This window comes from Notamacropus eugenii, chromosome 1 (assembly GCF_028372415.1).
Source record: "Notamacropus eugenii isolate mMacEug1 chromosome 1, mMacEug1.pri_v2, whole genome shotgun sequence".
Taxonomy (NCBI): domain Eukaryota; kingdom Metazoa; phylum Chordata; class Mammalia; order Diprotodontia; family Macropodidae; genus Notamacropus; species Notamacropus eugenii.
The window spans coordinates 96,829,632-96,942,885 of NC_092872.1; the positions used below are offsets into that span (position 1 = coordinate 96,829,632).

At 37.6% G+C, this 113,254-nt stretch overlaps 1 long non-coding RNA gene across 1 annotated transcript; it reads right to left on the reverse strand.

Annotated features, from left to right (window-relative positions):
- Positions 1-30,816: 30,816 nt before the first annotated feature.
- Positions 30,817-106,238, reverse strand: LOC140523470 (uncharacterized). The gene is made up of 4 exons (XR_011973411.1): positions 106,116-106,238; positions 85,308-85,426; positions 36,681-36,832; positions 30,817-30,926 (listed from the first exon to the last, which is right to left on the reverse strand). It is a non-coding gene; the product is annotated as an uncharacterized lncRNA (long non-coding RNA).
- Positions 106,239-113,254: the final 7,016 nt, after the last annotated feature.

Below are 113,254 nucleotides of genomic sequence, written 5' to 3' on the forward strand. Positions count from 1 at the left end.
GTATGTATATGTGTGTAGAATGATTGAATATATATTGAAATTTTTAAAAAAATACTGCAAAAATTAAGTAGTTTACAAGTTGAAGGAGTTAGGGGATCTGCTTTCACAATCCAGAGCTACTTTTCCAGGGTGGAGAGCAAGAGTCCTGAAGTCTTCTATGGTAGACAGAGCAACTTGGCACAAATCAAAAATACACCAGCTTGTATTTGGGTGGCAGGAAAACTATGAGTTCAGTAAAATTTACTGAAACTCCTCTGCTTCACCTTTCTTCCTGAGGGAGGCTGGAGACTAAATAGACAAAAGTCAAAAGTGTACCCAAGTTTTGCACAAGTCTAAAACTTTGAGAAGAACAAAGCATGACTTATTTAGGTGTATGCACATATTCATATAGACTCATACATATTCATGTACATATATAGAGAGATACATATATATGTTTGTATTCATTCATTCACACACTTATCTCAACCCTATCCATTCTTCAAAGTCCAGTGAAAATTCTTTCTCTAGACAACCAAACCAACCTTGATTTTGGGATCATAAGATTTAGAGTTGGGAAGGATATTAAAGGTCATCTAGTACACACACACACACACACACACACACACACACACACACACACACACACACACACACACACACATTTTATGGAAAAGGGAACTAAGGCCTTGAATGTAAAGTGACTTGTCCAGGTAGCAGATCTCTCATCTAAACTCAAAGAAGTCTGACTCAAAATCCATTTTATTGGCAATTTCCATTTTATTATACTAATTTCTGTCTCTGAATCCTTATAGCACTTAATATCTGTAATCAACACACATATCCCCTATTTTTTAATTCAATTAACTTCAAGGAACATTTGCTAAGTGCCTACTATATACAAAGCAGGGCAGCTAGGTGATGCAGTGGATAGAGTGCAGAGCCTGGAGTCAGGAAGACCTGAGTTCACATCTAGCCTCAGTCACTAGCTACATGACCCTGGGTACATCATTTAAACCTGTTTGCCTCAGTTCCCTCAACTGTAAAATGAACAGGAAAAGGAAATGGCAAACCACTTCAGTATCTCTGTCAAGAAAACCCCAGATTAACTCAAGAAGAATCAGATATGACTGAATAAACAACTGAACACCCACCACTCCCACACAAAATACCCTCTCACTAAAATTTATGGAACTGATTGACATAATGAGTCTGAAAATGTGAAAATATTTAATAATAATGTCAATTATTATTATCTTAGCTATTTCTAGAAAGAGAATCATTGGTTAAATTTTGGTTTGTTTTTTAGCTGCTGGAACCAACTTTTCCGGGAGATATTTGTGAGATTCCTGTCTGGAAACCCCAAACCCCAAAAGACCTCTTTTTAAGCTTTAACTGAGAAATATTTACTTCAAATGTATAAAGCTAATGTGGAAACAGCTTAGCCTAGCTCCTATAGGCAAGCAGTCTAGGTGGGTTTGAAACCATAGAATAGCATGAACATTTCTGCAAAACACCAGGAATCTAGTGAATTTAGATTTCTCACTATTGAGCTAGAGAACACTACTCTGAGAATGTATCACCCGTGTATTGTTTTAGTTTTGTCCTTCATTCTCAAAGAGGACCGTGGCATCAGGAAGGTGATGCCAAGACTTGCAAATGAATTGGATTTAAGTGAGAGAGGGCTGTACAAAGTCATCAACCTCACTTTCTCCTCTGGAGTCTTCTGAGTCCAGTGATAAGCTCAGGATGACTGGAGAATGCCCTGGATGCAGTGGGAAACCTTAGCTTTTTTGATCTGAGGTCTTCCCCAGGTCTATTTGTCTTGAGTCAGGACCCATTCGGTGATTAAGGCTAGGTAAAAAGAAATGAGACAAAGAATGACCTCTTTTACCTAGCTAGAAAAAACCCCAACAAAACAACAACAATCTGCGAGGGGAAGACCCTCACAAAACAGAAACAATTGCTGCTTACCCACATTCTGAGCCATCAGAGCCCAAACAATGACCAATAAAGCTTGGGCTGGGCCCAATTGATGGCTAATCAATAAGAGTGAGAGCCAGATTTGGGTTTCCCAAATCTTTTCAATGGCTCCCTACTACCTTTGGAGGACAGGCACCACCCCACAGCAAGAGTTCATAACTTTTTTTCTACCATGGATTTCTTTGTCAGTCAACTGAAACCTATGGCCCCCTTCTCAGAATATTTTTAAATGCATAAAATAAAATACAAAGAAGTACAAGTGAAACCAATTATCATGAAGTAATCAAAATCTTTTAAAGAACATGTTGACAGAACCCAGATTCAGAACCCCTGCCTTAGGAGCATCAGGAAGAGGGACCAAATTTTAAAGTACAAAATTCCTAGATTGGTACTGAAGGCCCAGGTTTGTGGTCTGTTGTGGCAGGATTTTAGGTGGGCCTGAGAGAAGAGTTGTCGCTGCTCACTCTCCTGTTTGTCACATGACCCAGGAAACCAACCATAGTTAGTCTGTCTCTAGTCTAACCTGTCTGCAGCCTGAAGAAGTTTAGCCTGTTTTAATTTTGACCCCTGCCTACTGTCAATTTGTGCAGGTTTGGTTTAAGGCATGGTCCTTAAAAAAGAAATCTAGGCTGTAAACCCCAAGACATCTTGGCAAGGTTTCAGCAATCAAAATTTATATTCCTTTGGGCAGAGAACCCACAGGTAAAGTGGGATGCCTTATGTGGATGGAAGGAGAGAAGGGAGGGAGGAAGAGAGGGAGGGAAGGAATTAAGGAAGGAAAGAAAGAAAGAAAGAAGAAAGAAAGAAAAAAGAAAGAAAGAAAAAAGGAAAGAGTAAGCTGTGTTGCTAAGAACTTACCAGTTGGGTCCCCAGTGGGGCAGCTCCTACTACTCACAGGTTGTTGTTTATCCTTCATTCTTGAGGAGGATCATGACATAATGGTATCACACTGAAAGTGAACAATACATTCCTGAAGCCAGAGTCACATAAAGGGTTCCAGTCTCTTTGAATGTGGCAGAGAAAGCAAAGAGCTACAGTGCAGTGATATCCTGTAGTGTAGTCAAAGATCCCTAGTTATTTGCTCTGCCATCTAGTCCATGGAAAAAGTCAAATACTGGAATAGAATTGTCATGGAAAGGATGAGATAACTTTGGAGAATCTATAACAGATCTATCTCTGTCAACACACTCCCAAGAAAAATTTGAAGATTTAATTGTTATGACATGCAGAATTAACCATGGGATATTTCACTTATAAAATACCAACTTTCTAATACCCAGGAACAATAAAGGTCTAGACTCCTTCTGAAAGTCAGTTGCAAGAGGCCATCAAACTTGTAAACATTCCCTACCAGTTGGCTTCCTACCAATAAGACAATCAGTTGCCATTTTGAAAATTGTGCTGAAGTCCAGATGAGGCTTATTTTTAGCCAGTGTGATTAAGTCTCTTATTTCCATTAGCAAAAAGTTGCCCATTTTTGAAGTGTGTTTCCCATTACTTTGCTTATTTTTAAATTCCCCGAACTTCACATCTTACCCAGGAAATCTGCGTCACACGCTAAGTAATGTAACACATTGCCCAACTGGGCAAAGGTAATCCCACTCTTTAGCAGAACGTGGAAATTCCAGACATGTTTTATGGAAATGCACTCATCTGTGTGTGTACATGTATATAAATAAGAGACTTAGAGGAAAACAGAATCATTTTAAAAAAATAAACTAGGCTAAGCAAATTTATATGTTTAAACAATACACACAATGCAAACTAGACTTTGCCATCGTAATGCAAGCAACCCATTTCGGCTCTTCCATTTCCACCATTTGCCCATTTCCTGATTTTTTTCAAGACCCATGATTTCAAAAATCTTCTACGGTAGTAAGGCTTAGGAAAAGAAAACATCTCCATAGGTTAAGTAGGATAATCTTTAAAATAAAATCTCACATGCTATCCTACTGTGAAACACAGTGATGACTTTATGTATTCAATCAGGAAGTGAAAAACAAAGAGACAGCTAGATGGCACAGTGTATAGCCTACTGGGCTTGGAATCAGGAAAGCCCAAGGTATGGCACATGCTTAATTGCTATGTGATCTGGGACAAATCACCTAATCTCTTTTAATCTTAATTTCTCCATCTGTAAAATGGGCATAGAAAGAAAAGAAGGAAGGAAGGAGCAGAGTAAGGAAGGAAGAAAGAAAGGAAGAAGCAAAGAAAGAGTCTTATTCTATACCCTATTTCTATCAATTCCCTGTGAGGAGATGGGTTTTTGGTGTCATAGTAAATCATATCATCATTCCAGAGCCTGCAAAAGAGAAAGAGGGTTGTGTGTTCCCCTTAGGGGCAATGGTATCTCCCTTTCCCCTTTCCGTTATAACCAATGTGGTGTGAAGAATTAGAAGCAGCATGATCTGCAAAAGCAAATCATATGCACATTTTAAAATTTATTACTCTAAAAATGACAAGTATACCTTGCTTTCTATTATGGCTCTTCTAAAAAACATTGTATGCATTAGAATTTTTGAAAGTAAAATAATATATATACAGTAGAGCAGCTGGGTAATTTTAAAAATCTCCCGGTAAGTCATTTTGAAAAGTGACAAATCCTTTTAAAACACACAAAAAATCTTTTCAATTTTTTTTTACATCTGTTTTTCTTAAAGATAGGCCCATGTACACTTAAATACATGCTAAAAGATCAAGATACAAATGTTACACTGCATGTGTGTGTGTGTGTGTATGTATGTAGGGAGACAGAAATTATATGTGACTCAAATACTTATAAAATTAATCATCTTATTTAATTGTATTTTAAATATAATAAGGGAACTAAATAATTTAAAGAATTCTATGGTAGATAATTTTTTCAGATGAAGACACACCCCAACTTTCTTTTTTTTTAATGGAAAGCTAGATTTTCATACATCATGTTTTCTAAACTCAAGTGTGCTGGGGTGTTCCCAATCCCTTCAGAATCATGTCTTTAATAAATATGGCAGAGAATGGACACACTAGTATGGAAACCATTTTAAACAGTTCAAAGTGAAGCCAAGGAAGACTGAATACTAATAACAATACTACTACTACTACTACTGCTGCTGCTGCTGCTGTTGCTGCTGCTAGTACTACTGCTACTACTACCACTGCTACTACTGCTACTATTACTATTGCTTCTAGTGTCACTGCTACTACTGCTACTACCACCAGAATCACTATCACTACTGAAACCACCACCACCACTACCACTACTACATTTTACATTTGAGATGGCCACTTGCATTTTGGATAGAGAGCCAGCCTTGGAGTAAGGTCAGTTTGTCTGTAACACAAAATTTTGAAGGGAAATAATATAAAATAATACAGGGTAATAGGTGGGAATCAGATTTCCAAGGGTCTTCAATACCAGTCTGAGAATTTTGTACTTTAAAAGCTAGTCCCTCTTCCTAGTGCCCCTAAGGCAGGGGTTCAGAATCTGGGTTCTGTCAACATATTGTTTAAAATGTTTTGATATTTTTCTTCATTATAATTGGTTTCATTTGTAATTCTTTGCATTTTATTTTATGACTTTAAAATATTCTGAGAAGGGGCCAGAAGTTTCAGTTGACTGACAAAAGAGTCCATAGCACAAAAAAAGTTATGAGCTCCTGCTGTGGGGTGGTTCCTATCCCCAGAGGCAGTAGGGAACAATTGAAATTTTTAAAGCAATCTTTTCTGCAAAAGAAAGTGATTTTATTTCACAACACTTATAATTTCCCCCCAAATTTGTTATTTTATTTGTTTTCAGTTTTCCAGTAATCACTTCCATAAGTCCTAAATTTTCTCTCCCTCCCTCATCTCTCCCTCCCCAAGATAGCATGCAATCTTATATGGGCTCTACACATACATTCCTATTAAAACACATTTTTACATGTTGCACGGAAGAATTAAAATGAATGGGAAAAAGCATGAGAAAAACAAAACAAAACATAACAAAAGAGAAAATAGTCAGCTTCATTCCGTGTTCTGATTCCATGGTTCTTTATCTGGATGTGGATGGGATTTTGTGCCATGAATTCTCTGGAAATGTTTTAGGTCCTTGCACTGCTGTGAGGGACCAAGCCTATCAAAAACAGTCCTTACACACTGTGTATGGCAGAGAATGGACACCCTAGTACAGAAAGGCTGTTACTGTGTATAATGTTCTCCTGGTTCTGCTAACTTCACTCAGTATCAGTTCATATGAGTCTTTCCAGGTTTTTCTGAAGCCCAATTGTTCATCATTGCTTATAACACAATAGTATGCCATTACATTCATATACCACAACTTGTTTAGCCATTTCCCAACTGATGGGCATCCCCTCCATTTCCAGTACTTGGCCACCACAAAAAGAGCTGCTATAAATATTTTTGTACATGTGGGTCCTTTTCTCATTTTTATTATCTCTTTGAGATACAACCATAGAAGAGGTATTGTTGGGTCAAAGGGTATGCACATTTTTATAGCCTTTTGAGCATAGTTCTAAATTTCTCCCCAGAATGCCTGGATCAGCTCACAGCTCCACCAATAATAAATTAGTGTTCTATTCTCTCACATCTTCTCCATCATTTATCTTTTTTCCTGTTTTGTCGTGTTAGCCAATCTGATAGGTGTGATGTGATACCTCAGAGTTGCATCTCTCTAATCAATAGTGATTCAGAACATTTGTTCATATGACTATAGATAGTTTTAATTTCTTCCTCTGAAAACTGCCTGCTCATATCCTTCGATGATTTATCAGTTGGGGAATGACTTGTGTTCTTGCAAATTTGACTCAGTTCTCTATATATTTTAGAAATGAGATCTTTATCACAGACACTAGTTGTACAAATTTTTTCCCAGTTGTCTGCTTCCCTCCTAATCTTGGTTGCATTGGCTTTGTTTGTGCAAAAACTTTACAATTTAAAGTCATCAAAGTCATACATTTTGCATTTCATAATGTTTTATGTCTTATTTGGCCATAAATTTCTCCATTCCCCATAAATCTGACAAATAAACTATTTCTTGCTCCCCTAGTTTGTTTATAGTATCAGCCTTCATACCTAGATCATCTACCAACTTGGATTTTATACTGATATATGGTGTCAGACATTGGTCTATGCCCGGTTTCCTCCACACTATTTTCCAGTTTTCCCAAAAGTTTTATCAAACAGTGAATTTGTATCCCAGAAGCTTGGGTGCTTGGGTTTTTCAAACAGTAGACTGCTATAGTCATTATCTACTGTGTCTTTTGTACCTAACCTATTCCACTGATCTACCCCTCTATTTCTTAGCCAGTATTAAGTGGTTTTGATGATTGCTGCTTTATGAGACAATTTAACATGTGGTAGGCCTAGGCTACTTTCCTTAGTATTTCTTTTCATTAATTCCCTTGATATTCTGGACCTTTTGCTCTTCCAGGTGAATTTTGATATTTTTTTTGTAGCTCTGCAAAATAGTTTTTTGGTAGTTTGATTGATATGGTGCTGAATAAGTAAATTAATTTAGGTAGAATTGTCATTTTTATTATATTAACTTGGCTTACCCATGAGCAAACTGATGTATTTCCAATTATTTAGACCTGCCTTTATTTGTGTGAAAGTGTTTTGTAATTGTGTTCATATAGTCCCTGAGTTTGTTTTGTCAGGTAGACTCCCAAATATTGTATAGTATCTATAGTAGCTTTAAATGAGCTTTTCCTTCTGTCTCTAGCCATTGGGCTTTGTTAGTAATATTTAGAAACACAGGTGTTTTTTTGAGTTTATTTTGTATCCTGCAACTTTGCCAAAGTTGCTTATTATTTCAGGGAGAGGTTTTTACTTAAGTCTCTAGGATTCTCTAAGTATATCATCGTATTGTCTGTAAAGAATGATAACTTACTTTCTTATTTGCCTATTCTAATTCCTTCAATTTCATTTTCTTCTCTTATTGCTAAAGCTAACATTTCTAGTACCATATTGAATAACAGCAGTGATGATGGACATTCTTGTTTCACCTCTGATTGTATTGTAAATGCATCTAGTTTATCCTCATTACATTTAATGCTTCATGAAAGTTTTAGGTGGATAGTACTTATTATTTTAAGGAAAACTCCACTTATTCCTGCTCTCCAGTGTTTTCAATAGGAATGGGTGTTGTATTTGGTCAAAAGCTTTTTTGCATCCATTGAGATAATCACATGGTTCCTGTTAATTTTTTGGTTGATATGCTCAATTATGCTGATAGTTCCTAATATTGAAACATCCTGCTTTCCTAGTATAAATCCTACCTGATCAAAGTGTATTGTTCTCATGATAAGTTGTTGCAATCTTTTTGCTAATATTTAAAATTTTTTCATTTTTATTCATTAGGGATTTTGGTCTATAATTTTCTTTCTCTGTTTTGGCTCTTCCTAGTTTATGTACCAGCACCATATTTGTATCATAAAAAGAATTTGGTAGGACTACATTTTCTCCATTTTTCCCAAATAGTTTATATAGTGTGGGAATTAACTCTTCTTGAAATGTTTGATAGATTTTGCTTGTAAATCTGTCTGGTCCTGGAGATTTTTTTCTAGGGAGTTCATGGATGGAGTGTTCAATTTATTTTTTCTGAGATGGGGTTATTTAAGTATTTTACTTTCTCTTCTATTAATCTGGGCAATTTATATTTTTGTAAATATTCATCTATTTCACTAAGATTGTTAAATTTATGAGCATGCAGTTGGGCAAAATAATTTCTAATTATGGTTTTAATTTTCTCTTCATTGAAGTTAAGTTCACCCTTTACATTTTTGATTCTGGTAATTTGGTTTTCTTTTTTCTTTTTTTAAATCAAATTGACCAAAAGTTTATCAGTTTTATTGGTTTTTTCATAAAACCAGCTTGTAGCTTTATTTATTAGTTCGATAGTTTTCTTAATTTCAACTTTATAATCTCTGGTTGTCAGTATTTCTAATTTTGTATTTAATTGGGGATTTGCAATTTGTTCTTTTTCTAGCTTTTTCAGTTGCATGCCCAATTCATGTATCTCTTCTTTCTGTATTTTATTCATGTAAGCATTCAAAGATATAAAACTTCCACTAAGAACTACTTTTGCTGTATTCCATAAGTTTTGGTAGGTCTCCTCATTATTGTCATTCTCTTGAATGAAGTTATTGATTATTTCTATGATTTGTTGTTTGATCCAATCATTCTTTAGGGTTAGATAATTTAGTTTCCAATTAATTTTTGGTCTATCTTTCCATGGTCCTTTATCACATATAATTTTTAATGCATCATGATCTGAAAAGGAGGCATTGACTATTTCTTCCTTTCTGCACTAGATTATGAGGGTTTTTTTAATGCTCTAGTACATGGTCAGTTTTTGTGTTTGTGCCATGTACTACTGAGAAAAAGGCATATTCCTTTCTATCACCATTCAGTTTCCTCAAGAGCTCTATCATATCTATCTTTTCCAGAATTCTATTCATCTTATCAACTTCTTTCTGGTTTATTTTGAGGTTAGGTTTATCAAGTTCAGAGAGGGGAAAGTTGAGGTCCCTCACTAGTATAGTTTTGCTGCCTCTTTCTTCCTATAACTCCCTTCTCCTCTGAGAATTTGGATGCTATGCTACTTGGAGCATACATACTTAGTAATGATATTACTTCATTGCCTATGATGCCTTTTAGCAGGATTCCTTGTCTCTTTTGATTAGATCTATTTTTACTTTTGCTTTGTCTGACATTAGGATTGCTTACCCCTGCTTTTTTTTTTTTTTTTACTTCAGCTGAAGCATAATATATTCCACTCCAGCCTTTTACTTTTACCCTGTGTGTATCCCCTGGTTTCAAGTATGTTTCTTGTAAACAACATGTTCTCGGATTATAGTTTTTACTTCATTTTGCTCTTCACCTTCACTTTATGGGAGAGTCCATTCCATTCACATTCATAGTTATCACTACTGTGTCTTTCTCTCCATCCCATTTCTGCTTTTATTTCACCCTTCTCTTCCTCAAAAGAGTTTTACTTTTGACCACTGCTACCCTCAATCTTCTCTCCCTTCTATCTGCAGAGATTAGATGTTATTGGGAAGAAGACAAGGATAGTAAGGGGGAGGGAGCTGAATAAGTATTCATTAAGCTTCTACTATGTAAAAATATAATCTCTTTGATCATCACAATAATCTTGTGAGGTAGATGCTTTTTTATTCATTTTACACTTGGATCACTGCTTTGTCATGAAGAAGAAGCTCAGTGAAACTGTGAGCCATGTTTACTCAAGATAAACAGGTCATAGTGAAGAGTTCTGACAAAAAGTGGAGAAGGAAGGCAAGGCAAGGAAGGAAATGGCAAACTACTCTAGTATCTTTGCCAAGAAAATCCCATAACAATATCAAAATGATAAAAGATAAGACCAGAAGATGAGGCCCTTACATCAAAAGGTGTCCAACATGCTTCTAGGTAAGAGCAAAGGACAACTACAAGTAGCTTCAGAAATAATGAAACAGCTAGGCCAAATCTAAAGGGAAGTTCATCTGCACATATGTCTGGTGATGAAAAGTCCAATGTTGTAAAGACCAATGTGGCATAGGAACCTGGAATCCAAGCTCTTAAGGCTGAATGCAGTCAAACATGAGATGTAAAGATTAAACATCAACATACTGGGTGGCAGTGAACTTAAGTGGATGGGAATGGATAAATTTAATTCAGCTTATCACCACATATACTCCTGTAGACAAGAACCCCGTAGAAGAAATGGAGTATCCCTCTTAGCCAACAGAAGGGTAAGAAAAACAGTATAATCTCAAAAATGAAAAAAAAAATCTGTTCAAATCCAAGGCAAATCATTCAACATCACAATATATGTCTGTGTTCCAATCACTGATGCCAAAGAGGCCAAAGTTGATCAGTTCTATGAAAACCTATAACATCTTCTAGAAATAGCACATCTTAAAAAAGAGGACACATTCATCTTAGAGGATTGGAATGCTAACGTAAGAAATCAAAAGATAAGTGGAATAACAAGTCAATTTGGCCTTGGAGTACAAAATGAAGCAGGGTGGAGACTAATAGAGGTTTGTCAAGATAACCTGTTGGTCTAAGCAAATGCTTTTTTTCAATCACCTAAAAAACTACTCTACATAAGGACATCACCAGATGATCAAGATCAAAATCAGATATATACTTTGTGGCCGAAGCTCTATACAATCAGTTAAAATAAGACCTGGAGCTGACTGTGGCTCGGATCATGAGCTTCTTATTGCAAGATTCTTACTTAAATTGAAGAAAGTAAGGAAAACTGTCAGTCCATATAAGTATGGCCTAAAAAACATCCCTTATGAATGTGAAATCAAAGTGATGAATACATTTAAGGGATTAAATCTGGTAGATAGAGTGTATAAAGAATTATGGACAGAGATACACAATATTGTGCAGGAGACAGCAACAAAAAAGTATTCCAAAGAAAAAGAAGATCATGGAAGAAAAATGGTTGTCTGATGAGGCTTTACAAATAGTTGAGGAAAGAAGGAAAGTGAGATGGAAAGGAGAAAGGGAAAGATATATGCAACTGAATGTAGAATTTGACAGAATAGCAAGGAGAGTTAAGGTCTTAAACAAGCAACGCAAAGAAATAGAAGAAAACAATAGAATGCGAAAGATAAGAAATCTCCTCAAGAAAATTGGAACTATCAAGGGAATGTTTCATACAAAAATAGGTGTGATAAAAGAAAAAAATAGTAGGGATTTAACAAAGAAGAGATTAAGATGAAGTGGTAAGAATATACAGAAGAACTATATGAAAAAGATTTTAATATCACCAGTAAGCATTATGGGGTAGTTACTGATCTAGAGCCAATGGAAGAATGAAGGCAAGTGAACTTTAGGGAAGCATTGCTAATAATAAAACTAGTGGAGGTGATAGAATTCCAGCTGAGCTACTTAAAACCCAAAAAGATGATGCTGTAAAAGTGTTGCATTCAATATGCCAGCAAACTTGGAAAACTCAACAGTGGCCACTGGAGTGGAAAAATCACTTTACATCCCAATCCAAAAAAAGGCAACGCCAAGGAATGTTCAAACTACTGAACAATTGCTCTCATTTCACACACCAGTAATGTTGTACTTGAGATTCTGCAAACTAGGTTTTAGAGATATGTGAACCTAGAATTACCAATAGTGCAGACCAGTTTTTGAAGAGGCAGAGGAACTAGAGATCCAGTTGCTAATATTAATTGGATTATGGAGAAAGAGAGAAGTTCCAGAAAAAATAACAACCCCCAAACATCTATTTCTGCTTCACTGACTCACTAAAGCCTTTGACTGTAGGGATCACAATAAAATGTGACAAGTTCTCAAAGAGATGGGAGTACCAGGTCATTTTACTTGTCTCCTGAGGAACCTGTATGTGGGTTAAGAAGCAACAGTTAGAACTGAACCTGAAACAACTGATTGGTTTAAAATTGGAAAATGAGTATGACAAAAGTTGTATATCGTCACCTTACTTATTTAACTTATATGCAAAATACATCATGCAAAATGCCAGTATGGATGAATCAAAAGCCAGAATTAAGTTGGCTAGGAGAAGTATCAACAATCTCAGATATGCAGACTATATCACTATAATGGTGGAAAGTAAAGAGGAATTAAGAAACCTCTTGATGAGGGTGAAAGAGGAGACTGTAAAAGTTGGCTTGAAGCATAACATAAAAAAAACTAAGATCTTGGCAACTGGGCTCATCTCTTCCTGGCCAGTAAAGGGACAAGAAATGGGAGCAGTGTCAGATTTTATATTCTTGGGTTCAAAGACCACTGCAAATGATGACTATAGCCACGAAATTAAAATACACTCCTTAGAAGAAAAGCTATGGCAAATCTGGACAGCATACTAAAAAGCAGAGACATTGGCTTGCTGACACAGGTCCATACAGTCAAAACTATGTATGCCTATGAGAAGTGGATTACAAGGAAAGCTGAGCACTGCAGAACTGATACTTTCAAATTGTGGTGCTGAAGAAAACTTTTGAGAGTCCTTTAGACAGCAAGGAGATCAAATCAGTCAATATTAAGGAAATTAATTCAGGTTATTCACTGGAAGGTCAAATACTGAAGCTAAAGCTTAAATACTCTGACCACATAATAAGAAGACAGGACTCACTGGAAAAGACTCTGATGTTGGGAAAATTTGAAGGCAAAAGGAAAAGGGGATGGCAGAAGATGAGATGGCAGCGTTATGAAAGCAACAAAGATGAACTTGAACAGACTTTAGGGAAGAGTGGAGGACAGAAGGACCAGGTAAACTCTGATCCATGGGGTCATGAAGATTTGGACATGACTGAGTGACTGAAGAACGACAATCACAAAAACTGAGGCAGAGTTTAAGTGACTTGCCCTGCATAGAACAACTAATAAGTGTCTGAGGTTGGATTTGAATTCAGATCTTCCTGACTTCAGGTCCAACATTCTATCTACTATTCCATCTAGGTGCCTCCAGGGAGTTAGAGCCTGTAGATAATAGAAAGTTAACTCCTATAGATGTGAGCTAGACGGGAATACATATACACACATACATACACACACATATGTATGTGTATGCAAATTTTAGCCCCTTTCAAGGACTGAGAATGGAAAAGTGGAGAAATGGAATCTAGGAGTAAGATATAACTCTAAAGTCATCCACAAGGAAGCCAAATTGGATATGCAAAAAGCATTCTCATTTCAGGTATCCATAGAGCCTAAAAAGCAAAACACACACACACACACACACACACACACACACACACACACCACATTCACACACACAGAGACACACACATATCACCACTACCACCACCACCTTGGGAATGATCCATTTTAAGATGGGAAAATATCTCACAAAATTTGCTCTGAGGCTCAAATTTAATGTCAGCAAACATTTATTACATGCTATCTATGTGTAAGGCACTACAAGATGGTGATATGAAGGCAAGAACAGGAAGTCTGTAGACTCAAGAACTAATAGACTTGGCAATAGAATATGGACACAGATAGACAATTGCAAAAATATGTACAAAGTAATACACAGTGTTATTAACAGGGAAATCATTAATAACTGGAGAGGAATTGTAAGAGATAGCACCCCTGGGCACAGGACAAGAAGTGCAGCATTGTAAGACACGAGTATGAAGATGATGGACAAGGTAGAGGATTTGATTAAATAAAACTTAAGGGCAATTGTCTACTATGTACAAGCCCCTGGGCTAGGTAAAAGAGAGGACATATTTCATAATAATTTAAGGAATAACTTGATAATTTAAATAATTTAATCAAAATTATCATTGAAGGAAGCCAAAAAACATAAAATATTTCAAATTTGAAAACAAAATAAATTTGGCAGTGAAAATAACACATTTATGTTATGTTTAAGATTTATAAGGCACCTTTCTCATCACAGTCCTATGAGATATTTTGTATATTATTCTCCTAATTTTAGATATGAGGACATGGAAGATCAAAGAGGGAAAGTATTCAAGGGATATACCCAAGGTTCATATAGATACTAAGTGAGATCTTTTCTACCCAACTCACACACAGATCTTCTCATGATATCATTCTGTCTCTTTAGAAAATAATAATGTAGAATTTAAATTAATTCAATCTGAAAGTTGGTGGCATTTTAAGGAATAAAAGCTGCACATCAACAATATTTTAAATGCCAGCCAGTCAAGCCAGAGACTGCCACTTCCTATGTCTTGGTGTCTGGTGACTCAAGTTATAATATGCAGTATTAGTGATAATTAGTTTTAAAAGGGCACATTAAGGGTACTCATGTTTGTGGATGAAACCAAGACCTTGAATATCTGGGCATATTTGCCCCATTATGGATATAAAAATATGGAGACCCTCCAGAAATTCAGGATGTTGTGAAAAGCCATTGCAATAAAAACTTGACTTAGGTTAAAAAATGTTCTGTTCTGTGTAAGAAATACAAGCCCTTTAAAACCAGCCACCAACCTCAGGATATTCATGAATTCCAGCTAGTAGTGGTAAATTAAATGATGGGGAGAAAGCTGATGAGAAAAGGGAAGAAATCTAAAAAGTCTCCTTTAATTCATTCTGATTAGAAGAAAGAATGACTTATGTGTTCACCATCTCAGACACAATGTGCCTTCATTTGTTTTTTCACTGTCTTTCTTTCATGCTATGTGTAGATAAAGGAAGCAGAAACTTTAAGACTAGGATAGTTGAAAAGGTCAGCTAAAGCCATCCCTTTAATGGGCTCAGACAGCTTAGGGGGGATTCACAGACTCCTGTAAGCCTGAATGATGTTAGCCACTGAGGAATGAGAGCTAACCCAGAAAGGGGCCCTCTGACAGAGACATTGGAAGGGGAGGAGCGCTGGCTGGGACTCAGAAGGCCTGGCTCTACATGTGGCAAGTCACACTTCTTGTCTCAATTTCCTCAGCTGTAAAATGAGGAAGGATGTGTCTCTTTTAGCCCTAAAATTCTTGTTCTAAGCAAATCTATTGATTGAAGATAAACAGTATGGAAGGGCTTGCAGTTCCAAAGAAAAATTCAGGGTGATATTCTTTTTCTCTGTCTCTGTCTCTCTGTCTCTCTCAGTTTCTCTCTCTGTCTCTGTCTCTCTGTTTCCCTGTCTCTGTCTCTGTCTCTCTGTCTCTCTATCTCTTTCTCTCTCAATCTCACTCTCTCTCTCTCTCTTTCTCTCTCAATCTCACTCTCTCTCTTTCTCTCTCTCTCTCCCCCCCTCTTTCCCTCTTTCTCTCTCTCTCAATCTCACTCTCTCACTCTCTTTCCCTCTCTCTCTCTCTCTTTCTTCCCTTCTCTACATGCACATGTGTAGATGGATATAGATCTTTTTCTTTGTGAATACATATATATTAAAATTTCTCCAAAAGCATTATATGAACTTCTTTATTAGATTGTAAAGACTGAGTTGCTTTTGTTGTTTTTTAAATTAAATTTCATTAATTTATTTTGTTTTTAGATCACCCACAATTACCAATGTATCTCTATCCTTTCCTCTCCCAGAAGGTCATCTCTCAAATAACTGAGAATTTTAAAAAGAGGGGTGTAAATTCAGTAAAATTGACTAACATCAAAAAAGTAGGATGCTCTATTTCGTATTCCACAGCTATAGTCCCATGCACCTGCAAAAAAGAGGAGGAGAACTCTCTTCTCATGTCTCTTCAGATCATTCTTGGTCCTTCAAACTTTGCAGCATTCAGCTTCAATTGTTTTAGTGTTATTCTTTCCACTTACATTATAACTGATATTTTTTCTGGTTCTGCTTACTTTGCATTATTAGTTCATATGAGATTTCCCATGCTCCTCTGTATTCATCACATTCATCATTCCTTATAGAACATTACTATTTCATTACATCTGAATTACCTTAGGAAGGCTCTGAAGATCACCTGGCAAGATAAGATGATGGGTGGGGAACCTGCAACCTTCTAAATGCTTAAGTGTGGCCTTTTGACCAAATCCAAATTTGGCAGAACAAATCCTTTTTTATATTAAAAGTAACTAGTAACTAGACATTGAGGTCCTTTCTTGATTTGAACTGCCAAGCATTCAAACTCTACTGCAGGGAGTGTGAGTCTGATGGTCTGGCCGCATTGTTTGAATGCCAAACGTATGGTTGCCTAGAACCATATTTTACAGAGAACTTATCCAAGGCAGGTGCTCACATGGAGGTCAGAAGAAACTGCCAGGCCTAGAGGCCTGTGTGGGCTACCCGAGTCTTCTTACCTCACCTCCGAGGTCTTCGGTTGGCCAAAACCGGATGCTCATATGAGAGAAAGGACGTTCCAGAGTCGAACAAGGGTTGAGCTTTATTTCAGGGTCTCAGTTACAAGTGCAGGGGGGTCTTCCTTAGGAGGAAGAGGGGGAGATTTCCTAAGGAGGCTAGGATCTTAAGGGATTGGAAATAGAAGTACAAGCGGGGAGAGAGGGGGAGGGGAGAGAGGAAAGAAGAAAAGCGGAGCCTACTGTCCTCTTGGCTCCTCACGTGCTAAGAGAGCTTTCAGGCTTCCTCAATCCTACTTAACCTTCAACCGCATAGTTTGCATCTGAATACCGTGCTGTTAGGTAACTAGGTGTGCCCAGATCCGGAACAATCTCGAGGGTGGGGAGATCTCTCTCCCATCACGTTTCTCACGGGAAGAGGCGGAATTACTCGAGATAGCTCGGTTCACCTCAATTCCCTGCCGTTTCCTGGGGGGGTCTCGTGAGAGCTCTAAGATTTAGAAGCTCCCACCTTTACCCACCCGAGACTGTCCACACAGAATTGAGCTTCCAATCCCAACAAGAAACAATACAAGTTCACTCTCAACTTTGGTGTCAATTGTGAGACATGGGAGATACTGGCACAGGATCATCCAACATAGCATGCCCAAATTGAAGGCACTCTATGAGCAAAATATAATTGCAGTAGCTCAAAAGAAACATATGATGAGAAAACTTAAAAATATCTCTATCCCAAATGGTCATGTGGATTATCTGTGCCCTACTTCATGCTAGAAGCTTCCAAGTGCTCATCGGTCTGATCAGCCACAGCCAGATACATTGTACATTGACCTTGACGTAGTGACATCATTTTGATCTTCTTTGAGCATGAAAGGCAAACACCACCACATTCATGTGCAACAATTTCTTTAACCATTTTTTGTTTGACTGTATTACTTTATGTCTTTGAATACTCAGCTTAAGAAGCAGCCTGGCACAATATACAGAGAGCTGGCCTTGGGGTCAAGAAGGCTAGATTTCAAGTCCAATTGTTCACCCATACTGACTGTGTGACTCCTCGATGCCCCAGGTAACTCTCTTAGACTCAGCAGTTGCCAGTCTGCATTAATGAAGTTCCTTTGCTCAATGAAATCACACATCTGACCAAAAGAAAAATATTTTACTTAGCATAGTACCTTGCTAAATATTTAATAAATGTAGATGGAGTGATTCAAGTGGTTCAAGACTATATGAAGCCACTTGAAAAGAGTCACATTTTGAATAATTGCATAAAGTTAGAAAAGCATATTTATATGGTTTTGAGCCAAAGGACCTGGATGCATACTTTGTCTGCGCTTGTTATTGGTTGCTGTGACTTTATCTCTTTGAGATTCTCTGCCAAAGGAGGGAGTGTGACTACCTGACTGTGAGCTTTTGTCCAGTCTATGCTTCAGTGACCTGGTCTTTATCAATTATATCTGCAAATTCTGTTTTACTACTTGGCTGGCATGGCATTGGCACATTACCCATTGGAGGGTAGCACACCCTTATTTCTGATTCTGCTTTATTAAGATGCATATGAACTTTAAGAATTTGAATTGGTAAATTTAAATATAAAATTATGTTAGATTCCCAGTCTTCCTTGAAGGTCCAGATCAGATGCTACTTGCTACGTGAAGCTTTCCCTAATTTCATTCCTTTTGGGCCTCCACGCTTGATTCTTGAAATGCTCTACCCCCTTATCCAAATTATCCTCACCCCTGACTTTTAGCTCCTTTTATGTTTTGTCTTTTCCCGCTAGAATGTAAACGACTTGAGGGTAGGGAATGACTTCTTCTTGTGTGTTTCTTTAATTTCCAGTGCCTAGCATAGTACCTGGCACAATGTACCAGGCACTTGACTTGACTATCAACTCTAATGATCTCTCCCTCTCTTTCTGTCTGTTTCTCTCTGTCTTCCTCTCTGCCTCTGTCTCTCTCTCTCATATTCCTAAAATATTTTACTCTCTGTTCCTTCACTTCAAATGTTGCTTTATATTCATATTTACTCTTATCATAACCCTCAAGTAGAACAATCAGACCCTTAAGGGTAGGGATCGTTTTATCTTTTTCTCTTTATATCCTTAGTGCCTAGATGGAGCCTCGCACATAGAAGATAACCTAATGAATATTTATAGAAAGCAACTGAAAGTTGCACATCTAGCCTGCGTTCTATATGTGCTTCCAAATGTTAAATAATCCTTAAAGTATACTCTCTTCCTTCCCTGTTTTTTGGGCAAACATGACCTGAAACAATGGTAAATCTGTTTGTTCTGTATAACTCAAATGGGATTCAGGTGCATTTTACTGCTCTATAGCAAAGTCTTCCTCATTCCATGAGTTCTGTCACCATTATCAAAGACTTTCAAGGTAGTAGCATCTCATGGAGTAGCCTGCATTGCTAGGAGGAGCATATCCTGTTTACAAACACCAAAAGAATATCTTGATGTATTAGGACAGCTACTTATGGCACTACTAGTTGTTCTCAATAAATGAAATGCCATTAGAGACTACAACTAGGATAAAATGGAGGGAAATAAGCATTGTTTAGAAAAAAATAATTTTCTTATAGGTCACTTGATCAAAACTACAATTCATTCCTTTCAGTTTCCCATTCCCTTTCCCTTCCCTTCCTTTCCTTTCCCTTGCCTTCCCTTCCTTTTGCCTTCACTATCTTCATCTTCTCTTTCTTTTCACCATTCTTTCACTGCATTACTTTTTGCCTGAATTCCCAACTCAAGAGACAGCATGGCATAATGTATGGAAAGCTAGCCTGGGAGTTCCTTGACATGGCCAGTCTTTTTTTGATGATGCCTTTTGTTTTCACATTGCCTAAATTTCTCCCAGCATCTCTCTTTCTCCATCCTGAGAGAGTCATCCCATACAACAAATATTTTCTTAAGTAAAGAACAGGAAGAAGAGACAAAAATGGGCCAAACATATTAACACATCAAAAAAGCTTCACAATATATATAATGTTTTGTACCCATGGATCTCCCACCTCTGCAAAAAGATGAAGTGAGGTATCTTTTCATGTCTCTTCTTTGAGGTCAAGTTTGCTCTTTGTAATTCTCAGTTGTTTTTTAGTGGTTGTGGTTTCCATTTACATTGTCAAAAACATTGAGTAAATTGTTTCCTTGGCTCTGCTAACTTCTACACTCTGAATCAGTTCATGTGAATCTCTCCATGCTTCTCTGCATTCATCACATTCCTTATCATTTATAGTCCAGTAATATTCCATTACATTTTATCTACCACAATTTGTTTAACCATTTCCCAATTGTTGGACTTCTACTTCGTTACATGAGAATCTTAAGGAAACACTGTCCACCAGTGGCTATGAAATGATAGGGTAGGCTCTCTCTGATGGCTGTCTTTTCATACTTTCTTTTCAAAGCTACTTCCCCTAATATTTCAGACTAATACATTTAAAAGAGTATTTGATAACATACAACACACATGTCATGAGAAAAGCATGCACAGTTAGACAATTCTGATGAGTTTTAGCCAGGAAATGAAGTTCATTTCCTTTGACCTATCCAATATGAATCAACAAACATTCATTAAGTACCTACCATGTGCAAGGGACTGTATTGTCCTTCAGAAATACAAAGACCAAATGAAAAAGAGTCCCTGTTCTCAAGGAGATTACATGAGGGCTGAAGGGAAGGACAGAGAGAGATGAAATTAGAAATGCACATATGTGATAAATGAAAAAGAGGGAAAGAGTACTAGCAAGTGAGGGATGATGAAAAGCTTCCTGGAGGAGTCTCGTACCTGAGCTGGGCCTTGAAGGAAGGAAAGGATCTGAAGAGTCAGAGATGAGGAGGGAGTGCATTCTCAGTGCAGGGAATGGTATATTCAAAGTCACAGAGACAGGAGAGATTCATTGGCAAGTTGAAAAATAACAAATAGGCCAGACTGATGGTCATGGATGGTATGTGAAGAGAAGCGATGTGTAATAAGCTTGAAAAGACAGGTTGGAGCCAGACTGTGAAGGGCTTTAAATGCCAAGCTGAAGAATGACATGGTCAGAATTGTGTTTTGAGAAGTTTATTTTGACAGTTCTGCAGAAGATGATTCAGAGAATGGAGATACTGGTGTAACATGCACTGATTTTTAGACTCATCTATGGTGGTAGGTACTCGAAAGTGTTGTATGAAAGGGCCCATGCTTGTAACCCCACTTAAGAAAACAAAACTCTCTAACAGTGAGAGATTTTTCTCTCTCGTGTGACTCCCATTATGCTCTCATATTGCAAATAAGAGAACCTCGACAACATAAGGACAAAATCAGCCACAAGTGTTAATGAGAAATAGTGATAAATCTAGCAAATGTATTCTATAACAGAAAAAAGAGAAACACAATTAAGTGAAAGTAAGGTAGGAGTATGTTAGGGACCTCTGATCCTTTTCCCTCTCAGCCCTCCTACTACTAGAACAAGTATTCATGAACAAACAAAACAAACACACAAACAAACAAAACAGTCACACACCTCTCCAGCTGTCCATTTAGAAATGTCTCCCATGGTCTTAAAGAAGAGAATAGTGGATTGAGCAAACTCTGGGTGCCATGTTCATACTGCTGTTATGGGTAGACTGTCACTTTTTCTTCTTTGTCCCTTGTGAGTTTCTCCAAGCCTCCACTGTATATTGTGCCTAAAAGATTTCCACTCTCCTATATGAGGGCTGTTCTTTAGTTAGTTTCCTCTCTTCCCAAGTTGGGAAAAACTAGAATTTCCAGGGTCTCTGTAGCCAGCTGTCAGCTTGCTGGAGGTTGTTATACTAGAAGCTAGAAGTCCAATCAAGAGTCCATTGCAACGTTCCAAAAAAGAAGTGATGAGAGTTTAAATGAGGGTGAGTAAAGAGAAATGGACATCTTTGAAGGATCTTGTGGAGGTAGAATTGGAAGGATTTGGAAACTGATTAGGTATGGGGGAGTGAGGGAGAAGAAAGAATCAAAGATGACTGAATTTATAAACCTGGGTGACTGGAAGAATGGGTGTTCATTCACTACTCAGGATTCTAGCTCCTACAGAAAAAATAGTTGAGCACTTCAGTGGTGTTTTTAGGATTATTGACAAGGAAAGGCCAAGTGTTTAATAAGATTCGTGTCCTCTGATCTGAACAGTTTTTACATAATCACAGAATAACGGAACTTTGGAGTTGGAAATGATCTCAATGGCAATCTATTCCAATCCACGCACTCCTCTACCCCCATGGAATACATCCAGTTTCTACTCAAGACATATAATGAGGAAAAATCTACTACTTCACCAAGCAGCCCATTTTACTTTTAGATAGTTTGAATCATTAGTAATTTTTTTTTCTTACATCAAACCTGACTTTGCCTATTGGAAACTTCTACCTGTTACTCCTGATTCTTTCCTTTGAAATCAAAAAGAATCAAAGGGAAAAGTCAATCTTTCTTTCATGTTATGGTTTTTCAAATACTTGGCCATAGCAATTAGGTCTCCCATAAGTCTTCTTTTCTTTAGCCCCAGTATCCCCAGTTCCTTCAATGGACCCAATATGAAGTCAAGCATTTTACCATTTTATTTGCTCTCCTTTGGACATTCTCCTGTTTCTCAATGCCCTTCCCAAAATATGGTGCCCAGAACTCAACACTGCTCTGCAGTTGTGATCTAGACAGGCAAAGTATAGCCAAACTTTTACTTCCTTATTGTTGGAAACTGTACCTCCCTTAATGTGGTCCAAGATTCCATGAGTTTCCTTAGCTACCCTTATATCATTGATGCATTTTGAATTTGCAGTTCATTAGAAACTTCAGATTCTTTCCACACAAACTTTTTACACTATTCCTCATCCATATTCTGCTTGTGGAGTTTGTTTTTGAACTTAGTTATAAAGTTTTGTATTTGGGACAGCTAGGTGGTGCAGTGGATAGAGCACCAGTGCAGGAGTCAGAAAGACCTGGGTTGAAATCTCACCTCAGATGCTTGACACTCACTAGCTGTGTGACCTTGGGCAAGTCACTTGACCCCAATTGCCTCATCCTGGGCCATCTCCAGTCATCCTGATGAATATCTGGTCACTGGATTCAGATGGCTCTGGAAGAGAAATGAGGCTGGTGACCTGCCCAGACCTCCCTCACTCAAAACAAAGTCAAGTGCAAATCATGTCATCATTTCTCTCATGGCATGGTCTTCTTCAGCAACAGAGGACGAACACGCAAAGTTTTGTATTTATGCTTATTAATTTCAGATTTAATGTTCCAGTTTGTCAGAATATTTTTGAAATCTTACCCTATCTTCTAGTGTGTTAATTCTCCCCTCCCCAATACCCACTTTGTGTTGTCTCAAAATTTTGTAAGCATGCTATTTCTGTCTTTATTTAGGAATTGATGAGCACAAAGCCAAGGGGAGATACCCAAGGCACTTCACTGGAGACATCATTCCATGTTTAATTCATTAAAAAAAAACAAAAACAACTTATCTACTATGTACCAGGTACTTTGATAGAAATTGGTTATACAAAAATAAAGGGAAACAACCCCTAGATGCTTGCATTCCACTATAACTTTAGATCCTCAGTGGGCTATTTACTGAGTCAGTCAGTAAGCATTATTTAGGGCCTATAATGTGCCATGCTATTTAAGCACTAGGTCCAAGCATTCAACCAGTTCTGAATCCACACAACTGTACTGGCATTTAGCCCATATTTCTACATCTTTTCCATAACAATAGCTTGAGATACTTTACTAAAATCAAGGTAAACTCTGTCCATAGCCTTCCCCTTATCTACCAGTTTAGAAAGCCTAACAAAAAAAAAAGAAAAAAAGAAATGGAATTAGTCTGGAATAATTTGTTTTTGTTGAAGCCATGCTGGTTCTTCATGATCATTGGTTCCTTAGTTCCGAATGTCTGCTAATCAACTTCTAAATAAAAAATTCTAGAATTTCCCTAGAAATCAAAGTCACACTGACTGCCGTGTCTTCCTCCCTTTTTTGAAAATCAGGCCTGCACTTGTCCTTCTCCAGTCCTGTGGTGTCTTTCCAATTCTCTGTCCTGCAATGATCACACAGTGACAGTGGCTTAGCATTTGCACTCACCAGTTCCTCACTTAAATTTATGATTTAGGAATATTCTCTTCAAAATATTGTTATACTGGTTTTCAATTGTATAGGACTCTTTGTGACCTCATTTGAGGTTTTATACCGGAGTGACTTGTAATTTTCTTCTCCAGCTCATTTTACAGGTGAGGAAAGTGAGGCAAACAGGGTTAAATGATTTTCCCAGGGTCACATAGCTATTAAGTGTCTGAGGCTAGATTTGAACTCAGGAAGATGAGTCTTTCTGACTCCAGATCCAGTATTGTATCCACTGTATCAAAAAACAGAATGGAAATGGAAATCTTATCCCTTTTTTGAGCATATCTTTTCAGGCAAAAATGAAAATGGGCTTTTTCCTTTCTTGGCAGAAATAGTTTTAATTTCTAAGTGCAGCACTGATACCTCCCTGCCCCCTTTCTAAATGCCAATGTTTCCTCTGGCACTGTCAGAAAGGAAGATGAATTTTAAAGCACATTGATATCCTAAAGTTTAGATGTTTGTATTTGCCCATGTACAGAAAATGGTTGTATTTTTAAATTAAAACACTCTAAATTCCTGATCGTATTTCACAGATCAAAAGGTTTCTTTTCTCTTTCTTTATTTTCCTTTTCTTTCCACAGAGCAGTGTCAAAGTGGAATCTACAGCAAAGGTCAAAGGGTGATGCCTTAGGGAAATAGAAATTTAAACCAAATAAATAAGACTGAGATAATCCAGAGCAGAGATCTTTCTAGGAATTTAAATTAGTGGAAAGTTCAGTAATGGTCGTGGTCTCCTTTTAGCCTCATACCTGAAGTGCTCATTTATCCCACTTCATTAACCTAAATTGTAATGAAAAATAAACGTTAAAATCCATGCAGCAGTGCTGGGCTAAGCATCAGGATACCTACGTTCTAGTCGCAGTTCTTTCCCAACAAGCTGTGACTTTAGGCAGGTACCATCTCTTGGATCTCAGTTTCCCCTTCTATTATTAAATAAGAGTATTTGGACTAGAGATTTCACAGAATCACAACATCGGAATATTGAGAGGAATTTCAAAGGCTATCTATATCTGAGTAACAATCCCTTCTAAATCATTCCTGAGAAGCAGTCATTCAGCTTCTGCTTAAAATCCTTCTTGAAGAAGAATCTAATACCTTCAAACTTTCAGAAGCATTCATTGGCAGGGGAGTTTTTTTTCTTCTCTTCTCTTTTCTAGGGTCAAGTATCTCTAGTTCCTTGAACTCATTCTTCGATGGCATTATCTTCATTCCCATCTCCAACCTGGTCTCTTTGCTTTGGATGTTCTCTAAGAACATTTTTGAAAATGGTCAATGCCTTCATCCTAAGCTTCTTGTTGAAATAAAACCCAATCTTTTTAATGCCCATATTATCCAGTAGTGCTGTCAATCCAGGAATCATTTGATGCCTCTATTACCAAAGATGAAAAATTGCAGGTTGCACAAGCAAATAGATTGCAGGATGTGGGGGTTTCTTTTGGTGTAAACATTTGATTTCATTGGAGAAGTAAATACCTGGTAAGGACACTCCTTTGGTCAATGCAGATTGTCAGTTGTTCAGCAAGTTACAGTTGTAAAACGTTTCTTAGGACTGGTTGGTTATTGAACTTTATGCTCAGAGAAGACCCAAATGACATCACTATTAAAACGATATGAGTTATGTCTTTTGACTTGCACATAAATTGGATTTAAGTGAGGTAGAGTTGTGCCAAGTCATCAGCCTCATTCTCTTCCAGAGTCAAGACTATTGGGGATGACTTGGGATGCAGTGAATTACCTTGGCATCTTTGAGGTCTAACCAAGTTCTAAGTGCTCCACAGTGCCTACTTCCCTTGCCTTTCTGGCCCACTAGAACAAAGTGTTCACATTTGCCTTTTTCGCCAGGGAAGTCTTCATGAACTTGGGGTAGATACACCCTACCTCATCAATGGATTTGGGGCCTGCTGGTTACCCTCCACCTAGTATAATCTGTCAGCCAAAACAGTTTATTGGGGTGGGGTTGCTGCACATGCACAAGTACAAGCAAGAGTTGAGTGATAGGTGGATATCAAAGGTGGAAGCAGCCCTGAAAAGGGCTCGGCAGCCCTTAGACCAGAGGTACTAGCCAGAGTCACATAGTTAATATATGTCTGAAGTAAGACTGGAAGTCAGGTTTTAAAGATTCTGTTGCAGTGTTATCTACTATAACATACTATCTTTTGTGTTACTCTCATATGGATGCATATTAGTCTAATGGATCTGTGATTTCATTGATTCAGAAGTTCCTTCTAATGATTCAGATTTCAGTCCACTCATACTTTCTTATGCTGTGCAACTTTTGTCTGTGTGCCCTCATAAATTTCCCAATATCCTGGAGTTATTCTTTAATCCATTTTAGTCGCATTTAGTCACATGACCAGTCTATCTTATTTTTTTCCATCATACAATTCATCGATGACATCTTTTACTCCTGCTCCTCTCCATAGTTTCTCATTATTTACATAAGGCAGCCAACTCACACCTACCATCCACCTCTTACTTGCCCTCTGTGTGATTTTCATTTTTAATTCTTCAAAGACTTCTGTATTCTATATTGTCTCTATTGTTATTGCAATACTGGCAGAATGTTGGTATTAAAAAGATTGATCTTTGCTTTCATGGGGAACTTGGGGGTTATTGAAGGAACTTTGCAATCCAGCCTCCTCTCTTCCTGTTCAATCTACTAGTGCTGCTGTTCTTGTTGGTAGCGGTGATGGCGTTGGTGCTTTGTTCTTGAAGATGACCAATGACATCTTGAGGGTGATGACTTGACTTGCTTATAAATGAGATTTAAGTGAGGCAGAGCTACATGAAGTCATCAGCCTCGCTCTCTCTTCCAGAGTCATTGAAGTGCAGTGGCAAGACAGAAGTCGGAATGACTGGAGATGTCCTGGGATTCAGTAGGTGACCTTGGCCCTTCTAAATTAAGGTCTTTCCCAGGAGGCAACAACCATTCAATGATGTTAGAGGAGAGAAGGGAGTATATATAGACTTAATACGCTTTCTTTTTTCAGAAATCAAGGCATTTCATCTTGTCTAGTTTCTTTGACTCCGCAATCACATTTTCCCATTTTTTCAGTGCTCAGGGGTATGCTGGAGCCAGCTGGAAACCAACTCAGAGCTGACTGTTAAATTTTTAGTGAGAACATTTACACCTTGGAAGCCAGCAAAGGCTACAAATCAGGGCTTGATTTATCGTTTTGTTGGTTGTTTACACTTAACAAAGTGATGCTGAAAATGCTAGATGGAGATTAAGCTTCGAAGTTGTTCAGAGCATACTACTTCCCTCCTGCCTCTGACCCCCTCCTCATCCCTAGCCAGTTCTTAAACAATTACCAACTCACTTTGAAGGTAATTAAGCTGGGTCTGGCAGTTTGAACTCATTAAATTCGCTGATTTATCTTGAGTGTAATACTCTTTTTGCTACTTACATTCTGTACTTCTAAGTCAAAAGATCATGATCATGGAAAGAAAAAAAGAAGTGAAATAAATTCCATTCGTCCTTCTCTTTAGGATATCTTGTCACTGCCTCATCCACCCCAGTAGGTGGTTTTTCCCTTTCTATAATCTCCTTCAAATCTACAACTCTATAATGCTAAGATAAAATTATAAATTAAATAAAAGCAATACTAAAATAAAATTTGGAGGGCCAGCTAGATGGTGCAGTGGATGGAGGGCTGGTCCTGGAGTCAGGAAGACCTGAGTTCACATGCAGTCTGATACTTACTAACTGTGTGACCCTGGGCAATTCATTTAACCTCTGCTTTAGTTTCTTCAACCATACAATGGGATTCAAAATAGCACCTGTCTCCCAGGGTTGTTGTGAGGATTAAATGAGATATTTGTAAGATGCTTAGCACAGTGCTTGGCATATAATCTTGTTCGTCCTTCGTTGCTGAAGAAGATCATACCATCAGAGAAATGAATAGCCACTTAAGAAACAGTCATTTTCTTTTAGTTTTTCTGCCTTTGGTAGTCAGTGATCACTGTAGCTCAGAACTCTTGAGCTGAAGACATCCCTGACCTTAGCCTCTCCAATAGTGCCACTATACCTGCTGTTTTTTTCCTCTTACCTTAAATTTTGTTATAAGATTTGAGTAGGGGAAAACAGAGGGCTACTTTCAGAAATAAATGTTATAAAACCAGAATATTATAGGATCAAAGAAGAGCTGTAAGAATCTTTAAAGTTTGTATAGTCTAGTTCCTTCATTTTACAGGTGAGTAAACTGAAAATCAGAGGGATGAAGTGATCACAGAGGCAGTGTTAGAGGCAGAATTTGAACCCAGGCCTTAAAATGAGGTTTAAAGAAAGATCAGTGCAGAGAGAATCGGACCAAGAATCAGATTCTAGGTTCTTGATTGCCATATCCTTGAAGCACAAGCCCTGCAACAGGTGTTCTTAACCTGAGGTCCCCAGCCCCTCCAGAGGGTCCATAGACAGATTTCAGAATGTTTATGAACTTGGACTGGAAAAAATTACATCTTTATTTTCCCTAACCCCTAACTGAAATTTAATATTTCCTTCAATTATGAACGTAAGCCATAAAGCGTAGTAGTATTTAGCAGTACTTGTGACTGTTGACAGTAGAAATAATAGATATTTTCATATCACATTATTGTTGAAAATCCATTGGACATCCAACATGACACAGTCTTGTCAAAAACCATTCTACAGTTTGCTGTTCTTAAATTAAAAAGCATATATCAGCATGTGGAAAATTCATTTTAAAAAATATTTTCTTAACTGTATTTTAATACAATTAGTTTTCTTTCTAATTCTATGGATTATGTTTTATGAATTTAAAAACATTATTCTAAGAAGGGGTCCCTAGGTTTCACCAGATTCCACAAGGGGTCCATGGCCCCAAAAGAGGTGAAGAATCCCTGCACTAGCTGTTCCTAAGGAGATAGAAAAACTTCATAAAGTATAGGTTCAGCCATGAACTATGTGTCTGTCGTCTAAGGAGCAGTCTAAATTCAAAGAGGTTCATCACTGGATTTCTGGTCAAAAAATGCTATTTTTTTTTTTTAAGGAAGACACAGAAACTCCTAAAACCTCCCCTTAAACAATTTACAGGTTATGATTCACTTTAGTGGAAGAAGTATTCACAGAGATGAAACAAAGTTTCTTTAGAAAGATATTTTTCAGTATTGGAAGATGGCTACACTAATGATTTAAACAGAAGGGAAAGGGGCTCTCTTCAGTATCTTATTGGCTAGTTCCCAATTCAGATAGTACTAGAACAATGAGGGTTGCTGAGAAAGCTACTTGAGGCCATGAAAGACTAGAGAAAAATATCCTTTTTAGATAGTATCTTGAAGTTTCTCTGCCCAGAAATGGATCTGAAGTTTTGGGAAACAGCAATTTGGCTGACATAGATTCAGCTTTCTGAAATTTAGTAACAAGTGGCATTTGGCATCCGAATCATGATGATTGAGTTCAGCTATTTGGCATTGTAATAGTACAACCAAATGCCGCAGTAATTTAATAGCTTCTCAATGAGAGCACTTCCTCATTGGAACCATATAACTAAGGTCTTCCGGGATATGTCTTTCATCAGGATGCGTCAGGGGTGTTTCATTGCTGTTGAGAAAAAGTTGCTACAAAACAAAACAGGGCAGTGGAAGGAGAAGAGAGGATGAAGAGAGACAGATAGACAGACAGAGACAGAGGGGGAGACAGAGAGAGAGAGAGAGAGAGAGAGAGAGAGAGAGAGAGAGAGAGAGAGAGAGAGAGAGAGAAAGGAGAAAAGAGAGAGAAAGGAGAAAAGAAAGAGAAAGAAGAGAGAGAGAGAGAGAGAGAGAGAGAGAGAGAGAGAGAGAGAGAGAGAGAGAGAGAGAGAATATCAGAGGGTTAGAGCCCCAGTTGTAGGACAACTTCTCTAGAAAGAGAGAGTTGGATTTAATAATCTCTTCTGGCTCTCATAATCAATAAATCTCTATGTACTTTAGGAAGAAGAAGGGTTACCAGTCCAAAAAAAAATTCTCTGGTCAGCTCTTCTGATAAAATCATTGGAGGTATTACTTTTTCTGAACCAGATATGTGATTTCTTTTGTAGAGGGAAGTCTCAAAAGAGGAAACTCTTTAGTAGATTCAATATAGATCAGCACGTACAAGCTATAGTTTTAGAACAAGGGTGGGTCAACCCAGGCAATCCTGTCACCCATTTTTGTCTGTCTTCAGGCCAAGAATGTTTTTCATATTTGTAAATAAAGTTTTATTGTATTTAAAAATATTAAAAAACTGTTCTTAGCTCTAGGTTACTTACAGAAATGGAAAGTTGACTGGATTAGGCTGTTGGCTGTAGTTTGCCCCCTCCTGGTCTTAGAGTTGCCAAAAGCCCTGAGAACATGAATTGCCCAGGATCACACATTCAGTACGCATCAGAGGAAGGACTTGAACCTAGGTCTTCATGACTTCAAAGCTCATTCTCTTTCTGCTTTGTAATGATGCTTCCCATATTTATCAGTGTAGCTAAAATTATGATACTACCTAGCATTTATAGACTGCTTTTTTGTTGTTATCTGGTTGTTTTTCATTCATGTCTGACTCTTTGTGACCTCTTTTGACTTTTTCTTCGCAAAGATACTGGAGTGGTTTGCCATTTTGTTCTCCAGTTCATTTCACAGATGAGCAAACAAAGGCAAGCAGGACCATATAGCTAGTAAGTGTCTGAGGCTGGATTTGAAGTCAGGTCTTCCTATCTCCAGGCTCTTAGCATGCCATGACACCTTAGCCACCTATATAGTGCTTTAGGGTTTGCAAAGTGCTTTACAAATATAACCTCATGTGATCTTTATGATCCCAGGAGACTAGATGCTGCTGTTACGCCCATTTTACAGATGAGGAAACTGAAACTGAGAGAGTTTTAGTAACTTGCCCAGGATCACACAGCTAGTAGCTGGATTTGAACTGAGGCTGCTCCACGTCTAGTGTCCTATCTATTGTACCACTTAGTTACAACAAAGATATAATAATTCTTGCTACCATTTATATAACATTTCATATATATTATTGCAACTGATTGATATGAATGGTAAAGAACACTGGCTTTATTCAGAGAAGCAGGATAAGGTTGAATACAGGAGATCCAGCTCTTCTTCTCCACTAACTTTGTAATCCTGGAAACATCACTTTTCTCCAGGCCTCACTTTCTTTGTCTGTAAAACAAAAGTGTTGCACTTGGTCCCTTTTTAGTCTGACAGACTGTGAGATTGTAGATATTCTTTGAGAACACAGACCCAGGAAAAAACCAAAAGAGGACAGTGTAGATTTCTTTTCCAAGGGAAAAGTCCCGATAGAATGATTTCATGTTTTTGGCTGGACCTATGATTTCATTGCTTCAGGGAACGGAGGGAAAGAAAACTATCAATGCAGATTCACTCTGAATTTTTCCATTTATGGTTTTAGAGAATTGGTGAGAACATTGGAAGTTAAATGACTGAATCATATGTGGGTGGGTGGGTGTTAGAGGCAAACCTGAACCCAGGACTGCCCAACTCAGAGCCCTGCTCTCCATTATCCATTATACTTGAAAGGTATTTGTGGTTTGAAGATCTATCTATACTAGAAAATGTTGAACATAGAAAAGCCATATATGGGGAAACAGCATGGTCTAGAGACCAAGCAATGGATTTCTACTCAGGAAAGGATTTTACTCTCAAATGTAATTGCTTGCCAATTGTGTGACCTTGGGCAATTAAATCAACATCTCTGATCCAGTTTACTTAACTACAAAATAAGGATAATGGTACTTTTACCACCCATTTCTCAGGATTATTGCAAGAAAATAACTTTATAAACTGATAAGTATTATACTATCATCATTCTATTGTTACTAATTATTAATAATAACTGACTACCCAAGGTACAGAAAAGAATCATTCTCTATGGATTTGTATAGTGGTAATTGTATAGCAAACTAGGTTATGGTTAGGGCAAGGAAACTGCCATCTTTATTATTCTGGTAAAAGAGATTTCCCCCATTCACCCCCAAAGAAGGGCTGAGATTTCAAGAACTCTGAATTCAGGAAGGGTGTGCCTTTGGCAAACTAATAAGGGAAGGCATTTCAACTGCAGAGCATAACTTAAAAGTGATGAAGGACAAATGCAATGAGTCACTGGATTCCTAAGAGGAATGGAAGAAAGAAGGAGGAAGATTAGGTAACTAGGGACAGACAAAGGACAGCTCCTAGCAAGGCATTTGATATGGTGGAAATATCAACAAGGTATCCTCTGTAGGCTTTTCAGCTAAAAATCTGTGTAGTCCAAGAGCAGAAAAAAGCCATGTGGGCTGTGGCACTTCTTGGGATTTATTATAAGGGAGCCATCCAGAAGTAAATTTAATATCATTAAGTACTAATATTCCAGTGGTTAAAGAGTAGATTCCAGAGAAATAACATGATATAACAGGAAGCTAACATTATTAGATGGGCAGCTAGGTGGTTCAGTGGATAGACAGCTGGACCTGGGGTCAGGAGAATTCATGCTTGTGAGTTCAATTCCACCCTCAGACATTTACTAGCTGTGTGGCCTTGGGCAAGTCATTTAATTCTGTTTGTCTCAGTTTCCTTATCTGTAAAATGAGCTGGAGAAGGAAAGAGTAAACCACTCCAGTATCTTTGCCAAGAAAACCCCAAATGGGGTCACAAAAAGCTGAACATGACTGGATGACAATAACAATAGCTAGCATTTATATAGCACTTTAAGATTTACAATGTAGTTTACAAATACTACCTCATTTGATCTTCACAGCAACCTTATGAAGTAGGTTTTGTTATTATTATTATTATATCCATTTAACAGATGAAAAATTGAGGTTAGGCAGTGGTTAAGAGACTTGCCTAGAGTCACAGAACTAGTAGGTATCCAAGACCGGATTTGAACTCAGGTTTCCTTGACCTCAGATCCTTGTTTTGTGCCACCTAGTTGCCCAAATTCAGGTAACTTTGGTTCAAACCTCAGTTCTAAAGCTTATTATCTGTGTGACTTTGGGAAAGTCTTTCGACTTCTCTGGGACTCATTTTCCTCATCTGTAAAATAAAAGGTTTGAGGTTTGGACTAGATAGCTCTAAAGTTCCTTCCCATTTAGTCAATCAAGTCAGTAAGCATTTATTAAGGGCCTGTTATGTGCCCTACACTGGGGATACAGAAAAAGGCAAAAGCTCAAGGAGCTTAGAATCTAATGGGGGAGAAAGCATGCAGACATATATACATATACATCTACAGATAGCTAGATAGGTAGATTGATAGATAGACAGACAGATAGATACATACAGAGAGAATATATGTGTATATATAGAGAGAATAGATATGCACATATATATATATAGAGAGAAATATATACATACATATATGCATAAACAAACTATATACAGGATAAATAAATAAATGAAAAATAAATTATTTAAATAAATTTAAAATTTAAAAAATAATAAATAAAGAAATAAAATGATAAATTATTAACAGAAGGAAGACACTAGAATTAAGAGGCATTGAGAAATGCTCCATGTGGAAGGAGGGGTTTTAGATGGTCTAAATTTATGATCCTGACCTCTCTGGCTACAAGCCCGCCTTGTACAGGAAGCCTGTATTTAGCTTCCTTTGTATATTTTTGTTTGCATGTTTTCTTCCTCTGTTAGACTGTAAGCTCCTTGAGGGCAGGGTGTATATTTTGCCTTTTTTTTGTATCCCCAGCACTTAGCACAGTGCCTGGCACACAGAAAGTACTTAATTAATGCTTATTGAATTGAATTGAATCTTGTGATGGAGACCAGCTTTGTTTTCCTTTTTAAATTATTTGGAGAACAGAGCATGGAAGCTGATATTTTTAAACTATTACTTAACCACTCTCTACCTCAATTTTATGGATATAAATGGATATGATAACAATAATGATAGCAGTAGTGATAGATTTGGGTAATTCAGCAGAATTCATAGATGATAAACCACAGACATTTCTGGATTCATTGGATCATAAAGAATCCAATATCCATAATTTTCATTTTCCTCTCATCTTCTCCTTTCATAAAAACACAAGATAGGGAAAGAAAAGGTTATCAGAAACTTCACTGAGCTGTGAAACCTACTGCTTAAGCTAACACGTCCCTACAATTCTGCTCTCTTTTTTGACAGAGTATTTAGTTTTGATTTAACTTGGCCTAAAAAGGTCAACCTATCTTCTTTCATTCTGCTTGGGGTTGAATAACTTACACTCCGTAAATGAACATCTTAATTTGATTTGTTAGGAACCATGTCTACTTCCTTTTAGGAACCAGAGCTCAGTGATGAAGTTTGTTCTGGTAGGTATTTTTGAAGTCTAGGGACACGGCTTCATCACATTTCTATCCTTTGACAAGGAGTCTAAAGAATGACCTGACATATCCACCCTCATTCACATCCCCCACCTTCCCACATGCAGCTGTGAAGAACAACTTTCAGTTTTTCATGAAGTTTAAGATTTTCAGTCTCAAAGATAATCATGAACTCTAATTTCAGTTTTTCTCTGTCTCTTTCTCTCTGTCTCTCTGCCTGTCTGTGTCTGTTTCTCTCTCATGGTCTCCCTGTCTCTCTCTTTCCCTTCTTTTCCCTCGTTCTACCCCCTTTCCCTGTCTCTGTCTCTTTCTGTCTCTCCTTCCCCCCCTTGCCTTCCCTCTCTCCATCCCTCCCTCCCTGTCTCTGTCTCTGTTTCCCCCTCTCTCTTTCCCTTCTTCCCTCTCTCCTTATTTGTTTCTCTCTCTGTCTTTGTTTTTTTTTTCCTCCCTTCATCTCTGTGTCTCTTTCTCTATTTTTGTCTGTCTCTCACTCTCTCCTTTTGTCCCTTTCTCTCTTTCCCTTCTTCAGGTGGCTCTCTGTGTCTCCCTCCCCTTCACTTTCCCTTTCTCCATTCTCCATCTCTGTCTGTCTCTGTTTCTTCCTCTCTCCCTCTCTCTTTTCCTCCTTCCCTCTCCCCCATCTCTGTCTCTGTCTTGTTTTTCTCCCTCCCTTAATTTCTGCGTCTCTCTCTTTCTCTATTTCTGCCTGTCTCTGTGTTTGCCTGTGTCTCTGTCTCTCTTTCCCTCCCTGTTTCTGTCTTTCCCTCCCTTTCCCTCTCTCCCTCCGTCTCTGTCTCTCTCTGTGTCTCTATCTCTTTCTCTCACTCCCTCCCTACTCACATTCCCTCCCTCCATTCTTTCCTCCCTGTCTCTGTCTCTATTTCTCCCTCCCCTTTTCCCCTTCCTCTGTCTCTCTCTGTTCTCTATATTTCTGTCTATGTCTCTCTGTCTCTGTCAATAGGAGACTCTTTGAGTCCTTGGTTATTCCAAACCTGGAGTCTATGTTTTAGTCATCCATAGCTCTTCATATCTCCAAATGTTCTTAGACTTTTTCTCTAAAAGAGTCAATCTTTATTCTCCAAAGTGGAAGTAATTTGCTAATTCTTCAAAGGGTTGGAAATTTCCCATTGTACTCTGAATTATTCTCCTACATGGTGCCGCAAATTTTTCACTATGCCTGTAAGAAATTAATAAATCCATTGAAGATTTTGTGAAGAAGACATTTTATATTTTCCATGTAGAATGCAAATAAGACTTCAAGGAATGTAAATAAGGTAACCTTGAAAGGCCTGTATCTTTAGGATGACACATCTATCTTTCACTCAGAGAGAGAGAGAGAGACAGGGAGATACTAGGATCAAGAAGCTTCCTCTAATCTGGTTGGGGAGAATTTTCTTGATATGAATTTGACTATTTATGTAAGATTATGAAGTAATCCAGAGCTCTTTGTTTCTTAACAAATTCAGTGTGGCACCATTTTGTCTCTTGTATTTGTGGGTGGAGAATGGGGCATTGATCTTTCATTTCTTTGGTATGGAGAACTCCCAAAGTGAACCTCCCTCCACTAATGCGGTTTGGCAATAACAACTCATCTGTAATTTGTCCTTTCAAGAGAATTGACTAGGGCACTGAAAGTCTAAGTGACATTCACTTGGTCATATAGTGATGTCAAAAGCAAGGTTTGAACCCTCATACAAAGGTCTTTCCTGTATCCACATCCTCTCTCTAACATACCAATGACTCTTAGGTAATAACACTAGGACATTTCATGCTAGAGTCAAAATGGCCCAGGGGAAACGGATTGTGGTGAGAACAAAAAGAAACAGAAGAAACTCAACCATATGTGTTATTACTGTCCACCCACTAGCTTCTATTTTGCTATTCTGTGGTTATAGCTTTATCAGCTGTAGCATAGTGTGGGTGAGTGTAGGAAGAAAGTAGAGTTGAAAGGTTTGGGCAGAGTCAGAATTTATGTGTAATAGCAATGGGTATGAATGTTTCTATGTATCAATGCCAGGACACCTGGACTGAATATTACCGTGAAGGTTGAGACTTAACAGAAAACAAAGGCGTCAGAGTTGCCAGAAGAATGTGGCAGCTTGGCAGCCATGCAATAGATGTGCCCTATTTCCTAAAGAACTTGGATGCTGGTCTAATCTACCAGGACTAGAGGCTAGATGATATGTGTAATATAGCACCAGCCCAGAGCCCTTCTCTATGCCCAATTAATAATCGCAGTTCCAATAACAGCTCATTTTACATGGTATTTGGTAGTTTAACAAGGTCCTTTGGTTATCCCTATTTCCAGGTGAGGAAATTAAGACTCAGAAAAATAATTTGCCCAAGGTCAGATGACTAGTAAATATCAGAACCAAGACTGAAATCTATTTTTTCTGGCTACAATCTTGAACAATTCAAGAGTCAGGTGACTGGTCATGTCACCCAAGACTGGATGTCGCCCATGCTTGGAATTTTCACTTTCTTTGTCTTCATCTCCTTGCTTCCCTGGCTTCCTTCAGATAACCTACCTTCTGTAAGAAGCCTTTATAGACTCCTTTTAATACTCGTCTTCCTTCTGAGACTATCTGTAATTCATCTTACCTGAATCTTCTTTGTATAGTTTCTTGAGTGTTTTCTGGTATTCTGGTCATGGCTGAGAGTGCGCTGACTGCCAACAGTGGCTGTATCAAACTTCTTTTTAAACTCCATGTTTTGCCATCAGACACTTGCTCCTGCTCTCCATCCTCTCACAACTGAACAATGTGCACAAACCAAAAACAGACCATGAGGAATATATTCCATTAGAAACTTGGGGGGAGGTGAAAAGTTTAAATAAATGAGAACCAGAACCATGGACAACGGAGGCTATGATTCATAGACAAGTGAGCAGGGCTATTAACCAACTGTGTCACCAACTCCTTCAGCTGTCTTTCTTTGGGCGAAAGACAAACCACTACACAAATTAAGGTTTGGGTTTTTTTGGTGGTGGTGGTGGGTTTTGTTTTTCTTTTTTTGCTATTTTCCCCTAGTCCATTAAAATCTGAGTCTTTGGTGCTTTTCAAAATGCTCCTGTGCTATAGAAAAGAGGTTTCATTAGAGGATATAAGAGCAGACCACGAGCACAGAGATCCCTGTTGGGCTGGTGTGCTCCAGAGAGTGCAAGCATGGTATTCTTTAGGATAAACAAGAGGGCAGAGCGCCATAATTGGTTCCTGATGTTTGCCCCAGCCCAGACTGGAGCCCTTAAAACATGACCATGGCTTGTTTGTGTTTATGCCTATATTTGGTTTTTAAAGAAAAATGGGTTTTCCATCTGGGTTGGTGGCATTCCACTCCAGCAACCTCAATGTTGGGTGTCTCATCTACTGCTCACCTTTCAAAGCCATAAAGAGGTCTTCTTTCTCCTTTATACAGAAGTACTTCTAGCCAATATTTACTATGAAAGAGCAATGTTTATCGGGCTTGGTCTCGGATATGGAAGTTGCCCAGTGGCTGGAACTCTTCCCCTCCCCCTCCTCTCTTCCCTCTCTCACACTTTTTTCTTACCTGCCCCCTGTCTTTCTCTCCTTTCCCCCCTTCCCCACTTCCTGTCGTGGGTTTCTGGCCTGCAAGAGAAAATTACTAGGAGACAAATGAACAGTTTGATTGTAAAAAGATGGCTAGCAGAGCAAAGATTAGGCTGGTGAGGGACAGCGGGGTGAGGGTGGATTTGAATTAATTTATTTCCCAAACCTCTGCCTGACACTGAACCCAGACTATTTCAGTGAGCTGCCTGTGGAATGAATAAGTCAGTGGGTGATTTTAATAGTGTTCTTTGGCCACATCTTGATGGGAAGTACAGACTCATGGGCAATGTTCTGGGCTTGATTCTCTGTGGATGGAGTTGCATTTTTTCCTTCCTGCCTGCAGGAGAGCTATCCTTCTGCAAATTATTTAAATTCAGGGAAATGAAAAAGGCCTCTTTGTGGGCTTTTGCAAATACAAAATGGATTTGTTGTTTTTTAAAGCCCCCAACAATAATAAAGCTGGCCCTTCTCAGGTGAAAGAAGGAAAAAACAGGCTGAGGCAAAAATATAAGCAGCCCTTCTGTATGCTGGATTGCATGAATAATTTCAACAAAGATACATCCCAAAGTGCTCTGAGAAGGCTTTGGACCAAACTGGCCCTTTTTTTTTTTGTACTCTGTTTTACAGACATTGCAACTCAGGAGCCAGCCCACAAGGGATTGTAGCTGTTTCCAAATCACATACATTTTAGTAGAAGGTAAATACACACACACACACACACACACACACACACACACACACACACGCCTCCCTTTAAGGAAATTGGATAGATGAAAATGCTAGCTTACAAACAGATATATTGAAGGAGATCCAGGTGGTTACTTACACATTAAAAGAATTCTTCATTTAACAAAAACAAAAACAAAAAATCAAGAGGAATCTTTTAAATAGTTAGATCCAATGGTATAATTTCAAATGTGATATAGTTTCCAAATATGCATTTCACATATAGCTTCTCATAGTTTTTCTTACTTTCCTCAGTCTTCTCCCTACTTGACTTCTCTACATCTTTTGACATTGTCAAACAACTTTTCATCCTGGATATTTTTCTTCCTTGGATTCTGTGACATAGCTCTGACCAGGTTTTCCTCTTATCTGTCTGACATCTTCTCAGTTTCCTTTACTAGATCATCCTCAATCTCTCATTCACTGAAAACAAGAGTCCCCTAAACTCTGTGTTGGCCCCATTTTTCTTTTTTCTGGACTCAGTAATTTTTTTGCACACTAATGGGTTTCATTATTATCTCTACATAGATAGGTATAGATGGGTAGTTATGTGCTACAGTGGATAGAATGACATTCCTAGAGTCAGGAGACTCATCTACAAGAGTTCAAATCTGGCCTCAGACACTATAACTAGCTATGTTGCAAGTCACTATATCCTGTTTGCCTCAGTTCCCTCATTTGCAAAATGAGCTGAAGAAGGAAATTGCAAACTACTCCAGTATCTTTTTTCTTTAGGTTTTGATTAATTAATTAATTAATTTTAGCCTTCAACATTTCTTTCCACAAGATTTTGAGTTCCAAATTTTCTCCCTTTCTCTCCTCTCCCCCCACCCCAAGATGGTATGCATTCTGATTACCCCTTCCCCCCCAGTCTTCCCTCCCCTTTATCACCCTCCTCCTATCCTCCTCCCTCTCACTTTCTTGTAGGGCAAGATAGATTTCTACACCCCATTGCCTGTATATCCTATTTTCCAGTTACATGTAAAAACAATTTTTAACATTTGTTTTTAAAACTTCGAGTTCCAAATTCTCTCCCTTCTTCCCTTCCCACCTACCCTCATTGAGAAGGCAAGCAATTCAATATAGGTCATACATGAGTAATCATGCAAAACACTTCCATAATAGCCTTGTTGTGAAAGACTATATGTCCTTACATCCTATCTCACCCACCCTCATTTATTCCATTCTCTCCTTTGACCCCGTCCCTTTTCAAAAGTACTTGCTCCCAACTACTCCCACCCCCAACCTGCCCTCTCTTCTATCATTCCCCCTCTTATCTCCTTCCCCCTACTTTCCTGTAGGGTAAGATACCCAATTGAATGTATGTTACTCCTTTAAGTCAAATCCAATGAGAGTAAGGTTCACTCATTCCCTCTCACCTCCCTCCTCTTCCCCTCCATTATGAAACCTTTTTCTTGTGTTTTTTATGTGAGATAATTTACCCCATTCTATCTCTCCCTTTTTCCTACTCCCAACATATTTCTCTCTCACCCTTCATTTTATTTTTTAGATATCATCCCTTCATATTCAACTCACCCAATTACCCTATATTCCATCCACCTACCCTAATACTGAGAAAAGTCTCATGAGTTACAAATATCATCTTTCCATATAGGAATGTAAACAGTTCAACTTTAATAAGTCCCTCATAATTTCACTTTCCTGTTTACCTTTTCAAGTTTATCTTGATTCTTGTATTTGAAAGTCAAATTTTCTGTTCAACAAGAATGCTTGAAAGTCTTCTATTTCATTGAATGTCCATTTCCCCCCAATGAAGTATTATACTCAGATTTGCTGGGTAGGTGATTCTTGGTTTTAGTCCTAGTTCCTTTGAATTCTGGAATATCATATTCTAAGCCCTTTGATCTTTTAATGTAGAAGCTGCTAGATCTTGTGTTCTCCTGATTGTGTTTCCACAATACTCAAAATGTTTCTTTCTGGCTGCTTGCAATATTTTCTCCCTGACCTAGGAACCCTGGAATTTGACTACAATATTCCTAGGAGTTTTCCTTTTAGGATCTCTTTCCAGAGACAATTGGTGCACTCTTTCCATTTCTATTTTACCCTCTGGTTCTAGAATATCAGGGCAATTTTCCTTGATAATTTCTTGGAAGATGATGTCTAGGCTCTTTTTTTGATCATGGCTTTCAGGTAGTGCAATAATTTTAATATTATTTCTCCTGGATCTATTTGGTCAGCAGTTTTTCCAATGAGATATTTTGCATTGTCTCCTATTTTTTTCGTTCTTTTGGTTCTATTTTATAATTTCTTTATTTCTCATAAAGTCATTAGCTTCCATTTGCTCCATTCTAATTTCAGTGAGCTTTTGGACCCCCTTTTCTATTTGGTTAATTCTGTTTTTTTAAGACATTCTTCTTCTCTTTGACTTTTGGGACTTCTTTTGCCATTTTGGTTAGTCTTTTTAAGGTATTTTCTTCAGTATTTTGGGGGTCTCCTTTGGCAAGGTGCTGACTTGCATTTCATGATTTTCTTGCATCACTTTCATTTCTCTTCCCAATTTTTCCTCTACTTCTTTTACTGATTTTCAAAATCAATTTTGATCCCTTCCATGACCTGCAACAAATTCATATTTTTCTTGGAGACTTTAGATGAAGGAGATTTGACTTTGCTCTCTTCTTCTGGTTGCATGTTTTGGTCTTCTTTGTCACCAAAGTAAGATTCTATAGTCTGAGTTTTTTTTTACACTGTTTGCTCATCTTCCCAGTCAAATGTTTGACTTTCTAACTCTTTATTAAGGTAGGACTCTGCATTCAGTGTGTAGGGTGTCCTGACTTCCCAAACTTCAGGGGTTTTGTGTAGTTATTTCAGAGATACTTCTGGGGGTCTGTAAAATTTCAGTTCTTCCAATGTGGTATGATCAAAGGAGAGGTGTTTACTCCTTTTCTGGTCTGTGTTCTGGTCTGTTGAGTGACCACAAGCACCCTTTTATGCCTTGGAACTGTGAGGAAGATTCCCTCTCCACTGCAGTCACAAGCTCTGCCACATCAGTGCTCCTCTTCTCCCCAAGACTGCCACCCAGAATTGCAACTAAGATCCAAGCACTGGCAAAGCAAGACAATCTTGCCTTAGAGTCAACAAAGAGATCCCTGCAATCCCCCTCTGATTAGCCACTTGATCCCCTACACTGTCTGTGTGCTAGGAGTTCTAGCAGTAGCTGCTGCTGAAGCTGCTGCTGCTGCTACCAACACCACCTCTGCCACCCCAGGGCTGGGGCCAGACTATGCTCCTCTCTCATCTAGGTCTGACAGAGTTTTCTCACTGACCTTCTATACTGTCTTTGCTGCTATGCTGTCTTTGTGGGCAGCAAAGTTTGGAAACTGCCACAGCTGCCAGTAATTCAGTCCCCTGATGCCTGTTCAGGCCCCATCTATGCTGGCATGACCCATGCTGGACTGTGCTCTGCTCTCAGCCTGGTGTGATAGACCCTTCCTGTTGACCTTCCAGATTTATTTCACTCCATCATTTTGTGGGTTCTGCAATTCTAGAATTTGTTTAGAGTCGTACAAGTATTTGAAGGGGTTTGGGGGAGAGTTCAAGAGAGGTCAAACAAGTCCCTGTTTTTATTCCCTACTCCAGTATCCTTGTCAAGAAAACCCCAAATAGGGTCACAAAAGAGTAAGACACAATTGAAATGATTGGACAACTACACAGATGATTTCCACTTCTACATAAAAGGTTTGGACAGAGAGTACAGCTATCAGCCCCATAAACAAAGTTTTAGAATCAAGATCATGGCCAAAGTCAAAATGGAAAGAATTAGAATAGGTCCAGGGGAAAGTAAAATGGAATATGGTCTGGTATGCAAGACTTTTCCAGGAGAAATGTCACAAAGGCAAGAGGGACAAAATGACTATGGTTGTGAAACCAGCTTTCTCCTTCTGCCTCCCTTCCTGGGATATCTTTAACAGTGAGATCATGTCCTTTACACAGCAGTCTCAGAAGTGGGAAGCAGGACCAGAACAATGTGGGGCCAGGAGCTAAGGGGAACAGATTTAGTAGTGGAAGTAGCAGCCAGCCAGGTCCTCCAATGCTGGCTTAGCCAGGATTGTATCTGAGGGAGAATGGAAAAACAGCAGCATTGGGAGCTAGCCAAAGTTCTTCAGCACTGAGCCTAGTGATGGAGTCTGATGAATGGGAAAGGTTTAAGGCCTTTCCCTCACTGAAACAGCAGTTAAGAGAAGTCTAGATCTGAGGGTCACAACTGACTATATTTGAGTGTGTCTTTGCCTTCCAAAGTAACGGGAGCAGCTTCTTGGTTTGGAAAAATACCATAGGTTCTGTGCTTTACTGTATGTGATTTAATACCTTTTCCTATTATGTTTAATGAATTGTATGAATTTATGTCATGTGTTTGTCAGTTAAACTCCACAGAGATGCAGCAAGGACAGAAAGAAGTGAGTGGTTTTTCTAGTGTGATGGGTACAAAGCCATAAAGAAATCTATCTGCATAAATATATATATACACCCTCTCAGGGGTGGGGAACCTGCAGCTTCGAGGCCACATGTGGCCCTCTAGGTCCTCAGGTGTGGCCCTTTGACTGAATCTGAACTACACAGAACAAACCCCCTTAATGAAAGGATTTGTTCTGTAAAACTTGAACTCAGTCAAAAAGTCATACCCAAGGACCTAGAAGACCTTACAGCCACAAGTTCCCCACATCTATGGCTTAACTTTATAGAATAAGGGGAAAGGGGCAAAGCTAGGAGACAGAGAGAGGTAGCTAGCTCTCTGAGAGCTAGATAGAGCTTGGAAGCCATCCCCTAGGTGGAAATGAGTATTGTTGAATATATGACTGAATTTACTTTAGTCTTTTTTATGGAATAGAATCAAGTAACATGCCAGGAGCATTCCCTATTGGCTAAATCTACGTATCTAATACTACCCAATTCAATTCTAGTCCTGCAATTCCAACTCCCTGTGATACATCAGCTTGAGGGTATCTTCCCTGTATCTCAAACTCAACATTTGCAAAACAATCTCATTACATTCTCCTCTAAACCAGTCTTGTCTACTTTGGTCAAAGGCACAAGCCACTTAGGTTTGAAACTTTGACATACCCTTCACTCAGCCCTTTCCCTTTTTCAAATCAAATACCAAGTCTTTTTTTTTTTTTGAGGCAAACAAGGTTAAGTGACTTGTCCAGATATTGTATTTACATGTGGGTATACACATACATGTATATATACATACATATATATATATATATGAAACATTATATATTTCATGCAACTATTATGTTTCTGAGGCCAGATTTGAATTTAGGTCCTCTTGACTCCAGGGCTGTTGCTCTATCCACTGTACTGCTTAGCTGTCTTCAAATGCCAAGTCTTAATAAACTGACTGGTGGTACATCTCCTGCGCCTCTTACTTCATCTCCACTCACAAGACTACCACTGTGATTCAGGACCTGTTCATCTTTTTCCTGAACCATTGCAATAAATTCCTAAATAAATTCCTAATAAATTCCAATTTCCACTTTCACCTCTCTTCAATCCATGCTGCTAAAATAATCTTAAAGAGACCCATTTCTGACCACATCACTCCCTATCTCAGATCTTTAATGATTCCCTATCACCTTGAGAATAAAATGTAAACCCCTTGGCCTGTAACCTAAAGCCTTCTACAATTTGATTCCAACCAACTTTTCCAGAATTTTTTTACACTATTTTCCTTCGTGAACTCTGTGTGCCCGCCAAACAGTCTGACTTGCTATTCCTTGAACTCTGCATTCCATTTTCTGTCTCTGCACAAACTGTCCCCCTCATGCCTGTAATATACTCCCTCCTCCCTTTCTTAGCTTACTCTCAGACTCCACTCTGAGGTCACCTTCTCTAACCTTCCCTAATTTCTCTGTTTGCTAGAGTGTGCGTACCCTTAAATGCCCTTGGATATGTATTACATTATCATTATAATATCATATATCATATATATCTATTACTTATACATTATATATAATATTATATTATATCATACATATGTATATATAAAATGTATCTATGTCTGCCCCACTCCCAGTAGGACATAAGTAGAATATAAACTCTTTGAGGGCAAGGATTGTATCATCTTTGTTTTTGTATTCCCATTGTCTAGTATGGTGCCTTGAACATAGTAGATCTTAATAAATGTGTTGCCTTGTCTGTTAATTTCACAATAAAAAATAAAATTTAATTTTTTAAAGCTGTTCTGTAGAACAAAATGCATCTATCTATAATTGTGTGTGCGTCTGTGTCTGCCAAAAATATCTTCCATACAACTCACTCCTCTTCCACATCATCCTGGCTCAGGACAGCAAGGTCACTTGGAATAATTCCACATAAGCAGTATAGGGCTATGTGTTGTATATATCATGAAGGAATAAGGAAACTAGGGGAATGGCCAGGAGTCAAGAAGTCAGGCAACATCAGCTTTTAAAGTAAACAGTCAAGTAATAAACGTTAGACTGTTTTAGGATTTGTCTTGGAATGGGGGGTGGGGTGGGGAGAGGACTTTATAGATCACAGCTGTGCTTACTTTATGATTTCCTGGATCTTTACCATTTTGTATGTAGTCTATAGTCGACTTTCCAAGGCACAAGGTAGATTTTCTTCTAAAAGTTTTGCTGTTCCTCTGCAAAAGTCTCAAAATGAGGGTCTTGGTTAGTTGTCGCACCCAGGATACGCAGACAAGACAAATTAGCAAACATTTATTAAGTGGTAAAGCACTTTGCAGATATTTGTAAAACTCACAGAGTCGAGATGATTGTAAAACTGTTATCCTGTGTCTCTTTATATATAAATTTTTCCACTCAAATATTTACAGACTGGCAATTCTATTGGTAGGATTTCAGATCTCAACTTGGAAGAGAGTTTGACCCCCTCCTTGTTTTATAAATGAGCAAAGTGATGCTCAGGAGAGGCTGGAGAATATACCTAAGGACACTCAAGTAGGAAGCATCAGAGATGGGGTTAGAATCCAAGTCTGCTGACTCTAGAGCCAGTATTCCTTCCACCATATTTTGTAATCACAGGACTTTAGTCTGACTCTGTGTTCTGCTCCCTACTACTTTTGTAACCTTGGTCAAGCCAGTTCACATCTCTGGACCTCAGTTTCCTCATCTGTAAAATAAAGAGATTGGGCTAAGGTCCCATCGTGCTCTAAATCGATGATCCTATGACCACATGACTATACCTGTGGGAGACTGAACTCAAGGTATGCGGGGGAAATGGTCTGTGGTTGCTTTATCTACATTTCTGTTTAATTAAAATGTTATAAACCAAATTTGTTCTGTGGCTTATGGATACTGGTAAAACAGATCAGTAGGAACTTGTGAGCTCTGTTTTGGAGAGGCTTCAGACTCACAAAATATCTAGAATCTGGGGTACCTAAATTGTGACTCAGTGGTGGTAGGGGAGATCCATGGGCTCCATCCTTGCTAGACTCATCCTTGAAGTATTTCCAGTTGAGTGGGATTTGCCAGCATTTGTACCTTGTGGGGAGAACTTTCAAGAGCCTGAAGTCGTCAAACGGTGACGAAACATCAAGGTTGGACCCTAACATAGTGGATCCATGATGTTTTCTAGGGACCTGCCAAAGTTTGGAGAGACTTGTCTCTAGGCAGTCACATGGTGATGGACTTTTTTGGTCACAATAAATTTCAAATTATCTCTTCTCAATCTGTTTTCTAGCTCAATTTATTTTACAATGAGATATTTCACATTTTCTTCTCTTTTTTTTCATTTATTTTGTTTGTTTCTGTATGTCTCATAGAATCATTAGCTTACATCTGCCCAATTCTAATTTTTAAGAAATTATTTTCTACAGTGAGCTTTTGTATGTCTTTTTCCACTTGAAGAAATCTACTTTTTAAAGAGTTCTTTCCTTCCATGAATTTTTGTACCTTTTTTGTCCATTTGATCAATTATACTTTTTAAGGTGTTCTCTTCAGTGGATTTTGCACCTCCTTTACCAAACTGCTTACTCCTCTTTTATGATTTTCTTGCATTACTCTCACTTCTCTTCCCACTAATTCTCTAATTTGATTTTAAAAAACTTTTTGGAGCTCTCCCATGAATTCTCTTTTTGGGCCTGTGACCAATTCACAGCTTTCTTTGAAGCTTTGCATATAGCTGCTTTGGTTTCATTTTTCTTCTTGTGGGTTTGTGTCTTGATCTTTCTTGTCACAGTAGTAACTTTCTATGGTAGATTCTTTTTTGTTGTTGTTTGCTCATTTTTTCCCAGCATATTTCTAGACTTCCAATTTTATGTTAAATTTGGACTTTGCTCTTGGAATGGAGGAAGAACAATCTCAAGTTTCAGGGTTTTTTGTACTATTGTTTTCAGAGCTAATTCTGGGGGGTCTACAAGTTTTCAGTTCTTCCAAGGTGGTATAGTCTAACAAGACGTGTGGTCACTGCTCTCCTGGCCTGTGCTCTGGTCTCTGAGCAAACAAATTTTTTTCATCCTCCAACTGTGACCAGGGTGCCTGTTCCTCTGCGGCCCCAAGACATTATGTGCTAGTGTTCTTCTTTACCTTGAACTGTTCTGTCACCCAGGACTGAGAATGGCCAATGCAGCAGAGTCTTGCACACAGTGCCAGCAAAGGGTCCCTATTATTACCTTTTTAGCCCATTCTCTGACCCTCTTATAGTCTGTGAGCTGAGAGCTCTGGTGTTTGATGCATATACCCTCCCCCCACAAGACGATGCTGGTCTGCTGGACAGCACCTGGCCTATGCTGGACTGCACTCCACTGTTACCCTGGTCAAATATACCCTTCCTGCTAAACTTCTAAGTTGGTTTGAGCTGGAACATTTTTCTCACTCCCCTAACTTTTGTTGGTTCTGCCATTCTAGAATTAATTTTGAGGTATTATTTTAAAGTTGTTTGTTAGAGAATTTGGGAGAACTCAAATGAGTCCCTACTTATCTCTACCATCTTGGCTCTGCCTCTGCAATAATTCTCAGAGACCATCAAATAAGTTGTTGAGAGACTATGATAAGAGTCAGTGGTGGGAATACCTTCATCAATGAAATCATGGATTTTCAAAGTGTTGGGATACATTGTCATTCTATTAAGGCCAGTGTAATTTTCCATTATACATTGGCACAGATGTAAATTTCAGTTCCTATGTCTCATTGCCTTAGTAATGAACACAATTGGCAGAATGTTAAAATAATGAAAAAAGAAACACAGATAGACCAAATATAAACCTAAAGGAAAATTCAATACCCATCCTTTTCTTAATGAGAGTATTTTCTGATGGTTTGAATAAGAGATATAGGAAAAAGTTACCCCCAAAGTCCAAGCATTTAAGTGAATATTATGTGCCAAGGGTTGTGCTAAGTCCATTAGGAACATCTCACTTGATTCTAACAACAACCCTGGGAAGTAGGTGCTATTATTTTTCCCATTTTATAGTTGAAGATACTGAGGTAAAAGTTTAGTTACTGCCAAAATTACACAGCTAGTAAGTATCTAAGATCTGAACTTAGGTCTTTCTGGCTCCCAGCCTAGTCTTCTATCAGTTGTACTACCTAGCTACCTCTGTTGCAGTTCAAATTTAAAGGGTATTCATACATTGGGAAATAGCTGAACAAATTGTATTATAAAAATGTGAAGGAATACTATGTGCTTTGGAATGTTGAAGGGGATACTTTCAGAGAAACTTCCCAAGACATGTAGTACTGATTCAGAGTGAAATGAACAAAAACCCGAAGAACAATTTATACAACAACATCGTAAAGAAAAACCACTTTGAAAGACTTAAGAACTTTGATCAATGCAATGGCTAGCTGCAATTTCAGATGACTTTTTGATGAAGTATGCTACCCACTTCCTCACAAGGAGGTGATACATTCAAGGTCCAAAAATAAACTTGCATTTTCAGACACAGGAAAATTTGGGAATCTGTCTTGCTTAACAATGAATTTTTTTCAAGGTTAATGTCTTTTTCTTTTTTTTCCAATTGTAGGAAGTAGAGGCAAGAAGGGCATAGTTATGGGATTGCCCTCCCCCCTGTCAAAAAAAAGAAAGAGAAAAAAATCATTGAGACATTTTTAAAAGAATGAAAATTAGATTTTAAAAGAATAAGAATAAAATTTTGGAAGAAAAAGAATAGCAAAAGAGAGAATGCTAGAAGGGAACAAGACAGTTTTGAAAGTCAGACTTGAATTTATTATATACTTAAAAGTAAAAACAAACTATTCATAAGAAATTCACTATTTCCAAAGTAAAAAAGTACACAGCAGAGAACAAAAGAAAACTTACAAGAAAGCAAAGATAGACAGTTTTCAACACACTGTGCAGTATTTATCATATAGGCTTTCTTGAAATGAAAATTTATTGTTACATATTTTGAATCTTCTCTAATGTTCTGCTGTGTACATGACACGCTTCCCCCTCTTCTAACTTTGTATTTAATTTCCAATATTTAAGTTCATGATAATGTTTTTGTTTCTTTTCTCTATTGGTGTTCTGGTGTTTGAATCTAAAAACAATAAATTCATTATTTCCTATTTCAGTTCTACTTTGTACATTGACATGCTCATTCTATTTGGTGTTTGTTGACTTCCATATAAAAAAATTGTCAAAACAAGGTCAAGTGCAAGTCATGTCATCATTTCTCTGATGGCATGACCTTCTTTGGCAACCAAGGATGAACGCACAATAAAAAAATTGTGAGTTGCCAGTTTCTCCCATAATGGGCAGCTAGGAGTGGCCAACATTGCCCCTCCCTTCCCACTCCTCACCAATGGCAAGCTCTTACTCATTTGTATTATTCAGGTAATAATATTTGTACTACCAATCTCAGTGAAAGATTGAGAGGAGGCAGGTGCTTTATAAACTGTAAAGAGATATCCAATTGTAAGCTTCGTATCTTGGAATTTCATCTGGTGCCCAGAGTCCCACTGGTCAGTATGGCAGGTAGGAAGAAGTGATTAAAGGAATTCCTTTGTGCCAAGGGGCACGTGTTCCAAAGAGCTTAGATATGCTCAGCCTCAGACTCCAGAGGGATGAATATGTTCTCTTGCTCAACATTGGACTTGTGCTTTAGAGTGATGAAGAAATCCCTTATTGAATAGGTTATTGAAGAACCCCTCACAATCCATGAGAAAGTAGGATTATGTCAAAGATGACTGGCTACTCAGCCAGGAAGAGCTGCCCACTCAGCAGGGTCTGCATCTCCCTCTTTTGCCTTTTGAGTATTTGCTTTGGGACTTTGCCGACTCTTTTTTGGACTCCTAGACAGAGAGGGAGGATATTTCTTTCCTCTCCCACCTGCCTGCCTAGATGCAGTGGCAGCTGTGAGAACATGTAAGTGAGAACATGTGTTTTACTAGGTGAGTGAGATTGGGCCTCAAATCCTAGACGCTTCTACTACTTTGGATTTCTTTCCCTTTGAACTGGTGACCTACCAGAAATCCTGAGAGATGGATTCCAGCCTTGATCACTATTTCATGAGTTTGAGATTCCTTGAGTTCCTACATTGATGTCACTGTCCTATTGTGTGTGTGTGTGTGTGTGTGTGTTCAACCTTCATTGCCAAAGAAGACCATGCCATCAGAGAAATAATGACATGACTTGCACTTGACTTTGTTTTGAGGGAGGGAGGGCTGTGCAGGTCACCAGCCTCACTTCTCCTCCAGACTCATCTGGATCCAGTGACCAGATATTCATCAGGATGTCTGGAGATGGCCCAGGATGAGGCAATTGGGGATAAGTGACTTGCCCAAGGTCACATAGCTAGTGAGTGTCAAGCATATAAGGTGAGATTTCAACCCAGGTCCTCCTGACTCCTACACTGGTCCTCTATCCACTGCACCACCTAGCTGCCCTTCATTGTCCTATTAATTAAGAAGGAAATGAGGGGAGAAGCATTTGTGTGGTGCCTACTATGTGTCAGGCTCTATGCTAAGTGCTTTACAATATTTTCTCATTGGATCCTCATAACCCTTCTAAGTAGGTGCCATTATTTATTATCACCATTTTAGATGTGAGGAAACTGTGGCAAACAGAGGCTAGGTTAAGAGATGCACTACATAGCTATTTCAAATGAGTGAACATTTATTAAGTGCTTACTCTGTGTAAAGCACATTTGTATTCCCAAATACAAATGGGAATACAAATATAAAAGAAATCAGTTTTTGCTGTCAAAAAACTCATTCTGATGGAGACAACATATATGAAAGGTTTTAGCTGCAGTTCAGATGGAAAGGTCGCGAGGTCCCTAGGAAGCTGCAGCAAAGCAGATGGCAACATTACATCTTCAATATCATTTCTGTCTGTTAAATCATAGGTTTTTCTGATGTTGAACCATTTAACCGTGCCAAGGACTTTGATGGTAAGATCTTTCCTCCTTGGTCTTCAATAGCTATGTCTGCAGTACCAATGGATGGAAGCTGTTACCAGGCCACATCTCCATATGAATTGCTTCCTAGGATGAGGACTGTAGGCAATACATTAGAAACTGGAGTGGTCAGTGATGGGAGTGGGGATCCTGACACCCCAACCAAGCTCCTGGTCTTGTCTGCTAGTCAGTGTCAGTTGGTCAGTAGTTGGTGTCTGTGCCAAGAAAGGTGGGCATGTTTATAGTGATTGTCCCCCTTAATGATGATACAGAGCTTAAACTAGAAGCAGGCCAGGTGGCCTATGGGGCACTGCTGTTTCCATTTTCTTGGATTCAAGTTCCTGGGACCTGAGGGCTTGAGACCTGAGATATACAATGTATGGGTTATTAGAAAAGGGTTTCTCAGTTTCATAAGTGGCAGAACATATCCTTATAGTTTATAGATGGATTTTGGCTAATCCATTATTTGAGAGATGAGGAAATTGAAACCCAGAGTAGAAACTTTACTTGCTTCATATTGCATGGCCAATTTGGGCAAGACATTGGAAAATTGGGTTCTAGTCTTGGCTTATAATGATCCTTAGCTGTATACTGATGCCTTTGTGAGATAATTATCACAATCTTCATCATCTTTGGTCATTTTTGTGCCTAGATTGGAAGCAAGGGTAGGAACAGAGCTTTGCACACAGCAGACCCTCAATAAATATTTGCTTGATTAATAAAAATAGATGAAAAATCAAACATAGTCCAGGCAGTTTGGTTATTTCTTCAGGTGTTTGTAAAGCATTTGAAATGAAAAAGACCATCCGTCTATTACCAAGAGAGAAACTGAAATTGGCAAGGATGTGATTTGTCCTAGCTGCCCATTACTGGGTGGAACCGGCAACTTAATTTTTTTTATTTTGACCTAACAAACACCAAATAAAATGAGCATGTCAATATACAAGGTAGAAGAGAAAAATAGAATTATACAGGAAGTGTTTGCGTTTTTAGGTTTAGTTTGATTTTCCTTTTAAGTATATAATAAATTCAACATTCTATTTTAAAAACTATCTTTTTTGTTTCTTTCTAGCATTCTATTATTTATTATTTTTCTTTTCAAATTTCATTCTCATTCTTTTAAAAATGTTTCAATGACTCTTTTTTCTCTTTCTTTTCTTTTTCTTTTTTTTTGAGGGGAAGACAACAACCCTTTAACTACACCTCTCTGTCCCTGACCTTCCCCAATTGGAAAAAATAAAGAAAAATTTAACCCTTGTAAAATTTTGCATAGTTAAGTGAAACAAAATCCCAAATTTGCTTGTATCTGAAAATTCAGTCTCATTTTGCATTAATTCCGGACTGATCTGATTCTGGTAGGTTCTTAGGCTAGACCATGTGATAGGGGTTTGAGAGAAGAGCACAGAATACTTATGGCAACCTGGAGGTGGTATCCCAAGTTGGGTGGCCATTTGGCAGACAGGTAAAATACATGGAAGAGAAAATGTGTACACTTCCCTCAACTGTCTGCCTGGGCTTTGCCCAAGTTTCTCCAAGTTAATTCTGGTTCTGCGGTAGTTATGTTCGTCCTTTGTTTTTGAAGAAGACTGTGACATCAGAGAATTGATGCCATGACTTGCACTTGACTGTGTTTTGAGAGAAGGAGGGCTGCACAAGGTCTCCAGCCTCACTTTCTCCTCCTGAGCCATCTGGATCCAGCAAACATATTATCAGGATGACTGGAGATGGCCCAGGATGCAATGGGGCACCTTGGCCTTTTTTAGACTAGGTCTTTTGATGGACTCATTTTGAGGGAGGTAACACCCATTGAGTAAATATACCTCTTTAAGAAGTAGTCAGGGAATGGCCCTTTTAAAGGGCAAAAGAAAAAAACAAACTAAATAAAACTGGGAGGGAAAGAGAAACTGTTACTACTGATACTACTCTAAGGCAGTGGAAAGGTGAATTAAAGGCAGAAAAGGAAAGGAAATATATGTCTGGGCTTATGGATGTGTGGTGATACGGATTTGTTAATTAATCATTAGCATGTATAAAATACTTTAAAATAGGTAGAGTGCTTCTACTTATTTTTTTCACAGGCTTCACAACAATGCCCACAAGGTGTTTACTGTGGGGAGATTTTGATCCTCATTTTGTAGATGAAGAAACTGAGTGAAATTCAGTGACTTGTCCATGGTCAAATACCTACTAATTAGTTGGAGGAGGACTTTGAACCCAGATTTTCTTAGCTTTGTATCTAATAATCTATTGCCTCCCTGCAGAGGATCACATACTTTTGTGAATACAATGACAATGGGGAGGATTGCCTGAGAACACAATTCTGGGAAATTTAATTTCTCCAAAACATTTTTTATTAAGTATCTTCATTTTATGACTTCAGACTCCCTGCCTCTGTCCATCTTTCTGGGTAGCTTTCTGAGATAGATTTTCTTTGAAATACTTTGTAGAAGCGTATGTGTTGAAGAGTGATTTCAAATAGAGTTTTAAGTGGTAGATTAAGACCCTCTTGTGCCCTCAGGTACTAGCACAGTGACAGCCTTCTCCTCAACCTTGACTTGATTGAGCCAACTGGAAGGATTGGCCAAATAAGTCCCTCCCCTGGATTTCTAAAAAGTTATTAGAAATGTCTTATGGGAAATGAGTAAATGCTGTATTCCTAGCTTCCCTTTGCAATCTGCCTCAGTCTTATCTCTTCCAAGTGCTGTGGAGTAGAGGTGCTAAACTCACATAGAATTCATACATGAGGATCCCTGTGGTCCACATATTGACTGAGTTTTAAAGTAATGTTATCCGTGTTTAATTGGATTTTTATTTATTTTCTTAAATATTTTCTAGTTAGATTTTAATCTGGTTTGGCCTCACTGAGGAGTGTTGTAGGCCACATATGGCAGGCAGCATGTTTGGCACCTCTGTGATGGAGAATTTATGTGCCAGTCAACACTTGCCAGTCATCCCCCCTTTGGTACTTGTGAGCAAGGGGAAAGTATTAAAGAAAGGTAGTGTATTTATCAAATTTATGGAGAAGGGAAAAATTTTTTACTAAAGAAGAGAGAAAAAGCATTATGAAATGCAAGATGGATAACTTTGATTACATTAAAGTGAAAAGTTTTTGCACAACCAAACCCAATGCAACCCAAATTCAGAGGGATATAGTAAATTGTGAAAGAATTTTTACAGCTGATCTTGGGGATAAAGGCCTCATTTCTGGAATATATAGAGAATTCAGTCAAATGTACAACAATACAAGTCATTCTCCAATTGATAAATGGTCAAAGGATATGAATAGGCAATTTTCAGAGGAAGAAATTAAAGATATCTATAATCATATGAAAAAATGCTCTAAATCACTTTTGATTAGAGAGATGCAAATGAAAACAACTTTGAGGTTCCACATCACACCTATAAGATTGGCAAACATGACCGAACAGGAAAATGATAAATGTTGGAGAGGATGTGGGAGAGTTGGAACACTAATTCATTGTTGGTGGAGCTGTGAGTTGATCCAACCATTCTGGAGAGGATTTGGAACTGTGCCCAAAGGGCTACAAAAATGTGCATACCCTTTGACCCAGCAATAATACCGCTTCTAGGACTGTATCCCCAAGAGATCATAAAAAGGGGAAAGGGTCCCACATGTACAAAAACATTTATAGCAGCACTCTTTGTAGTTGCCAAAAACTGGAAATCAAGGGGATGACCATCAATTGGGGAATGACTGAATAAGTTGTGGTATATGAATGTAATGGAATACTATTGCACCATAGGAAATGATGAACAAGAAGACTTCAGAGAGGTCTGGAAAGACTTATATGATCTGATGCTAAGCAAAAGGAGCAGAACCAGGAGAACTTTGTGCACAGCAACGACCACAGTGTGCGAGAGTTCTTTCTGGTAGACTTGGAACTTCGTAATAACACAAGAACTTAAAAAAAAAAATAATTTCCAATGGTTTTCTAAGGCAAAATGCCTTCCACACTCAGAGAAAGAACTATGGAATTCATTTGCAGAAGGTAGCAGATCATGTTTGTATATGTGTGCGTGTATTATATTTTGATCTGTTATATGATTTCTTCCATTTATTTTAGTTTGTCTACACAGCATGACTATAATGAAAACGTATTCAATAGGAAATTATATGTAGATCCTATATAGAATTGTATAGCATCTTGGGAAGGGAGGGGGTGGTGGAGGGTAGGCGGGGGGGGTAAAAATCTAAGCTCTTTGGTAGTGATTGTAGAACATTAAAAAAATAATAAACAAATAAATAAATGAATGAATGAATAAAGAAGGATCACAAGAGAATGAGACAGAAGAAAATAAGGTCAGAAGATACTTTCAGTTGAATTCAATAATTCCATTTGACAGGAATTTCTGAAGCACCTGTGGGAACATAGAGCAGAAAAAGACAAATAGTCTTTGCCTGCAGGGAGCTTACATTCTCTGGGAGGATACAACATATAAATAAGAAAGTAAATTGATAGACAGATAGATGGCAGATAGATAGATAGATAGATAATAGATAGATAAATGGATGAGTGAATAAATGAACTGACAAACCAATAAATAAACAAGCGAACAAATAAGCAAGCAAATAAATAAATAAATATGGAATAACTTGAGGTAGAAGAATGCGCTAAAAGTAAGGGAACCAAGAAAGGCTTCCCAAAGGATGTGGCCCCTGAGCTAGCCTTGTAGAAGGTTAAGGATACAGGTACTGACATTGAAACCGACATTTTTGTCTCCTTTGTCACTGTGCTGCTCCTTTTGCAGTTGAAACTTCCTGTGTATGTTGTTTCCTCCTAATAGGATGTAATCTTCTTGAGAACATAGCCTCTGGTTTTCCTGCTTGTATCCTCAACGTTTAGCTTTGTATATAGTAAATGCTTAACAAACGCTTATATGTGCATTCATTCATTTTTGCCCAGGCCTTTGATATTTGCTGTGCTTTCAGACCTACATAGCACTTAGCAGCAGAATCACAGGTTCTTTGGAAGAGATGGCACAGGTCATCTGGTCCAAACCCATTCTTTTATAGATAGGAAATTGAGGTCCATTGAGGTTAAGCTAAGAAGAGACTTGCCCAAAGGTCTCTCAGGTAGTTAGGAGTGGAGTCGGAACCTAAACTCACATTCTATGACTCCAACAACCAACAGAACACAAACACATTTCAAAAGGGAAAGACCGAGACAACCAGACTTCCCAGAGCTCAACTGTTCTGTAACATGGGAGACTCATGTATCTCTCTTTTTCTCTTTCTCTGAACTGAGCTGTATAATATAAGGGTGTATTTGGGAAACAGCATCCAGAAACCTGGGCTAGCTCTGCCTTTTACAGGAGGGACACAGAAAACCTCCAAGGGTTTTTTTTCAAGAGGCTATTTCCTCTCTCCCCCCTCCCAACATCAATTGGCAACAGCTGGTTCCTTTTTGTTCTGTGGATCAGTTGCCCAGCATTTCTGACTATGGTAGCAGACCATGCTGCAGTATACCTGAGATCTTGGTCCAGAGAAAACCAAAGGGTTTGGTGAAGATGAGTCTGATTAAAGGTCAGTGATAGCTGTATCCTTGATAACACCTTCTGAACCTCTCCTCTTTCTGGCATTCCTTGTACTCTCACACTGCTAGTGCTTGAGCCAAAGATCATAGAACCCTGAAGAAAATAACCATATGACTAAAACCAAGAGGAGAGGGGCAAATGGTCTGCAGCCCAGAGACTGGGAACAGACAGGTGCATAACAAGGAAAGCAAAGAGACAATAGTGACATATGAGGAATGGGGGATTTAAAGAGGAAACCATTGGGGCTAACAGCAGCTACAGGGATTAGTATTGGCTTGGAATACAGAATGATCTGAATGGGTAGGAATGGGGGTTGGGCATAGAGAGAGGAAGAGGAAGAAGACCAAATTCTAGCTAAGAGGAAGAGGCAAACCTCACAGCTAATCTCTGTGCCCTGTGAATCAACTTTGTGGTTCCACAATATTTCTTACAGTCATCACCAAACTGTGGTCCATGATAAGACATACATGATCAACACATATTTTGTGACTCACAACTAACCCTCCTAAAAGTCCCACCAAAACTCCTAACTATTTTTGAGCTAGGAAGAATAAAATAAACAAGTAACTGTAGGAAGTCTGGGCCAAAAGTAATACTTCCTACAGCCAACAAACATCTTTTCCTCCAAGGCATAGCCTTGGGGTAAGATTCTGACGATCTGTATAACCTTGGGCAAGTCAAAAGCTCTCTGGACCACCATTTCCTCCTCGGTAACAGATGGCTTCCAAGGCCTCTCCCAGGTCTGCTGCTATGAACTTAGCATTCCGTTTCCCATGGTTATTGAGTAATCCATGGCTACAATTTGTTGTGGTTGTTCAGTCATGTCCAACTCTTCAAGATCCTATGGGGTCATGTAAAAAATCAAATTTCTTGATAAAGATATTGGAGTGGTTTGCCCCTTCCTTTTCTAGATCATTTTATAGGTGAGGAAACTGAGGCAAATGGGAGTTATGTGACTTCCTCAGGGTCACACAGCTAATGAATGTCTGAGGTCAGATTTGAGTTCAGTTCTTTCTGGCTCCAGACCCAGCTCTCTATCCACTAAGCCACCTTCCTACCTTACCTATAATAGCTCACCATCATACATGGCTTTATTGTTTGCAAATTGTTTTCCTAACAACCACACTGTAAGGTAGATAGTGCCATGAAACCCATGTTTACAAAAGAGGAAAGGAAGACTCAGAGAAGTTAGTTATGGGATGTGGCTCTGGTCACATGAATTAATGCCTTTCCTCTACTGTACATTGTATCATTTGATACAATTCAGAAAAAAATCTATTCAAACAGTTGTGTAGTCATGAATGCCCAATGTAAGAATTCTGTACATAGAGTTCTATGTATATTAACAGCTGACCATGCCAGGGACTTGGGAATTTGTCTCACCAGGTGGCAAGCAGCTGTGGTAGCTGGCAGGAAGGGATTTTCTTGGGACTTAGAGATAGCTACCAGGGAGGCTGCAGGAAGAATTCCCCTCTGACTAGGTGGCCAGTGGTCACCTCAGCTGGTGGGTAGGAATCTCTTTCCATGCCACCCCACCCCAACCTACAGCTGCAATGATCTTTTGTTGCTTGTTGATCCAGCAGCTGTAAGTGGAATGAGAGAAGGAAGGACAAAGTGAGAGAGAAAAAGAGAGAGAGAGAGACAGACAGAAGAATAAAGAGGGTAAAGGATAGGAAACTTGCTCCTGATATCGTGAGTTTCAATTTACAATGCATTTTCCTCTTAGAAACGATGTATAAATGTTGAATAGGTTTTTTGTAGATACAAAGGCTTTTGAAGGGTAGCCTATAACACTTCACCACTTATAACAATATTCCTGGGGGGAAATAAGTTCAAAGTTTCAATGGATCAGTACATGAAGGAACTACATAAGGTATGGCCCATTTATAAGATGGGGGCTATCTACAGTTGTGACAAATAAATAAGACAAGATTTTGTTCCCAAATGAAATTTGTGATTTGCAGCCTTAAGCTGTAAAAATTTCTTTCTTTGACATACACGTAAGGTCTCTCTGAAGAACTTTGGAATCAATTGTGAGATGTGAGAGACACTGGCACAGGACCACCCAGCATGGCACGCTGGCATCAAAGAAGGCCTGTGCTCTATGAGCAAAGCACAATTGCAGTGGCTCAAAAGAAATACAAGATGCACAAATGTAGAGACATTTCTCTCCAAATGTTCATGTGGACTATTTGTGCTGGACCCATGAGAGCCTCAAAGAGCTCTTTATTGGGCTGATCAGCACAGTCAGATGCATAGTACCTTGACCTCTACAAAGTGATCATTTTGGTCCACTCCATTTAAAGTAAGGCACAAAATGTCACTTAAAATAAGATGTTGAGATGTCAAGTGTTCTCCCTTCATCCATGTGAGAATACATCTCAAATAGCTTAGAAGAAGGAGTCAGGATTCTTTCTGGTGACTTTCTTCCCCACATCCAGACACTAAAATCCATTTCAAACTATCTCACTGGTTTTAATCAGTCCAATTCAATATAACCAAGTCCCTCAACTAATCCAAAAATACTTCTTATCATACCTAGGGAGGTGTCCAGAACTTGTTCACACATAGGCAAGAGGTGTTCTCATTTAAATAACTTATCAGGCTGTAATATCTTGTCACTTCCTTTAAATGGGGTAGAGTAACTGTCTAGGCTGACCGCTGCCCTTACATATATGCTATTTCCTATTAATAAGTTCAAAATCTTTGAATGTGAAAAACTGTTCATGCCAAGGGATCTAATAGGAGTTCTTTGATTATTGTTGAAAGAAATAGAGCAAGAGTGACATCCTATATATCCTGATGCTCTCCCCCTTAGCAGCCTCCTAACAAATTTTAGACACTGAAGACATTAGTCTTGGTGTCTATTACCCTTTTCCCCCTTGTTTCCCCCCTGAAATACTGACATGCCATAGTAGATAATCTTTCATACTTCTGCCAACCCCTCATGATGAGGTGATTATTGTGCTTCTTGTGCATTCAACTCTTGAAGTCAAGATATGAGAGATCATTTGGGGCTCCAGTTCAGACATGATCTGGCTAATGTTACTTTTCACTGCCCCCTTTCTTTTTATCTTTCTGTCCTATTTTCTTTCTTCTCCAGTTTTCCTCTTCCTCCCTTCCTTCCTCCTCCTCCTCTTCAAAAGACTTCCAGACTCAATAGATCCTTTCTTCTCATCAATCATATCTTGAGATGACTGTCCAAAGTTGGAAGGATGACAATCGCATTCTCTCACTGGGACAGACAACATGGCTTTCAATTTCTACTTCACAGTTGGCACAAGGCAAAATTCTTGGGACTTCTTACCTCAAAATACATGAGCCATTCATTTAGCCTGTGTTTCTCGGCTAATCTTAATCAGCAGCTCTCAAAGAGGTTCCCAATACCTAAATGTGTGAAACTGAGGTACCCAAGGGGTTGAAATAGAATACTTTTCCAGATGTTAGTATTCCCCTGAATCATCAAAACAGTGAGTCTAGTCGATCCTTGTTTCTGACATATCACTAGTCCTTAACATTCTGCAGACGTGGTTCCAGATTCCCTAGAAAGAGTCTGTATTATAACGTGAAGTTACTGATGTATGTACGTGTCTGACTGCACATGTATACATGCCTTTCACCTTTCATTCTGAGAGGAACCACTTGAAACCTGAAGCCAGGAAACTTTATAGTATTAACATTCTGTTTAAACAAATATGCCACACATACATGCAGACACAAGCAAAACTATTGCTCCCATCACTTGCAGCTTCTCCATCTCTATTGCTTCTGTGGCAGTGATCCAATTCCTTTACTGATTTGCTTCTTAGAAAATCTAGATGCTGTGGGAGTAGGTTCAGTTCTCCTAAGAATACAATCATGATCTTCCATTTGAAAAATGGGGAAACTGCCTTCTACTGCATAGGCTACTGCGAATTTTCAGACTAAACTTTTTGCTTCAGGATATTATCAGCTCAATTGTAGCCCAAAGAATTATTCTGATCTGAGGCAACCTTAATAATACTGGAAGGTTCATGAAAAGAGGAGGCAATAGTTTCCTGCTTGTCCTTTGTGCTTATCAGAACACATCTGGAGTGAACTCTGTAGTGCATCCCCATTTTATGGATGAGGAAATAGAGAATGAAAGAAGTAGAATGACTTGCCCACAGTCACAGACCTAATAAGAGGTGAAACTGTATCTCAGATTCTCTTTCTCTGAGTCCAAGACTCTTTTCATTGTGCTTGCTCTGGAAAATAGAAAGAAAGAGACCAAAGTGCAGGTAAAGGTCCATTCATGGGGGAAGTGATTAAATAGGGGTACAGATCCTGAAAAAGTTCACAGTCTCCCCGAGGAAGTAAATCATAGTCATTGTGGGGAAAGATCAGGATGTGATTCTGAAGAATAACAACTGTCAAAATGACACCTTTGCTAGCAATGTTTCCCTTCTAGTGTTGTCTGTTTGTGCCAAGAGGGCACAAGGATCATGTGTCTTCCTCTTCCTGCTTCAGGCAATATAACTGTAATCTAAAAGCAGCAATTGACATCCCTTTCACCTGCCCAAAATATGTGTGCCCTTTGTCCTATGAAAACTCTTTACCCTGGGTATAGAACAACATCTTATACTGTATGCCAGAATAAAGTCAAAATTGGTGCACAATTTAGATACAAAGGCTGATACTATAAGTAAACTGGGAAAGCAAGGAATAGTTTACCTGTCAGATTTATGAAGAATGGAAGAAGTTATGACAAGTTATGATCAAGTTATGACAAGATATAGAGAATATTATGAAATGCAAAATGGATAGTTTTGATTACATTAAATTGAAAAGTTTTTGCACAAACAAAGCTAATGCAACCAAGATTAGGAGGGAAACAGAAAACTGGAAAAGAATCTTTACAACCAGTGTCTTTGATAAAATAGAGAAATGAGTCAACTTTGTAAGAATACAAGTCATTCCTTAATTGGTAAGTGGTCAAAGCATATGAACAGTACATTTTCAGATGAAGAAATTAAAGTTATCTATAGTCATATGAAAAAGTGCTCTAAATCACTATTGATTAGAGAAATGCAAATCAAAATCTGACATACCATATCACACCTATCAGATTGGCTAACATGACAAAATAGGAAAATGATAAATATTGGAAAAGATGTGGGAGAGTTGGAACACTAATTCATTGTTGATGGAGTTCTAAATTGATCCAACCATTCTGGAGAGCAATTTGGAACTATACACAAAGGGTTATAAAACTGTGCATACCCTCTGACCCAGCAATACCACTTCTTGGTCCGTATACCAAAGAGATCATACACATGGGAAAAAGACCCACATGTACAAAAATATTTATAGCAGTTCTTTTTTGTGGTGACCAAGAATTAGAAATTGAGTGGATGCCCATCAGTTGGAGAGTAATTGAACAAGTTGTGATATATGACTGTAATGGAATACTATTGTGCTATAAGAAATGATGAACAGGAAGACTTCAGAGAGGCCTGGAAGGACTTATATGAACTGATACAGAGTGAAAGGAGCAGAGCCAGGAGAACTCTGTGCACAGTCACAACCACATCATGTGATGACCAACTTTGATAGACATCTCTTCTTAGCAACGCAAAGATCTAAGACACCTCCAAGAGACTCATGATGGAAAATGCTGCCCATGTCCAGAAAAAGAACTATGGAGACTGAATGCAGATGGAAGCATATTATTTGCTCTCTCTGTTTTCATCTTTTTCACGGTTTATCCCATTGCTTCTAATCCTTCTTTACAACATGACTAATATAAAAATAGGTTTAATATGAATGTATAGGCTGAGCCTATTATCAATTTAAATGCTGTCTTCGGCTGGGGGAGGGGAGAGATGGGGAGAAAATTTGGAACACAAAATCTTATGGAAGTGAATGTTGAAAATTAAAAATAAATAAATAAAAATTTAAAAAAAGGATCTCTTCACAACCTAGTCTAACCTACTTGCTTACTCCCTGAAGTAAGAGTCAATGAGACATAATAGGAAGAGGATAGAGCCAGGAACCAAAAGACCAAACTTCAAATTCCAGCTTGGTCACTTACTTGCTGGGTTTCACTTTCCCCCTAAACTAGATGATTCCTAAGGTACCTTCCAGTTCCCACAATCTATAAGTGCTAATGTTTTGCTAAAACAGATATCAGATTAAATAGATTCTTTGGATGGAAGTTATAAGAGCTATTTCTATGAATGTGATATTTAGAGAATACGACTTTTTGTGGTGCTATCTCTGTATCTGACCTGCCTTCCACTCTCCTTAGCTTTTATTCTACTTTAGATGCACTTGTGCCCTCACTGCTTTATGGAAACGTCTGTATGCAGTGAGTCATTCTTTACTCCGAGACTCCTAACTGTCCTTGTCAATCATCTATAGCAGGTGTTAGAAATATACTGCACGTGTTCCAGAGGTGGCAGGTGGGCCAGTCTTTGTTGGCATTTGGAGCAGTTGCTACCACCACAACACTGCTGCTTGAGAGAGCTGGCCCAGCCGGAGTCACCATGGTTAGAACCTGACAGTCCCTCGATGGCTAGTTGCCAGTCCATGATAAAACAAAGTTAATGATGACACAGGGAAGTCCTGGAACTTTTTTTGTCAACTTTGATCTCAGATGAAATATAATGACAATAGATTCTAATAACATACTGCCTGGCACAGTGATAAGGGTTTAATTCATACTTAATGCTTGATTGGTGAAGCAGTAATCTGTTTTTATTTTTTGCAGTTTATAAATTTTGCAAAGCAATTGCTTTTCAATCTGCAAAGTGCTGTGTTAAACTTGTCTATTTTGTAGAAAAAATGTTTTCACATGCCTTAGTTGGGAAAACATTAGACTAAAAATCTAAAGGTCTGTGGTTCATACCTGGGTATTGGTCATTTTAAGGGCAGCCTGGTACAGTGGTAGTTCTAGTGTGAGAGGACCTGAGTTTAGAACTCACCACTGATGATGGGTTCCTAACTTGTATGACCTTGAACAAGTCACTGACTTTTAATATCTTGATCTATAAAATATAGTTATCCCTTCCACATCATGCCTTTCCTCATTGTGGTTTCAATATCTCTGGGTCAACACAAAAGATTAAATGGGAATTTTGGGGGAGTTATGCGGAAGCCACAGATGATACACAAAGGCCAGCAGAAAAAGTTTAGAAACTCAGAAATGCATAAAATATATGTATGGTATTGTATAACATCAACCCAAATTTTACAATCAAGTACTGTAAACATGCCATAAAAGAAAAAGAAAAAATTCAGACATATTGTCTGGTACAAAGGGAGAGCCAAAAAATTTTATGCATATTTTCCAGATTGTGGGGGTGCTGTTTCTCTAACCCCACCTGATGTGAAAGAGTTAACTGTAAAGGGTTTGGAATAGATGGGCTTTGAGATTCCCTCTGGCTGTAGATCTGTTGATGAGGCAATAGCCCAACAAAGTAGGGAATGAGAGTATCTCATTATGAGCTCTGTCATCTACAGTTTCCTTATCTGTAAAATGAAGATATTAATAGCACCTATCTCATAGGGTTGGTGTTAAGATCAAATAAGATAACGTATGAACCTCTTAAAACCCAAAGTGCTACAGAATAGCAGCAGCTCATGTTCTCGACATCATCCCTTTCAGCCTAAGATCACTTTGGCTTTTTTTGGTTACCACATCAAACTGTTGACTCGTAATAAACAGCTGACATCTACATAGTGTTATAAAGTCTGCCAAGAACTTCATATTGGTGTCCTGTTTTAGCCCATATAGAAGCATTGTAAAGTAGATAGGCTTGGTATTAATATCTCACCTTACAAATATGGAAACCAAGCTTCAGAAAGTATTAAAACCTAGTGTACTAAGGCCTCTGCTGTATTGCAAAAAATTAGTATTGGAAAAATATCATGACCCTAATGTTCTTCATCTTCTCTAAATTACTGAGCAGAGGAAAGACAATGTCATTGATTCTTCCCTGAGGATATACCTGCCATCACTATTGTACCCTTTGGTAGATAACTCAGACAAGTAAATGAAAAAATAAAACTTTATGAGTAATTCCTTCATCTTCTACTTTAAATAAATATGAGAAGACCACTTTACAAATGATTACCATCAAACAGAAATTGAAATTGTTTTAGGCCAAGTATTGTCTGATTAGCATCAAGAATTGCGTTAGCTTGAATCTTTCTCTAAGAAAACGTATGCACAATAAAAAGGTATCTCTGACAGATTTAGTTAAATGGAGTACATGTTATTTTTCTACCACAGAAATTAAGTGACTTGTTCAGAGCGACATAGTTTGTAATCCCTGTTTAAACCCAGGTAGTCTTGACTCTAAATCCAGTGTTCTATACACCCCATCCTGCTGAGCCTATAGACCACAAAAAGCCCCATCTTTTTGCATAAGAACTGTTGGATAGACGTGACTCCCCAGCTTATACTTGGACTGTTAAATTTTTGAACCCAAATGCAATACTTTACATTTAACCCTGGGAAATTTCATCTTTATAATATTCTGCCCATCATTTTAGCCTGTTAAAAATCTTTCTTGACCTTAATTATTTCATCCAGTGTGGTAACTTTGCCTTGCAGCTTCATTGTATTTGCACACTTCACAAACATGCACATCTTTATCCAAGTCATTTGAAAATATGTTGTGTCGTAGTTTTTCCTTAAGCGCGGTTCTGACCATGTTACCTCCCTATTCAGTAAACTCCAAGGGCTTCCTGTCAACTCCAGAATCAAATACCAAATTCTATGCTTAGCATTCAAAGCCTTTCATAACTGGTTCCCCCACCCCAGTCTTTTCATACCACATTCCTTACCATATGCACTTTGATTCAGTGCCACTGACCTCATGGGTATTACTCTCACAAGACCTTTGGTCTTTTGCCCTGGGCGCTTTCTCCAGCTTTCCCCTCAGCCTGCTCATTCTGCCAGGCTTCCCTGGCTTCCTTCAGGTCCCAGCTACAATGTCATCTTCTACAGGAAGCCTTTCTCATGCCCTTTTCATTCTAGTGCATCTCCTCTTCTAATCATTTAATTAACTATCTATCCTGTACATTGTCTATACATATTTGTTTGTTTATTGTCTCCCCCATTAGATTGTGAGTTCCTTGAAGACAGGAACCGACTTTTCCCTGTTTTTGTATCCTTAGCATTTAGCACAGTGCCTGACACATAGTAAATGCTGTGTAAATGTAAGCTATTATTATTATTAACAGTAATAATAATGAAAACTTATTGACTGATTGACAAGGCTAGATCCCATTCCTACCCATCTTATAATCTGTCCATATATCTCCTCTCCAAGCACTAACACACACACACACACACACACACACACACACAGGCACACATGTATGCATGCTTGCTCACTCACTCACTCACTCACTCACTCACTTACTTTGTACTGGTTATTCCCCTTGCCTGGAACGTCCTCCTTACTCACCCATATCTCATGGATTCCCTCTGTTCCTTGAAGACGAAGCTCAAACACTGCCTTCTACATGATGTCTTGCAATTGCCTCCAAATGTTAGTGCCCTCCCCCTCAAACTACCTTGCATTGAACCACTTCTGGTTTATCGTCCTATACTTGCTTATTGTCTCCCCCTCTAGCATACATGCTCCTGGAGATTAAGGATTGTTTTCTTGGTTTTATTTATATCTCCAGAGTCTAGCATGTAGTAGGTACCCAACAAATGCTTGTTTGATTGAATGGTAGATCCATTCACTTCTTTCTCTTTTCTACCCTGGTCCTCTCAATTCTATGGTGACAATTCAGCCAATGACAATGAAGAAACCTAGGACGTCTCTGCAAACCAAGGACAGTTTTATGATGCTCCCAAGTGTTCCAGCATACTGGTTAGGTAACTGTGGTAGAATTCACATTCAGGCAATAACCTAGGCAATTGACTAACAACTAATATTTAACAAAAAGTACCAAGCTAGATAGTGGTCATAAGTAAAGTTAAGAATTCCTTCCTTCATTTCTAGCCCCAAGATTTTGCGATAATAAAAATCATAGTTTTCAAACTTGGAAAGGATCTTAGAGATCCATTTTTTTCAATTCTTTTTCATTTATGAGTGAGGAAATTGAAGTATAGAAAGGTTATGTAACACATGCATATGCATACACATGTACATGTGTACACATGTGTATATATGTATTTTATGTGTATGTGGTTAGGCATGTATATGTAGCTGTCTACATGTGTCTATGCTTATTCAGATGTAAGATACTTATTTTTCTATTTATATTTCCAGAGTTTAGCACTGTGCTTTGCTGAGGACTTAATAAGTATGCCTCTCTTGTCCTTGCTCCCTCCTCTTCATCTCTCCTCTTTTCTCCTCCCCTTACCTCTCCTCTCCTTTCCTTTCTCTCCTTTTTCCTTCTTTCTCTCCATCTTTTACTTTCTGTCCTCTCTCTTTCCTTTCTTTTTCTTTCCTTTCTCTCTTTCTCAATAATTATTAGAACACTGGAACTTTCCTGAAATATCTATAACCAAATTTCTTTCTTCTTATCTATTCACTCAAGATTGTAGGATCATAGATCTACATTTGGAAGGGACCTCAGAGGTCATTTAGTCTAACCCTGTCATTTTATGGTTAAGGAAACTGAGCCCCAGGGATAAGTGATTTACCCAAGATGACACAGAGAGTAAGCATCAGAAAGAGGATCTGAACCCAGCTCTTCTGACCTGGCCTAATAAAACTGATTCCATATAAAAGCATTGTGCAAAATGATATATCATGTAAACACATAGAATTTTTTTGCCTGTTAGTGTAAGTCTTGTGATCTGATCTATGGTCCAATTTATAGTCTGTGTTCTTTATGCTTCTAAACTATGTCCTTCCCACTGAAGGAAACAAGGTAGTGCTATAGTAGAAATACTGCATTAGGCTTCAGAAAGCTTGAATTGTTTTGTCCTAGTAGTTGCCCATTGAGTGACTTTAGACAAATGACTTCACTCCTTTCTCATAGCACTGATGTAGGGATAACAAAGGATGATGTGTTTAAGAGTACATGGTGAACTGTAAAATACAACATAAAATGTGAAGATTATAGCCCCTCTCTCCCCACAAAAAGTCTTGCTTCTTCAATCTTGGGTCTAACTTTTCTAGGTTTTGAGCAAATGACTGTATTCTGTGAGCCATAAACTTTGACAACTGAGCATGCTTAAAGAGAGCTTGGTTAGCGGCTTGGGGAGAAATCAGCTATGTTGGCAGTTCAGTTCCTTTAAACCCAATCCAGCTCTCAAGGGACAACCCCTCTGCAGTCATTTGGCCCACCCAAGTTGGAGATCAGGCCTGAGACGTCTTTCCTTGTGTTGATCCAGGCCTTACCTTGGGCAATAGTCTGGAGAAGCAGAAACTCAACCAAGGCCACCCAGTTAGACAAAGTCCAAGTCCAAGAGAAGGAAGAAACAAAATGGAGCCTGGAATTGGAGGGGGAACAGAGTTACTCCTGCTGTTGGGATCAGAGTGTATATTCCATGATTGGTTAAGGGGAGAGGAGGGAGAGCTGGGTAGGGAAGGTTCTGAGCCACCTCTGAAAATACCTGGATCCAACATTCAAGGAACAGGTAACTAAATATACCTGGTTTTCCAGAATGAGAAATCTGTAGCTCAAGTTCTGGGGAATTCAGGTGTCCTAAGCCACGGGCCAGAGGCAGTGATCCTAAGGCACACTTGGCATCTTTCTCAGCTGTTTGGGGGTACTTCTTCACTGAGAAGCTCTCTGGGCTCTCAGGCTCCAGGGAGGAAGCTGATTAGAGAGGAAAAGGAAAGCTATAGTTTTGTTATCCATGAAGGAAAGATGCTTGATTAAATGATCTTTAATATCCCTTTTGTCAGAAACATTCCATAAACCCACGAACTCTTCTTTCATGTAGAGACTAGGGACTTGGAACTACCAAGATGCTTCATCCTACAACCAACTCCAAGAGCAGGAATACAGCTTTATATTTAAGGTAGTACACCACTGTGTGTATGTGTGTATTTTATGAAATTTTTATTAATATCTATTGTTTTCACATTACTTTTATTTCCAAATATATTTCTCTCTACTCCTTTACCCAAAAGTAGCTATGTGGCACAGCGGATAGAGTGCTAGAACAAGAGTTAGGAAAGCCTGATTTCAAATATGACCTCAGACACTTAATAGCTATGTGATGTGAGTCTGTGCAAGTCCCTCAACCTATCTGCTTTAGTTTGGTCATCTCTAAAAGGAGGATAATAATAGCACCTACCTTGCTTGATTTTTGTGAGAATCGAATGAGATAATATTTATATAGCTTTTTACAAACTTTAAAGCACTGTATATTATCCAGAGAGCCGTCGCTTGAAACAAAGAATAAAAAGAATTAGAAAGGAGAAAAAAAGAATTCTACAAAAGTAACCAATATATCAACCAAGTCTGATACTATATGGAGTATTCTATACCCATAATACTCCACCTCCACTAGTCTGTTCCTTGGAGACCAGAATGACTCCTATAATTAAATAGTGTTCAGTTTCATTCCTTGATCCTTTGTATTTACACAGTTGTGGTTTCTATATATTATTTTTCTTTGTTATGACTTCAATATATCCTCCAATGTTTCTCTTAATTCTTCATCAGCCTAGTAGTGTTCTATTACATTTATGTCCCACATTTTGTTTAGTTTCCCTAATCTGTGGACACATTTTGCTTCCTTCCTACCACAAAAAGTGCTGCTATGAATACTTTGGGGTGTGTGTGTGTGTGTGTGTGTGTGTGTATGTATGTACATATGATACTTTTCTTTCTGTAACTGATCTTCTTGTCATATATTACATGAAATCCAGTGAAATGTCTGGGTCAAGCAGCATGGATGTTTTCTGTCATTTTGGTCATTGTCCATTCTCAAAGAGGACCAAAATGACATCACTAGGATAAAGTCAAATTTCACTGTGTCCAACTGTGGCCAATCAGACCAATATGAGCTTGGAATTTTCTACCACAGATTGGGCACAGATAGGCCTTGTGAACATTTGGGGTGGATACTCTAAATTTGCACATCCTACATTTTCTTTGAGCTGTTTCAATTCTGCCTTGCTCATAAAGCACAGCGCCTTCTCTGATGTGGGCATGACATGCTGAGCGGTCCTGTGCCAGTGTCTCCCATGTCACAAAATCAGTTCCAAAGTTCTTGAGAGAGACATTGAGAGTCTCCTTGTATCACCTCTTCTGATGACCATGTGATTGCCTGCCCCATGCCAGTTCTCCATAAAATAGTCTTTTTTGGCAAGTGTACATTTTGCATTCAAACAACATGACTAGCTCATCAGAGTTGCACTCTCTGAAGCATAGTATGAATGCTTGGCAATTTAGTTCGAGTAAGGACCTCAGTGTCTAGTACCTTATTCTACCAGGTGATCTTCAGAATCTTCCTAAGACAATTCAAAGGGAAGTGATTCAGTTTCCTGGCATGGCACTGGTATACTGTTCATGTTTCACAGGCATACAACAATGAGGTCAGAACAATACCTCTGTAGACCTTCAGTTTGATAGTCAAATACCTCTTTTCTCCCATACTTTCCTTCAGAGCCTTCCAAACACTGAGCTAGCTCTAGCAATGCATGTGTCAGTCTCATTATCAGTGTGTACATCCCTGGAAAGAATACTATCAAAGTAAGTGAACTTATCCACAGTATTCAAATCTTCTCCATTTGCTGTAATCATGTGGCGGTGAAACAGGGCTGCGTGCTTGTTCCCATGCTTTTTAACCTGATGTTTTCAGCAATGTTTTCAATGAGGATGAACACAGCATCAAGGTCAGCTACTGCACTGATGGTAAATTCTTCAAATTGAAAAGGCTACAAGTCAAGACCAAAGTGGAGGGAATGTTAGTGCATAGTTTTCTGTTTGTAGATAATTGTGTGCTCAATGCAGCCTCTGAACCTGAGATGCAACAAAATATGGATCGATTCTCTGCTGCCTGTGCTGATTTTGTCCTAACGACACCAAGAAAATACAGGTGCTCCATTCTGTCATTTTAAGCACAATTCCAAAGTACTTTCCAATTTCTACAATTTGAAGGTATGGATGAATTTATAGCTTCACCACGAGGGTTTTAGCATGCTTGTCTTTTCACAGCACCTCTTACATTTACTATTTTCATATGTTGTCACTTTGCAAATGGACTGAGTATGAGAAAAAGCCTTCAAAATGGTTTTTGAAATGATTAATTAAATAATTTTTAGTTTTTTGACATTCACTTCCAGAAGATTTTGAGTTTTAAATTTTCTCCCCAACTTATCCTTCCCCCTCCCCAAGATGGCATGTAGTCTGATATAGGCTCTATTTATACATTCATATTAAACATATTTTGACATTAGTCATGATGCAAAGAAAAATTAAAAATAATGGGTAGAATTATGAGAAAAAACAAACAAAACAGGAAAAGAAAAGGTGAGCAAATAGTGTGTTTCCATCTGCATTCAGACTCCGTGATTCTTTCTCTGGATGTGCATAGCATGTTCCATTGTGAGTCTTTTGGAGCTGTCTTACATCCTTGCATTGCTGAGAAGGGCTAAGTCTGTCAAGTTCAGTCATCATACAATGCGGCTGTTACTCTGTACAATGTTTTCCTGGTTCTGCTCACTTCACTCAGCATCAGTTCATACAAGTCTTTCCAGGTTTTTCTGAAGTCTACTTGCTCATCATTTCATACAGCATAACAGTATTCCATTACGGTCATATATCATAATTTGTTTAGCTATTCTCCAGTTGATGACCATCCCCTCAATTTCTAATTCTTGGACACCACAAAAAAGAGCTGCTACAAATATTTTTGTACATGTGGGTCCTTTTCCCTTTTTATGATCTCTTTGATATACAGACCTAGAAGTGATATTGCTGAGTGAAAGGATATGCACAGTTTTATAACCCTTTGGATATAGTTTCAAATTGCTCTCCAGAATGGTTGGATCAATTCACAATTCCACCAACAATGTATTTGTATCTCAATTTTCTCACATCTTCTTTATCATTTTCCTGTTTTGTCATTTTAGCCAATCTGATAGGTGTGATGTGGTACCTCAGAGATTTTTTGATTTGCATCTCTCTAATCAATAGTGATTTAAAGTATTTTTTTCATATGACTAGAGATAGCTTTAATTTCTTCCTCAGAAAATTGCCTGTTATTATGTTTTGACCATTTATCAATTGAGGGATGATTTGTGTTTCTTATAAATTTGACTTAGTTCTCTATATTGAGAAATGAGGCTTTTATCAGACACACTGACTATAAAAATTATTTCCCAGCTTTCTGCCTTCCTTTTAATCTTGGTTGCATTGGCTTTGTTTGTGCAAAAACTTTTCAATTTAATGTAATCAAAATCATCCATTTTGCACTTCATAATGTTCTCTCTCTCTCTTATTTGGTCATAAATTCATCCCTTCTCCATATATCTGACAGGTAAACTATTCCTTGCTCTTCCAGTTTGCTTATAGTATCAGTCATTATATCTGAATCATGTACCCATTTTGACTTTATCTTAGTATAGGGTGTAAGATGTTTCTGCCATATAATTTTCAAGTTTTCCCAGCAGTAATTTGGCAAATAGTGAGTTCTAATGCCGGAAGCTTAAGTTTTTGGGTTCAGTGTTGTTTTGATTTGTATTTCTCTAAATATTAATTACTTAGCAAATTTTCATATGATTATTATAAGTTGTAATTCTTTGGAGAACTGTCTGTTCACATCTTTTCACAACTGTCCATTGCAGAATGACTCCTGGTCTCCATATGTTCCTTTTCTATCTAGCATATCAGACTTTCATCATCAAATATTTGATGAAAAGATGTTTTTCTCCATTGTATGTCTGTCTCTTATTTAGTTAAGCCTTCTCCCCCTTGATATAGCTGATTTTGGTCTCTTCTATTCTTTTTTAATGATACAACCTTTAATAATCAAGCTAAATATCAATTTTTTACTTTCATATTTTATTTTTCCAATTAAAAGTTAAAACAATTTTTAACATTTTTTTTAAATTTTGCTTCCAAATTTTCTCCTTTCCTTCCCCCCTCAGTTGAGAAGACAAGCAATTTGATATAGGTAATACATGTGTGATCATGCAAACCATATTTCTGTATTAGTCATGCTGTAAAAGAAAACAGAGAAAAAAAGACCTCAAGAAAGAAATTTTTTTTTAAAAAACGGATGCTTCTATATGCATTCAGACTTCATCAGTTCTTTCTCTAGAGGTGGACAGCATTTTTCATCATAAGTCCTTCAGAATTGTCTTAGATCATTGTACTGCTGAGAATGGCTAAAATTTAGCTGCTTAATCATTCCCAGATGATCATCATAAACTTTTGCTGTTTCTTTGTATAATGTTCTCTTTGCTCTGTTCACTTCACATTGCATCAGTTCATGCAAATCTTTCCTGGTTTTTCTTTTTTCCTCTCTCTCTCTCTCTCTCTCTCTCTCTCTCTCTCTCTCTCTCTCTCTCTCTCTCTCTCTCTCTCTCTCTCTCTCTCTCTCTCTCTCTCTCTCTCTCTCTCTCTCTCTCTCTCTCTCTCTCTCTCTCTCTCTCTCTCTCTCTCTCTCTCTCTCTCTCTCTCTCCTTCTTTCTTAGAGAAGCAATTGAGGTTAAGTGACTTGCTCCAGGTCACATAGCTAATAAGTCTCTTAGGGCAGATTTGAACTTGGGTCCTCCTGACTGCAGGGTCAGCGATCTCTTATCCCTTGTACCACCTAGTTTCCTCTCCAAGTTTTTCCTGAAAGGATACTGCTTATCATTTCTCATAGCACAATAGTATTCCATCACAATCATACGCCATAATTTGTTCAGTCACTCCCCAATTGATGGACATCCCCTCTATTTCAAATTCTTTGTTACCACAATGAGCTGCTATAAATATTTTTGTACATACAGGTCCTTTTCCTTTTTTTAAAAATCTCTTTGGAATACAAATGTAGTAGTAGTATTGCTAGGTCAAAAGATTTTATAGGTCACAGTTTTATAGTCCTTTGGGCATAGTTTCAAATTTTGCTGTCCAGGATGTGCTCCAATCAGTTCACAACTCCACCAATGATGTTGCATATCGATTTTGAGCTTATTTTGGTATATGGTTTAAACCAAAGATCTGATTTCATTTCTTACAACCTGTTTTCCAGTTTTTCTAGTAGTTCCTACAAGTAAAAAAAAAAGTTTTCCCCCAAGTAATTTGTTTTTAGCTTTATGAAACACTGTATTATGGAATTCAATTTTTTGTGATTCTTCCATGTCTAGTTTATTCTACTTTCATGCTTTCTATTTTATTGTATTCCAGTTTTGATGACTGATATTTTATAACATTTAAACTTCAGAAGTGTTATTTCCCTATCTTTCATACTTCTTTCATGATTTCCATTGAGATTATTTATCTGAAATGTATTTAGTTATTATTTTGACTCGCTCTATAAAGTACTTTCTTGGCAGCATTATTGATAAAACACTAACTATACAAATTCATTAGGAAGCATGCTCTTATTCATTGCATTGGTATGACCAACTATGAGCAATTCATATTCCTCTAATTATTCATCTTTATTTTTTTTTTAAAGATTAAGCCAGTGGGATTTGAGGAAATATCAAATAACTTATCCACAGATCTTTTCCCTATACTGTTTGGAATTTTTAAAATCAATTGTAGATTCATTTGGGCTAGAAAGCAAATGTTTCTAGGAAGATTAAGGGGAGAACTAGCCAGCATTTATATTTTAGTATAAGTTTAGTTTAATTAGATTTGCTTTCCTGTTTTAGGGATTATAATTCACTGATTGGAGGAAGGAAATTTCATTTTGTGCTCATGGATACTACAAGATTGTGGAAGGTAATGTTTAGGTAACTAGAGAAAAACAGAAGGATGCGTATTTACAAGGTAGGGGCCTAGAAAAAAGAGAATTTTAAAAACAAATTTCACCCATTTTGTAATTTTCTTAGGGCTTGCCTAAATTTTGCCCTTCTTTCCTCCTTCCCAGGACCAAATTAGAATGACTTCTTTGGAGATGGGCACAGAAACCTGATAAAACCTTAGAAGTATAGCAATTCCAGAAGAGGAACTGGCCTATAAGAGGGCCAGCTCATGGAGTATACTTAGAATTGTTATTCCTGGTTGACCACATGTGAGACTTTGGGGCCACATTCTAGCCATATGTGCCTCCGGGGCTAGAGGGCTTACATTCTGCTATGACAGAATCTTCTTATTGACTGCATGCGGAAGAACTAATAACTCAATATATTACAAAAAAGGAGTAGCCAATCCCTCAGCCTCTCCCTTCTCTGAACTGAGCATGCTCCAAGGGATGGGCTATGGGAAGGTCAATTCAATCTCAATGCACAGGGATAAAGACAGAGCTAGCCTGTGTGATGAGATAGAAAGAGCAAGTGGTAGTGGACACTTGTGCCACGGAGTTAAACAATGATCCTTGTTCCTTCTAGACTTTCAGCCTCTGGACTCTGAGCCTAAATAACATGGCAGTTCTCAGCAGTATCATAATAGCCCCCCCCAGGAGAAAGATGTTTTTAAAACCTATGGAACACCATCCATGCTGAGTTCTGTGGGTTGTCATCACAATTATTACTCTATTATCTGTTCAAACAAGTTTTATAATATCTTAAGTAGAAAAAAATAATCACCAGGAATTTTTATGGAGAGAAGAGGGAGAAATGTTCTCAGCTTTTCTTTTTCCTGTTTGATATATTAAAAATAACAGAAAGGCGGAAAACAAATATTATCTCTTCAAACAATTCAGTGAAAATGGTTAAGGAAGGATGAGTAATGTCCCTTAAGCTTGTTAAGATACAGATGTGGTGTCAAGAAATGTGACAAATAAGTTACCACTATATCTGCTAAAACCACGATGAAATAGCCTTGGAGAACACAAGTAAATGAGGCATTTGAACATGAAGCAAATTATAATTCCAAAAATTGAGCTAATTTATTGTTAGTTTTAAATCTGTCAGGCAAGGCTCTTTCCAAGTCCTTAAAATGTAGAGCACAAGGCTGTTGGGTCTCAGAGGAGACCAGACTGTGTACTGGGGATGCACACAAAGGCAGAGGCAGACTCTATAGTATCACATGGGAAAAGGAGAAATTTGGCAGATGCAAGTACATTAATATGAGATGTCAGATAATTATAGGAGGCAGAGGGCTTTAATGATGACTTAAGTATGTCTGAAGACTCTGCTTCCTTCCTTTGCATTGCAGAAAGTCTGATTAAATGATGAGTTATTGGAAGAAATTAGGTTTTCTCACATTCAGGGTAAGCCCAAGGTGTAATCTTGTTCAGATCAATATTTACTTTATCCAAATTAGATTATTCTACTGCCAAGTACTCTTTGGAATATGAAGATGTCATAAGCTAAGGTAAAAATTAAAACAAAAACAAAATAAACTATGGTGATGGGAAAACTTTACCCAAAATTTTCATGGAATTTCTTCAGAAAACATCTCAACATATTTGAAAACATGAACTTCTTGAACATCATGGGATACAGGTTATACAGGTCAGGGATAAATCAGATGAATGACCCATAATTTCAAGGTCTAAATTCTAGTTCTTGTGTTAATATTTTATGTAGCTTTGACTAAAGAATTCCTGTTACTTGTAATAGCAACAAAATTCACACCTATTAAGTACCCATAGGCAGACCACAGCACTAGGAGCTTAGAGAGATACAAAGTTTGTATAAAGCATAACCCATGACCAACCATGTCAAAAGCTGCAGAAAGGTCAAGGAGAATGAGGACTGAAAAAGGCCATTGGATTTTGGAGCATGTTGAAGGACGAAGCTCAAATACAAGGAATTTGAGAAGGGGAGATAACGAAGACCTGGTAGCATTAAATGTAGGCCATCTTTTCTGTCAAGTTTATTCATTGAAAGAAAAGAAAGGTTATTGGTTGGAATATGGGAATCAAGGGATCTTTGCAGAGATAGAGGACTATGGGTATGGGATATTATATATATATATATGTATGTATATATATATGTATGTAAATATATATATGTATGTATGTGTATATCCATACATACACACATATAATCCAGATATAGTTGACATTCTTTTTTATTTTTTGTTACAATGGATATTTATATGTGTGTTTATGTATGTATATATGTATATGTATATTTATATATGCACATACACATGTATATGTATATATACATTTGGAAATTACATATATACACATACACATGCATATGGAAACAAAAGATAGCAATCTTTTTTTTAAGTTAAACTATAAAAAATTTACAATGAGTAAAAATAGACAAGAGAAAGCTTTTTTTTGGTATAGAATCAATGGTTCAGGCAGATGGATTAATTAGCCTTAAAGAGTACCACTTTTACAATCAGAGGCAATAAGGGGAAAGTATATGATGCTGCTAAGATGTTCTGAGGAATGGATGAGGGGAACACAGGTAGATGACCTTAATTTGGAGGACTGGAGGACCCCAAAATATAAAATCAAAAGTGAGATCTTTGGTTTGTGTTAGGGCTGCCAAGGGAAAAAGAAGTGAAGGTTTGGAATGTATGTTCTGGGAAATGAGAGAAGGAATCAATCTACAAGAGAATTAAAGACCAGTGATGGTTATGTAACGTAAAGTTGGAGTGGGCAAAGTTAGGATAACAAGATCATAGTCTCAGAGCTGAAAAGAACCTTAGAGGATTTCAAGTACAACCCCCTTATTTTATAGATGAGTTCGTTGAGGCCTAGAGACATAAGTGGCCTGCCCAAGTTCATACACGTGTTATGGAGCAAAACTGCTCCGTGTCCTCAGACTTTAAATCCACTGTCCTTTCCCTCTGTACCGTGGTTACCTCACTTTTTAAAAATTTTCTCCAGCCATGGCCACTCTTCCTGAAATAGGAATGGAGAGTTGCAAGGATGAAATTACCCCAAAGGATACAGATTCACAGGTCAGGAATCATGGAAGATCAAAGAAGCAGGTGATTATTATAACAAACTGCAGAATCATAGATTTAAAAAGAAAGGACCTTAGAAATCATCAAATCCATATTCTTCATTTTGTAAATGAAGAAATTGAGGCCCGTGGAGGTTAAGTCATTTGCACAAAAAGTAATAAGTAGCAGAGCTAGAGTTTGGACCTAGGTCCTCAGAGGCCAAACCCAACATTCTTCGCTCAGCAGTTCTGCGATTTTAACACAGCAGCTAGAAAATGATAAGGTTGTGAACCACTGATGATTAGTTCATATAAATTAGTGAGCCATATTTAATTAGCTTTTGGAAACATTTGTTTACTAAGGTGGGACAGTAAGGACAACGGGTACAAGATCTTTCTTCCAAACCAAGGGCACACTCTCCCGTGAACATATACCAAATCTAAGGCGGGAGGTGGACTCAAGGTTCCAGCATGTGTGGCAAAAATGGTAACTCACAGTTTTTAGAAGTCATTTTGTTGGAAGTCCTTTGCTTCATCTTCATGGGGTCCTCATATATTTCCCCTTATATGTAATGTATTCCTTGTAAGGGCTTACGGCTGCTTTTCCTTAGGATGCCTAGCTTGCCTTGGGGTCTTTATGTAGATAGTATTATAAAATGTTCCCAGGACACTGGTAGGAATCCTATAGGAAGTTAAAAATCTGACCTTTCAAAATGCACAAGACTCTCTATGGCTAAAGGGAAAAAAGCACAAAGAAGCTCTTTTCCTCTGTGCCCTGATCAAAGTAATTCTTTTGGCCCTAACTGCTTCTAGCACTGAGTGGGCCAGACATTGGAATGCCCAGGTTTAAAACTGGCTTGCTATTTCATTCAAATCCCCGTGGGGTATGATTGAGTTGAAATACTCGATTACTGAACTTTCCAATGATGAAGATATTATGGTTGTTCATTTGTGTGTTCAATTCATCTTGACCTCATGGACCATGGGCATCAGACCCCTCTGTCCTCCACTATCTCTTCAAGTCTGTCCAAGTTCATATTCATTGTTTCAATAATACTATCCAACAATTTCATTCTCTGCCATCCTCTTTTCCTTTTGCCTTCAATCTTTCCCAGTGTCAGTCTTTTCCCCCCAATGAGTCCCTCTTCTCATTATGTGGCCAAAGTATTTAAGCTTCAGCTTCAATATTTGACCTTCCAGTGAATAGCTTGGATTAATTTCTTTAAGTATTGACTGATTTAGAGCAACTTGGTGGCACAGTGGAAAGAGCATTAGTCTTGAAGTCAGGAGTCCAAATCTAGCTTCTAATATTTGCTAGTGATGTGACTGGACAAGTCACTTCACCCTGATTGCCTCAAAAAAAAATCATGCCATGTTATTCCCCAATTGACAAATGGTCAAAGGATATAAGCAGGCAGTTTTTAGATGAATAAGTTAAAGCAATCTATTGTCATATAAAAATGTTCAGAATTACTATTAATTAGAGAAATGCAAGCTAAAACAATGTGATATGATAAAAAGGGGAAATGATAAATGTTGGAGATGTGGGAAAATTGGAACACTAATACATTTTTGATGGAATTGTGAATTGATCCAACCATTCTGGAAAACAATTTAGAACTATGCCCAAAGGGCTATAAAACTGTGCATACCCTTTGATCCAGCAATACTTCTACTATGTCTGTGCTCCAAAGAGATTATAAAAAGGGAAAAAGACCCATATTTACAAAAATATTTATTGCAGTTCTTTCTGTGGTGGCAAAGAATTGGAAATTGAGGGAATGCCCATCCACTGGGGAATAACTGAACAAGTTGTGGTATATGAATGTAATGGAATACCACTTTGCTATAAGAAATGATGAGCAGGTGGACTTCAGAAAAACTTGTATGGAAAAGACTTATATAAACTGATGCTTAATGAAGTGAGCAGAACCAGGAGAACATTGCATACCTTAACAGCAACATTGTGTCATGATCCATTTTGATAGACTTGACTTCTAAAAGACTGGTGATAGAAAGTGCTATCCACATGCAGAGAAAGAACTATGAAGTCTGAATGCAGATCAAAGTATACCGTTTTCACTTTTTTTTGTTTTTCTTTGTGTTTTTTCTTTCTCTTGGTTTTCTCCTTTTGTTCTGATTCCATTAAAACATGACTAATGTAGAAATATGTTAAATATGATTGTACATGTATACCCTATATCAGATTGCTTGCCATCTTGGGTTGGGGAAGGAGAAAAAAATTTGGAACTCAAAATCTTGTAAAAGTGAATGTTGAAAACTAAAAAAATAAAAAATTTTAAAAAATTGACTGATTTGATCACCTTGCTATCTAAGGGACTTTCAAAAGTCTTCTCTAGCACCACAACTCAAAAGCTCTGAGAAACTCTTTTTTTGAGAATTGAAGGCCATGGCTCTCAATTCTCTAAGATTATTCAATTGTAGTTCTTATAGAAGATATGGAATAAATTACCTCTCCAATCTGTAGGATTCTATGATTTAAACTTTAATTTGATTATTTGAGTAATGGGTATTCTCAGAATGAAGGATTTTAACACCCATTAGCTTTTACAAGGGGATATTTACTTCTAAGAAATAGCAAGAACAAGGGTACACGTGTTTTCCTCAATGGCTCCAGGGCATATTCTCTCCTATACTGCCTCAATTTCTGGGGGAATATACTCAAAACTTATCTGAGTTCTTACATAATATTGATTCCACCAAAGTTCACATCTGAAACCATCATGTCTGCTTGCTACCCTGGGTCTGGAATTCCAACTTTCCTCCTCACTCTTTAGGGCATTGATGTAGTGCTAGTTGCAAAACTCAGACTGAATTCCAACTCTTGGATGTCTGTGACTTCTCTTTCCCAGTATTTTGAAACTCTCATATTCAGAGATTCCATTCTCTTCACCTAGAATGGAAAAGATTAAACAAAAAGGCCAAGAACCAAGGCCTATTTCTCAGGGCCATATGTACTTGGAAGGAGAGAGGTCCTTAAGATATTGTTTCCCCTGATTAGGACTGCTTCTGAAGACAATCAGGCTTGTCGTCACCATTAGTTATCTTACCAGAAGCAGGCACAGTACTTCCCTTGGACTCTCCCAGAAGCAAGTTCCCTAACACGCTCCATGTGGAAAGGTTTCACCCACTGCCCAAGTTGATGGAGTGTACACATATGATAGGCCCCTATTACATGTGAATGAATAAATGGATGAATGAATAAACAGATGAATGAAAAAGCATCTATTAAGTGCTTACCCTTGCCAAACACTGACATGTGCTAGGGATACAAACACAAGCAAACAAAACAGTCTCTGAGCAAGATAGCTTGTAAAGGACCTAGAAACTGGGAGATGGAAGACATGCTGATAAAGTAAAAGCTCAGCTGTCAAAACCTAGGGTTTGAAAGACTGTGTTCAAGTTCTGACAGGGGTTGGGGGATTGGGCAGAAATGACCAGGTCCTATGAATTCTTGATGTTTAGCAAATAATGTAGCCACATGAAGCATCTAAATCTATAGAGATAACTAAGATACTAAGGAGATGGGATGCATTGAGCTTAAATTGTAAGAATTAAGTCATTAACAGGAAATTAGGGTTGGCCTGTACTTTTGAAATTCTGCCTAGATCACCCTGGCTCTACTAATTTTCTTTTATTCTTATCTTTAAAGGACATTGGGAGAAAATTCTCTTTATTCAGAAATAAGTACTTTGAGGGTCCAGTCTCAGAAAAAGAACATACAAAAAACTTTTTTAAAAAATCAACCCTGTAAATTATTCCAATTGGAGCAAAAATCAGGGAATGACATTATTCTGATGAGAAAAAACATCAAACTAATAAGCTTTAGTTTCAAATATACGAGGTTGAATTATTTATGGGAAAACTATCCAAGACTCTAAATGCTCCAATCAAATCATCATAAGCAGAAAGCTACAAAATCAAATTCATAACAATGAAAACATCAGTCCCTTAGTGGAATGGTTCCAGCCATCTGGCATTCATATGGGGCTTGTGGGAGCTGTTATTGTACAGACATTAATGACCCAATCTTACCTCCAAGCAAGGGGCTTTCATTAATGAAATTTACCCAAGCCCTTTGTACCTGGCTAATATTACCAGTACTTTTTTTCAGTTCTCTGTCTTGTTAAAGTTTCAGATCCTGACTTCACTCATTAAGAGAGAAGGAAAAGGAAGAACTGACCATTTATTTGCATAGAGTACGGGGAGAGATATAAAAAGAGGGGGGGAGTTATTAGAGAACAGAACTTCCCCATCACCAGAAGGAGAAATTCCCCCCAATGCAAATAACTTTTTTTGAAAGAGGCCCTATCACAGAGACAGAATATGATTTCAGTAGTTTGTTAACTTCTCCTTCTAAACATATCACTTATATCTATTTAAATTACATCTGGGACTATTCTTTCATGACTCTTTACAGAGCTGACTTTAAATGAATCTGTCACCATCAGAAAAGACTGAAGCCTGACCTCTGTACAAAGAACAGCCAAGTCTGCCACGTTTCCCATTACAGGACTTTTATTTTTCTTTGTAAGCATTGGCAATTCTGCCTCAGTAGCTTTTCCCCATGCTTTCTGAGATGGAATCTGACGTATTTATCCTATTTGATTTCTTATTCCTTCTTCCAGACAGCTAGAGTGTTGGCCTTATAGTCACAAAGTCCTAGCTGTGTGACTCTAGGCAAGTTATTTTTGTGATTCAGTTGTGTCTGACTCTGTGACCCCATATTGGGTTTTCCTGGCAAAGATACTGGAGTAGTCTGCCATTTCCTTCTCCAGGAACTTATTTAGCTTCTCTTTATCTTAGTTTTTCTATCTGTAAAATGAGGACAATCGTAGCACCTACCTCATAGGGTTGTTGTGAGGTTCAAATGAGACACTATATGTAAAGCACTTTATGAAACCCTATATAAATGATAGCTGTCATAGCTTTTATTTCATAAACCAATGTTCAAAATGGGACCCTATTGAAAAATTCAAAATTTAACTATTTTATTATCCCAATAATAATATTATTATTGTTTATTATCCCTTTTAAAAAAATTTCCAAGTAACTAGATGAACCCATTGACTAATTATTTATGCTAATTATTGTCCCTGGGTTCTTGAGAGTTATGCCATTGGAGTCTGTGCTCTGGTAGGTTCTACAGTACTATGCTAGGAAGGCTTCAAGTGTAGTCCTGGCTTCCCAAGGCAGCTTCCCAAGAATGAGTTTGACTAAATGTGGAATAGACTGTCACCACTAGGCCAGCCACATTCTTTCTCTGTGGCAACCCAGGAAAAAGAGAAAATTACAAAATGGCTTTTAGGTCTCCTTCTGAAGAGATGGTGTCAGAAGAGTGAGAAAGGAGAGTAGATAGATTCATGATGCAGGATGAGACAGTTTTAGACGGAGAATATGGAAACTGATTTTGCTTAACAATGTGTATTTGTTAAAAGGAATTTCTTTAAAAATACAGTGGGGAAGGGGGAGGAGGAGGAGAGAAAATAGGAGAGTATAGCAAAAGAAGGAAGGAAGAAGGAAAGAAAAGAGTAATTATGTCATCTATTTTTTTAATGGAGAGAGAACAGAAGAAAGGCTAGAAAGGCAAAACAACTTTGAAAGCTACAAGTTATTATATATTTAAAAAGTCAAACAAGATGTACACAGAATCCTGTGGTACAGGAATGCACGTGTGCAATTCTTTTTGTGTTCTATGCACATGCAAATGCTCGTGCTAGTTGGTGATTTTTCAGTTCAGAAGAAAAAAAAGGGAAAAAACAAAACAAAACAAAAATAAGGGATCAAAATGTGGTAAGACCAAATTTTTAAAGTGTCTTTACATTTTAATTTTGCTTTCAGTACCTTAAATGTGTGATCCCTTTCAACTGACCAGTAAGTAGACAAATCACCGGAAGAACTGAATCTTGTCAATCTAAATGTTCTCATTATAAATGAAAGCAGAAGTAACACGAAAGATACATCTCCATAGAAGCATGGCTCACAGGTTTTCATTAGAGAGGCAAATAAAGGAACTGACTGAATTGGTTATAACCACACACTCAAAGGAAATATCATTTAATGGAACATTTGATCATTTTATATTGTGATTAGTATTTGCAGAAAGACCACCACCATGAAAACAATTGTGGTTTCTGTACCATGTGTTCCAAAGATTGAAAAAGTAGATAAATTCTGTGAAGACTTTAACTAGACTCTCCAATTTAAATCAATATACATGCTGATAATTGATTACTTCAAAGCAAAAGTAGGAACAAATTATAATGTCAAGAAATAGACTGGAAAGCATGGGTCAGGATTAAGGAATGAGAGGTAAAAGACTTATATACCCTGCAGAAGCCTCATACCTTTGAGAAAACAATCAGTAGACAATAGATGTGGCAAGAACCAAATATTATAAAAAATGAAAATGATTATATTTTAATGAACAGAAAATTACTTATTGCTCACATGGTAAGCTGTTATAGTGGGGGAAATTTAGTGTATTTCTTCCATACAAAGGAAACTCTAATAAAAAATAAACAAAAAATAAGTTAAGGACCTGACTGTAATTTTAGAAAAGTGATTATTGAATGGGAATAGAAAGGAGTATACATAATTATCAGTTGTGTGTGGCACTTCTATATAAATTAATTATTTATTATGTTATTAAAAAAAACCCTCATAAGCAAATGTAAAAAATCAGAAATATTAAACAAATTCTTTACTCATCACAAAGTAATAATTTTTAAGCCAGGAAGCAGAGCACAGACTCCAATGGCATAATTCTCAAGAACGCAGGGACAATAATTAGCATAAATAATTAGTCAATGGATTAATCTAGTTACTTGGAAATTTTTTAAAGGGGATAATAAGCAACCAAAATAGTTAAATTACTATAGTCAGCAATAGGCTACTGAAGAAATGATTAAAATTAATTGGAGACTAAATAATTTAATCCCCCAAATTGATGGGCTAACAAACAAACCATAGAAACTATAGATAACTTCATTAAAGAGAATAATAACAATGAAAGAGCACACCAAAAAATTTGGGGATGGAGTCAAAGCAGACCTTCAGGAAAAGTTTACATCTTTAAACTTTATATCAGTTAACATGCTATCCATCCAATAAAAGCACTCAAGACATACCAACAGAGATATTATTATTCAAAGACCTTGCAGTTATACATGTCAGGCAAGGCACAAAATAGGGAATTATTTGTTCTTCAAATGTGTTCATCACTCTGATAGAGGAAAAATATATTAGAGTCTATGTTAAAGAGAATTCTTTATGGGTGACGAGATCTTATAAATGTTTCTTTTTGTGGATGATATTGTATATGTTACTGCAAGCCCTGAAACACTGTAAAGTCTCCTGGAAGTGATTAGCTGAAGAGAATTTGGCCAACTATACCCCAAAAAGGTCAGGTATAGATGAAAAGACACTATGTTCAGAAAAGATTTATAGCACCCTTTGTGTATGTGTGCGTGTATGTGTGAGTAGTAGTAGCAAAAAACTGGAAACTAAGGGACTGCTGATCATTTGGCAAATTATTACATAAATTATGGTATATCAATATGATATGATGAATTATTATTGTGCTGTAAGAAATTAAGAAATAGTTTCAGAGAAATGTAGGAAGACCTCTATGAACTGATGAAGAGTGAATTGAGCAGAAGCAGGAGAACAAAGCTTTTCTTTTCATTTTTACCTGATTTTTTGGGGTATAGTTGGCCAAAGGGATATGCCAAACTCTAATTTGTAAATAGGAGAGAAGATCTGACTCTTAGTTCTTCATAGTGAGTCTCAGGTACAGTTTGTTTAATAAAAGTCCAAAGTTTTAATTCAGATTCTTTCATGTACTGACCCTTGGTACCTGAGATGGCAATGAGGTCTTATTTGGCTAACTTTCATTTCTCTTTCCATATCTCTTTAAATGCTTGTCTTTCTCTTTCTTCCTCATATATTTTACTAATTATGATTAAACAGAAGTTTAACAGAAGTGGTTGTGCTTCTTGGATTCTACAACAACAGTTTGCTATCATAAGACTTACCCTGAGCATGATTTTTGTACTCTAAAGTCATTGTACCTTTAATTATAAACAACATAAAAACTTTTCCTACTCACATGGATACTGGAAACTTTTTTGTGAACCTCTTAGATTGTAGTTCGGAGCTTGACATGAAGGTCCTTAGCATTCTCTTTAGCCCCCAAGTGATTATCCAGTGCTGTCAAGCATTCCTGTACTGTAACAGATGGGTTTTCCATTTTTAAAATACACAGCACATCAAATTCAAGCCTCTCTGAAATTCTCTTAACAGTTGTCTTGGCTTCTCTGTCTCTAACATCTGACACTCTTATAGCATCTCAATAGCATATGCCATCCAGGGTTCAAATTTCTTCTCCCCCAGCAGCGTAATGGTCTGTCTTGAGAGTAATGGCAAATTCCAATAGGGGGACCACTTAGGGTATAGTTATAATATCTATCTTAAAGGTTGCCCAAGGGTCTGGGCCCATTGTTTTGGAAAAACAGCCCCGCTTAAGAATTTAGTAGTTCCTACTCTAATAGTCTTTCTATATTTGGCTTGGCACATACTCTCCCCACCCCTTCTTCAAAAACTCCACATCTAAAGTATGTATATGCAAGTGTGTATGTGTGTGTGTGTGTGTGTGTGTGTGTGTGTGTGTGTGTGTGTGTGTGTGTGTGTGTGTGTAGTATGTGTGTATGCTCATTTTCATTCTTTGACAGTCAGTGTTGCATAGCAGATAAGAGTGTTGAACCTGATCAGAAAGACCTTGGTTCAGATCCGACCTCTGAAACTTTAATAACTGTGTGACCATGGACAAATTTCCTTACTTCTCACTCTCAATTTCTTCATTTGTGCTAAAGGGATAATAATACTTGTAGCAATTTGTAGGATGGTTGTGAAGATCAAATGAGATAGTATATAAAGTGTTTTGTAAACATTAAAGTAAATATATATATAAATATATAAATGATAGTTATCATTTTTCCTCCCCTGCTTCCTTCTCTACCCAAGTGTTTCTCTCAAAATCTGGAAGCATATACCACCTCAAAAATCAAATCCAGTCAATAAACCTAATGGGGAAGGAAACATGAAAACAATTATATACAAACAAGAGACAGAAAGGACAAATTGGGGGTAGTCTGAGAGGGAAGACACAAAGATTAAGGAGAAGTGAGAAAAACTTTTTGCAGAAGATGGGATTTTAGATGAGATGTGAAGAATGCCAGGGAAGCAAGAAGGTGAGGTGACAAGGGGAAGAATTACAGAATGGAGGATAATCAATGAAAATAGGTCCCCAGGCTGTCCTTGAGATCCTGAAATACCACAACATACAGTACACCAAAAAAGCAGTAACAGCACCAGCCCAGACTTTCCCTCCAGAAGTACCACAAAGGAAAACATAAAAAGGTAAACATGAATAAACATTGATAAGGAACTAAACAAGGATAAACTGCTTACATTTAAGTATGTGGAGATGATATATGTGTCCCCTCTGAATCTGAACATTATCAGTGTTTATAGAGTAAGACCAATTAGATAAGGTCTTGGAATGGTTCTGCTGTGTCTTGATGATCTTAAGAAAAGAATGGAAATAGAAGAAAAGAAGGATGCACTGGGAGGAGAAGGGAAGGAAGGTTAGGGAAAATTATCTCACATAATCAAGATGAAATGATAGGTATCTACAGAGAAGAGGGAATGACAAATACTTGAACCCCAGTCTCAAATGAAATGTTGTTTGTCCCTTGTTCTCAAAGAAGACCATGACATCATGGAGATGATGCCATGACATGCAAGTGAATTGGATTTAGGTGAGGGAGAGCTCTGCAAAGCTCACTTTCTCCTTTGGAGTCCTGGGTCCAGTAGCCAGACACATCAGGATGACTGGAAATGGCCCCAGATGTGGTAGACAACCGTGGCCTTTTAAAGCTAAGGTCTTTTTCAGGTCTCAGGTTGACTGAGGCAACACTCATTCAGTGATTAAGGCTAGGTAAAAAAAATGAGGCAAAGAATGACCTCTTTAACCTAGTCCAGATTGATTCAGGGTGAATGTAAATAGGAATTGTTTCTGTTTTGCCCATCTGAAATAGTCAAAAGAAAGAAAATATGAACACAAAGGTGGGTATAGAAATACATTTCACTCAATTGGAAAATAAGAGAGAAAGAGGAAAGAAAAGAGGGAAGGGGAAGGCAGAAGAAAGGCATATTAAGGGAAGGATAATCATAATGACAAAAAACAATAGCTAATATTTATATGTTGCTTACTGTGTGCCAGGAACTGAGCTAAGCGCTTTACAATTACTATCTTATCTGATCTTCACAACAACCCTGGGAGGTAGACACTCTTTATCATTCCCATTTTACATATGAGGAAACTGAAGTAGACAGAGGTTGTGACTTATTCAGGGTCACACAGCTACTGTCTGAGTTAGATTTGAACTCAGGCCTCCTTGACTCCAGGATTAGCTATCTATCTACTGTGCCACCCAGGATTAATCTTAATCAAAAGAAACCCTAAGTATGTACAAAAATACTTATGACTCTTTTTGGGGTTGCAAAGAATGGAAATGTGAGGGAATCCCCATAAACTGAGGAACGAATGAACAAGGTATGGTACATAAATCTGATGGAATGTTTTTGCTGAATTCTTATCAGCATTTAATTACCAACCATAATTCCAGAAGATTTATAATGAAACATGCTACTTACCTCCTGATAGAGTGGTAAAGAACTCACAAAGAGACAAGATTATGCTAGACATGGCCACTATCGAAAATTGCTTCACTTGACCATATATGTTCTGCATGGAAGGAGGGTGTTAATGTGGAAGTGGTTGTGAGAGGGTAGATTTTTGCTGGTTAAAACAATTTTTTTAAAACAAAGTAGAAGATAGGGGAGTAAGATATAAGAAGACTGGAAAGGAACCAATAAAATAAATAAACCATTGGTTAATTTGATTTAAAAAAGGAAAGAAGAAAACCAAACAAAAACATAGATGACCTCAATAGATGCAGAATGAAATTTTGACAAAATACAACACTCATTCCTCTTAAAAACACTAGAAAGCATAGCAATTAATAAACCTTTTCTTAAAATGATAAGTACTGTCTATCTAAAACCAAGAGCAAGTATTATCTGTAAAATGGATTAAGTAAAAGAGTTCCCAATAAGATGGTGAAGTAAGGATGCCAATGATCACAATTACTGTTTAATATTGTATTCAAAATGTTAGCTATAGCAAGAAGATGAGAAAAATAAATGGAAAGAATAAGAATAAGCAACAAGGAAATCAAACTATTATAGATACACGATATCTATGGATATATAGATATCTATAGATATCTGTAGATATCATCATTGGTGATATGATGGTGTACTTAGAGAATCCTAGTCAATCAACTAAATCCACTAAAAATCAACTAAAAAACTACTTGAAACAATTAACAAAATTAGCAAAGTCGCAAGGTATAAAATAAAGCCGCATAAATCATTAGCATTTCTAAATATTATCAAATATTTCTAAATATTATCCAATACTATCAGCAGGAAGAGATAAAAAGGCAGTTTCCATTTAAAATAACTGCAGCCAAAATGAAATATTTGGAAGAGTACCTACCAAGACAAACCCAGGAACTATATGAACCCAATTACAAAACACTTTTCACACAAATAAAGTCAGATTTAAACAATTGGAGAAATATTAATTGCTGATGGATAGGCCAAGTAGATATAATAAAAATAACAGTTCTACCTACATTAGCGTGCTTATTCATACCAATCAAATTACTGAAGAATTATAGAGCTAGAAAAATAACAACAAAATTAACCTAGAAGAACAAAAGGTCAAGAATATAGAGAATTAATGAGAAAAATGTGAAGGAAAGTGACCTAGCAGAATTGGGTTTCAAATTATATTACAGAGTGGTAATCATCAAAACAATCTGGTACTAGTCAAGAAATAGAGTGGAATAGATTAAGGACACTATTGATAGTAGTAAATGACCATAGTAATCTAATGTTTGATAAACCCAAACGCCCTAGGGCAAAAACTCACTATTTGACAAAAATTGCTGCGAAAACTAGAAAGCATTTTGGCAGAAACTAGGTATAGACTAGCATCTCACACCACTTACCAAGATAAGGTGAAAAATGGGTTCATCACTTAAACATAAAAGATGTCATAAGCAAATTAGGGAAGCATGGAAAATTTTACCTGTTAAATCCATGAATAAGGGAAGAATTTATGACCATAAGACATAGAGAGGATCACAGGAAGTAAAGTGGATAATTTTGATTACATTAAATTGAAAAGTCTTTTCACAAAAAAAATCAATGCAACCAAGATTAGAAGGAAACTTGGGGGAAATTCTTTGTAGCAAGTTTCTCTGATGAAGGCCTCATTTCCAAAATATATAGGAAGTTGAGTTAAAGTTGCAAAAATAAGAACTATTCTCCAATTGATAAATAGTCAAAAAATATGAACAAGCACTTTTAAGAAGAAGAAATCTATAGATTTATGAAAAAAATGTTTTAAATTACTATTGATTAGGAAAATGCAAAATAAAACAACTCACACCTATTACCTCACACCTATCAGATCAACTAATAGGACAGAAAAGGAAAATGATAAATTCTAAGGGGTTATGGAAAAATTGGGATACTAAGGCACTGTTGGTGGAGTTTGGAACTGGTCTAGACATTCTGGTGAAAAATTTGGAACTATGCCCAAAGGGATATAAAATTGTGCATGCCCTTTGACTCAGAAATACCACTACTAGATCTGTATCCTAAGGAGATTAAAAAAAAGGAAAATATGATAGGATAATTTAAGAAATATCTTAGAAAACATGTACGAACTAATACAAAATGAACTAAGCATAACCAGAACATTGTATACAGTAATAACAATACAGAAATGATGATCAACTGTGAAAGACTTAACTACTCTGATCAATATAATGATCCAAGGCAGTTCCAAAGGATTCATGATGAAAAATTCTATCCACCTTCAAGAGAGAGAGAGAACTGATAAACTCTGAGTGTAGATTGAAATATAGTTTTTTCTCTTTCTATATTTTTCTTGCTTTTTTTATCATGACTAATATGAAAATATGTTTTTTATAATTTTACATACACAATTGATATATTGCTAGCCTTAACAATGGGTGGGGGAGGAAATGGAAGGAGAATTCAAAATTTTAAGAAAGATAATGTAAAAAATTATTTTACAAAAAAGACTGGAAAGGGAGGAGGAGTCAAGCTATCAAAGACTTTAAAAGTCAAATAAAGCATTTTCTATTTGATCCTGGAGGAAATAGAAAGCCAATGGAGTTTGTTGAATAGGGGGATGACATGGTCAGAAAGATAAATTTGACAATGAAGTAGAGTCTGGACTGGAATACAGAGAGATATCAGGGAAGAAAACCAACTAATAGGCTACAGCAATGGTTCAGGAGTGAGGTGATAGGTGAGTGGAAGAAGGTGATAGCAGTTTCAGGAAAGCTAACAAATAGCTATATTTGCAATGCCCTTCCTCCTAGACATATTAATTAGTACTGTGTGTCTGCCTAGAGTCTTCAAAGCAGTACACAGGGTCCTTTAATTGTTAGTGACATCACAGTTTAGTAGTATGCTTCAAACTGGTAGAGTTTTAGGTGGGTCCAAATTCACATCAATGCACTAATCTTCTAACAAGTCATTTCTATAACATCCCTCATACAACAATACACAGCAGGACAGGGCTCACTAGGTACAGAAAATTGTCCAAGTTTTATTACTGCTAATGCAAATGATAGGTGCTTTAAGTGAGTAGCCTGCATCGATGCTCAACACAACTTTTGTGCACTCTTCTGTAATAGAGCAATGTTCCTGTACAACTTGGGAACTTCAGGTCATTTCTATGGGATTTCATGGCAAAGTTACTTAGAAACAGGATTAAGAATTGTGATATGAAGGAACTGAATACTTTTTAGGGAATGTTCTCATTTTTATTGGATTATTTGCCCTAGTCTAGGATATTTTATGGATGGTAACTCCCAATATGCAGATACCAATTCTCTATTTGTAAACTTACATTTCACAGTCTTTTAGAGCAGGATTTCTTTAATCTTTTTTTTGTCACAGACCCCAAAGGCAGTCTGGTGAAACCTAAGTATCCCTTCTCAGAATAATGTATTTTAAATACATAAAATAAAACACATAGAAGTACAAAAGAAACCAGTTATTTTGAAATGGTTTTTTTTTAGTTCCCTGACAACAGGTTAAGAACCTTTAGAGGAAAGATACTTTAAAAGGACAAAAACAAAACAGTGGCGCCACTGGAGTATTATCTCTAGACCTATTTCTGGCTTATCTCTGAGTGGATTACCTACATTACTGTTCTTTTGGAATACATTTTTATTTCAAATTCTTATTTGATATTGCTATGTACTCTTTCTTCCAAATTCTTGTCCCACATTTCCAACTGTTTGTAAAATATTCGATTGACCTCTTAAATTCAACAAGCACAAAGCTAAATTTATCTTCTTTTTCTCAAAATTTGCTCCTCCATCTAACTTCACTATTATTTCTAGATTAATAGAAGTATTGGTTAACCCTGAGAGAGATTTGCCTTTTATTTGTATCATTTGTTTAAATAAAACATCTTTTTAACAAAAGTAACAGTCATTCTATAAATTCATCTCCACGCACACCCCCACCTGTGAATTCTCTCTTTGAGGGGATTGTTCAAAATAAAATTCAAACCACTCACCGAAACGATTGTGTCTGGGAGCCACTATTCAAATGGAAAACCTATCATCACCTTTGCTTTCTCTCTCTCACTTATTCAATCCAATCAATCAACAATTCCTAGTGATTCTTCCTTAAAATGTATCTTGCATATATCCCTTCCTTTTTATTCTGATGGCCAAAACCCAGATCTCTATCACTTCATGTCTTAACTAATGCAATGTTCATTTAGCTGATTTCTCTGTCACTACTCTTTCCAATCTCTAGTTGATTATGGAGACCAATACCAAATTATTTTTCCTGAATCTCTGCCTTGAATTTCTCACTACCATGTTTATGAAAACAAAACAAAACTCTAATGTCTCCCCTTCATTGACCAAAATTACTACATACAACTCCACTTGGTACTCTATTCATTTGTTTCATTCATAACCGACTCTCCATGACCCCATTTCAGCTTTTCTTGGTAAAGATCCTGGTAGAGTTTGCCATTTCCTTCTCCAGCTCACTTTTCCAGTTCCTACAGTACTAAGTAATATACTTATAACATGTGACAATATGCAGTTGTTACATATGGCCTTACACTATAATGATTCATGCCCATGGCTAGCCTTATCTAATAGGTTGTTAGCTCCTTGATGTTAATTATTATGTTTTATAAATCTTGGTATCTTGCAATGCTTTGCACATAGTAGATGCTTAAAAAGTTGTTCAATGAATGCTAAATGAATAATGTGTGGTACTAATTTAATTATTTAATTTCTTTGTGATGATGAAGTGTATCTGGGTTGCAAAAGGCATTGATGAGGTCATGGATCCATCAAAGTGTTAAAAGTTGACTTATCCTCCTAGGTTGTTGAGAGTTTTTTGGATCTTGTCTGTTATGCAACAAGTTAATTCCTTATTTTTCCAATTTCATGTCATCTAAAAGGTTGATAACATGGAATCTATGCCTTATCCAAGTCATTGGTAAAAAATAATAAATAATACGAGGCCAAATACATTCCTGGAACCCTCCACTACAGTGATATTGAACCTCCAAGTTGATATTGAACCATTATAATTACCAGGTCACTCAAAATCAGAGTTTCCCAGGATGGATTTTTCTTCTTATATTGGAAAATTAACATAAAATTGATGCCGATCCTGGGCATATGTCCATTTTTTTTTTTTTTACAGCTGTCCAAACATATGGATAGTCTGTCTGAACCATGCTTCACAGTGTGAAATAATTTGATCAAATACAACTCTTTTGAGCCTTATTTACATACATGAATCATACCATTAGCATTAATTCCATCTTCAAATATAAGGACAATTGTATATGTAACTAGTATAAAAGAAATTGGTATCACTCATTCCCCAATTGATAAATGGTCAAAGGATATGAACAGGCAATTTTCAGAGGAAGAAATTAAAGATATCTATAGTCATATGAAAAAATGCTCTAAATCACTTTTGATTAGAGAGATGCAAATCAAAACAACTCTGAGGTACCACATCACACCTATCAGATTGGCAAACATGACAGAAAAGGAAGATGATAAATGTTGGAGAGGATGTGGGAGAGTTGGAACACTAATACACTGTTGGTGGAGCTGTGAATTGATCCAACCATTCTGGAGAGCAATTTGGAACTGTGCCCAAAGTGCTACAAAAGTGTGCATACCCTTTGACCCAGCAATACCTCTTCTAGGACTGTATCCTCAAGAGGTCAAAAAATGGGAAAGGGTCCCACATGTACAAAAGTATTTATAGCAGTACACTTTGTGGTGGCCAAAAACTGGAAATCAAGGGGATGCCCATCAATTGGGGAATGGCTGAATAAATTATGGTATATGAATGTAATGAAATACTATTGTGCTATAAGAAATAATGAACAGGAAGACTTCAGAGAGACCTGGAAAGACTTATATGATCTGATGCTGAGTGAAAGGAGCAGAACCAGGAGAACTTTGTGCACAGCAATGACCACAGTGTGTGAGAGTTTTTTCTGGTAGACTTGGAATTTCATTACAATGCAAGGTCTTAAAAAAAAAATCCCAATGGTGTTCTAAGGCAAAATGCCTTCCACATCCAGAGAAAGATCTATGGAATTCAGTCGCAGAATGTAGCAGATCATTGTGTGTGTGTGTGTGTGTGTATTGTGTTTTGGTTTGTTAGATGATTTCTCCCACTCATTTTAATTTTTCAACACAGCTTGACTATAGTGAAAATGTATTTAATAGGAATGTATGTGTAGAACCTATAAAAAATTGTATGCCATCTCGGAGAGGGAGGGGGAGGTAGAGGGAAGGGAAGGGAAAATAATAATCTAAGTTATATGGTACTTATTTTAGAACACTAAAAATAAATAAAATTAATTAATAAAAAAGAAAAAAGAAGAAATTGGTATCACCACTATGCACTCAATCATGCTAATTAAATTAAATTACAATGTAATTAAAATAAAAACTTTCTTACTTGGCATATATTTGATGAGAAGAATATCTGGGATATGAACATCTTGAAGAACATAGAAATTAAGCAATATTCAAAACAAATATTTGTGAATTCAATTGTAAAAACTAAGACACTGAGGTTCACTTTCTTCTCTTCTAAATTCCTCCTTCTTTCTTATCAGTGGCATAAACAAACACTGGAATGAGTTTGAGTTGGTAAGGGAAACAAGTTAAACCTAATTGTGCCTTGCATAATATGATCTCAGAAATGGATGTTTCTTCCTATTTGGGTATATTATCAAAATTTCACATGCTTATCAAATATAATTTTTTTTGCTCCAAATTTAATTTCCAACTGTACAAAAACTTTATTCTCAGAAGCTGCTGCTTTTGATAAACGTCATCAGTTCATAAACCCTGAGCTCATTTTAATAGTCAATAAAGGACCATAGATTTATCTGAGTGATCTTGGAAGATAAATACATTCTTTTCCATGGAAAAACCATTGCTTCTAATTTGAAATTGTACCCCAAAGGTTACTAAGCTATACATAACCTTTGTCCTAGTAATACAATTATTAAGTTATACTTATATCCCAAAGATATCCAAGACAAAAGGAAAGACCTAGATGTACAAAAATATTTATCACAGTTATTGTAGGAAGAACATGACAATAAAGGAATATCCATCATTTGAGGAATGACTGAACAAATTATGGAAATTGAATGGAATGAAATATAATTATGCCAAAGGAAATTATGAAAGGGATTGACTTAAAGAAACTTGAGAAGATTTGTATGAATGGATGCTAGTAGAACCAGGAAGAAAATAGGCAATGACTCTAAGTACAGAGGAGAACAACTTTGAAAGCTTTAAGAGCATTGGTTAATGCAAACACCAAGCACAAATTTGGTGGACCATTGAGAAAATCTGCAACCTCATTCTTGACAGGAAGTTGCAAAGTGAGATATATATTTTTGGACATGATCAATGTGAGTGATAATAATGTAAAAAATAGAACTACCAAAGCATTTAAAAAAAAAACATACAGTAGAAAAGAGAAGATGGTTTGGAGGGAGACCTAAGCAACACTGCTTTGAAACTAACATGTTGAATTTATTAGATTCTTTAAAAAGGAAAACTGTAATGTAGATTTGTGATTTTTATATAAAAACACTTTTGCTATGCACATAGAATTGCTTTTGCTAATTTGTGTTTGCCAAGTATAAAATAACAAAAAAATTATTTAGAAAAATATTGCTCCTGAAACAAGGGCCAATAATTTATAAAGATCAAAATTACTTTATTATATATGCTCTTTGAATACCAGATATTAAAGAAATCTACTCTTTTTTTAAGAAAAAATTTTCTAAGGATTATTTTGAACACATTACAATGCTTTATTGCAGTTATTATTATTTAAATAAATGTAATGCTTCAGGAAGGTTCTGATCTCATTTAACAGCAGCAAACTTGCAAATCTGAATGTGCTGTATTTTATTTTATTTGAATATTAAAACAACCCTGTGAGCTAGATTATCCCCATTTTACAGATGAGGTGACCGAGGATCAAAAAGGTTAAGTAAATTATCTAGAGTCACACAACAGGATTTGAACTTGTCTTCCTGACTCCAAGTCCAGCAGTCTATACACTATTTTGCTTTTATTATCAAAGATATATTACCAAATATATTCCATAATGTTCAGAGCTATAGAGTTCCACCTAGAGAAAAGCTAATCAGAACTTCTGGGAGCCAAGATGGTGGAGTAAGCAGTAAATCACTGTAACTTTCCCATATTCATCTCCAAACAATCACAAAATGGTGCCCCAAACAAATCCTGGAACAGAAGAACCAGCAAAAAGATAGGGTGAAACACTCATTAAGCCAAAGCAACTTGGAAGATTGGGAAAAAAAGGTCTGTCTCACTTTGGAAAAAGGGAAGTTCAACCCAGGACAGGAAGTATTCCGGCAATCTAGCAGCAAGCCCCACCTCAGCAAACCAGCAGGAGATCCTAAGCCCCAGTGTGATGGAGCTGGCATATGCCAACACCAGGGAAAAGAATGAGAGTGATACAAGAGAATTATGAAAAAACAGTCAACAGCTTGGAAAAAGAAGACAATTGCTCAAAAAGTAGAATTGACCAAATGGAAAAGGAGACACAGAAAAATTACTGAAGAAAACAGCTCCTTAAAAAGTACAAGTGGCCAAATGAAAAAGAAAGTGCAAAAGATAACTGAGGAAAATAACTCCTTAAAGGTTAAAATTGGGCCAGTGGAACCTAATGATTCTCTGAGACATCAAGAATCAATCAAATTCAAAAGAATGAAAAAATAGAAGAAAATATAAAATATCTCATTGGGTAGGAAAGTAGATCCAGGAGAGACAATGTCAGAATCGTTGGACCATCTGATAGTCATAATCAGAAGGAGGACCGAGATAGCATCTTTCAAGAAATTATCAAGGAAAACTCTCCTGACATTCTGGAATCAGAGATCAAAATAGGTATTGAAAGAATCCACTGATCACCTCAGGGAAGACATTGCAAAAGGACAACTCCAAGGAACATTATATCCAAATTTCAGAACTGTCAGGTCAAAGAAAAAAATACTGTAAGTAGCCAGAAAGAATCAATTCAAATATTAAATCAAGATTACAGGATTACATAGGACTTTGCAGCTACAACATTAAAGGACTGGAGGTCATGGAATATGATATTCTGGAAGGCAAAGGAGCTACTAATCATAATACATGAAAGGCAAAGAAATGGTCACAATAAAAATAGAATGATTTCAAGCTTTCATAAGGAGAAGACCAGAATTAAACCAAAAATTTGATCTCTAATATCAAGATTCAACAGAAGCATAAGCAGGTGAGATGGGAAATGAAAACATAAGGAATTCAATAGGCTAAACTATTTACATCCCTAATGCAAAGGAATACTTTACAGTATTGCTGTTACTTGTAATTCTTAAAAATTATGTCACTAATAGTACAGCTAAAATGAGTATACATAGAAGGTACATGTATAAGGTGAATTTGAGGCAATGACATAAAAATAATTAAGGGATGAAAAAGAGGAGTAAAATGGGTTCAGAAGGAAGAGTGAGGTAAAATGGGGTAAATTATTTCACATGAAGAGGTGCGAAAAACCTATTACAGTGGAGGGGAAGAAGAGAGAGTAGATGATGGGCATTGCTTGAACCTTATTCTTATCAGTATTGGCTCGAAGAGGGAATAATATACATAATCAGTTGAATATAGAAATTTATCTTACCCAACAGAGAGGAGATTAAGCAAAGTGGGGGAACTGACAGAAAGGAGGGAAGATTGGGAGAGGAGGTAGACAGAACCAAGCACCGGTGAGAAAAGAAAAGGTGAAAGGAGAGAGAGAATAAATAGGAGCAAAAATAGGATGGAGGGAAATACTCAGTAATCATTACTGTGAATGTAAATGGGATGAACTCTCTCATAAAATGGAAGCAAATAGCAAAGTGAATCAAAAACCAAAATCTTACAATATGTTGTTTACAGGAAACATACTTGAGGTAGAGTAAAGGTAAGGGGCTGGAGTAGAATCTACTATGCTTCAACTGAAGTAAAAAAAAGCAGGGGTAGTGATCTTCATCTTGGACAAAAAATAAAAATAGATTTAATTAAAAGACCTAAGAAAGGAAACTATACTTTGCTAAGTGGTACCATAGACAATGAAATATTATCAATACCACCAAGTGGCACAGCATCCAAATTTGTCAAAAAAAAAAAGAAGTTAAGTGAGTTACAGGAAGAAATAGACTGCAAAACTATACTATTGGGAGACTTCAACTGTTTCCTCTCAGAACTCAAGAAATCTAACTAAAAAATAAACAAGAAAGAAACTACGGAGGTAAATATAATATTAGAAAACTTAGATATGACAGACCTTTGGCGAAACTGAATGGGAACAGAAAAGAGTATACCTTTTTCTCAGTAGCACATGACACCTAAACAAAAACTGACCATGTATTAGGCCATTAAAAACCCCAAAATCAATTGTAGAAAAGAAGAAATACTAATCAGTCTTATTTTTTTCAGACCATAATGCAATAAATATTACATTCAACAAAGGGCAAAGGAAAGATAAATTAGAAATTAATTGGAAACTAAATAATCTAATCCTAAAGAACAATTGGGTCAAAGAACAAATCATAGAAACAATCAATACTTTCATTAAAGAGAATGACAATAAGACAACATACCAAAATTTATGGGATACTGCCAAGCCTAGAGGCCTGAGGGCTACCCGAGTCTTACCTTACCTATCACAGGTCTTCGGCTGGCCAAACCAGATAAACGTATGAGAGAAGAGACTTTCCAGAGTTGAACAAGGGTTAGGCTTTATTCAGGGTCTTGGTTACATGTGCAGGGGGAACTCTTCCTTAGGAGAGAGAGAAATCTCCCAAGGAGGCAAAGATCTTACAGTAAGAGAATGAAAGCAGAAGTGGAAGTGGGGAGAGAGGGGAGAGGGAAGAAAAAAGAGAGGAGAGAAGGAAGAGGGGCCTTCTGTCCTGTAAGGGCCCCTCAGTGCTAAGAGCGCCTTCAGGCTTTCCTGACCCTACTTAAGCTCTCCTGCCACATAGTTTGCACCTGAATACCGTGCCTGTTAGATAACAATAGGTGTGCTCAGACCCGGGCCAATCTCAAGGGCGGGGATGCTCTCTCCCATCACTTTTCTCACGGGAAGAGGTGGAAATTCACGAGATAGCTAGGTCTCACACCTCAATTCCCTGCTGTTCCCTGGGGGGCCTCATGAGAACTCTAAGGTTTAGAAGTTCTCACCTTTACCCGCCCGAGACTGTCCACATGGAACTGAGGTTACACCCCCAACAGGATACAGCCAAAGCAGTATTTAGGGGGAAATTTATTTATCTAAATTCTTACATCAACAAAATAGAAAAAGAACAAATCAATGAATTGGGCATACAACTAAAAAAAAAACTAGAAAAAGAACAAATTAAAAATCCCCAATTGAGCACCAAATTGGAAATCCTGAAAATCAAGGTGGGATTAATAAGATTGAAAGTAAAAACAAAACAAAACAAATTTATTGAACCAATAAAAAAATCCAGGAGCTGTTTTTATGAAGAAAAAAATAAGATAGATAAGCTATTAGTTAGTTTGATTAAAAAAAAAAGAAATCCTAATATCCAGTATCAAAGATGAAAAGGGTGAAATCACAGCTAATGAAGAAGAAGTTAAAGGAATCATTAGGAAATATTTTGCCAAATTATATGTCAATAAATGTGACATTCTGAGCAGAATTGATGAATATTTATAAAAATATAAATCACCCAGAGTAACAGATCAGAAAATAGAATGCCTAAGTAATCCCATCTTAGAGAAAGAAAGTGAACAAGCCATTAATGAAAAGAACCCAGGACATGATGGGTTCACAAGTGAATTCTACCAAACATTCAAAGAACTATTAATTCCAATACTATATAAACTATTTGGAAGAATACGTGAAGCAGGAGTCCTACCAAACATTTCGCTACTGAATATAGATGTAAAAATTTTGAACAAAATACCATCAAGGCGATTAAAGCAATATATCACAAGGAACATACACTACGAACAGGTCATATTTGTACCAGGAATGCAGAGTTGGTCCAATATTAGGAAAACTATCAACATAATTGACCATATCAATAACAAAACCAACAGAAATAATATGATTATCTCAATAGATGCTGAAAAAGCTTTTAACCAAAAAAAATGAGAGAGCATAAGAATAAAGGGATTGTTTCTTAAAATATAAGCAGTATCTATCTAAAACCATCAGTAAGCATCATCTTTAATAAGTATAAACTAAAAGTCTTCCCAATGAGATCAGGGGTAAAGCAAGTATGCCCACTATCAGCACTATTATTCAATATAGTACTAGAAATATTAGCTATAGCAATAAGAGAAGAAAAAGAAATCAAAGGAATTAGACTAGGCAATGAGGAAACAAAGTTATGACTCTTTACAGATGATATGATGGTATATTTAGAGAACCCTAGAGAATCAACTTAAAAACTACTTGAAATAATTAACAACTTTAGCAATGTTATAGGATATAAGATAAACCCACATAAATTATAAGCATTTCTTAATGTGGCAAAGCCCAAAGCAAGAGTTAAAAAAAGAAATTCCATTTAAAATAACTATAAATAATATAAAATATTTGAGAGTTTACCTGCCAAGACAAATCTGGAAACTATATGAGCACAATTACAAAATACTTTTCACACAAATAAAGTCAGATGTAAACAACTAGAAAAATATCAATTGCTCATGGGGAGGCCAAGCCAATATATTAAATATTATAATTCTGCATTAACTAATTCACTTATTCAATGCCATACCAATCAAACTACCAAAAAAATATTCAACAGAACTAGGAAAAATAAAAAACAAAATTAATATGGAAGAACAAAAAGTCAAGGACATCAAGGGAATTAATGACAGAAAATCCAAAAGAAGGTAGCCTAGCAATAGCAGATCTCAAACTATATTATAAAATAGTAATCATCAAAACTATCTGGTATTGACTAAGAAACAGAATGGTAGATCAGTGGAATACACTAGGTTCACAAGACACAGTAGTCAATGACTAGAGTATCATAGTGTCTGATAAACCCCAAAACCTCAGTCTTTGGCATAAGAACTCTCCATTTGACAAAAACTGCTAGGAAAACTGGAAAACAATAGGATACAAACTAGGTACAGACTCACATCTCACACCAGGTACCAAGATAAGATCACAACGAGTCCATGATTTATACATAAAGGGTGACACCAGAAGCAGATTAGAAGAGCAAGGAATAGTCTACCTTTCAGATCTATGGGGAAGGGAATTCATGACCAATTAAGAGATAGAGAACATTACAAAATGCAAAATGAATAATTTTGATTATAAATATTATAAATGCAGAGAACATTGGAAAGATTACACAATATGATGCAGAATAAAGTACTTCAACAACATAAATGAAAAGAAAAACCATAAAACACTGAAAAATGAACATTGCAGATTTGTAAAGGACAAATAGAGCCTCAAAAAAGAAATATGAGAAGGCATCTCCCACTCTACTTCTTTGCAGTGATGGGAGATCCATAGATGTGGTACATTGCTTAGATTTTCAGACTTTTTCATTGTATACATTATATACAAATATGTTTATATGCATACATACATATATCTACATCTATATCTATATCTCAATTTTGCTGTTTTTTTTCCTCTCCTTCCTCTTTATTTTTTTTTCTTTAAAATATGGAATGGCTCTCTGGGAATGAGAGTAGAGGGATGCTAAGAGAAATTCTGTGTAATCTATAAAACAAAAGATATCAATAAAAATAATTAAAAGCTACTATATGTCTGGCACTGTGTTAAGGATAGAAATTTAAGCAAACAGGACTCCTTGCCCTTAGGAATTTACATTCTAAGGGAAGAACACATTGAAAAGGCTTCTAGGGAAGAACACATTAAAAAGGCTTCTTTCAGGGGAGGTGGAGGCCAGTGGATCCCCTGAACTTGAGAGTTCTGGACTGTAATAGGGCTAAAGTTGAGTCAATATCCACACTAAACTAGTCACTAATATGTCAAGTCTCCAGGAACTACTAATTCCCTGTCCTCAGTTCATGTAAACCTGTTAGGTCAATTTCTTTTAGTCACTTGAATGCTGGAATGAATCTAGATATTGAGACACCAAACATAGATCAAGGGTTTGAATTATCTTTTAGTTTCAAGGTTTAGCACTAGTTGAAAAGGACTTGTATGACTACTTCATAAAGTTACTTATAGTATCATAGATACAGAGCTGAAAAGAACCATGTAGGTAGGCCCTTTTGGACCTAAACTGGAGGCCATTCAGTCTACTAACCACCAGAGTAGGAACATGAAGAAAATGAGGTGCCAAAAAGGTGAAGTGACTTGCAGATAACCACACAAGGAGTATGGTATAGCTAGAATTCAGTCCCAGATCCTGGGACTCCAAGTTCAGTGTCCTTTTGACTACAATTTGCTATTATGGGAATCAGATAAGAAAATGTTTATAAGGTGCCATGTAAGCTTTTAAAAACTATATAAATGCCAATGATTAATGTTGTTATTATGTCAACAGGGTCCAATAGGAGGCCAAAGGCATGAGCATAGGATAAGAAGCAATAGGAAATTTGAGAGAGGGAGGAGGGGAAAGGGAAGGAAAGCTTGGAGAATGAGACAGAGGAAAATAAGTGGGGGGAAGTATGACTAATGGGGAATGGTAGAATTTCACTAATAGTTATCTTGTATATCTCTCATGGCACTAATAGTCACCTATCCAAAGGACCATAGATGTAGAAGATGCCATGGAAATCATCTAGTACAACCCCCTCCTTTTATTTTTTTTAAACTAAATTAATATTATTCATTTATTTATTTTTAAGGCAGTTTATAACCAATAAAGCAATTCAAGCTTTTGTTCAGGTGATACATCTTTTTAAAGCATTTACAACATGGATCACAAAAGAATTTTTTTTTAAACACTAACCGAGACACAGATAGTATTTATGTTGCTAACTTCACAAGATCTTGACCTAATTGTCTCCACAGTATTGCTAAGAATAAAAGGACCCTAACTTAATGTTGCTGGTCTAAAGTTGTATGCCTAATAGCTTAATTTTAGACAACCTCGGATGTTCCCCTACCCATAATCTATAATTGAATAGATCTGGTATTAAGCTTACAAACCTTTTGACTATAGGAAATTGCCACCAATAGTAAGGACATTCCAGGAATACAATATCTCCCCAACTTCATGTCAACTCCAGGTGGGATTAGATTATCCACTTGCATTCAGTCAGGCTTAAAGTCTGCCAGGTATCAGTGGGGAAATTGAGTCAGGAGAATCCCACCTCAGCCCATGCTGAACAGCTGCTGTCCCATCCTTCCCCTGAGATCACCTATGCACTTCATACCAGCATCTCATCAGCTTACTGGCATCATGTATTGGAGGCTCAGATCGCCTTTCTTGCTTCCCATAGAGTTAGACTAAGAAGGACAGTCACTTAATAGTCCCATAGCATCTAAAAATGACAAGTTCCAATAACCAGGTTTCAAATATGATTATAGTTTCACTTTGGCTAAGGAACATCTTTTGAGGCAAGTCTTAAGTGGCTTACATGTCTTTCTATACATGTTCAAGTTCCTGATTAAATGGCAGTCATAAAATCAAATTTACCATTAAAACCTTGAGTTTTCCATCAATGCCAAATTTTACCTAAGGTTATCTTCCTCTAGGAAATTTGGACTGAAATTCTTTTCTCCAAACTAAAGATGTCATTGATTTATTCTCAGTAATTAATTCAGTCTATTGTTTTAATACTAATTGCTTTTACCTCACTTTGTAACATGTCCAATTTTTCTCCCCATCACTCCCCTCCCCCTGTTTCCTAATACCTTGCATTCTGATTACTCCTTCCCTCAATGTACCCTCCCCTCCATCACATCCCACCCCTCTCCTATCCCCATCTTCTCTCTTTTCTTGCAGGGCAAGATAAATTTCCATACCCCTATCCCTGTAGTTCTTATTTCCTGATTATATATGATGAAAAATTCTCATCATTTGTTGCTAATACTTTGTATTCCAACTTCTCTCCCCTCCCCCCAGCCCCACTGAGAAGGCAAGTAATTCAATACAGACTAAATATGTGTTGTTTTGCAAAAGGCTTCCATAGTAATCATGTTGTGTAGAACTAATTATATTGCCCTCTGACCTACCCTGTCCCCCCTTATTTTTCCCCCCTACAATTGACCTTGTCCCTTCTCAAAAGTATTTATTTCTAGTGACTCCTTTCTCCCTTCTAACATTCCCCTTACTCCACTTGTCACCTCCTCTCCTACTTTCCTGTGGTGTATGTAAATTTTCATATCAAATTTAGTGAGCATGTTATTCACTCCTTCAGCCACATGTGGGGAGAGTAGCTTTATTCCCCCCCCCCTTCTCCCTTATCTCCTCCATTGAATAAGATTTTTCTTATCTCTTTTATGAGTGCCCCATTCCTTTACTCCCTTTCTCTTCCCGGAATTTTCCCCCTTCACCCCTTAATTTTTATTTTATTTTTTTGTGTGTGTGTGTATGTGGATATCATCTCTTCTAATATAACACACCCTGTATTCTCTATCTATCTATGTGTATGTGTGTGTATGTGTATGTACAATCTCTCCAACTACCCAAATACTGAGAAAAGATTCAAGAGTTAAAAATACTTTCTTTCCATGTAGTAATGTAAACAGTTCAGCTTTAGAGAGTCTTTTATGATTTTTCTTTTCTGTTTACCTTTTCATGCTTCTCTTGTTTCTTGTCTTGGGAAGTCAGATTTTTAAATACAGATCTGGTCTTTTCCTCAACATGAAATCTTCAAATTCAACTATATCACTGAATGACCAATTTTTCCTTTGAAGTATTATATTCAGATTTGCTGGGTAGGTGATTCTTGGCTTCAATCCCAGTTCCTTTGACTTCTGAAATATCCCACTCCAAGCCCTTCAGTCCCTTAATGTTGAAGCTGTCAGATCCTGTGTTATCCTGATTGTATTTCCACAGTACTCAAATTGTTTCTTTCTAGATGCTTGCAGTATTTTCTCCTTGATCTGGGAACTCTGCAATTTGGCCACAATATTCCTAGGAGTTTCTCTGTTCGGGTCTCCTTCAGGAGGTGATCGATGAATTCTTTCAATATCCATTTTGCCCTCTGATTCTATAACATCAGGGCAGTTTTCCTTGATAATTTCATGGAAGATAATGTCTAGACTCTTTTTTTTAACATGGCTTTCAGGTAGTCCAATAATTTTTAAATTATTTCTCCTGGATCTATTTTCGAGATCAATTGTTTTTCCAATGAGTTCATTATTTTCTGTTTTTTTCAAATTTTTGGTTTTGTTTACTAACTCCTTGGTTTAACTCATAGTCATTCGTTTCCCTGAACTCACTTCTCTCTTTCAATGAATTATTTTGTTCAGTGAGCTTTTGAACCTTCTCCTCCATTTGGCTAATTCTGCTTTTTAAAACCTCCTTCTCCTCATTGGCTTTTTGGACCTCTTTTTCCAATTGAGTTAGCCTCTTTTTAAAGCAGTTATTTTCCTCAGCATTTTTTTGGTTTTCCTTTAGTAAGTTACTAACTTGTTTTTTAAGGTCTTCTATTGCCTGAGCCCATTATAAGTTCCCTTTGAAGGCAGAGGCCTTGACTTCCTCTGATAGTATGCCTTGTTCTTCCTCATCAGAAAGGACGGGAGGAGACACCTGTTCCCCAAGAAAGTAACCTTCTATGGTCTTATTTTTTTTCCCTTTTCTGGGCATTTTCCCAGCCAGTTATTTGACTTCTGAGTGTCCTCTCCACACCCATCTCACCTCCAGTTCTGCCTAGCTAGTGCTTGGGAGCTGAGATGCAAATGCTGCTCCCAAGTCTTAGGAGCTTTTGGCGGGGTGGGGCTGCTATTCAGTGTGAGATTAAGTTCAGCTGCCTAGGTGGGGGCAGGGCCGCCATACTAGGTTCAGTTCCCTCAGGGGGTTTATGATGAGACCTTCAATAATGGACTTGGGCCACTGCCTGCTTTGGGAGCCCTTGTCTGCTGCTGCCTCTGCTGCTGCCTCTGTTGCTGCCCCCTGAGGGGGCCTGAGTTATGGGGATACCCCGCTCCCCTCTCGGCCAGTCGAAAAGAGCCTCTCACTGACCTTTGATGCCTGTGGGTTGAGGGATCTGTGCTGCCACTGGAGATTCTGCGCCTGAAGCCTGCTTGTATCTGCTCCTCTCGGTGCTGTGTGGTCAAGGCAAGGCTGGGCTCTGCTCCTCGTCTGGTGCATAATAGAACTTTCTGGTCGGTTTTTCAGGTCTCTTTGGAACAGAAATCTCCTCTGCTCCATTGTTCTGTGGCTTCTGGTGCTCTAGAATTTGTTGAGAGTTCTTCTTTACAGGTATTTTATGGGTTGTGGGGTAAAAGCTCAGCGTCTGTGTATCTTTCTACTCCACCATCTTGGCTCCTCCCCCAATGAGGATTATTAATTTTTTACAATTAACAAAAACTGGGGGGGCGGAGCCAAGATGGCGGAGTAGAAAGACGCACATACGCTACCTTTGAACCCACTGCCCATAAAATATCTGTAAAAAAAGAACCACTGGCGAATTCTGGAGCAATAGAAGCCACAGAACAACGGAGTGAAGGAGATTTCTGCTCCAGAGAGCCTGAAAACCTCTCGCAAAAGGTCCCTCATACCCCGGACCCGGAACAGAGCCCAACCCTGCCTTGGCGGTGTGGTGCAGCATGGAAAGGATCCGAGCAGGCTTCAGGGACAGAATCTCCAGCGGCTGCACAGGTCCCTCCACCCACAGGTGATGGGGGTCAGTGAGAGGGTCTCTTTGGCAGGTAGAGAGGGGTGTGGGGTGCCTCCATAACTCAGGCCCCCTTGGGAGGCAGCAGCGGAGGCAGGAGCAGACTAGGGCTCCCCAAGCAGGCAGGACCCCGGATCCGTTGTTGAAGGTCTCTGCATAAACCCCCTGAGGGAACTGAGCCTGAGAGGCAGCCCTGCCCCCACCTGAGCACCTGAACTTAATCTCACACTGAATAGCAGCCCTTCCCCCTCCCAAAGCCCTGAGGCTGGGAAGCAGCATTTGAATCTCAGACCCCAAGCGCTGGCTGGGAGGATCTGGAGGCCAAGTGGGGGTGGAGAGGACACTCAGAAGTCAAGTCACTGGCTGGGAAAATGTCTAGAAAAGGGGAAAAAAAATAAGACTATAGAAGGTTACTTTCTTGGTGAACAGGCATTTCCTCCCTCCCTTTCTGATGAGGAAGAACAATGCTTACCATCAGGGAAACACACAGAAGTCAAGGCTTCTGTATCCCAGCCCACTCAATGGGCTCAGGCCATGGAAGAGCTCAAAAAGGATTTTGAAAATCAAGTTAGAGAGGTGAAGGAAAAACTGGGAAGAGAAATGAGTGACATGCAAGCAAAGCATGAAAAACAAGTAAACACCCTGCTAAAGGAGACCCAAAAAAATGCTGAAGAAAATAACACCTTGAAAAACAGGCTAACTCAATTGGCAAAAGAGGTTCAAAAAGCCAATGAGGAGAAGAAGGCTTTAAAAAGCAGAATTAGCCAAATGGAAAAGGAGATTCAAAAGCTCACTGAAGAAAATAGTTCTTTCAAAATTAGAATGGAACAGATGGAGGCTAATGATTTTATGAGAAACCAAGAAATCACAAAACAAAACCAAAAGAATGAAAAAATGGAAGATAATGTGAAATATCTCATAGGAAAAACAACTGACCTGGAGAATAGATCCAGGAGAGACAATTTAAAAATTATGGGCCTACCTGAAAGCTATGATCAAAAAAAGAGCCTAGACATCATCTTTCATGAAATGATCAAGGAAAACTGCCCTGAGATTCTAGAATCAGAGGGCAAAATAAGTATTCAAGGAATCCACAGATCACCGCCTGAAAGAGATCCAAAAAGAGAACCTCCTAGGAACATTGTGGCCAAATTCCAGAGTTCCCAGGTCAAGGAGAAAATATTGCAAGCAGCTAGAAAGAAACAATTCAAGTATTGGGGAAATACAAACAGGATAACACAAGATCTAGCAGCTTCTACATTAAGTGATTGAAGGGTGTGGAATAGGATATTCCAGAAGTCAAAGGAACTAGGACTAAAACCAAGAATCACCTACCCAGCAAAACTGAGTATAATACTTCAGGGGAAAAAATGATCTTTCAATGAAATAGAGGGCTTTCAAGCATTCTTGATGAAAAGACCAGAGCTGAAAACAAAATTTGACTTTCAAACACAAGAATGAAGAGAAGCATGAAAAAGTAAATAGCAAAGAGAAGTCATAAGGGACTTATAAAAGGTGAACTGTTTACATTCCTACATGGAAAGACAATATTTGTAACTCTTGAAACTATTCAGTATCTGGGTACTGGGTGGGATTACACACACACACATGCACACGCACACGCACACACACATAAAGACAGAGTGCACAGAGTGAATTGAAGAGGATGGGATCATATCTTAAAAAAATGAACTCAAGCAGTGAGAGAGAAATATATTGGGAGGAGAAAGGGAGAAATGGAATGGGGCAAATTATCTTTCATAAAAGAGGCAAGCAAAAGACTTATTAGTGGAGGGATCAAGAGGGGAGGTGAGAGAAAAACATGAAGCTTACTCTCATCACATTCAACTAAAGGAAGGAATAAAATGCACACTCATTTTGGTATGAAAACCTATCTTACAGTATAGGAAAGTGGGGGATAAGGGGATAAGCAGGGTGGGGGGGATGATGGAAGGGAGGGCATGGGGAGGAGGGAACAATTTGAGGTCAACACTCATGGGGAGGGACAGGATCAAAAGAGAGAACAGAAGTAATGGGGGACAGGATAGGATGGAGGGAAATATAATTAGTTCTTACACAACACTACTATAATGGAAGTCATTTACAAAACTACACAGATTTGGCCTATATTGAATTGCTTGCCTTCCAAAGGGAAGGAGTGGGGAGGGAGGGAGGAAGAGAAGTTGGAACTCAAAGTTTTAGGAACAACTGTTGAGTACTGTTCTTGCCACTAGGAAATAAGAAATACAGGTAAAGGGGTATAGGATGGAGACAAGGGCAGAAAGGGAAGAGAGGGCAGATTGGCAGACAGGGGCAATTAGAACACTTGGTGTTTTGGGGTGGGGGGAGGGGACAAAAGGGGAGAAAATTTGGAACCTAAAATTTTGTGAAAATGAAAGTTAAAAGTTAAATAAATAAATAAAAAAGAAAAAAAAAAGCCTTACCTTCTCTCCATGCTACCTCCAGTCCTCCCCGCCCCCCCCACCTTAAGGAAGAAAAAAAGGAGTAAACCCCTTATAATAAATATGAGTCAGGAAGACATCTGAGTTCAAATTTGGTCTTAGATACTACCTGTGTGACTCTAGGCAAGTCACTTAACCGAGTTTGCCTCAGGTTCCTCATCTGTCAAATGATCTGGAGAAGGAAATGGCAAACCACTTCTCACTTTGCCAAGAAAACCTCAAATGGGGTCACAAAGAATCAGATATGACTGAAACAACTGAAACACACACAGACACATACACTCACCCCAAATATGAATAATCAAGCAAAACAAATTCCTGAACTGGCCATATCCAAAAACCCTTTGTCTTATTCTGTACCTTGAGTCTGTCACCTCTCCGCCAGGAAGTGGTTATCATGGTTCCTCTAGCATCATGGTTGGTCACTTTATTGATTACAGTTCTCAAAGCTTCAAAGATGCTTATCTTTGCAATTTTGTTGCTATTTTATAAATCCCATTCTTGGTTCTCCTCACTTCACTCACTTCAGTTCACATAAGTCTTTCTAGTTTTTCTGGAACCATCCCCTCCATCATTTTTTAAAACACAATAGTATTTCATTACATTCATATGCCATAATGTGTTCAGCTGTTCTCCTTATTCTTTGTTGTTCATTCATTTCAGGTGTGTCTTCCTCTTCACGACCCCATTTGGGTTTTCTTGGTAAAGATCCTGGAGTGCTTTGCCATTTTCTTCTCCAGTTCATTTTACAGATGAGGTAACTGAGGCAAACAATGTGAAGTCATTTGTCCAGGGTCACACAGCTAGTAAGTGTCTGAAGTTGGATTTGAACTAAGGAAGATGAATCTTCCTGACTCCAAGCTGGGCACTCTATCTCTTCTGCTCTTCTAGTTCTTTGCCACTACAAAAAGAACAGCTATAAATATTTTAGTATATGAGGGTCTTTCCCTTCTTTCTTTCTTCTCTTTGGGATATAGGGTTAGTAGTGGTATTGCTGGATCAAAGGGAATGCACAGTATACTAGCTTTTTAGGCACCGTTCCAAATTGCAGTCCAGAATGGCTGGACCAATATCACAGCTCCATCAACAGTGCATTAATGTGTCCATTTTCCCACAGCAAGACAGTTGGTTCCTCATTGGAAAGTGACAGTGATTTCCAGTCCACTTTGATTCCCTCATGTCTGTGTTTAGAAAGTCCCACATGCTTTGGGATTTAGATTGAGACTCAGATTTTTTTGAAAGAGGAGAGTTCATATTCATTTTCTTTAGGAATACTCCTTGACTGGTTTTTCTCTGTTAGACCAGTAAATCACAGAGCTCTTAAATGGAGGAGTAGAGAATCAAACCCAGGGTTTTCCGATTCCTTCCCCAGTGCTTTCTATTGCATCACAACAATTTGCTGGATTCCTGAAGCTTCATATTACCCATATTTCCAGCATCTGGAATCTGTAGTGATTATTCTTTTTAGCCTTATTGGAGGGCTGAAAGCTACCTGTCTCTCATAAACACCCAGCAAGCCAGGACCAGTTAGTCCTTATTTTTTTGTATATCCTCCCAAACCTATCTCCTCAGTACCTAACTTGGTGTCAGTTAAACTTGGCAGCCTGGCATTTTTTGTTTTGGATTGTATTTCTGGACTTCCAGAAAATCCTTTTATTTTTAGAAATTTGGGGCACCATCTAGTCTGTTTAAAGTAGTGACCCAGAAGGTTTCATATGTTAATGCCTGTTTTTGAAGTACACAGAAGAGATTGTGACCTACTTGGATTCAGAAACTTTAGAAGGAGATGGTCTAGTGGGGTTAGTTTGAAGTAAGTTGAAGTCATGTGCCAAAAGGAAGATCTTCATTGGCCCTATAGAGGTAGAGCTGTGAGTGGCCTTGGCTCTTTTGGCAGCAAATCCTTAAAAAAGAGACATCCTGAGAGAACCTTTCATTTTCAGGATCCTGACAAGAATGTTAATTGAACTAAAGATTAAGAGGGTTGCGATGGTACTATCCAAACTTCTATAGGGATGTTTTAAAGGTGGCATGTCCGCATCAAAGAAAAACCACAGTAGCTCAAAAGAAACATGATATGTAAAAATTTAGAGACATCTCTATTCCAAGTGTTCACATGGATCATTTGTGCCCAACCTGTGGTAGAACATTCAGAGTTCATATTAGTGTGATCAGCCCCTGTCCCTTGACTCCAACATAGTGATATCATTTTGGTCCTCTTTGAGAGTGAAGGACAACAACCAACCAACCAACAACCAAAGAGAATTCCTAACCAGTTTTGAATTTGAGCAGATGACCTCTATGATTTCTTCTGTTCATCAAAGAAATAGAGATGTTCCATGGGGGCATGATCTTTCCCCTTTCCCTCTTCTTTTCTCTCTCCCAGTTGAATGATTAGGGAGAATAGATGGCATCTGTCTGCAAGTATACATGGTGATGGGTATGCATGGTAACTGGTGGAGACTTTTAAAAATTATTTTTTTTAACTTATCAAATAAAACAAGCTTTTCTATAACAGAATACAATTAAAAAAACAGATTTGTGGAGAGTTTCAAAACAAAAGAAGGTCAGGGAAAATAGAGCAGTTCTGCCAGGTAGAGGAAGAAGACTGGAGATTTTGCTCTCATCTTGCAAGGGGGAGATGGCAACATATGATTAGAAAAGCAGAGCAGCTTGTCTTTGTTAATTCCAGAGCTGGGGGAGATCAATGAAGAACTGCAGAGATGAAAGTGAGAAGCTACCTGCCTTTCTCTGACATTTTAATAAAACTTTCTCTTGTAGTTAAAGGCAGATAGATGGTACAATAGAGTACTAGACTTGGAGTCACTGAGATCTGAGTTTGAATCTTTTCTTACTAGTTGTGAGTCCCTGAGCAAATCTCTTAAGTTTCCTCATGTGTAAAAAGTTGGGATAATAATGAACAGCTCTGTCACAAGGTGGTTGTGAGGATCAAATGTGAAGAGGTTAGCAAACCTTGAAGTGTGATATAAATACTAGAAGTGACAGTGGATAAGGAATGCTGGCTTGGAGTCAGGAAAATCTGAGTTTGAATCCTGCCTTAGATGCTGATGAACATGTTTAACCTTAATTTATTAACTTAGATGCTTATTTACCCTGGTCAAGTCACTTAACCTCTCAGCCTCAGTTTTCTTCATCTATAAATTTATTTCAATAAATTCCAATTTATCCTGTATAGTTTGTTTGCTCATAATTATTTGCATGTTGTATTCTCCATTAGATTGTTAACTCCTCAAGGATCTGGACTGCCTTTTATCTTTCTTTGTAACCCCAGTGCTTAGCCCAATGCCTGGCACATGAGTAGGCTCTTAATAAATGTTTATTGATTGACTGGAAAAAAATAACAGTACCTACTTCCTAGGGCTGTTGTAAGGATCAGATGAGATAACCCTTTTTTAAACCTCGAAGTACTATGTAAATGATAGGTATTAATATTACTACTCTTACTATGACAATTATTAATATATAGGAAGTTAGATTATGTGATCTCTGAAGCCTCTTCCACCTCTAAATTGATGAAACTGTCCAAACAGAGAGGCTTTTACTAGAAATACATTTCCCTAGCTTTCCTGAGTGGTGCCTATAACCAAGGAAAAGAGAGAAAGTCCTCAGGGCCTTCAGGGCAGGGGAATCTCTGACTCAAGAGCTATAAAGATCCGTGTAATTTTAAACTTTAATAACAAGCTCTAAGGTATTATAGGACCAATATATAAATAGCACCTAAAAGCAAATGCATTTGAGAATGGTAATGAATTCCTCTCCATATTCACTGGCAGATTTCAGCAAGTAAAAAGCTGTTACTGAGACTTTAATATTACAAACTCAAAAGCTGTGCCTAGGAAGGAGAAGCAAAGTTGAAGTCAGAATTGTTGACCTGAGCAAGACTTTTAAATCATTAACTGATATTAATCTACATTTATACATAATTACTCAACACTTATTTCCATAGTATCTAGTTACTTCAATAAGCATGCCTTTCCACCATTCCAATTTAAGGAGGTTAAGTA